Source organism: Cupressus sempervirens, chromosome 5 (assembly GCF_028749045.1).
Source record: "Cupressus sempervirens isolate cs-2001-9-10 chromosome 5, ASM2874904v1, whole genome shotgun sequence".
Classification (NCBI taxonomy): Eukaryota; Viridiplantae; Streptophyta; class Pinopsida; order Cupressales; family Cupressaceae; genus Cupressus; species Cupressus sempervirens.
In genome coordinates this window covers 584,094,145-584,238,323 of record NC_143122.1, presented here as the reverse complement: position 1 = coordinate 584,238,323, position 144,179 = coordinate 584,094,145, and positions in this window count along the sequence as shown.

The window sequence follows — 144,179 nt, the reverse complement described above, 5'->3', positions numbered from 1 at the left end:
TAAACACTATCCTGTCAAGGTTGGATATCTATATCCTATATGAAGAATCCTGCTTTGTGACTTTGTCCCTCTCTTGTCTTGCAACTCAGTTTCATGCCCTCTCAGTCTTTGGGGGGATGGATCCCCCTACTAGAGTTAGCCCCTATGTATTTGAATTTGGAACTAGTTTTGTTTGTTAAGTCCCAGAATGCTCAAGTGTTGCATCAAGTGGTAAATCCAATCATGACAGAACCATGTGACATTCTTGATGATTGTGCCTATTTGGGGCCCCAACCTCTAAGTGGTCCCACAATGGTAGTAGAAGTGACAATGACCTAAAAGTCAAGCTAGCTAAGGGTTGTTGTTAGATCCAAGATTTTTGTGGACTTTGGAGAGAAACCCACATTTTCCTTAGGGGATACTAGACCACTGATCTCACTACTAGACTCAGTGGTTGATTAGATTTCCTTTGGTTTCCTTGGGTCTTTCCCTATGCCTTATAGGAAATTTTTTCTTGTTCTAACCCAAATTTGATATTGTGAGAAAATGGTGTTGTATGAGGTGGAAAATTTTGGGTTTAGTTTTCGTCTCAACAATGGTAGGCTCCCTCTTTCATTTTAGCTTTACTTCTGAAAGGGGTCATGATTTAGGCATGTAATTATACTAGAATTTTTGAAAATGCCAATTGATGCTTGTGAAATGGAAACCGAGGTTTAACCCAGAGAGTGATCTCTATAGAGATGTATTAGTTTTGATAAGATTACTTAGACTCCCCTCTGAATTTTAGGATGAGTGTGTGTTTAGATGGATTGGAAACTCCTTTGGATAGTTCATAAAAAATGGATATAACAAATAGCTCACAAAATAAATTTGTCTTTGCCAATTTTTGTGTGAATGTGGGTGTGAACAAACCTTTATCAACCATAATGGATCTAAAATCTAAATGGGGTACTTGGTCATAGTTGCTAGTCTATGAGAATGAAACTCCCTTTTGTTAATGATGCAACATGTTTGAACATTTGTTTGTGGATTGCATGTAGGGTGTGAAAATAAAAAAAAAGTGTCTTGACTGGGTGTGGTGGTGGTGAAAGCTTGAAAATAGTTGGAATGGATAACTACACCAAAAGTCAAGAGAACATGGAATCGATAAGATTGATGGGAACTTGCAACGAGGATCTCCATGATCTAAATAAAGCTCTTAGTAAAGATGTAGAGAAGGTTAGAACCCCTATGAATGAGGATTTTGATGGTTAGGGCAAGAATTTCATATGTGGTCAAACTGTTAAATAGGAAGCAACTAAGCAAGAGGAGGGGGAAATTGTTTGTTGCCAGACTTTCCATCCCGAATCCATGATGCAAAGTGAAAAATGTTATGTCTTGGTCAAGTCTAAGTGTGCCTCGATCTAGTTTTAATCTTTCTTAGGTACAAAGTTTCTCCATTGGATTATCTGTTCTTCCCCTCCTTCGCATCACATGGTCAGGTGGGTTCCCTCTATGTCACGAGTCTGTGGCTAGTCTAGGACCTAATATAGTGGAGATTCTTACAATTCACAAAGTGATCTTTAGTAATAAACTTGTTTTTGGCTTATCATGTTTTTCATGAGAAAGAAGGGAGCTTGAAGAGAATGGAGGATCACCTTCTCTTTAGTAGGTTTTCTACCCTTGAAGGTGATTTCTCACAAAGACCAACAAATGAGGCTTGCAGGCTAAAGCAAGAAGGAAGTAAGTTGTCCTATGGATAAGTCATATCTCCATTATAGTCTTCCACCTTGGGAAGCATTCAAAATCCACCATAGTGCTCAGAATCACCTCTAGTGGAAAACTCTAAAGCGGCTTCTGCATGGTAGGATTTTGACCCATGCGCTAGTAAATTTAGCCCTAAATTTTGATGAGAAAAGGTCACAATTTCAACCAGAGTTGGTTGAATAGACGAATAAACCTATCATCAATCTTTTTTTGTCAATTTTTTGTCATAGTCATTATGCATCAAAATTTTGACTTTAAAATGGCTGACTTACTGATGAGAGGTTCGTTAAATTCCTTAGTCTAGCCTAAACTCTTATTTCCTCATTTGCGTCCATTGCTGGTCAAAATTTTGATGAACACCCCTTCAATTTTTTGACAGTGAAGCCAAACCTTTAATGGAAAAAAATGATCAACCAACATCAAAATTGTGACCAAGATCCCTTCAATCTTCTTCGGTGGTGCCATACCATGGACAAAAAAATTGACCAACTATCATCAAAATTGTGACCAAGACCTCTTAATTTTCTATGGTGGTACTAGACGACAAAGGGAAGACATGTTTTTCAAAATTGAGACCAATGCTTGGTAGAAATTTAGACGGGTTGTGTGAATTATTGTAAAAGCTTTGCTCTCATAGGAGCCTTCTAAACTACACAAAATTTGATTCTAAAGCATAATTGCTTAATACATGAGACTCAAGGTATCATGCACATTTCTACCTCCACACCATTGTTTCATTCATCACATGATTTATTTCATACAAAACAATGGGAAGGAGGAAGAAATGTGCATGATATCCTGAGTCTTCATGAGCAATTATGCTTTAGAATCAAATTTTGTGTAGTTTAGAAGGCTCCTATGAGAGAAAAGCCTTTGCAATAATTGGCATAGCCTGTCTAAATTTTGGTTCTTGAGACACCATTTCTTGTGAAGAATATAGGGAAAAATAAAATTAGGAAAGAATTATTTATCAGGAATGAAAGCCAATAACACTAACTAATCTATTTTTTTCAAATAGAGAAATGTTGTAAAAAAACTTACAGTCCCAATCACATCATCATAAGAGTGCATATATAACTATAACCCCTTATTTGGCTAATTTTTGATCAATTCCTCGGCAAGAGCATCTAGGAAATAATATTAAAACACAATCAATCACCGAGCCTATTAGCTCTTTCCTACCACCAAGTTTGGAACATAGTAACTTTGTGGATATAATCAAAGAAAAATAATGCCATACATATGGATAAAAAAGACTTCTAAGGAGCTAGAAGCTCAAGTGGCATTTTTAAAGGACTAGCTCAAGGAAAATTCATGGAAGATCTTGGCTAGCCTAGTCTCAATTTTTTCAACCTTGGCCCCATTCATGAATGAATTTTTTTTAGGGCATTAGAGACTTTTGTACTAGAAGTGTTATGCATAGTCCATAATATCATAGTCCAAAACTCAAATGTGATAAGATGTTTTCCTTGGAATCACAATTTCTTGTGTCTTGTCTCCAAAAAACTTACCAAAAAATGATAGTGTTTTGATTTGTCACTTTCATAACAAAACAAAAGAAAATAGTATGACAATTCTTCAAATTGTAGAGGGAAGCTACTTAGGATCTAACTATGTCTTAAACCAACATAATTTACAAATATCCACAATCCAAATACTATCGCTTGATGTTTTCTCTAATGTAAAATTTTAACTCAACTATGTTATCACCTTGGATGTAATACCAAACTTTCATTAGGCTAAAGACTATAGAAAGATTTACAAATGCAAGGAGAACTACCCAACCAAAGTAGAAAATGACATGAAAAGTTAACAATCTATCAATTGACACCTCTAGATGAAATATTTCTAGCAATTGAACTATACTATAGAAACTAAAATTAACTTAAAATTGACGCCTCACTAGTTATAGTTCATTTGCATCCATAATGGCTTCACAAAAGTTGAAAGCTTACCATTTGTCAAGAACACAAAAGGCACTCGTAGTTTAGCTGCATCAATAAAAGTAAAGTTATTTGAATGTTCAAAAAATGTGAAACTTCTAGTTAATAGCTAGAAAAGCCATATCCTTAGTATACATCATCTTTGATGGAATGTTCATAAGTGAATGATTTTCTCTAAAGCTGAAACTTATGCACAAAGAAGCACCATTCTCTTGAAGATATATATACAGGTTACAAGACTGATATATTGAAAGGAGCACAGTGAGGGCAAGAGACTATCAATATCAATTGTAGAGTTGTAGATAGGTAAGTGATAAACATAAAAAGGTAGTACAAGGCACCATTTGCCATGTTCTAATATGATGAACTACCTTGGAGCTGGTTTTTAACCTTGATTGCTTAATGTTGGATTTGATCCAATGGTACCATTATCTGGAGGAGGTCCCACACCCCACTTTCCTTCTGATTTTGAAGGCTCAATGATGTAAAATCCTCTATCCATCATTCCAAGAGTGAATTAATTTGAGTTAGATGGATGTGATGCAATTACTAGAGGATAGATACTACATGAATAATCAAAGGATACATTTTGACTTAAATCATAAAATACTTGGGGATCCATTTATCCATACATAACATAACTTTTTCCTCCCTAGGTCAACTTACCTATTCATGCCTGAAGTTAAATATGTCGAAGGTGCAATACAATAGTGTGGCCTCCATTTCTCTATATTAAATACTCCATCATCACCATCATAGTATCCTGCAACTATGAGAAGGCTATCGCATGAATACACTACACTTGAAATGGGAGTAGATAGAGAATCATGAGGTGTACACTAAAGTACAAACAAATGTGATATTAGTGTACACTCATATAGAGAAGGTAGCTTATATAATTATCACTTACTAAATTTGAATTCTAAATTATTAACAAAGACTTATATAATGCAAATGGTCAAACTTAGAAGCATCATAAATAGCAAGCTAGCTCTTGTGAACAACCAACAAGTGAACTTGATCATTATGGAACTGTACTCTTGTATCCCCAACTGATGGTGATGATCTTCCTCTTTGCACTTCTAAAAATTTTGACTTTCGCTTCTCTCATCTATCAATGCTCTAGAAATAGAGCTTCCAGAACAATGGTCAAACATTTACTAATTTGAATCTATAAACATGTGAATGTACAAAATGAGATGGAAATGGATATACAGAAAGAAGAGAAACCTAGGCATTGGCCCCAAAAGATACTAATACATTCAAAGTGTGTGAAAATTCCAAGCCTGTAATTTTTTGGTGGCCTTTAAGCTTCATTTTTACCTGGTTAGTTTAAACAATTTTTTAAAAAACACAAGTTTCAAGTAACCATTTTTAATGATGCACTAAATGAGTGAGAAAGAAAGAGACTCATTGATCACACCTCATCTACTCAAACATTGTATATTTAGACTATTGAATCTTCCATCCCAATTGCAATGATGTTATTATCTTCAGGGTGAAAAGCCAAAAAAGTAGCTGCAGGAGGAGATTCCATGAAAGTAGTCATAACCTGCTATAAATACTCATTAGCAAGCATGCCACATAATATTTTCTCAAAACTTTGGTTGAAAAAAGGAAACAAAAAACTTGATAAGGAACCCAAGTAAGAATATAACTTCTAAATTGACCAACTCAGTAGTCATGTTGAAGAGGAACATATTTTCAAAAGATGCACCTTGAATGTCATCATATTGAACAAGGAGACCTTTCCACCAGAGGCATACATTACATAGGAATCATTCTTAGTCAAAGCTATGCAAGCATCAACTTCCTCTGGATTCATAGCACCAATATCATTAGTCATCACAATCCCACTAGCTGGCTACCACATTTGTGGTTGAAGATTGGTAGTAGACTATAGAGAAGATCACTATCTTAGTCACTTAAAAGACAATTTTCTAGGCACACATAAATTCTTTCCAAATTAAGAGCATCACCTTTCCAGATGGATTCCTCTCATTCCATGGCCATTTCCATAGTATGTGGAATGTATTTGATGCCAATGCTAAAAGAGCAACACCAAAATTGGTAAATATTAGTCTTGTAACCTATGCAAAACAATAGGTGCTTCCTCATGGGAATCTACTGTTGGATTGTTGAAGATATAGTATAATGTCATATTGCCTAATGTATAAGACCCAACTTTGGTGGTAAGACATTTTTGGATTTGTATATATACTAGCAAATGAGGAATACAGTTTTGATTTCTATTGCATTCCCTAAGGGGGAATCGATAGGGATAGGGGAAACTAATGTAAATATTGAAGTCATGCATTGCAAAGAAGGATATGTTGGTCTAGTTATAGATATGACTTTTCATATTACAGGGTGTAATGTATGGTAACATGACATCCATATAGTGTTTTACAGGACACCCTTTGTCCTTGATGTCAAGGGGGGGAAATATATGACATTGTGAAGAGTCCACAAGTGTCGTTATAAATGAATAAGGGGGGTGTTGATGCAAATATGTATGTTGGGTTTCCATTAATGTCAAACAAGTCATTGATGTCAACTATGGTCCAAAAGGTGTGTCAGTAGTATTTCTACCTGTTTCAGAGTGGTACAGTGATAGCAATGCCTGCACCAAGGAGTTTTGGTTGTCATGATATCATAGCAAAATATCTACTTCAGATTGGCATTAGTTTAGAGTATAGCTCATCTAAATCCTTCTTCAAATTTTGCATGTCTACTCACACAAGGTCCACATGGAGAAAGTAAGCTCTAGAATTTCATGAACCTTGATCTTACTTATCTCCATACTTTCAATAGAAGATGGTAGACAAATTGATAACAAAGATGCAACAACAAAGGGATGATTTGGAGAAACATTATGAATGGATATAGGCTATAAGCATGAATCTAGATTAGAATGTCACATAATATCATATAAACAACAAAAACACCATAAACTTTTAATCATATCATCATGATCATACCATCCTATCATCATATGCTTCACGTTCAACATCAAAATAATAAAATGTCAAATGATATATCATAACATCAAGTTCAAGTAAAGGAAATAGAGCCTGTATAACCATATTTGTTTTTCATACCCTTTTTGCAAGGAACTCAACAATTATTCAAATTAAACAAGTATAAACTATAAGAGACTAAGAAAGAAGAAAAAGGTGTTACCTCACTAAGATGATAGTAATAATGAGACAAAGAACCAAGAATATTAAATCCAAGGAGACTAGATCTAAACATTTGGGTTCATTCAAATTCAAATTTTGGTTTTCCTTCATAGTACTATCAAGTCAATAGCATCAGCATTATTTTGTGTCTAGAGTGTCATTAGTGTTTTTAAATGTAGAATGAAATGGTTGTAAGTATGCATTTCTACCACATGAAAATGATTTTGAGATACAGACCTGTGCAATCCAATCTCCCAAGAAATAAATAGCACCACTTATAGCTATCTTTTCCAAAATAGGATTTGTCATAAAGTGATTTTAGAATAGTTACTAAAATGGTCATAAACTATGTTCTTATAGTAAAAGAATACTTTGAATTAAGAAAAAAAATACACAATATTAAAACATGACATCATGCTTTAAAAACTAAAAAGTTACCTATAACGAAGAACTTAATTTGGACTTGCTAATTGGTTGTCACTATTAACTATAAACTTATCTTTAAAGTTTGAGCTTCCCTCAGTTTTGAGAATAGTTTAATATTCTCTACTAAATAAGGCCAACTACGTGAAGGTGGAAGCTCATTTGCCCCCCCCCCCCCCCCCCCCCCCCAAACATTACTCTAAATTCCCCATTAATATTTAATAACATTCATTTATTCATCCATTTTTGAAATATAACATTCAATCATTATAATCACATGAGAATATTCATTAACACATAAAATTCATTAACACACATTATTCATGAATAATTCATTAACTAAAAATTTATTAACACACAACATTCATGAATAAGTCATTAACACACAACAATCATTTCTTTTTGGCTTTCTTGCTATTTTTTTTTTCATGAAATTTCTAAGAGGAATATCAATGTCCTCGTCATCCCCCTCCTCTACTAGTTCTAATTGCAATGCATGTCTCCTCCTCATCTCTTCAGGAACATGAGGTCATTGCAGCAAAGGGGGGTTTGTTGCAATAACAAGTAATTCATGTGTTAAATTCACACCATTTTATATTAGTGAATTATGAGTTTTTATTTAAGTAAAAGAACTATAAATAAAAAAACTAATTTAAAAGAACAAAACATAGATTTTCTTTACCTGAATGTGCAACATGATCTACCTGCTGATCAGTCTGAACATCCTCTTGCACTCATTGAGCATGACGTGATTCTATATCCTCTAAAATATACACAAAAAAGGTTACATCATGGTCTTCTTCCATGGTATCATTACCTTCTACTTCAATATACACACCTCCATGTTCCCTCATTTAGAAATCCACATTCTCCGAATTGTCATGGTCCATAACATGAAACTCAAGGGTGTTGACCTATATGAAAATGATGACCTTATATTAACCATGACCATGATGTCATCATCAAATAATGTCTTATTTAATTTATAAATTATTAAAATACATACCAATGGACAATATTTATTTCACCCTTCAATGTGACCATGTTGCCTACAATGTTCCTCAATCATTTTGATTAGATATCTTCAAGTCTTTAAGCCTTTACAAATTTTGCAAGGACAATAACATTTTCCATCACCTTTTATTTTTAAGTTAGACCATAGTCTAGCAATTTTCTCCCTATTTTTGTGTGTGTTGATATCGTCAGACATGGTCTTTCTTGAATGGAATGACTCCTTGGTGGAAGAAGGATGATTTTTTTGCAACTTGCAAATGGAGTAGTAAGAGGAAGATGCATCTAGAAATGAAAAATAAAGAAAGATAGATAGAAAGAGGTATAGATAGAGAGATAGATTGATAATGAGATAAAGAAATATAAAAAATGAAAAGAAAAAAAATACTTAGTTGACCTTCCATAACTTTACCTCTACATATTGCACTTGCTACATACAAGCACTTCTTGAGAAAATGGGCAGTAGTAGCCAAGAAGGGAATAGGAGAGTCCATTTGGCCCAAGAAGAGGATGCACAAAGTGACCAAGGGGCAAGAGAAACTGCTAATCAACATAGAGGAGAGTCTCTAATGTTCAATAGAACCCTACTCAAGGTTGTCACAGAGCAAGAACCTCCCCAAAGAAAGACATTATTTAGAACTCTTTGCAAGGTAAGAGGTAAGGTCTATAAAGTTATTGTAGATTCCAGTTCAATTGATAATATAGCCTTAGTAGAAATGGTAGAGAATCTTGGATTGAATAAGTTTCCTCATCCTAACCCTTATAAGGTTTCGTGGCTAAATAAGTAGTAGTAGGTCATAGTAAATGAATAAGTTCATGTTCAATTTCAAATAGGGGAGTACAAAGACAATATCTAGTGTGATGATGGTTGGAGAGAAGGAGTTTTTGAAGACCCTCAAGGTGAAAAACACCCTGTGCTTTGCCATAGTAGCAAAGCCAAAACTTGGAGAAAAAGGAAAGGAAGGTAGATCCAATGAGAGGATTATGGGACTCAAGGAAGTAAGGCAGCTATTGGACAAGTACAAAGAAGCAATTTCAGATTTTACCAAGGGAAAATACAACAAACTCATGATGAGGAAGATGGGACCCTTCACAATTTTGCAAAAATATGGCACAAATGCATATAAACTTGAACTCCCTGATGACATTGGTTTATCTAACATTTTTAATGTTTTTGATTTGTATCCCTATAAGGGAACTGTTGACTATAATACATGTCAAATGAATGGAGTGGAGGTGACTATGATAAGGCATTTCAATTAACCATTTGTTCACTATTGAACATCAAAATTTCATAAGCTTGTGATTCCACTAAAACATGATTCTATTCTACAGATAATTATCCACAACAAAATGACTAACCTCCTCCTTAGAAGAATCCTCACTACTAGAATCATTTGCTGGTAGGTTCTTTGCGATGGCAAGATTTTTGCTTATAGGATGCTTCAGCTTTATCTATAGAGAATTAACACAAAAGTGAGTACCATAAAGTCAAAACATATGTTATATTATCAATATGATCCCAAAAAGAAACAAAATAACTAGCATTCTTTAGATCTAGTATTTTTTTCAACATTAATGTTCTAGTTCACTCAAAGATAAAGATAAAGACCCTAGGAGAGTGGGTTCCACTTGGGAAGGTAGAGAGCCACATGTGGTAGGGCTTGTTAATACCTATGTACTAATACACAATCTATGTTGTGCTATCAACCATCTCAATAAAGAAAAATAGAGAAAATTTGTACCTGAAATTAGATGGAGAAGGATGTACCACATGACTTCTGAAACCAAGGCTCGAGATCTATAGTATAAAAAGTTGGATTTTCAAGTGTAAAGAACTGAGTTTAAATGCATGCATTTTTTTCAGCCTATAATGTATGTCAAATTCCATGCTATGCAATGAAGGATTCAAATTGAAAAAAATTGAAAGTGCATAAATAAACATTCTTGCATTATCACACAGAAAATAAAAAAATAAGTTTGATTCTAGAGAAACCCTCAAATAGGAAGAAAACTCTTGTAGTGTAATTACTATTCTTAATGCCACTAGATTATGGTCTAACAAGAGTAGAGGTGGAGTGTCTTATATCACATAGGCATGACATTATTGCCTAAGAAGTTGTTGGTGCAAAGGTGGAGTCTCTTATACTAGGGAGGCTTGGTGTGAATGCCTAAGAAGTTGTTGGTGCAGCTAATGTCATCATGGTAGCCATAAAATATGTTTCTACTTCTTGGGAAGCTCATGATGATGATAAGGATTATCACCATGAAGACCAATCTAGGGCGAGAAAAGTTGAACATGTATCTTTCACAATCAATGATGTCTATTGTTAAACTTTTGAACATTGTAAAATTTTATTCATCATAAATGTTTCAAATAATATATCATGATATAAATTTTAGGTTCTTTGATATTGGTAAAAATATTGATCTAAAATTTAAGTGTGATGAGAAATCAACTAAAAAAGATCGATGAGAAGTTGTCAAGGTTGACATGTTATTGCAATAGTTTCTTAGGTTTGTTGCAATGGGTCAAATTTTGTGTTTGACTAAAAAATGAGTAGGAGGGGTCTCAAAATAGTTAGATATGTTATTCAAACCAAACTCTACCCTTTAGGAGTGATCACGACTTTCCAAGTCATCAAAGTGAAAAAATTACAAAAATTGTCAATGACAACTTTGATAGCAATATTAGAAAGTCACCAAGAAATGGTTGGGGATTGATGAAGAAAGTTGGTACTTGGAAAATAGAGTTATATAAGCTCATTTGAAATCATTTTGAGGGGTTGGAGTTCCCATTGTATAAAATATTGCCTAATAAAGGAAATTGTTACATTAAAAAACTATCACAATGATCTTGCAACTCGGAACTCTATATTCTAATGAATTGAAATGAGTGGTTTGATTACATGTTTTGATGAATCATTCCAAGTAATTTTTTAGTGCATTAATTAAGTTCCCATTTTATGTTTTTTGTTTTTTAAATAAATTTTTTCTTCTTGGCTAGTTCACTAGCCTAGGTAGAGTAGTTGGTGCAGGAGCCCCACACACAACCAAGCCAATGGTGCAGCTTATGAAGACAACAAAGACAACTAGAGAAAATCAAGGACTTAATTGGAAAGTTATAAGAATTAGAATAGTATGATGATTCAAATATTTTTAATGTCCTTAATAGGACTAAATGAAATTCTGATGTATTGTCATTATCCTAGCACAAATAACATTGGAGTGTTTAGAGTCTAGGATTGTTAGTGATCATAAAAGATTGAAATTTGGTTAATGGTATTTTTTTTTAAAGGGATTCCATAAAATATAGGTTTACATTAGTTTGAGTTTTTTTTGTTTTAAAACCAAACCATTCAACCAACCAATGAGAGTTGAATTAGTTTTGAGTTATTTTAGGCATTTCTATATTTTTGTTTTGAGTCTCTGCTATAAGAGAGATAGTTAGGTGTATGGACAGAGGAGAAAGATAGCAATAAGAAAACTCTATTCTTTGCAATTTATTTCCATTACTTTGGATCTCCAATTGATTGATTTGTATTTGGAAGACTTTGACAAGGCTTTTTGCATGAACTACTATGTTTTGTTGATACGTTTCATAACATTGTAGGCTTGTTGTCATACCAGTTTTGACTTAAAATAATTATTCTTGATTTCAATTTTATATTGCAATAACACCTTACATAGAATGAGGATCATCCCATGAATGTAGAGGCCTAACCTTCATGGGAAGAAATTATTAAAATGTATTATAATCTGCTAACAGTGCATATGCAATTTTGTGGGGTGTAGAAGTGATCATAGGTTGAAGATATATTGGAATTGAAAGCTGTATACAACAGGGAATATTTTACCTAAATGTGGGGTGAATCCTATGTTGGAAAAACATATAACATATTGAATTTGTGTGTGGAGGTAAGAGTTTGAGGGAACTCTAGTCAAATCAGGTTTGAGTCAAGATTCAGGGGTTGTGGTGTTGCAAGGCTTGAGAGGTCAATCATTTATGAAATTTGATCATTTGTAATCATCTCACAACTCTAGTGTGAGTTTGAAGAGATAAGGATAGTAGGTGTGATGTTACTTATTAAATTGATGAATTGTCATTCTTAGATGTGGGGTACAATTATGTATAATCCTATTGGTCTATGATAACCATATGAAATCCTTTGCTAGGTTATAAAACTCCTTAAAAAGGATATTAGGAAGTGTCTTTAGATTGTCAAACATTTTGAGGAAAACCAAAGTTTTCCCCATTCCAAGCATGCAGTAGGACTGATAGGTAGGGCATTGTGCATTTGAGCCAAATTTATAGAAGTATGGTATTGTCTTAGAGTCTTAAAGATCCCTATGCTAGTTAATTGGGTGTTTAAGAAACCAAGTCAGCATCTAGGAATATTATGATAGACTTAAACAAGTTAATTCCTTGAAGAATTTGAAGTTGTCGACAGGCACAAGTATCTAAGTCTCTTAAGTTTGCAACTTTTATTGTGCATTTTATACCAAACACCCTTCCTCTACATTAGTAGTTATCATAGAAATTTCTCTAATTTTATTTCTAATTGTTGGAACACAACAACATTTAGGAATCTATTAGGGAACTATAAATAACTTGGGGTCAATATGAAATGGTCTTCTGTTTTTGGAATCAATCCCTAAGTGGATTCAGGCATACTGGATAACGTGACTTGATGGTTATAGGGTTTGGAATTGGACAGAGGAGTAGTTTGATTGGTTTGTTCCAATCAAGGATTGGAGTGTGTATAGAAATATCTAAAGTTATAGTTTCCAAGAACTAAGAAGGATTTGAATCTCTTTTGTTCCTCTTGAATCTTTGTAAGGCCCATCAACAAGTGAAGTCTTAAAATAGTTGTAAGTAGGCTATTTTATAGGAATGAGTTGTACTAAGGGGTTGAAGAACTAAAACCTTGAAAATATTTGAGCTCTTTAAAACCATAACTTAATTAGTATCTTCTTGAGTTTTTTCTGAAATATTTTCAAAATGGAAAATTTGGAGGCCTAATTAGTGGTGTAGGGGCATCAAGATCATCCTATGAAGACACCAAAACATATGATGAAGACTAGAGGAGTGAGTAGGACATGGAGATATCCAAGCAATACAAATGGACTAGAATTAAAAGTTATAATAGTTTTCATAACCAAACAATGTAATCAGATGATTTTATTTTGTAATGTCGTAAAAGGACTGAAAGTCATACTTGTAATGTCCTTCAAGGGCCAATAATTTGTTTGTATTGGACTAATGTGTTCCAAACGTAAGTTATGTTTACAAGAAGTTTAGAATGGGTAGGAGATAGGTCTATGTATCAAAATAAGGGTTGAATATAAATTTAAAACCATTTTTGTTATTTAAAATACAAATATTTAAAAACAAATGGCTATAAAGGTATTTGGAAGGAATTAGTGTTTGGGGTGTCTTTAGGCTTAAACTAAGCCTCCAACCAGTAAGAGTTGGTTGTGACAATTTGGGGAAGGATATTAAAGCATAAATGCATCTATTGTATGACAAAGATTTGGTTGTACAGACTGATAAAAATAGTGAGCAATAACATCCACATTCTGTTGTTTCATTGATTTGTTCAACTCTTCATTGTTTGGATTGACATATATTTGAATTAACAAGGCTTAATGATTACATTTTAATCAGTGTTGATTGAACTTCACTTCATTTTGAGAAGTTTGTATGCCTGGTGCAAGTAAACAAGTGTTGATTCTGTTAGTTATCTTGTAACCAATCCTAAGACCTATTACTTTATGACCATCTCATGAATTCTAAGGGCCCAAAATTCATGGGATGTTCATTTCTAACATGTATAACTATCTTCTAACATTTTAATTGTAGAGGAGAATGCAACATTGGTTGATTTTTATGAAACAATGCAAGTTTCCTAGAAGGAATTTGTGGGTATAGAGCAGTAGTAGAGTTTTTGTCTAAAGGAGGAAACTATTTTATGGTTTGAACCATATTAGTATGATCATCTAAATTAGAAACAACTATCGGTTGTTCTTGGAATTGATTGGATATAGTGGATTTGAGAAACCCTTGGATTGAGGATTTGGAAGTCATAAATTGGGGTTTTGGGGGTTTCCGGTGGATTGAGTCTTAATATTTTGGGATTTAGTCATATTTAGCCATTATATGAATCTACTGAGAGGTTGGAGTGATAAGGATGAGAGAAGAGTGAGGAATCTTTGTTAATTGATTGGATTTGATGCTACTTAAGGGTCACATTGTGTAGAGAGTTAGACCTATTCCAAAGAAGTCTATACTAATGTCTGGGTATGTTAAGGTATTTGGAAAAGGGTATTTGAAAATGCTTTTACTTTACCAAGTGTTTTGGGAAAGGTAAATTTATTTGGGATTTTGAGGGCGGGAAGAGCTATGGTGTATGTTCTAAAATTGTCCCACAGTGTTGTTTGGTTTGAATATGGGTGGATGAATTATCAGAGATCGTAGATGTTGCAAATTGAGGAAATTTTGAAGTTTGAGGTGGCATTTATGAAAATTGGTGAAGTATAGGGGGTTGGAGCATAGGTTGAAGAGAGAAGTGAGTTGAAGGATCATATGTGTTGCAGCCATGAGAGCTTAATGCTCATGTAAAAGATGATTTTTTGGGTCTATCAAGGGTTGCTTGTTTGGATTTCCATCATTTCTCACTTTCTTTACTACACATGATCATGCATTTGATTCTAAGGAAGGCTATTTTAACCATAGATTTATTACCACAAATCTTCTTGGAATCCTAGCTTGTGCCAAGATGAGGCTCTACCCAATCTCAATTCATCAAGCCATAGGAATACTTGCAATAAAAAATGCCAATTAAATTCCATCCCATCATTTGGGTTCCTTGCCTTTTTATTTACTCCACTTTTAGAATTACACAATGAGAGTGTAGCTTATTTTAATGTAATAAGGTGGAAGTATGTTGAATTGTGAATTTTGAGTAACATGATATGTGGAACAAAAAGAAATCAGCATTTTTGTGGCTATGATAGAGCCTTATGTGTTAACTCCTCCCTCCATATTTCCTTTTGTAAACTGTGAAATCAAGAAAAATGAATTGAAATTATACACCATGGAATTGATTGTGAGTTGGCAAATAAAATGGTCAAGTAAGAAAACCAATGTAAAAATGGGAGACAACATAGATTGAAATAGGTAAAAGTGATAGAAGATTGATAGAGATGAAGATATATAAATATGGAGAGGGATATGAAGCAAAGAAAAGGGGAAAATAAAGAGAGAGGAGAAAGGGGAAGATATATATGGAAGAGATAAATATTTATAGAGGTGACATAAGAAAAGACACACACACAAGGGGGTGTGTGAGAGAGATATAAAGATCAATTTAATTAATTTGGTTTACTTAGTGATGATGGAATATGAAATTATTTTTTATTAAAATTCCTAGAAACTTTCAAACACATTCAATCAATATGTAGAAAGTCAGTCTCAAAAACCTTTACATGCCTTCTCCTTAATTGTGTCAATAAGGGAGCTCTCCAAAAAAATGACATCCACTATAACATCATGGAAGGAAATTTTGCTAAAATTTTAGTTATTGTAAGATAATCAATATAATTTTATTTTTAGATATAATAAAAATATCTTATCTACCAATATCTCTCCCTCTTTGACTTTCGCAACCCTTTTTTGATTTTCCAAAACTAAGAGGCATATTGGCTTAAAGGGTAAAGTGAAAATAAAAGCATGGGCAAAAAAATGGAAATTGCCTTCATCTTGGTGGGTTTCTAACCCTTGAAGGTGATTTTTCACATCTAGTAAGAAATCGACTTCAAAAGCATGTTGGGCACACAAATTGATCACAAGATACTTAAAGATGGTAATGGAAATAAGTTAATTACATTTGAGAAGGTATTTTGAGCAAAATCTAACTTGGAAAATATTTCCTTACAGAGTACTCTATTTTTAATTATTTGAAATTGTGTAAAAAAATGGAAAGGTAAAGTTGAAATAAAAGAAAGTTATTATTAGGCCAATGATAACAGTGAAATGACACAGAAATATCCATTAGGAACTCCCACATTTACTAATATAATAGATTCATCCTTTAATTCATTCGTGTGGCATGGATCTTGAAAACTAATGGATGGATTAGAATACCTATATAGAGGGAAATATAATGGCTTTACAAATCATCGCTTTTCTTGAACTATTATATTTCCAAAATTGTGCAACATTTTCAAATTTCCTATGTTGTGAATTCATTTGCCTATGCCTAATCAAGATTCAAATTTGTGAATTATCCTATATTCTAATAGAATGGCAACTAGATTCACTGGATTCGATGGACTAGGTGGGATCAAGTCCACATTGAAAAGTTTCATAGATACATCACTCCATTTCTATGATATGCAAGACTTTCAAAGGAGGTCGAGGGAAGAGCCAATCCACCCCATAACTGAGAAACTCTGATGGAGTAGATTAGTGAAGGTAGCTAGTTTCTCAATAGTTGTGCAAGCTCTAGAATTGATTTGTGAATGCATAAATCGTTACAACCTAGACACTAGGAAAATTTTGTTACTTGATCATACCATGTTAATATCGATTGATAGGTAAATTGTTGTGAATTGCCTTAGAATCCTAGAATGAGAAGAATTGTCACAATTGAAAGTAGGAGGGGCAATATCTAAGTTCTCCTTGAAGAAAATGGTGTGGAGAAAATAAATTATGAGTTCCTGTTTCCAAAAGCCACAGGGCACTAAGAGTAAGGTCCCTAAGACTCTTATTGGCACTGATCTCAAGCTCAAGATTGTAGACATTTTGGTTCTCTTACATAGATTAAAAGGTGAGGTAGAAGCACTTAATTTTGTTGAACAATATTTCTTTCTGGTACAAATTATCTATTAAAATACACATTACATTGATTGGGCTTATGAGGTAAGTCAAAATCTATCTAGAGCTCTCAGTTTTGCAAAGTTCTACAACACCTTTTACATGTCTTCCTTTCTAATTTACATGTTAGAATCTCCTCAATTGTGGCTGGGTTTGTTGAGATTAGAAAAATTCCTTGATGATATAAAAATCTATGACCTCTACCCATGTTTACAATTACAGAACAATTCTATAGAATATGTCACAATTAATGATGCATTTACAATGAGAATTTGCAAGGAACTCCAAGGATGCCTAGAAAGGAGATTCAACCCAAAAGTGACGGTGGCCATTAGTCAAATTGGGAATCATTTTATCCAGTTCTCAACCTTTTCCTATTTGTGTCTTGCAGCTTCTGATGGATTCCCTTTGAAGTTTCCAAGATACCCGAGCAACATGATCATGTTGATAGATATTGTGAGGCAGGTGGTCCAAGCAAACGTGCTAAGTGGGATCTTCAAGAAGAAAGGGTATGAATTCCCTATGAAGTTTGGGGCTTATAGTTGTGAGTCTATATCTGATGCAAAGAACATGTTCAAGTCCTTTAAGATGAAATACAAATTGGAAGCATATGAGGTGATAAGACCTATGTTCGATCCTAATGGATATGAAAGGGATGTGTTACAAATTGGAAGTGTGATCAAACATGTTACCACTGTAGAAGATTATCAGGCAGATTGCAAGGATGAGTTAGAGAGCCAAGATCATGCTTTTTCCTAGCTCACAATGGAACAAGTAAAGACATATGGTATTGATCTCAATGTTGAAGGATTGGAGGATGATGGGAAAAATATGTACAATAACACATATTTAACTAAGATAAGGAACACTCCTATTAGTTTGAAGCCTTATGTGGATATAGAAGAGGACTTTGATGTCATGATGGCCTGAATCATTAAGAGAATAGGGAAATGGGTTCAATGGATGACTAAAAAGAGTCAGAGTAAGAGCACGACCACTCAAGCTTCTTCAGTAGCTGCTACTCCCCCTTCTTCTCAGAGTGCTACACCTAGTGTGATAACAATAACGACTCAAGGACCAGCTCAACCTCTAGGAGGAGGTGATCAACCTTCAAACAAGAATGTTTCAATAACTCAAACTTGTCACGATGGTTCTCTACCAGTTATTGGAACCCAGACTAGTGCTAAAGAAAAGAAGACATAGGAGCAAAAGGACAGTGCTTCCACTCTAGTCCCATTCCCTCATGCCACTCCTGGTCCATCTCCTCACACTAGTCTAGTTCCATCTCCTCATACAAATCTAGTTCCATCTCCTCATCATAGCCCTGTCCCATCAGCAAGTGCTTCACTTCTATGGCCAAGTGTTTCCCCTATACAAATAGTAGATTTTGGGGATGGAAAGAGTAGTAGCAATGAGTCTATTGAATCTAATGAGGTAACAAAATAATCCAATAGGTGGAGAAAAGTCAATGCTCTTCCAGGCTCATTACCCAAGATCCAAAGAATCCTTTTTCCTCAACTGCAATGGTGGTGACCCTAGCTAAAAAGAATATGTTTAGCATAGAATCACTTGGGATGGGCTCCAAGGTAATAGGTACTAATTATCTATTGGAGGAAACTTTGGAAAGCAAGAGAAAAAGGAAAGATGAAGGCACCCCTGCCAAGGATACTATTTTTGTTGTAGTTCAATCTGGATCTATGCTAACTAAAGTTAAGAAGAAAAACACTTTGTCCATACATGGGCAAGATCCAGAAAGAGGGCACTTTGCAATGGAAATAGACAAGCCAAACAAAGAAGGAAAAATTGAGGACATGATAGTTGACGATTTCTTTTCCACTCAATTGATCTTGGAGAGGCCAGACATGATACAAAGGTTGGCTTATGGAGGTCAAGTAATGAAGTAATAAAAGGACAGTTAGAAAGTCTAAAGCTGCCAAAGATCAAGATGAAGGTTGAGATAGAAGAGTTGAACAAGTTCATTAGGTACTTGTCCACCCCATTAGCAACTATTTATGGTATATCAGTGACCAAGAATCCTACTACAGCTGAAGTGTAAGACCTCATTTCCTTGCTTTAGGAAGATAGATAGTTTGGTCAAATCAGAAAAGAATGGATTGAGAGGATCAAATCAAAAGAAGTTTCTATCATAGAACAAATTGGTAATGTTATCCTTAGATTGGAATAGAAAAGGATAACCTCATATCAAATAGCAATATTTTGGCTAGAGAAAGGGCAAAGCATGATGATTGCATCTCCCTTCTAAAGATGATCATCCAGATGAAAGCAAAGGAAGCAGTTGAGGCAAATATCTTGAAGAAGGGAAATGAACCTTTTTTTGAGTGGCTCCAGAGCATGCAATTCAAGCTAGAAATGATCTAGATAGCTAAAAAGGGACACAAAGAGATAGAGGATTCAAACTCATGAAAGGGTTACACACTGATTGACAAACTAGCGGCCAAAAAAAGGCTCTCATTGGAATAGATGTGATGAAAGGTAACTTTTCTAAATTTTTTGATAATCTTTCTAGAGTGGCTTCTAGTAACCAAAATAGAGTTGTAAAACTCCAAACGCTTAGCAAATGTATACACATTCTATGGAGGAGTTTCCAAATCAATTGAATGCAGTGAAAGAGTTGGCTAGGTAACATTCAAAATGGCTCTTGAGATTCACCAACATACACATACCCAACCACGAAGAGCTAATTCCAATTATAGTTGCTGATTAGGCATATAGAGAAAAAATAGAAAAGGGGAAGAAGTATAAATGATTTCATTATGCCCTCTTTTCACTTTCTTTTGTAATTTTTGTAATATGACAAACTGGCATCCTGCCATTTGTCATTTTTAGAAGATGAATTGATTAAGCTTCTATTGTAACGGTCATCTTGAAACTCTCTATATATGAAATTTAAAGATTAATGAAAGGTTGGGAAATTTTTGGTGTGAGATACTTGATGTTGTAGAGATAATTAAGGGTATTTGGTGTCAATTATTTCTTATTCCATTTTCTATCATTTCTAGTTTGTGTTTTCTCTTCTATTTGAATTGGAGCAAGGAAAGAACATAGTTTCACTCCCTTGTTTCAAGATAGTGAAAAAATGTGATAAGAATTATTATTTTTTATTTAGAGAGAAATCTCTTTAAGTGTTTTTCTCCATAACTAATGGTAGTTTAAATTCAAATTAGCTAAGTTGGATGTTGGCTGGAGTGCTATTAAGCCCCGTGAATGCATAATATGTGTAGGTTCATGAACTTAATCAAATCTTTAGAAATCTTCATTTTGCCTGAGTTAGATTCTATTTAGGTCTAACTTGGTTCTACTTCTTCTATTCTTAGGTCAAAAACATACCCCTAATTAGCTTTAGGAACAAAACATAATTCACTGAAGATCTATCATAGGGATCTGGACCTTTCAATTCAAAGAAAATCTTGTTTATCTGTGACTGGCTTTTTAGCTATTTGTAACTAGATATTGTTCCAAACTTGGGTATTAGAGAGTCATAATCAAAAGAAAAAATCTGTTTACCAATAGATTTTTGGCAACTCTACTAGGGAAATTAATAGTTGCTTGAATAAAAGGCCTATATCATGAGGAAAAATGGTACTACCTCATGAAAACATTGTTCTAGTGCTCCAACCTAATCTTGGTTTTCAAGACAACCAAGAAGACATAATTTCATCTTTCAACACATTCATTTGGAGACATAGAAAGAATGTTGAACATTACAGGAATGCTAGCCAAGTATTGGAGGATGAAGAAAGAAGAGATGAAGCCTTAGAGAGAGTGGTTCAAAGGAGAAACATCCAAAGAGCAAAAAGAAAATTGAGACAAGAAGCTTAGAGATAAACCTAACCCAGCATCCTAGAACAAATTAGGTTCCTCAGAAGTACCAAGGAATAGGGTGGGCAAGACCCTATCTTTGATAAGCTTACAAAGCTTGGTTTTTCCATCTTAGATGTTCCGAAGTGGAAAGGTGAGAATAAAATCTAAAGTAGGCCGGGCGTCCCCCTATTAGGAATCAAAATGCTAGTGCTTCACATTCTACTTGTTAGGTATTGGCCTTACATGGAATTACTACTCCCCTAGTTGTTAATTTCCTGCCATATACTACCAGGACAATCATGGTTGCTCCATGGGCTGCAGTAATAGGGCAATTAGCACTAAAAACTTATCATCCACTCCCAGCTAGTTCAAGGAAGAATTTCCCTAAATTCTTAGGTGATGAGAAAGTTACTATAGATGAACACATTAAAGCTTTCTTTGCAGCCACTCACATCTTAGGGGTTAGACATGAAGATGTTGTTGTAAGGTTGTTCATAGAGACCCTCATAGATAGTGTAGTAGACTAGTTCTATCACCTAGATGATGGTTCAATAACTGATTAGGATAAATTGAGAATGGCCTTTGAGAAAAGGTTCAGAACTATGGAAGATGAGAATGCCCTATTAGCACAGTTGACTTCAATTAAAATGCAACCCACTATGAGTATGAGAGATTTTTTTGCCAAGTTCAATAAGATTATTAGTAGAATCCCAACTGCCGATAGACCTACAACCGATAATTTGAAGACTTTCTTCATCAGTGCAATGCCTCTAGATGTCAACTATGATTTGAGAAGAGCACATCCCACAAATTTAGTAGATGTAAAAAAGAAGTCAAATGAACTTGAAGATAATTTGATTTTCATCGAAAAATGGAAGCAAGAACTTCAAACTAAAGAAAGTTCTAGTAATACTACATCATTTGATGAGATGATTCAAAAGTTGTCAAATGAAGTAATAGCAATAAAATGTAAATTACCCAAGTTCAGTTAGCATAACTATCAAATTTTTTTTGGAAAGAACAATGATGGAAAATATCCACAACTTGTAGGTTCACAACCTAGATTGCAAATTGAAGCAGCACCAAAGAAAGGAAACATGTGCATCTTTCACTTGACCATAGATCATGATAGCAAGAGTTGTCTAGAGACTTCTTGTATGATGTAGTTATTATCTACCAATGAATTAAACATTTTAACTCCTTATTCAGAGAATGATTCATATTCAAATAGTGACTCTGTAAATTCATTTTTAGAATACAAATCAGATTCTAAACCAAATGGTGAATGTTATGCAACCATTGATTGAACTTCATATACAGTGCTTACTTGGGGCCAAAGGCTAAAGAACCAAACCTGAAATAATGCTTATAAGAATGATTCTAGTCCTTGAGCAAGTAATGTGTATACTGATCAAGGAATGAACAATTCACAAATAGGTAAGGACCTAATACCTTTTGATTTCATTTAATTTTGTGAAGAATCAAATCTTCAAATTTCCCTCATAGATTATTTGAAGTCTCACCCTTTTGAATTAAAGAGCTTGGTAGACTGATGTAAAGGGAACACATTAGACTTGAATAATAGCATGACTATTGAAAAAGAGGATGAAACCTTGACATCTATTCTATTTAATCAAGAAGATTCTACTGTTTTAGCAACATCTCTTGGACAAAAGCCTGGCCCATTTTATATTTCACTGTATATCAATGGGTGTAAACTAAGTAACTACATAATATATTCAAGTGCATTAGATAATGTTATTCCCTACTCTGTGGCCAAGGCTCTACGTCTCAACCTCACTAAAGTGCATGGGAGATGTTATTCTATGGATGTTGAACAAGTCCCCTTGCTCAGGCAGAATAAAGACACTCAAGTAGCCTTAGCTTCACATCTAGAAAAAAAGCTCTTATTGACCATTCTAGTAGTCGATATTCCAGTGAGCTATGGACTACTTTTAAGTAGAATTTGATGTGAAGAATTAGGAGGAGAAATAAAGCTAGACTAGTCTCAGGCAGTGATACCTATCAAGAATAAGAAAGTCAAATTAGAACCTGAAGAAAAGGCAAAGTTTACAGTCTTGAAATTAGATGATCCTAAAGCTCAGATCCTATATCAAGAGTTGGAGTTTGGCAACTACATGTTATTTACTGAAGAATCTCTAGATGAATAGAGAGATGAAAATCAAAGTGGGAAAGTTCCTAATGAAAAGAAAGATACAATAGGCATATGGACACTTTAATTTGATTGAAGTTGTGCCTCCTCGGGGCTTGGTACAGGTGTAGTGTTAATATCCCCAGAAGGAGAACATGAACCCATGGACTTCAAATTAGAATTTGATAATATAAATAACACTACAGAGTATGAGGCCTTATTACTAGGGATAATAACATAAAAATAAAGAGGGATAAAAATCCTGAAAGCTCAAGTTGATGTAGAGCTCATTGTGAGATAAATAAAAAGGGCAATATTCTGTGAAAAATCACAAGCTGAAGAATTACAAGAATAGAGTTTGGGATGAGATAGAAGGCCTAGATGCCTTCTCTATTGAAGTAGTACCAAGGGAGATGAACACTAAGGCTAATTCCCTTGTAGTCTCCGCCTCTCTATTACTTCAACATCCAGACTTCAAAGATAAAAGGTATTAGATTGAAATTGTGCATCGATCCTTCATTCCAGACAATGTAGAATCCTAGCAAGTCTTCAATGATGATAAGAGTTTGTAGCTATTCCTGGAAAATGATAAATATTGTTTTGAACATGAATCTAGTGGAAACAATCATGAAAACTTTGATGTCAATAAGAAACAGAATAAAAATGGAGAAGCTCATTTGAAAGGTAATATTATTCCCCCATATTTTGTGGCTTTAGAAAAACTATTTAATAGGCATGATGCTTACCTAAAGAAAAAGAGAGTGGAAAAGGGGCTAGCATGGGTGAATATGAGGGAGTAAACATTGGAGATATTCATAATCCTAAAATGATTACTATTGGGAAATGTTGTTCACCTGAAGAGAAAGAAACTGCAAGAAAATTATTCATAGAATATAGAGATGTTTTTCCCTGGAGTTATGAAGATTTGAAAAGCTATAGAGGTAGGAAGGTAAAATATAAAATTCTACTTAAGCCTGATGTAATTCCTTTCTAGCAAAAAAAAAGGAATTATAATCCTAAGGTCATGGACACCATTTTTTGGGAGATAGATAAAATGTTAAAGATGAGGATCATCTATCCCATTAATCATTCCACCTAGATAGCTAACATAGTACCAATTAGAAAGAAAAATGGAGAAATAAGAATCTACATTGATTTTCACAATTTAAACCAGGCATCTCTAAAGGATAACTTTTCTCTTCCCAATATGGATTACTTACTACAAATGGTGGCAGGATCTAAAATGGTGTCCATGCTCGATGGGTTCTTAGTTTGAATTCAAGTTGAAGTAGAAGAGAAGGATCAACATAAGATCCCATTCACCACTCCTTGGGGTACATTTTCATATCACAGAATGCCCTTTGGGCTTATCAATGATTGTGCTATGTTCCAAAGATGTATGAGCAAGACATTCGTTGATCTAAAGGACTGAATTATAGTTATATACTTGGATGACCTCACCGTATTTCCAAAAAAAAGGAAAAGATCATATGGAAGATTTGAGGAAAGTTTTACAAAGATGCCAAGAGCATGGAATCTCTCTCAATCGTAAGAAATTGGTTTTTTGTGTGATAGAGGGAAAACTCCTAGATCATATAGTGTCTTAGGAAGGCATTAGAATTGATCTCGAATGAGTGGAAGCCATTTAAAGATTAAGCTTGCCCTCAAACAAAACATGAGTTAAATCATTCTTTGGGGAAGTGAATTTCCTTAGATGGTTTGTGCCAGCCTTCGTAGAAACCACTAAGCATATAGTGGACATGATGAAGGTGAATTCAAATTTTAGATGGAATGAGGTGGGAAAGTAGGCCTTTAAAAATATAAAAACTACTATTGCTAATGCCTTAGTTTTGGGTCACCCAAATTATAAATGAGATATCTTCATTTGTTGTTATGCTTTTGAACACACATTATCAATGATACTTATGCTAGAAAATGATGGAAGGGTACAAGCCCAAATAGCTTTCATTAGCATACCTTTGAAAAATCATGAACTAAAATATTCTCAGGTTGAAGAACACGCTTATGCAATGGTCAAGGCACTCAAAAATTTTTGATTCTATATCTTACATTCACATTCTGTAGTTTTTGTCCCAGATGTAGCAATAAAAAGTGTGTTAACACAATAGGATGTAGGTTGTAATGTCAGAGGAGCATGGGTAGAAAAAACATAGTAGTATGATATAGAAATCAAGCCTAGCAAGCTAATAAGGGGAAATTCTCTATGCAAGGCAATTGCATAAAAATAAATTACTGAAGAATCAAAAGAATCAAGGGAGAAGTAGTTGGTTTTAGCTATAGGTCTCTACAATTCATGGTTTGAGAATATTTCTTATTTTCTAACATATGGTGAATGTCCAGAAGGCGTAACTACAAAACAAAGAAGAGATCTTAAATTGAAAGCAGCTTAGTATGTGATTTGGGATGGAAAATTATTCAAAAAAGCTAGTGATGGCACTTTCCTTAGGTGTATAGACAAACAACAACAAGAAAAGTTGTTGAGAACATTTCACGATGAAGCTTGCAGAGGACACTTTTCATCTTTAGTCACAACTTTTAAAATATTGAGGCAATGTTGTTAATGGCCTGGGATGTTTAAAGATTCTTATGCCTAGGTAGTGAGATGCAAGAAATGCAAGATGTTTTCTGGGCACCCTCAACTAGCTGCTCTACCATTAAGACCTATCATCATTGAAGGACTTCTTCAACAATGGTGTCTCGACTTTATTGGTTCGATTAACCTAGCATCAAGTGCAGGTCACCAGTATGTAATAACTACAACTAACTATTTCACTAAGTGGATGGAAGCTAATGCTAACAAGACAAGTGGAAGCTAATGCTAACAAGACAACTACTTATGACGTGGTATGTGAATTCATAAAAGAGAACATATTGGTCAGGTTTGGTGTTCCCATTAAATTAGTGATGGACAATGAAACTTATTTCTCTTCAATTGAAATTACCAATTTTTGTTTTGAGTATGGGATCATTGTCCATCATTCATCTAATTATTTCCCTCAAAGAAATGGTCAAGTTGAGTCTAGTAACAAGAATTTGATGAATATTGTTAAGAAATTGGTTTCAGATAATCAGAAGACTTGGCACAAAAAGATTCAGGAAGCACTCTAGGAAAATAGAGTAACACCTAAAAGGGAAATCGACATATCTCCTTTTGAGTTAGTCTACAGGACTAAGGCTAATCTCCCCTTACCTCTAGAATTAGCCACAAATAAATTCAAAATAGTGATTGAAGATGATATTTATAAAGATGGTCTAGAGAAGAGGATTCTATACTTGAGAAAACTTGAAGAGGAAAGAGAGGAAATTGTAGATCACATCACACAACATCAGATGTGAGTGAAGGATCTATTTCATAAGAAAGAAAGACCAAAAAAATTCATGGTAGGAGACAATGTGTTACTCTAGGATAAGCGAAATGCTCCCAAGGGTATGCATAAAAAAATCGATACTTTATGGAAGGGTCCATTCAAAATTCATCTAGCATTTGAAAATAATTCTTTCAAGCTAGCTTATTAAGATGGAGAAATGCAGCCCCTAGCCTACAATGGTCAAGATTTGAAACTTTATCAAATTGCAAACTGAGAATAGATAAACCCTGTATTGTATTTTAGTTAGTTTTAGTTTCTTCTTATGTGTCCTTAGGTAGTTTTCCTTCTGTTGCCTTCTTTTTTCCTTTTTTCCCCTTGTTCTTGCTTTGTTGTCTTGTGACCTTTTATTCTTTTGTGAAACCAAAGATTTTGAGTTCATCACTTGGGTATGCTCTACCCAAGTCCCCAGTCAGAGCCAGCTATTGCCCCACTTTTCATCCCAAATCCATGATGCAAACTGAAAAATGTTATGTCTTGGTTAAGTCTAAGTGTGTCTGGGTCTATTTTTAATCTTTCTTAGGTACAAAATTTCTCCATCAAATTATCCATTCTTCCCTTCCTTCACATCACATGGATGAGTAGGTTCCCTCTATGTCATGAGTTTGTGGGTAGTTTAGGACCTAATCTAAAGGAGATTCTTACAATTCACAAAGTGATCTTCAGTAATGAACTTGTTTCTAGCTTATCATGTTTTTCATAAGAAAGAAGGAAGCTTGTAGAGAATGGAGTATAGCCTTCTCTTTGTTGGGTTTTCTACCCTTGAATGTGATTTCTAGTAGAGACCAACAAACATGGCTTGCAGGCTTAAGAAAGAAGGAAGTAAGTTGTCCTATGGATAAATCATATCTCCATTATAGTCTTCCACCTTGGGAAGCATTCAGAATCCATCATAGTGCTCAGAATTACCTCTAGTGGAAAACACTAAAGTGGCTTATCCACGATGGGCTTTCGACCCATGAAGTCAATTTTTTGATGAAGGCATTGGTGAAAGAGAAAAATAAGTAAGTGGGCCCCACATCAAATTTCATAGAACTTTTGTGATTTTTTGAAACTAAGAGGCATATTGGCTTAAAGGGTAAAGTGAAAATAAAAGCATGGGCAAAAAAATGGAAATCACCTTCACCTCGATGGGTTTCCAACCCTTGAAGATGATTTTCCATATCTGGTAAGAAATTGACTTTGAAAACATGTTGGGCACACAAATTGATCACAAGATACTTAAAGATGGTAATGGAAATAAGTTAATTACATTTGGGAAGGTATTTTGAGAAAAATCTAACTTCGCGGATATTTCCTTATAGAGTACTCTATTTTCAATTATCTAAAATTGCGTAAAAAAATGGAAAGATAAAGTTGAAATAAAGGAAAGTTACTGTTAGGCCAACAAAAATAGAGAAAAGACATGGAATTATTTGTTAGGAACTCTCAAATTTACTGATCTAATAGATTCATCTTTTAATTCATTCATGTGCTATAGATCTTAAAAATTAATGGATGGCTTAGAATACCTATATAGAGGGAAATATAACAGTTTTACAAATCACTTCTTTTCTTGAACTATTATATTGCCAAAATTGTGTAGCATTTTTAAATTTCCCATGTGGAGAATTCATTTCTCTATGCCTAATCCAGATTCAAATTTGCAAATTATCCTATATTTTGACAAAATGGCAACTAGATTCACTTTGTTCGATGGAGTAGTTGGGTTCAAGTCCACATTGCAAAGTTTTATAGATACTTCAGTCCATTTCTATGACATGCAAGAATTTTAAAGGAGGTTCAGGTCAGAGCTAATCCACTCCATAATTGAGAAACTCTGTGGGAGTGGGTTAGTGGAGGCAACTAGTTTCTTAGTGGCCATGCAAGCTCTAGAAATTATTTGTGAATGCATAAATCATTACAACCGATCGAGAAACTAGGAAAATTTTGTTACCTCATCATACTGTACTAATCTCAATTGATAGGCAAATTGTTGTGAACTGCCTCAGAATCCCAAAATTAGAAGAATTCTTAGAATTGATAGTGGGAGGGGAAATGTCTAAGTTCTCGTTGAAGAAAATGGTGTGGAGAAAAGAAATTATGAGGTCCTAGTTCCAAAAGCCGTGGGGTGCTAAGAGTAAGGTCCCTAAGACTCTTTTTGACACTGATCTCAAACTTGAGATTATAGAAATTTTGGTTCTCTTACACAGATTTAAAGATGAGGTAGAAGCACTTAATTTTGTTGAATAATATTTCTTTCTAGTACAAATTATCTATTCAGATACACATTACGTTGATTGGGCTTATGAGGTAAGTGAAAATCTCTCTAGAGCTCTTAGTTCTGCGAAGTTCTACAACACCTTTTACATGTCTTCATTTTTGATTTACATGTTAGTATCTCTTCAATTGTGGCTGAGTTTGCCAAGATTAGAAAATTTTCCTGATGATGTAAAATACTATGATCTCTACCCATGTTTGCAATTATAGAACGGTTATGCAGAATATGTTAGAGTTAATGATGCGTTTACAATGAGAATTTGCAGGGAACTCCAAGGATGTCTAGAAAGGAGATTCAACCCAGAAGTGATGGTGGCCATCAGTCAATTTGGGAATTTTTTTAGCCAGTTCTAAACCTTTTAATATTTGCATCTTGCAGCTTTTGATGGATTCCATTTGAAGCTGCCCAGGTACTCGAGCGACATGATCATGTTGATAGAGATCATGAGGTAGGTGGTCGAAGTGAACATGCTAAGTGAGAGCTTGAAGAATAAAGGGTATGAATTCCCTATGAAGGTTGGGGCTTGTAGTTGTGAGTCTCAATCTAATGCAAAGAACATGCTCAAGGCCTTCGAGATGAAATACAAATTGGAAGCATATGAGGTCATAAGACCTATGTTCGAATCTAATGGATACACAAGGGATGTGTTATAAATTGGGAGTGTGATCAAACATGTTACCACTATAGAAGATTATTGGGCAAATTGCAAGGATGAGTTGAAGAGCTGAGATCATGCTTTTGCCAGGCTCATGGTGGAACAACTAAAGACATATGGTATTGATCTCAATGTTGAAGGATTGGAGGATGATGGGAAAACTATGTACAATAAGACATATTTAACTAAGATAAGGAACACTCCTATTAGTTTAGAGGCTTACATGGATATAGAAGAGGAATTTAATGTCATGATGGCCTGAATCATTAAGAGAACATGGAAATGGGTTGAATGGATGACTAAAAAGAGTTAGAGTAAGAGCATGACCACTCAAGCTTCTTCAATAGCTGCTACTCCCCCTTCTTCTCAGAGTACTACACCTACTGTGATAACAACAACCACTCAAGGACCAACTCAACCTATAGGAAGAGGTGATCAACCTCTACATAAGAATGTTTCAATAACTCAAACTTGTCAGGATGGTTCTCTACTAGTTATTGGAACCCAAATTGGTGCTAAAGAAAAGAAGATAGAGGAGCCAAAGGATAGTGCTTCTACTATAGTACCATTCCATCATGCCACTCCTATTCCATCTCCTCACCTAGTCTAGTTCCATCTCCTCCTACCACTCGAGTTCCATCTCCTCTTCATAGCCCTGTCCCATCAGTAAGTACTTCACTTGATAAGTAGGAGATAATTTCCACAGCAAGTCAAATTGTGATATTGCTATTAGGATTTAACTGTGTGATTTTTGAGTCAAACTAATTGACCCATGTTTCATGAGAAGTGATTCAAAATGAATCCATCTCTCATGAGAATAAATGGAACACTTAGCACTCATTTGATCTAGGTGATGCTCACAGGGGTGAAGCACTGGGGCTTCCCAGGAGGTCACCCATCCCAGTACTACTCCAGCTTGAGTGCGCTTAACTACTTATCAATTGATGAGCTTAAGGGGCTTTCTAATGAATGGTTCATAAGGAAAAACACTTGGTGAAGGTTTTTCAAATGGGGTTGCAAGCTTTGGGTTTAACCATGGAGGAAAATTTCATAGTTAAGCATGCTCAGGCTGGAGTAGTACTGGGATGGGTGACCTCCTAGGAAGTGCTAGACCTTCACCCCTGTGAGCATCACTTAGATCCAATGGGTGCTAAGTGTTCCATTTATTCTCATGAGAGATGTATTCATGTCGAATCACTACTCATGAAACATGGGTCAATGAGTTTGACTCAAAAATCACATAGTTAAATCTTGATAGCAATATCACAAGTACTTCACTTCTGAGGCCAAGTGGTTCCCCTATACAAATAGTAGATTTGGGGGATGGAAAGAGTAGTAGTAGTGAATCTATTGAATCCAATGATGCAACCAAGAAAACCTAGGAGGTGGAGAAAAGTCAGAGCTCTTCTAGGCTCATTTCCCAAGATCCAAAGAATCTTTTCTCCTTAACTGCAATGGTAGCGACCCTAGCTAAAAAGAAGATTTTTAGCATAGAATCACTTGGGATGGCCTCCAAGGTAATAGGTATTGATTCTTGGTTGGAGGAAACTTTTGAAGGAAGATAAAATGGAAACATAAAGGCACCCCTACCAAGGATATTATTTCTATTGCAGTTCATTCCGGATCTATGCTGACCAAAGTTAAGAAGCAGAAGACTTTGTGCATACTTGGGCAAGATCTAGAAACAAGGCACTTGACAATGGAAATAGCCAAGCCAAACAAAGAAGGAAGAACAATTGATGATTTCACTTTACACTCAATTGATCTTGGAGATTGCAAGAAATGATACAAAGGTTGGCTTCTGGAGGTTAAGTAATAAAGTAAGGATACTTAGAAAGTCTAAAGCTGTCAAAGATTAGGATGAAGGCCAAGATAGAAGAGTTGAAAAAGTTCATTAGGCAACTGGTCACCCCATTGGCAACTATTTTTGGTAAATCAATGACCAAGAATCCTACTATAGCTGAAGTGCAAGCCCTCATTTCCTAACTTTAGTAAGATAGACACTTTGGTCATATAAAAAAAGAATGGATTGAGAAGCTCAAATCAGAAGGATTTTCTATCATAGAACAAATTAGCAATGCTATCCTTAGATTGGAAACATAAAAGGATAACCTCATATCAAATAGCAATACTTTGGCTGGAGAAAAGGAAAAGTGTGATGATTGCATCTCCCTTCTAAAGATGATGATCTAGATGAAAAAAAAGCAAGAAATTGAAGAGAAGATCTTGAAGAAGGGAAATGAACCTCTGTTCGAGTGGCTTTAGAGCATGTAGTTCAAGTTAGAAATGATCCAACTAGCTGAAAAGGGACTCAAAGAAATAGAAGATAAAGTGAAGAAGACTCAAGATATAGGATTCGAACTCATGAAAGGATTACACAGTGATTCACAAACTAGTGGCCAAGGAAAGGCTCTCATTGGAATAGATATAATGAAAGGTAACTTTTCTACATTTTTGGATTATCTATCCAAAGTGGCTTCAATTAGTTAGAGTTGCAGTACTCTAGACACTCTGCAAATGTATACATGTGGCTGTGGAGGAGTTTCCAAATCAATTGAAAGGAGTGAAAGATCTAGCTAGGGAACATTCAAAATGGCTCTTGAGATTCAGCAACATACATGTGCCCAACCATCAAGAGCTAATTCCAATTATGGTTGCTGCTAAGGCATATAGAGAAAAAATAGAAAAGGGGAAGAAGTCTAAATGATTTACATTATGCCCTCTTTTTGTTTTCTTTTGTATTTTTTGTAATATGACAAACTGGCATCTTGCCATTTGTCATTTTTAGAAGATGAACTAGTTAAGTTTCTATTGTAATAGTCATTTCGAAACTCTATATTTATGAAATTTAAAGATTAATGAAAGGTTGGGAAATTTTTGGTGTGAGATACTTGATGTTGTAGAGAAAATTAGGGGTATTTTGTGTCAATTATTTCCTATTCCATTTTATGTCATTTCTAGTTTGTGTTTTCCCTTCTATCTGAATTGAAGCAAGGAAAGAACATAGTTTCACTCCCCTATTTCGAGACAATGAACAAATGTGATAAGAATTGTTTTTTTTTTTTCAGAGAGAAATCTCTTTAAATGTTTTTCCCCATAACTAATTATAGTTTAAATTTGAATTAGCTAAGTTGGAACATCTAGAGTGTTGTTAATCCTTATGAATGCATAATATGTGTAGGTTCATGAACTTAATCAAATCTTCAGAAATCTTCATTTCGCCTGAGTTAGATTCTATTTAGGTCTGACTTGGTTTTACCTCTTTTGTTGTTGAGTCAAGAACATACCCCTAATTAGCTTTAGGAACAAAGAATAATTCACTGAAGATCTATCATAGGGAACTATACCTATAAATTTAGAGAAAAACTTATTTATCCATGAGTGGCTTTTCAACTATTTGTAACTAGATATTGTTCCAAACTTGGGTATTAAAGAGTCATAATCAAAAGAGAAAATCTATTTACCAACATTATTGACGCACAAGCCCTAAAAATGGCTCAACCTAGTGGAAGACTATTGAACCAAGGGATGGAGGATTATGGATTTTTTAAACCTCACAAGATATCCCCAAACATGAAGAATGGGTCGCCACTCACAAATAGAACCATAGTGGCCTCACTCCTAGGCATTGTCAAAATACTTTCCCCCACCTCAAAGGTTCCATGTCTCAACTTTCTTAGCAATGATGTTGAATGGATGGTCCTGAAGAGAAAGCCTAGAGGGGGAAATAGGGCTAATGTTTGGTCAACCACAAGGCTTGGGAGACCTCCAATTAGGAACATCCTTCATAAGGAAACATACAAGGATATAGAATAGGGGAAACAAAAAACCTTGAAGGAAACCAAAAATCATAGGAGATGAAGATGAAAACCTGGAATGTGAGAGGGCTACATAGTCCCAAGAAGCAGTATGAAACTAAAAAAAAGATTATTGAACTTAATATTGAAATGGTTCTTTTGCAGGAAGTGAAAATCACAAACAAGGTGTTCTCTAGTGTGGGTACTTACATTTGGGAAGGTGCTAAATTTTCTTATAGTGATGCTAATGGCACCTCTAGTGGCATTGCAATACTATGCAACCCATACAAGGTGGTGGGATACATAATCCTCCATAACACCCACGTTGTCTTCATGAGTTTCATGTCCAGTGCTAGTAGTTGGAATTTGATTAACTTCTATGCTCCCAACACTCAAAATCATAGACTGGCCATATGGGATGAGGCTACTAAATTGGTTGATGCTATGAGAGATGAAAATATTCTATGCATGGGGGATTTTAATACCCCACTCTACCCTTTGGAGAAAATGGGGAGCTTGGAGGACTTTTTTCAAAGCATGCATGAGTTGGAGGGCTTCGTTAGGAGGAATGACTTGATTGATATTTATGTACAAGGTCCTTCACTTGGTCTAACAATATATTAGATAAAAATTTGATTTAGGTTAGACTTGATAGGGCCATTATCTCATATGGCTGGTACATTCTCCAACATATATCCTTAAAGGTGAATCCAAGGACCATATCGGACCACTCTATTATGTTTTTATAATGCACATAGAGTCAACATACTAGATGAAGGCCCTTTAGGTAGGAGATCATGTGGCACTTGCACACAAAGTTCAGAGATTGTATTGCATGGTGGTGCAAGGAATCAGTTAGAGGAATGACTATTTTTTTGTATTACTAGAAAACTTGATAGAATCCACAAAAAGGTGAGAGAATGGAACAAATCTTTATTTGGAAACATATTCAAAGAAAAGAAGGCTATTGAAAAGAAGTTTGAATCTCTTCAAAATCATCTAGCATAGGGAAATGCTAATGCTAAGCATGATTAGAAGGAGAGGGAGTGTCAAGATAAGTGGAAGACCCTCCTAAATTGAGAGGAAAGATTTTTTAAACAAATATCTAGGGTACAATGATTGGAGGAGGGTGACCAAAATATGACCTTCTTCCATAGATTGACATCAAGGAGAAAAAAGAGAAACACCATAAACCTATTGGTGGACAATAATGGTTAGGAGATAAAGGAAGTTGAGGAGATATAAGGTAAGGCTAGTAACTATTTCCAGGAAATCTACAAACCCCCAAATATTCAGTTCAGTAGTAACATGCAAAATGATATTTTGAGGTCATTTAATCTAGCAATGAATAACTAGATGAATTAGGCCATGACTGGTAAGCTTAAGGAGGAGGAGGTTAGAAAGGCCATGTTCAATATGAACCAATACAAAGCCTATGGTCTTGATGGGTTTCCCCTGACCTTTTTCCAAGAATTATGGGAAATTGTTAAGTACAATGTGGTCCAGGCTGCTAGGGACTTTGTTAGAATGAGAAAAATGTTGAAGGAACTTAGTAAGGCTTTCATGGTTCTTGTCCCTAAGAAGGAAGACCCTAGATGTTTGGAATATTTTTAGACCCATTAGTCTCTATAGTATGATTTATATAGTTCTCTCCAAGATTATGGTTAACCATATCAAGCCCATTCTTGATAGGTTTTTAAGACTCTACCAGAATGGTTGTGTGCCAAGGAGGAAAATTCTTGATGTGGTCATAATCACATATGACATAATTCAATCTACAAAAAGGAGAAAGAACCCAGGCCTGGTCCTTAAGCTAGATATTTCCAAGTCCTATGGTAAGGTAAGGAAGGAATTTATTTTTTCTATCCTGATTAATTTAGGCTTCAATGATAATGTTATCAGAATTATGAAGAATGCAATAAACGCTATCATGTTTTTGGTGCTTGTTCATGTGGCTCCTGGTATATTCTTTTCTTCCTCCCAATGTTTGTGACAAGGTGACCCCCTATCACCTTAACTATTCATCATTATGGGGGAGGTACTAACTAGAAATTGAGTGACCATGGCTAACTTTGGCAGAATAAAAGGTGTTAAACCTACATCTAAGTGCTCGCTGAAAATTATCCAACAATTTTTTGATGACACCTTATTTGGTATCTCCTCTAACCATGACACCAAGGAGTAGAAAGATATCTTGAATCAGTGTGCGATGGTTTCAAGACAATGCATAAATTATTGGAAAAGCAAAGTGTATTTTTTCAACATTGATGCTAGTATGAGAGAAAAAGTGAATAGAATTATTGAATACCAGGAGGCATTTCTCTTGGATACATATCCTTGTCTCCCACTCACAATTAAAGAAGTCCCCAATGAACATTGTAATGGCCTTCTTGAATAGTTCTAGAGAAAGTTGGAGGCTTGGAAAGGAAATATATTGAGTAGCATGGGGAAATTCTAGCTTCGCTTAACATCTTTGTGGGGCATTTTGGTCTATTTCCTCTCTATCTTTAAACTTCCTAGTAGATTTAGAAACCTTCTTGAAAAATCCAATGTAATTTTTTGTGGTGTAGTAGTGAAGAGAAGCCTAGGATGAGCTTGGTGAGAAGGGAAAAAGTTTGTCAACCTAAGGCCCTTGGAGATTTGAATATAAGAAGGATAGGACATATGAATAGGACCCTCCTAACCAAGATTGGTTGTAGATTATTGAACTCTCTAGGTATTTGATGCAACATTATAATGGCCAATTACCTTGGAGGGGAACCATTCCATCACTTCCTATGGACCCATGCTCTCCCCTAGGGTTCTAAAATTTGGAACAATCTGATGCACACCTAGAAAATTTTGAAGATGGGTTGTCATTGGATTGTGTGGGATGTAAACATCATTGATTTTTGGGAAGATAAATGGCTCCAAGATGACCCCCTCATGCACACTAGGTTCCTACCATGAGACTTGTATTAGACATAATGGTTCTTTGACTCAAAGCTATATCACCCTAGATCATCAATGGATTAAAATTTAGAATCAGGAGCATACTAGGATGGGCCTTGCCTTGGAAATTCAAAACCTCCTGTAGTGTTATCAGATCCCTTTCACCCTAGTGGATGACTCATTAGTTTGGAGACTTACCCCTTGGGGAGACTTCACAATAAAGTTTCTTTATCTCTATTTTCTAAGGGGGGTGGTGGCCTAGGGAGATTGGAGAAAGGTCTAGTACCCTTGGATCTTTCCAAAGATAAATTTCTTTTGGTGGGTAGTCTTGCATGGGTCTATCCTCACAATTGATAACCTTTGAAAGGAAAGGGTGTCACCTAGCTAATTGTTATGTTTTATATTATCAAGATGTGGAATCTATCCCACACCTTCTCATCCATTTCCCTTTTGCTTCAAATGTATGGAGGGGGGTCCTTTCCTTATGGGAGGTCTAGTGGTGTGTTGATGAAAGCTTGCAACAATTTGTTTACTAGGATGGACCGTCATTTCACCCATATCTTAAAAAAATTAGACAATAATTCCACCATATGTATCATTGAAAATCTAGAAGGAGGGGAATATTAGAATCTTTAGGGACAAAGCCACTACTAGTTTGGTGGTGGTCTAGTAGGTTATTAGACTTCTAAAAGAATATAGTGAGATTTGGTAGTGGAAGCCCCCCCTAGGAGGAATTGATGTGAACTGGGCATCTGCTTGGGGCGTAGGCTGAATGGTGGGACATTTTGACAACTCCAAAGCTATTACTAGGCAAAGAATGGTGTGGGATCTCCCAATCCCCTTGAGACATGGATAAAACTTAATTTTTATGGTTTGGCCATGGTAGGAAGAATTTTTTTTGGGGGCATCTTCCACAATTGTATGGGGGAACTATTGGTTTCCTATATTGGGAGTTGTGCAGGGGGCTCAAACAATTCAAAGCAAAAGCCTTAGCTCTTCTATGGAGAATGAGAATTGTAAGAACAAGAGGAATTAACAAGTTAGTAGTTAAGGGGGATTCAATGTTAATTATCAAAGTTGTTAAAGGAGAGGGATGATGTAGTTAGACAATCAAAGAAACAATAAAAAAATTCACAAGTTAATGGAGAAGTGAAAAGAGATTCACATAGACCACATTTACCGTGAAGTAAATGGCATGGTAGATGAGTTGGCGAAATGTGGTCATAATATCACATGGCTAATCAAATGGGAGGATGTTAGCTAAAATCCACCATCAAATCAAATGACGATGGAATGTGAGGGTACTTCTCATACCATCGCATGAATCATCACAATAGTTGGCACACCTCTAAGAATCTATGTGGGTGTGAATGACAGAAGATTTCCTTTCATAAAGTGATATTTTGGCAAGATTGCATGAGAATTCACTTTTATGATCCTCTTACTATGAGCTTTAATTAGTTTCATAAAGTAAAAAAATAGTGGATTTGTCAAGATATAAAAATTGATTAAAAAAAAGAAAAAGAAACTTTAATCAAACCCCACTCGAATTACAGCTAGCAATGGGTGATTATGAAAGGAAAAGGACTATTAACACGTGCCACTAAGGGAGGTTCTCTAGTTTTTGGGAAACCTTGTGGTCTTATGATGGGTTTTTCTTACCTTAATATTTTCATCTGGGGTGCAATTTATTTAACCTATGGTGATTTCCAAACCTATTACAAGGAAATGTCAGAAACTTATGAAGAGTTGGTGGTTGAACTGGGTGGAGGTACCAGTGACTACATTGAACTAGTGGGAGTTGAGGCTTACATCCATAAGAGTGAAGCTATGATTCTTCAACTCATGGAATGAAAAAAAAGTGAGCATCAATGGTATGGAATTCAAAATTGTGGAAGAGGTTATTGCTATGGTTGGAGGGTTTTCCCTAGGGGGAAGAATTGGAGCAAGTAGGCTAGAGTGAATGATCAAACTAGTCTATAGAAGTTCGTCAAGTTTAGTGAGGAACTAGTTTTAATGCATGGTGTGTTTTCCAAAGAGGATCTTCCAAAGCCCTAGGATGTAATTTGCTATGCCATTATAAGGTATATTACTCTTTAAGATTAGTTTCAAGTACTTTATTACTATCATTTCCCCATTCTCAACCATTTGAGGAACTTGGATCATACTTCCTTTCTGTATCTTATTTTGAATAAAATGGAAGAGAATGTCTTTAAGGCTAGGAAAAAGAAAGAGAAGGGTAAACCCTTTTATCTCATTCACCAAGGTTTCATGAATAAACTATACAACTACCACCTTTCCTTAAACCTACCACTTCTGGTCAACCTACTGGCTACTGTCACTCCCCAAATATCCATGGACCCTAGCCCTAACTCAAGCCACACAAATAAAGAAAACCCCTAACACTAATGTTAAAATAAGCCCCATTGATTTGGATATGGACATAAGGAAGAGTAAGCATAATTCTTGGAGAACTAGCAAACATCTCCAATTGGAGAAATTTAAGTTCCCCCCCGCCGCCCCCCCCCTTAAACATGACTTTAGCGAGTCTACCGAAAGTGACATAAAACCCATCAAGAGGAAGAGACTACACCTAGACATTGGAAAGAAGCCTCTCTCCATCCCACCTAGTCCCTCACACATCTCAGATACCCTTGTAGTTGTCCCATCCCTAGCTAGAAGTGAGGGGGAGGACATCACCCCCCAATGAAAGGAACTCCCAAAGGTGGGGAAAAAGGGAAGCATAGCCATGTACAGAGACAAAGAAAGGCTAGACTAGATAGGTTAGAGTAGTCAATGAAGGAGATGGAGGAAATACACATTAGAATCTACCAAAAATTTGACACACTAGAAAATTTCTCCAAAAAAGTTATGCATTTTGCTGCCACTACTCTTTATTACCTACAGGTGAATAAGAACATGAAGGACTCAGGAAAGAAGCGAAAAACTACCTACTCCTTTTATGGCTTCTTGGTAGAGGATTAGTTGAAGATGCTCCAAGATAAACTTGTCAAATAGGAGGTGGTGGACATGGACATGGACGAGCCTAAGGAGAAGAAGAATGAGGAACTAGAAAAGAATGAGGGTAGCTAGCCTTGATTTTCTTTTTTCTTTTTCTTTTTATGTTGTTGACCACTTTGAACTTGATGCCCTATGAGGTTTTATTATATATGTATATATATCTAAGTGTTGGACTAATAGTACCAAGATGTTCCCTTGCTGCTGGAATGCTTTTCTATTTTCTTTGTTGGTTAGGAACAAGATTGATGGAAAGAATTGTTCCTTTCTAGAACTTATATGTTTTTCAAAGTATAAAAATAGTATCAGTTAGATAATTGGGAGATAACCTATGGCTGATGCTTCAGCCTTTTTGTACTCTGAGGTTAGCCCCCCATCCTTTTAGCTACTATCTAATACTTCAAAAACATAAATACTATCCTAGAGTAATGATGACTCCACATGCACAACAAGATCTATTAGAAAATGCCAAAAATCCTTTTACAAATGAGAGTTACAATGCATAATAATTATATTGACTAAGGAAAAGAGAATTAAAATATCATTGGCCTCATATGGGTGAGGAGAAAAATACTCGAGTCAATCTTGAGATTGTTAAGTATGTCACAATCCTATGGAAGGAGATAAAAAAGGAAATATAGAAAAAGTTAGTTTGTAACTAAGGTGTGAAATATGTCCTAATGTTTCACTAGGTAATATTAAGACTAATTCTGAAATATTCACACTAACACCTTCATGAACTAAAAATATAGAATACCACAACAACAAGAGAACTATAAGATTATTAAATTAAAAAATGATGTGCTAAAATATTTATGATAGAAAAAAGTGAACACATGTGATTTATTCTTTTGAGAAAAAATATCTAAATGACTCTTATCACTTATTTTTCAATTTTCTTTAAAAACTTCTTATTATTATCATACTTTTAACTTAACTTCTAGCACATAAATAGTTTAAATATCTACCATTTTTTAAATTCTAATAATAAAAGTAAAATAATTCAATAGAACAAGCTATACATATATATACAATGGTAATTGTTTCAAGAAAAGTCTACTAAGCACTCAATACAAACCTAACCATATCAATTATTATTATTATTATTAATTATTAGTTACATTATAGAAACAAGTTGGAGTTGACTTTAATATTGGTGGCTGACTTTAAATAATGGGAAACATAATTATTGAGCTCCCATAATCATTCGAGGAGAAATCTTTCTACATGAACTTATTCACACGCATACCTGAGCTGATCACATTACTGCCTACAAAGGGAGTGGGAAATCAAGAGCAACAAAATAATTTCACAAATGCCCAAAAGAAGAAAATCATCACATTCAAACTATTGTTGGAATAAAACATATAGTTGAGCTCTGGTCTTACAAAAGTAAATCACATCATAATTGCCCACTTCATAATGGGTGAGGAAATTAATATTATCTGAGGAACATTTTATATAAGTCAAAAATGGCCTTGTCCAGTTAGAATACAATCAGTTTTACTTGGCTCATTATACTCCAAATAAGGTCAACATAATCATACTCCTTACTTCCTTCAAGGATATTATGTGACAATACTCTTCATAGAATAACCGGGTCTTTTAAGAGCTAGTGATATTACATTACATTTTCATTTTATATATTTATTTGAAAGCATTCAAAATCATTAAACTGATATTATTTTATCACACCTTAAAAATAAACTTCAATTATAATAAATAATCTAATCAAAACATATATTATTTACTAAGATTGTAATTTTCATACCATATATGCTATATATATATACAACAATACGTGGAAAAATAATAATTATTTTTATAATAACCAACTTATTTTATTGAACAAAATCCATTGCACAGGCTCTTTATAATAACATTTCTACATTTGCATATGGCAAAATGAAGAAGGGTGTTAATTTCACCATTTTACATCAAAGGTTCATGTTCTGACTGTATCAATTTCACCTTGCTCTAGTCTCGCTTAGGATTTTTGTGATAGATATTCTTTCCCATCCCAACCCCTAACCCCATTTGGTACCCCTTAGAATCATGGGTCCCAGAGCCCCTACCCCTTAACCATCGCCTAGCAAGTCCCCTATTGAGTGGAAGCCACCTACTCAAGAAAAAAAGGGAGGTCGAATAAAGGGAAAGAGAAGGAACCAGAGGAGTTAGAGGATGAAGGCAGAGGGGGTAGAAGGAGGTTGGGAAGGATTGCAAAATCCAATGCTAAAAGGAAACTGAGAGCTAGGGCCTCGCAAGAGGAGGAGTTGGATTCAGAGGAAATGGGTTGTTCTAAACAAAGGATGAAAGAGAAGGTGTCAAATTTTGGGGAGGGGAAAAGGGAGGAGGATGAAGAGAAGGTTTTAGATTCCTCACATTCTGGCTTGGGAGAAGGGATTAAGCAGAAGGAAGTGATGCACATCTCAACCACCATTGGGGGGGGTGGGGGCGGGGGGGGGGGGTGGGGGTGTGGACTTAACTTAGGACTAGTTCCATAATATTGTGGATAGAGTGCCCTCTCCTATAATGATTTCCTCCCCTGTTAGGGTTTCCTCCAAGGATATTGCTAACCCCTCAAATTGTGTAGGATGTTTCTATGGCATAGGCAGATGACTTTCTTAGTGATAGGCAAGAGGTCAATGTGGAGATCAAGAAGACATTTGACAATGATGTGTGGGAAAGAATAGAAATAATGCACCTCCTGAGAAAGTTCACTGTCAAAGTGACACATGCAATGGCTACCATGCTTCACCTTCTTAAAGATTAGGAGGATGACCTATTGAAGGAGGACCCCAAATTTCTATTTGACTTCCTTGTGGAAGATTGGGTTAAGATCCTCCTAGGAGGAAGGAGGCTAAGAAGCCTTAAGAGCTCTCTCCTTCTAGTTTTTTATGTTGTTTTTTTGCTGGTTGTTAGACTTGGCTGGCTTTAACACTTTTATGCCTTTGTGTTTATATTTCCATAATTTTTTCAGTTTTATTATAGGTAGTATGTATGTCATGCTTGATGATACTCTCTTAGTTATGTTTCCAAACTATGCTTTTGTATTTTAAGTGGTAGGGGTACTTTTGATTGTTGGTAATCTATTGGTAGTTTGCCAGTTTAACTATTTAAGGGCTAGCCCCCTAATTTTAACTACTTTTAATTAGAAAACATTTCTACATATTCACATAGTACAAATATTAAAAAACATAATACGTAAGTTGATTGTAATTGTTAAACTATATAAACACAACCTTTCAATAAATATAGTATGTCTATGAATACCAATCTAGTGACACTAGAAGGACCTTAGCAATTGTAGGTATTTGTATGATTAGTGGTGGGAAAAAATGTGAGATTCTAAATATGTATTTTTGAAAACATTCAAGGTTCTGAACAAAAAAGCTACTATAAAACCACTCGGCTTGTCGATGTCCTCTTCTTCTCCCTGACAATGGAGTCTAGAAAAGTTTTCAAATACATGTTTTCTATTCTTCAATGGGAGACATTTTCAATTGTACCACCTTATTGGGAGTCTATACTAGTAATATATATATCTAGAATGAGCCTACTTTTGAATGACTAGTTGTCCTAGATGTTACATTGAATTTGTCCAAGGTATGGACAAGCAAGAGATAGGCTACATCCTCCACATAGGTAATTAATGAGGAAGTGGAGAAATTTTTGTGAATGAAAAGATTCTCACTACCTAGGTACTCTAATTTGCTTAAGTTTTGTGGACTAGATTGTAGGAATTACTAGCAGTATGTGGATCATAAGTGACAAAAGATTCCACAAATAAAAAATACTTATAGCTATTAAAATGATAGGAATGCAAAATATTCATTGAGAGCGGATACCCATTCATATTACATAAATGTACTTGGGGAATAGGAATTGTGAGCCAATATCCAAAAAAAACATTCAAGTTGACTTTCTATCATTTTACTATGTTAGAGAAAGCTTTTAATTAAGAAAAAATATAATAAGTGATTGGTTAGATGTACAATATCATTATAGGGCATTTCTAAATATTATGTATATAATATAATGAGTTGTTTGACTCTTTAATTTGAACTCTGTTGGGAAAGATGTCTATGAACTTATCAAATAGATCATCGGAGGCCATACATTTCTCTCATGTTAGATTTTATTTGTTTTGCTTATATATATATATATATATAAATAAATATATATATATATATATATATAATTTGGTTTTTTTTTTAAAATATTATTAGTGGTTAGTATGAGGATATGTGAAATACAAAAAATAGATGTTAAACATGGGTCATCAATTTACAAACTCTATTTTAGCTTCTTCTGCAGTTATTGTAATAACTATTATATTATTATTTTGAGTAGGTTATGGGGTAGTTAGATTTCTCATCCTCTTTTAGATTTATCTATCACCCCTTGGAAGAATATGCTATAATTTTTCTATTTATATATCACCTCCTTCTCACCTTCACTAGTTAAGAGTTAATTGACTAAGATTCTTGAGGGTATTCTACAATTTCTTTTGTTCTATCTTTTTCCTTGTAGATTATTTTAGATTTATCTATCACCCCTTGGAAGAATATGCTCTAATTTTTCTACAATTTCTTTTGTTCTATCTTTTTCCTTGTAGATTATTTTAGATTTATCTATCACCCCTTGGAATAATATGCTCTAATTTTTCTATTTATATATCACCTCGTTCTCACCTTCACTAGTTAAGAGTTAATTGACTAAGATTCTTGAGGGTATTCTACAATTTCTTTTGTTCTATCTTTTTCCTTGTAGATTATTTTAGATTTATCTTCAATTTTCTATTTCATATTCATTTATTGATGGAGAAGCATTTCAAGTTCTTGGCAATATTGCATTGAATTTATTTTTTTGTCTTTCTCCTTCTATTCTTGTTTTCCTCTCTAGAAAATCATAAATTTAGTGATTTGATCATGTGTCCTAGCTCTAGTGATCCTACTCACTCATTGGAGACCTTACTTGGATCATTGTCCTATGATCTTGCATCATTTGGATTTGTATCGAATGATTTATCATTGTTTTGTTCTTGGGTGGTCTGATCTTAGCTGACATATTGAACGATAAATGGAAATTTCATTGGGTGATTATGACTCGTATGTGTGGTCATTCAAGACTCTTCATGATGATTCTTTGATCATGTGTGGAAAAATATTTTTTATTCTACCATATATGCTCATTTTCTCAACCATTGATCCTATCTTTGGGTTATGTCTATTTGTTAGAAGTGTTAATCTTCTAGGCTAACCTATGTGTCATGGTAACTATCTATGTAATATTTATGATATATCAAAAATAAGGAATATAGTAGGAAGATTGAGAGGTCAAACTCTGGTACACATAGTGGTTGCAAATTAAATCTTTTGTAAGACCACAATTGGGTGGTCACGTTACTCCATTTGTTGTAAGAAAGTCATCACTCTAGATCAATGTATAACCAATCAAATTATGTTGTTTCCTTCCTCCATTGTGTTGTTGCTTCCTTGTGTTTATTCATGTTTCTTGGTTGGATATCTCCTTTAGGGATTCTTTTTCCTTGAGTTGTGTTAGGTGGTAGTAGAGAAAGGTCTTATGTTTCTCTAGAGGTCATTTGATTGGGATGATTTGGAAAACCTAGAGATTTACTTGTAGGGTGGAAGATTTCTTATCTAAACTATAAATTACAAAGATTGTGATGTTGTAGGTGCCTAAATTATTTGGTTGTAGGGGTGAAAAATTATGTTTCAACTATAACTTTTAGAGGGTTATGAAGATGGTTCATGGAAGATGAAATGCAAATCTCAGGTCATAGATATATTGGGACATAGCCTAATGCAATAAAGCTTGAAGCTATGAAGATAGTGTTGACACTAAGGCTAATTTGTCTATGTCAACATCAATTGGTTGCATTGTTACTAAGCTCTATATTTTCTATTGAGCTTATCATGTAGTGTTAACCAAGCATTTCAATTACTATCATGTTAAACTATCAGATAGTAGTTCATGCCAAGGTACACAATGTTTGTCAAGTAGTTGAGACAGTTTTCAATATAGCCCAAGCATGGTAGTGTCTACTAAGCTATCCAACAGAAGTGATGAAGATCTTAGTGTTAACCAAATCATCTAGTGTCAACCGAGTGATTCAATAACTACCGAGTTCCTTAGTGTTCACCAAGTCACACTGTGCTGACTGAGTTCGAGCTGCTCGAAAGTGATTAGTATGGTCCAAGCTTCAACTTCAATTGAGTGCCAAAATATGCTACATGTTGATAGTGTTTTCTATGTATTAGAACATCACCGAGTTTGTCTTAAAAACTTGAGTTACAGCAGTTGGGATGACTTTGTGAATTATGATGAAATTGGTATTGTAGCTGACTCTAGTAAATAGTTATTTGGATTGATATATATGTAACTCATTGTATCATATCTAGAAGTGTAAGTAACAAGGAATATGAAGTGTATGAATGCGAATTGAAGAAGGTTACCAGTAGTATAAGGGACAAATTTTTTTTTTATCTATCATAGTCATATGATAATTGCAATTCAAGGAATCTCATTTAGATAATCAAAGTAGTAGATCAGAGATCAACGACTGATTCATTCCAACAAATGTATCAGTTAAATCCTTTAACCGAGTGGACTTAATAGTCTCTTGCTAAATCTCTTAACCAAGTGCATACTTCATTGTATGTTTGTAGATCCTTTAATAGGGTAGACCTCATATTCCTTATTTCTCATAACATGACACATCACCAAAACTAATCAATTGTAAACCTTAATAGGTTAACTTTATACCACAGTACTAAAGCTTGTGGGTATCATCCCCACCTTGGTTTTACTTTCTAATTGTAATGTTTCTAGGTCACCATATCTTGCGTCAAAGTGTTATGAATGTTTTGTTGCTTTTGTTATTTCATGCATGTAATTAGATCAAAATAATATCTGAAGGATTAATTGGTGAAGTAAGTCAAAGTTTTATTGGTTCTTGATTCACCCCTCCCCTCTCAATAACCCAGTCTCCCTTATATTTCCAGTAGATGGCCCAAACAAGAGGAAGACCTATAGTCAATATTATTGAAGATGAAGTTGAGGAAATGTTAGAATAAATTTTTTATCTTGAAGAAGTTGACAAAATATGTTTGAGAGCCTCAACAAGAGTGAATGCAAAGCCACATTTTAATCCTCCTTATTATGATGACAAGCTTGATGTCGATGAATTTTTAGATTGAATCTTTGGGATGGAAATGTAATTTTTTCTAAAATACAATAGGGAAAGTAAACTTTGTGAGGGTGGGGGGGGGATCAGTCCTTCAAAACTTTATCCATTAAATCATTCACCACACATCCATCTCACAATTTGCATGTAAACTGAAATACCAAACTAAGCATGTTCATCCATAGCATGAAAATAATAAAGATTTAATACATATATGACACAAGATATTTGGTTACCTAGAAACCCTCCAATGATAAGGTAAAACTAGGGTGGAGATTTCACCCACAAATCTTCACTATTGCAGTTGTAAAGTGTATCCAATGCAGGTTACAATGTTTGATCATAAACTATGATCTACCCTACAAAAGGTCTGCACTGTTAAAGGCTTACAAATATTTTTAGATCTTACCTTGTTAAATAATTTCAAAACCTTTTTAGAAGTGTGCCTAGTTAAAGGATTTCAACTTACAATGAAGAAGTACATGGTTAAGAGATTTATACAAAAGTCAGCTAGAACTTGAAATTTTTTAAGGCTACTCTATTTAGAGATTTTATTAATTCACCTATTAGAATGTCTCAACCTTGATCTATCAGTTAGAACTTATTTTATTGATAAAAAAAAACCTCTTTCTTGATGTATGCTTGATCCTCTCTAATTAGATGTATCACTTCTATTCTCAATACTTTCCTTTATTCTCTCTCATTGATTTTGCAATTCATATCTCAATTCACAACTCCTTAGACACCATGAATGCTCTGTCTACACATGAAAACTTCTCTCTTCACTCTTACAATCTTTTAGGGTTTTCCTTTGTTAAGAAGAGCTAGGTGACTTAGGGTTAGGTAAGAATCAATGATTGTGATTCACCTACTTTTTTGCTTAGAACATTCCTCAATTTGATTGGTTGCATGCATTTTATAGAAAAATCTCAATATAGATTCATTATTATCATCTAGAATCATAAAATATCCTTAAGTCACCAAAAAAGAAATTTTCATAGGAGTTTGTGTCATTACAAATAACTATGTCCAAAATTGTTTACTCAGCACTTAAAGCCTCTGATGCTTGACATTCATTATATCTTCAATGATTTAACTCATCTTTTGAATGAATCGACATCCACTGCTCACTTGGTGTTTGAATCACATGGCATATACTAACTTTCTTGTCACTAAAGTGACTCAACCCTAACTATCTACTTAGCACATACTGGATATTCTTCTTGGCTTGCATTATCTAACAACTATGCTTGACATACACTACTTGGCATGCACTTTATCAATATGACTAAGTGAAGTAGTCACTCATATGTTTAAATCAATTTGAGATTAACAATCTCCCCCTTTAACATGAGTGGCAAAAACACTTTGTCATCCATATATATCCTTAACTTGAGCATAACTCAAATAATCTATAATCTTTACTCAGCTCACATACAAAATTTCAAAATATCATTTTTTTTGCAAAATTAATGATTTATTAGTCATACTTCAAAACTATGATAACTCCCCCTGAGTTGATTGGTCTATGCTATATCTAAATCTAATACTCCTCTTGAGTAAATTTGCTTCAATTGTTGGCTTAATTTGTTTTTGCTTGTGGTTAAACATACAAAGTTGTGTCACCTTTCAGGCTGACTTATCAGAATGATTAAATTTGAGTATTTCTATCTAAAAATAATTTTATTCAAACATATGATCTAGAAAAATTCATCCTAGATAAGTTATATATGGTTTCACACTTTTCCAATTGGAAATTTCTATTAAATGGATGTTTTATACTGGTTTGTATCCAACTGCTAAAGAAATAAAATTATTTCAAAAAACTAGCATTTCAATGACTCTTACTATTTTTTATGATTTTTTTTTAAAAATATATAAAAACCATTTTATAGAGCTCAAAGTCAAGAATATTCTCGTATAGAGTTTATAGTGTTTTAATTAGATATAGTATAGTATAATTAAAAAATTCCACATGTACATATTTTAACACTCGATAAGATGTCAATTTTGAGAGAGATAAAAATATCAAATCATAACAAAAATATTTAAAAATCACATGAAGTTATAGAGGAGAGAGTCATCTTCAAGAATGCATAATTTTTCTTTTGATTAGAACAGATTTGTTTTGAAAAATGTGGTGGGAGATGAAAACTTTGATTTTAGGAAAGTTGAAATTTGAATCATTATAAAAGATAAAATATAGGTCTAAAGCTTCTTCTTTTTGTATATTGTTCTAGCTATATATGTTATCTATAACATAATCTAAGATCAAAGAGAAATAAGTTTAATTCCATATAGTTTTGTGGTGGGAACTTGACACCTAATTTTTAGCAAGCAATTTTTTTTCTTTAAAAATTAGGAAAATATATCAATTCTTTTTCAAACATCCATTTATACACCTTTCATTAGTTTACTTCATAATCTAATTCTAAATAATACTCCCATTTTTATGTCATTGAAGATGAATGACTATACTTTTGTTAGTTTTTTCTTTTACAAAAGGGTGACACAAGTTTTTTCTTTTACCCTTGTACTACCCCTTTTGGTAATTTCTCCTTTTCTATCTTAATTCCTCTTTTTTTCTCACTTGCCCCTTTTTTGACACTTATGTCATGGCTAGTACACAAATAGTGTGTTTGTCAAAACATGTTTGATGGACCTCCATGATAATCTTACGTGTTGCATCCTAATTGTTGCATGCCACCTCTAGAGATTGAATTTGTACATCTAGATCAACAACAAGATTCACTAAGGCTTAATGAGTAGAAGGATGAGGATCTTTCTTCATCATTGTTTCTACAAAGACTAGTTCCTTGTGAAACACCTCCATATGTGGGGTCAACATGGCTTGAATATTTATCAAGGTGGCCTTGGTATTTTCATCCTGTGCATTTAATATAGCTAGGTAACCTTGAGTAGATAATAACCTTTGAAAATGAGTTTGACTATGACTAGGAGACAACTTACAAATATTACCTATTGTCTTTAAATCTCCCCAGCTAGTCAATAGCCCTCTATCCTTCTTGTGTGAACAAGTTCACATCATAGATCTAAGTAAACTTGTCTGAGTGCAATGGCACTAGACATATTCTTATCTACCCTTGTTAAAAATCTCTTCTCAAACCATTCTAAAAGTTTGATGTTTGTGTCCAAGTTTGCATCACTAATCTTATCCACTAAATTCACCAGTTTCTCAATAATAGGATTATCTTAATTAGGTTCTAGGAAGTTGAATGCATTAAGGAATATGCCTTTGATGTCATATAAAACATTTCTTTTTTGGTGCTCCCTTCTAAGTAAATCTTGATTCTTTTTCCTTGCTAGAGCTTCTTGCAATATGCTCATTTTTTCTATGGTGATTGTTGCTAGATCAAACTTTGGAAGTTCAATCACCTCATCTATTTTTACATCTCCATAAGATGTGCCTTGTCCAACCTTAGATGTATCAGGACTAGGCCTTGATGATTGTAATGGTGTAGAGTCTACACTAGAAATTTGAAGAGTTTGACTAGGAATAGGATATGCAGAGCTTGGTAGGGTAACCAATGTCTAAATTTCTATCCAATCCTCTAGTTTCATAGTAAAAACTGAATCTTCAGTCCTATTCTTCTCCTTCTTTGTGTTTTGTTCTTTGCCTTGAATCTATGAATTAGGTGTAGGAATTCCTTCCTGACCTATATGCACTTGTGTCCCATCCTTCTCAATTGTTAATACTATGTACACTAAAGCATTTGGCACCAATGTACTAACATGTGATGTCACAATGTCCTTTCTTTAGTATAACACAATGGATATGAAAACATGAGTGTCAGAGGTGATACCTAGTTGTGCTACCTCTTGTCTCTGTAGATGAAATGGGTACACTAGATGTGTTAGTGTCTTGTTTCTCCTCTATTTATGCTTTGTCAATTTCATTTTTACTTACCAATATAGGATAAATGCAAATTTTAGTAGCTAAATTTAAATCTTGTAGAATCCTCTAAAAATTGTCCTCTATCAAAAGATTGATGTTCTACATAGTATTATCCGAAACATCCTTTATTTTAATAGTATCTTATTGACTAGCTTGTTCCAGATGAAGGGGAATGGAACTTGGCATATGTACCTCAAGTATATTCTAGTCTTGTTATTGTTCTTCTTTAGCTATTGCCTCTATATCTACTTTTTTAGTGCCTCTCTCATGTCCATCCTTAGTAATCTCAACTACCTCTTGATCATCTTTTTCCTTGCCTACCTCATTAGGTGCGTACTCAATTGTATTTTCTATCTACAACCCATAGATAACTTTCCATATTTGGTTACTTTTTTTAACAACTTACTCAATGTTATTCTGCAAAATGTTGAAAGCTCTGTATTTGAGATAAAATTTCCCCTTATATTTTTTAATCACCTTAGTCATTGATGACTCATCCAATTCTAGCATTACTTTGGCTAGAGTAGTCTCCCTTATATTTCTTTTAGTAGTTAAACCATATTGCCACCTTTGCTCAACTCTATCATATAGAGGTTTGGGTAGAGAGTTGGAAAGCTCAATAGGAGTGGTATTGAATGTGGCCATCATCTTGTATACATATTCCTCAACCTTATTCATTTCTACCTTTCCAAGTTTCTCTAACTCAACATGTGTGAACCCTAAAAATATACATTATTCTTAATATCATCATACATGTTGTCTAAATTAGAAGAGGGACTATGACTTACCACTTGGAATTGACTATTGTCATCTAACTTGGTCCTCTCCTCATTTGATTCATCTGGAGAAATATACTTCCTCCTCTTTTCTTTTTCATGTTGACTCTTCTCTATAGTAGCTGTTGTTCTTTTGCCTTTGGGTTTGTTAGCTTCCTATGTTTTCTTTGTAGTAGCCCTTGTGCTAGCCCTAGTGATAGGTATGGAAAAAAAAATTTTGTGTTGGTTTCACAAATTTCTTTGGTTTCTTTGCTGCTAGCTCCTTGGCTTTTCTTTTCTTCTTATGTAAAGTATTAGGTGCTTCATTTCCCTCTTCTCCCTTGACACCTTCATCATGTTCCACTTCCTCTTCTTCTTAGCCCTCTCCTTGACCCTTGTGTTAGTACAAGTGGGGTTTGAGCTAGTTTCTCCTCCTCCTCCTCCTCCTCCTTTTCTTGTTCTTCTCCCCCTTCACCAAATATTTCTTTATGCTTCCTCACAATTTTATTCTTCTTTCACACCACGGAAGCTATATTCAAGTTTATTGTGAATCTGGATTTGGCTTCCTCATAATTGCCAAATCAGGTTGCACTATTGTCTACTTCCTCTGCTAATAGTGTTGTGATGAATTTTGATGCCTCATGTCCACATTGATTTTATAGGGAAATGGCATGAGCCATCTAACCCTAGGAACAACTACTTGTACACAAGTATGATCAACATCAAATAGAAAACAAACATCATCCTAATATTTCTCTACTAGTGACACTGGTGTCCTTAGTCTTTGCTTTATAGAATTCATAAATTCTTCAAACTAGTTTGTCATGACTGACACAAAATTATCCCCAAGTTTCTTTATGAAATCTCCAATTGGAATTGCAATTGACCTATTGGTCTTCCATGCAACTTTTCCAAATGAAGGAAATGTTTTTTGCACATAGAAGAATATGAAAACCAATAATGAACCAAATTTGCATTGTGCACTTTTTGTCTTTCTTACGACTCCCAAGTTTTCTGATATTTATTGCAGTTATAACTTGGCAACATCATAAGAGTGATCCTTCATCACTATCTTGTAACCCAAATCCATAGCCATACAAAACACATTGTTCAATATGCTAGATTAAAAGAACTTTTCAGTAATTATTCTCATTGCAAATGCAATTAGGGGATTTGAAATTGTATCAATTGTCATCCCTCTTTTGTTACATATATTCTCAGTATTCTTATCCCTAACTTCTTGCGCATAACTTTGCATGGTCTTGGGTCTATCTAGGGTAGGGTACCTTGTTATTCATTGAACAATCCTTATAGTGATCTTGGTAGGGTCATTTCCAACCATACTAAGTGATTATGTATTCTGCTCAACACTATCTTAATCCAAATGTATGTTTTGAATACATTTGGAAAATCTAGTGCACAAGTTAACCCTTTTCTCTCTACAATCTTGTTTTCCTCCTTCAACACTCCATCAACACATAGTTTTCCATACAAATCTCTTATTTTCATGTCTCCAATACTTCCAACCTTACAAGTGTAACAACATCTTACATGTTGTATCATCAAAACCTATGGTGGTATCATCGATAACACACTAGTTGGATCTCCCTTGTATGCAATCTTAGGAATAACTCAGAAGGGTGGTTGTTTAATCTCATTTCTTATCAATTTAACATTTAAAAATTCTTTTCCTTCCTTCCTAACATCAATATACTTGAACTAGACACCATATCAAATAACCAGGGTTTGTGATAATTCAAGCATCATAACTCCACACATGATAAATACCTTATGAATATGATGATTGATGACGAGTAGCAATTGTATCTAGCTCAAAAACACTTGAATCCTTCATCTCAATTCTCCTTATGCTCTTTGGTCTCTCTTTGGTCTTGGACGAATGCAAATGAGTTAAAAATTGATCATATCTAGCCCCTAAAATTTGATAATAAATGCTCAGTTCTTACACAGTTGTAAGCTCAACTATCATAGAAATTTCAACTCACTCAACTTACACATGATTTCTTTTATGCTTGGTAATCACAAAAAGCTTGGCCAATACTATCACCTTTAATAGCTCAACACCAACTAAAATTTCATTCTCACTTAGTAACAACATGAAACTTTCCATGCTCAGCAACAACATCAAAACTAACAAAACTTATAGATTTTTTCCTAGTTCTAACCAATACATTGCATCTTAATTCATGCATTTAGAATCTTTGCAAATTTTAGATTCTTAGCACTAATGTAAAATATATCAATGCAATATTAGTCCCACATAACTTTTGATTAACAAGTTTAGGGTGATGTGATCACTTGATCCATTTGATGAAGTGACCTCATCTGAGATTGATGTGTTGGAATATTTCTTTTTCTTCAATGTCGTGTTCATCTGCACTTTGATATTCTCAACACTAATTTTCCATTTTCCTTTTTTGAATTCCCTTCTATGTTCTTTTTACCTTATTGGACAATTCTTGCTAATATGACTAGTCTTCAAACAACTAAAACATGTAGTTTGACTTAACCATCTATTGTAGTCACTTCTGAAATGTGTTCTAATACAATTCTTAACAACATCCATACTCTTGACAATAGTGACAACTATATGTTGTATTACAATCCGAATTGTAGGGTTTTCCATGGTTTTGTTCCTTTGTCTGCTTGTTTGATGTCCACTTGGCATTAGATTTGCATTCATATCCTCTATGTCCACACTTCTGACAATTATGGCAATTTCCTTCAAATCTTTGTGTTCTTGTAGTCTTAGTCTTACATTCATGTGCCTAATGTCCTTTCTTGTTGCACTTATGATAGTAACACATGAATTTTTACTCAAGGTTCTAATTTGCATTGTTGTTCCTACAAACATTTTCTTTTTGACCTAACTTTCCAAAAAAATGACAAGTGGGTTTGTAGTTCTCACCTTTGTTGCTTCTATGTTCAACACTTTTATATGATTCTCCTTCCTTTGTACTAGTGTATCCCAATCCAATAGTATCATTGTTAGATCTAGGAGATCTCATCAATTTCTCAAAGTACTTGATGACTTCATGAGGTCTTTTGAAAGTTTGAGCAAATTATTTTTCTCTTCTTACAATTTTTCTTAGTTGTTCATTCTATAAATTTAGGGTTGTGATCTCAATGTCCTTACCATTAAATTAATGATTGATAATAATCACTTGATTCATTTTTTCTAATTACATGATAAAAACCCTATGTACCTCTGATTTCTTCTCTTGGACAGTTTGTTGGTCAGTGTCATTTTGTCATCTTTAATCATGATGTTGTCTTCCTTGGCTTTCCATCTTTTCTTAGTTACCTCACATAGCAATATTGATTGGACTTCTTGTTATGTCTTAGGATATATGACCTCTTCAACTGATATAGGCCATGCTATATTTTAATCTTCTAGTTTTGAATGACTTTTCCCAACTTGTAGACTTCCATCTTCAAGATCTTTCCTCAGAGCTACAAAGCTTTCCTTTTTAGAGAAAATGGATTTGACACCAATTGTTGGTAATAAAATAGGGAAAGTAAACTTTGAGGGGTGGGGGGGGTGGTCAAATTAGTGCTTCAAAAATGTATCCATTAAATCATTCACCACACATCCATCTCACAATTTTCATGTAAACTAAAATACCAAACTAAGCATGTTCATCCACAGCATGAAAATAATAAATATTAAATACATATATGACACAAGATATTTAGTTACCAAGAAACCCTCCAATGAGAAGGTAAACTATGGTGGGGATGACAACCACAAATCATCACTAGTATAGCTATAAATTCTATCCAATGAAGGTTACAATGTTTGATCATAAACTATGATCTACCCTATGAAAGCTCTACCCTTTTAAAGGCTTACGTAGATTGTTAAATCTTACTCTATTAATGGATTTCAACACCCTGTTAGAAGTGTACCTAGTTAAAGGACTTCAACTTACAATGAAGTAAGTACTTGGTTAAGAGATTTATAAAAAAGTTGGCTAGACCTTGAAACCTGTTAAGGCTACTCTATTAAGAGATTTTACTAATTCGCCTATTAGAATGTCTCAACCTTGATCCTTTAGTTAGAAATTCTTTTCTTGATAACAGATCACCTCTTTCCTAATGTATTCTTAATCCTCTCTAATCAGATATATCACTTATGTTCTCTCTAACTGATTCTGCAATACATATCTCAATTCACAACTTCTTAGAAATTGTTAATTACTTTTCTATGTATGAAAACTTCTCTCTTTACTCTTATAATCTTTTAGGGTTGGTCATCCTTAAGAAAAGCTAGGTAACTTAGGGTTAGGAAAGACTGAACGATTGTGATTCATTAATTTTTCCACTTAGAACATTCCTCAATTTGATTGGTTGCATGTATTGCATAGGGATTCTTGATATAGGTTCATTCTTATCATGTAGAATCACAAATCAATCCTTAAGTTAGCTCAAAAATGATTTACATTAGAGTTTGTGCAATTACAAACAACTATGTCCAAAACTATTTACTTGACACTTAAAGCCTTTGATGCTCACCATCCTCTATAACTTCAATGTTGTAACTCATCTTTTGAATGACTAAACATCCACTATTCTTTCAATAAATACTAACTTTCTTATCACTAGAGTGACTCGGTACTAGCTGTCTGCTCAACACATACTAGATATTGGGTTGCATTATCTGATAACTTATGCTTAACATATACTACTTACTTGACATTCACATTAATAATATGAATAACTATGTAATCACTCATACGTTGAAACCAATCTAAGATTAACAACTTTGAGTATGACAATACTGTTGGGCCCATTTACCGTTGCACCAAAAGCCATGACTATTAGTGAACATGGAACACCACATAATTAACCACATGTGGGCAGGGGAGCGCGTCGCATCACCCAACAATCTCCCCCTCGACACGCATACCAGGTGCTTACGCGGGTCGGGATGGCACCGGGGAGATTTGAAACCATGACCAAGCCAAAACCAGGCTCTGATACCAATTGTTGGGCCCATTTACCGTTGCACCAAAAGCCATGACTGTTAGTGAACATGGAACACCACATAATTAACCACCTGTGGGCAGGGGAGCGCGTCGCATCACCCAACAAATACACTTGTAGATAAGAATTTGAATATTATAAGTAAAAAATTCAAGGTACATACACCTCTATGGTAAAAAAAATTGTAGAATAATAAGCAAAGAAGGGGTAAAGAAAAGATTAAGACTTGGGTAAAGATGATTAACAAGTTGGAAGGAAAATTCTTATCAAGTGATTATCAAGTTAGACTGTTGAGGAAATTACAAAACATGAAGCAAAATGGTATGACAATGAAGGGATACAGTAATAAATTTTACATGTTGGGTATCATATCTAGACACATTTATGAGAAAGTGAAAATAATTACTAGATACTTGAATGGATTGAGGAATTCTATAAAAGATGAAATTAGTTTGGTTACGATAGAAAACATGTAGGAGGCATATCAATTTGCATTAAAGGAAGAAGAAAAGTTGAACAAGAAGCATAAATAGAGACAGAGAGGTAGAGGTGGTAAAATCCCTAGAGGAAGAGGTAGATCCTATCGTGAGAGTAATAGATCTTATATGGTCAATGTAAGACTAACTAGGACAAAGTCAAATAATAATAGAAGGAATAAAGTTTATATTGGGGTAGAGGAAATTGGGCATGAGGGAATGATCATAAGAGAGAAGATAAGGCTTGGTTTAAAGAAACTTGTTTTAAAAGAAGAGAAGAAGATTATAAAGCATTTGAATGTACTAATTTCAATGTTTACATCATTGATAATGGAAAATCTAGTTATAGACTAGGAAAGGACAATACAAAAGGTTACTAGTTAATTACATGTAGTGGTAGCTAAAATTTGTTGTTAAGAAAAAAGTTGTGCACTCTACAAAATGTTAAAAATAACAAATTTAAAAACAAAATTGCTAATAATAGTAAAAAGTATACTTTTAGTAGAAAAATAAAAAATTATTTAAAAGAAAATATTGATTAATGAAAGAATGTAGAGTAATATGTTTTCTTAAGGGAGAAATTATTGATAAAAGTTCTAAAATTCTAGTAGAATTACAAACCTTTGTTGAAATAGATAGTATACTCATATATGAACATATACATTTGTATATAATTTAATTTAGCTCATTTGTATAGATGTTAAAAATAATTAGTGAAGTTTGGAACCCTAGATAAAAATACCTTAGACAAATAAGTTCTTTTAGAAAATAAATCTAATTATTCCTAATATTTAAATATACTTTGGATGTAATAATGAGTATATATTTTTCCAAAGATACTTTTTATAGTACTTAAGTGAAAATATATGTAATAAAAAATGTTGATTATTAAATTTTTGAATTTTAATATTATCCTAGAGTAATGACGACTTCATATGCATGACACGATCTATTACAAAGTGCGAAAATAATTTCACAAATGAGAGATGCAATGAATAATGATTATATTGACTTAGGAAAACAAAATTAATAAATAATTAGCCTCATTATATGGGTGGGGAGAAAATGCCTTATTCAACCTCCTATGTCACAATCCTATCAAAAGAGGCAAAAAGAAAAAATAACAAAAGTAAGTTTCGAACTAAGGTGTGAAATATGTCCTAATGTTTGACTAGGTAAGATTAAGACTAAGCTCTCAAACAAGTTCAGATTTTCAATAAGGTTGGTAAAGTATTATGTTCACACCAACACCTTTAAAAGCTATAAAGGTAGATTACCACATAGCAATAAGAAAACTCTAAGTTTTAAACTATGACATAAATAATGTAGTTGCTAAAACATTGATGATAGAAAAATAAAATACATGCCATTTATTCTTTTGAAAATATATATATATCAAAATTATTCTTATCGCTAGTTCCTTCAATTATCTTTAAAATCTCTTATTATACTTGATTTAGGCAATATACAATTGCATTCACACAAACAAATGAACTTAATCTTATTTACATTATGAAATTTATTAACAATCCTATGTTTCTAAATGTAAACTTTAAAATATTAATTATTTCATAACTTAAACTAATTGTCTTCCATTACATAGCTACTTTTAGCCAATATACTATACTATGGTAATAACTTATTAATAACTTGTCATTAATCTTATTCACTTTCAACCAATTAGATATTAGTATTTTTAGTTTGATTTTATAAATGTTTACATGTAATATTTATAAGTTTAAAATTTATTAAAAGTATTTTATTTTGATTTGATTGGTTCAAATATTTTAAGGTCTTATAGGACCGGATTTCAAAGAATCACTATTTTTGAGGTTGAGATGCATATAAGAATATAAACACATAAAAAAATCTAATAACTTTTCAAAATTGAATGTTAGATTAAAATCTCCCAAAATATATATATATCCAAATTTAATGATTTTATATTTTAATAATGTTTAACATTTTAATTAAATTATTATTATAAATTTACATTTATATCAAATTAAAATTAATTTTAATTGTAAATAATTTCTGTATTAGAATTTTTTTTTTTAATATTTAAATTTGTATTTTAGTTTTAATTGTAAATTTTAACTTTTACAATTATATTGAAATATTAATTAAATTGCGTTAAATATTATTATTGCAATTATTTCAATTTGTTCTCTTATAATTTAACCTTTTCTATTGAATTTACTACAAATACATGATCATTTCAATTTTGGTAACTTTACTCTTATACAATACATTAGATTTTATGGTTTGTGTAGTAACTCTTCAATAGTCTACATATCACAATTTTCTGTAAAGACAAGTACACTTGTTACTATCATACTCATAACTTACTTATAATAATAAATACATAAATAATTTAAATGTCTACCACTTATTAAATTGCAAAATAAAAATAAAATAATTCAGTGGAAGAAATGATACATAAGTACAATGGAAATTATTTTAAGAAAAGTGTGTTACGCACTCAAGATAAATCTGACCATATTTATTTATTTTATTTTAAATTATTAATTGAATTATAGAAACTAGCTAACTAAATCATGGGAAACATAATTATAGAGTTCATATAATAATTCAAGTAGAAATATTTCTACATGAAATTATTCACACGCATACCTGATTGATTAGGTTATTATCTACATAGGGAGTTAGGCAGGGGTTCTATGAGGGATGCTTAAGCTCTCTTTTTAAGGAAGCTAGTGGTTCAGTGGGAAAAAGTTTATTTTATTACTGAATTAATCATAATCTTCTCTAGGAAGGCTGATAGGAGTGAACAAGCTCAATAGGAGTGGTCTTGAATGTGGCCATCATCTTGTGTACATATTCCTTAACCTTATTCATTTCTACCTTTCCTAATTTGTCTAACTCAACATGTGTGAACCCTGAAAAATCTACATTATTCTTAATATTATCACACATGTCGTCTAAAGCAGAAGAGGGACTATGACTTACCAATTGGAATTGACTATTGCCATCTAACTTGGTCCTCTCCTCATTTGATTCATCAGGAGCAATATACTTCCTCCTCTGTGGTTTTCAATGCTAACTCTTCTCTATAGTAGTTGTTGTTGTTCAAGTTTTCCTTTGGATTTGTTAGCTTCCCATGTTTTCTTTGCAGTAGCTCTTGCACTAGCCCTGGTGATAGGTAGTGCTAGCTTTTTGTTGTGTTGGTTTCACAACTTTCTTTGGTTTCTTTGCTTCTAGCTCCTTATCTTTTCTTTTCTTCTTTTGTGTAGGCTTAGGTGCTTTATTAGCTTCTTCACCCTTGACAACTTTATCATGTTCCACTTCCTCTTCTTCTTGGTCCTCTCCTTGACCTTGTGTTAGTGCAAGTTGGGGTTGAGATGGTTTCTCATCTTCTTGATCCTCATATTCTTCTTCTTCTTTTGCCCCTTACCCAAATCTTTTTTTAAGCTTCTTCACAATTGTATTCTTCTTTCTTACCATGGAAACTATCTTCAAATTTTTTGTGATTCTAGATTTGGCTTCCTCGTAATTAACAAATGAGTTTGCACTATTGTCTACTTCCTCTACTATTAGTGTTTTGATGGCTTTTGATGCCTCATCCACATTGATTTCATAGGGCAATGGCCTGAGCCATCTGACCCTAGGAGCAACTACTTGTACATAAGTATGATCAAAATCAACTAGAAAACAAACATCATCATAATATTTCTCTACTACTGACATGGGTGTCCTCAGTCTCTACTTTATAGACTTCTTAGAGACTTCAAACTAGCTTGTCATGACTAACACAAATTTGTCCCTAGGTTCCTCTATGAATTCTCCAAATTTGAACTGCAATTGACTTGTTGGTCTTCCAAGCAACTTTTCCAAATGAAGGAAATGTGTTATGCACATAGAAGAATATGAAAACCAATAATGAACCAAATTTGCATTGTGCACTCTTTGTCTTTCTTATGACTCCCAAGTTTTCTGATAATTGTTGGAGTTGTAACTTGGCAAATCATAAGATTGATCTGTCTTCATTATATTGTAGCCCAAATCCATAGCCACCCAAGACACATTGTTCAATCTGCTAGATTGAAAGAGCTTGTTAGCAATTATTCTCACTATAAATGCAATTAGGGGATCTAAAAGTGTATAAATTGTCATCCCTCTTTTGTTCCATATAGCCCTTGTATTCTTCTCTATTACTTCCTTCTCGTCACCTTTCATGTTCTTGGGTCTATCTAGGGTAGGGTACCCTATTACTCATTGAATGATCATTTTAGTGATCTTGGTAGGGTCATTTTCCAACCATACTAAGTGATCATGTTTCTACTCAAAACTGTCATAATCCATTATGTTTTGAATACATTTGGAAAATCTAGGGCATGGGTTAACCCTTTTCTCTCTACAATCTTTTTTTCCTCCTTCAACACTCCATCAACACATAGTTTTCCATACAAATCTCTAATTTACATGTTTCTAATACTTCCAACCTTACAAGTGTAACAACATATTACATGTTATATCATCAAAACCTATGGTGCTATCATTGATAATGCACCAATTGGATCTCCCTTGAATGCAATCTTAGGAATAACTCAAAAGGGTGGTCGTTTAATCTCATTTCTTATCAATTAAACATTTAAAACTTCTTTTCCTTCCTTCCTAAGAGTAGTAGACTTGAACTAGACACCATATCAAATCACTAGGGTTTCCAATAATTCATGTATCATAGCTCCGCATACAATAAATACCTTATGCACTTCGGTCTCTCTTTGATCTTGAATGAATGCAAATGAGTCAAATATTGTTCATGTATAGCCCTTAAAATTCGATAATAAATGCTCCATGCTTACACAATTGTTAGCTCAACTATTATAGAATTTTCAATTCACTTATATTATACATGATCTCTTTTATGCTTAGTAACCACAATGAGATCAGCCAATACTATCACCTTGAATAGCTCAATACCCAATAAAATTTCATTCTCACTTGGTAACAGCATGAAACTTTTCATGCTTGGGAGTTACATGAAAACTAACAAAACTTATAGATTTCTTCTAGGTTCTAACCAATACATTGCATCTCAATTCATGCATATATAATCCTTTTAGAGCTTAGATTCTTAGATCTAATGTAAAATATATCAATGCAATATCAGTCCCACATACATGTTGATTACCTAGTTGGGGGTGATGTGATCACCTAATCCATTGGATAAAGTGACCTCATCTGAGCTTGATGTGTTGTAATATTCCTTTTCTTCAATGTCTTCTTCATCTACTCTTTGATATTCTCAACATTAATCTTCCCTTTGCCTTTGTTGAATTCCCCGATATGTTCTTTTGAACTTGTTGGACAATTCTTGTTGATGTGACTAGTCTTCAAACAACTAAAACATATAGTTTGACTCAACCATCTACTATAGTCACCTCTGAATTATTTTCAAATATAATTCTTAGGAACATGTCCATACTCTTGACAATAGTGACAACTATGTGTTGTATTATAATCCTAATTGTAGGGTTTTCCATGCTATTGCTCATTTCTCTATTTGTTTGATGTCTACTTGGCATTAGATTTGCATTCATATGCTCTGTGTCCAAACTTTTGTCAATTATGGAAATTTCCTTTAAATCTGTGTATTCTTATAGTCTTTGTCTTGCATTCATATGCCTAATGTCCTTTCTTGTTGCACTTATGACAGTAACCCATGTTTTACTTAGGGTTTTGATTTGCATTGTTGCTCCTGCAAACATTTTCTTTATGAACTAAATTTCCACAATTATGAAAAGTGGGTTTGTAGTTCTCACCTTTGTTGCTTCTGGGTTCACTACTTTTAGATGATTCTCCTTCCTTGATACTAGTGTATCCCAATCCAATAGTATCATTGGTCGATCTAGGCGATCTCATCAATTTCTCAAAGTACTTGATGGCTTCATTAGGTTTATTGAAACTTTGAGATTTTTTTTTTCTCTTCTTAGATCATTTCTCTTGTTGTTCATTCTATAAGTTTAGGGTTGTGATCTCACTATCCTTACTATTCATTTAATGATTGACAATCATCACTTGATTCATTCTTTCCAATTACATGCTAGCAATCCTATGTACCTCTGATGTCTTCTCTTGGACTAGTTTGTTGGTGTGTTATTTTGTCATCTTCAATCATCAAGTTGTCTTCCTTGGCTTTCTTTTTTTGCTCTGTTACCTCACATAGAAATCATGATTGGACTTCTTGTTATATCTTAAGATTTTTGACTCTTTAGTTAGGGTAGGTCATTCTTTTCTATCAAATCTACAACCACTGAAAAAATTTCACTTGAGTTTCCATCTACAAAAAAATTAGTAGTGTTTTCTTCTTGTTAATTTGTGTTATTATCATCAATAGATATCTCTTTCTTTCTCTTTAATGAGTGCTTCAACTCATCTCTTGCTTCATTCAACTGATTTAGGCCATGTTGGATTTCAATCTTCTAGTTCTCAATGACATTTCCCAACTTGTAGACTTCCATCTTCAAGATCTTTCCTCAATGCTACAAATCTTTCCTTTTCAAAGAAAAAGGATCTGATACCAAATGCTAGAAATAGAATAGGGAAAATAAGCTCGGGGGGGGGGGGGGGGGTGTTGGTGAATCAATGCTTCAAAACTTTATCCATTAAATCATTCACCATACATCCATCTCACAATTTTCATGTAAACTAAAATATTGAACTAATCATGTTCATCCATAACATGAAAATAATAAACATTCAATACATATATGACACAAGATATTTGGTTACCGATAAACCCTCCAATGAGAAGTTAAAAATTTGGTGGGATGACATTCACAAATCTTTACTACTGCAGTTGTAAATTGTATCCAATGAAGGTTACAATGTTTTATCATAAACTATGATCTACCTTGTGAAAGGTCTACCATGTTAAAGGCTTACAAAGATTGTTAAATCTTACTCTCTTAATGGATTTAAACACCCTATTATAAGTGTGCTTAGTTAAAGGACTTCAACTTACAATGAAACTTAAGCACTTGATTAAGAGATTAATACAAAAGTCAGCTAGAACTTGAAACCTCTAAAGGATATTCTATTAAGAGATTATACTGATTCACCTATTAGAATGTCTTAGCCTTGAACCTTTAGTTAGAACTTCTTTGCTTGATAAAAAATCACTTCTTTCCTGATGTATGCTTAATCCTCTATGATTAGATATATCACTTATGTTCTCTCTACCTAATTCTACAATTCATATCTCAATTCACAACTCCTTAGTCACCATTAGTTCTCTATTTGCATATGCAAACTTCTCTTTTCACTCTTATAATCTTTTAGGGTTGGCCTTCCTTAAGAAGAGCTAGGTAACTTAGGGTTAGGTAAGAATCAATGATTGTGATTCACCCATTTTTTTGCTTAGAACATTACTCAATGTGATTGGTTGCATGTACTACATAGGGATTCTCGATATAGATTTGTTCTTATCATCTAGAATCACAAAACAATCCTTAAGTTAGCTCAAAAATTATTTACATAGGAGTTTGTGCAATTACAAACAACTATGTCCAAAACTATTTACTTGACACTTAAAGCCTCTGATGCTCGACATCCACTATATCTTCAATGTTTTAACTCATCTTCTAAATGACTTGGCATCCATTGTTCACTTGACATATACTAACTTTCTCATCACTAAAGTGACTCAGCAGTAACTGTATGCTTAGCACATACTGGATATTAGCTTGCATTATATGACAATTTATGCTCAACATATTCTACTTACTCGACATGCACTTTATTAATATGAAGTTAAGTGTGTAGTCACTCATATGTCCAAACCAATCTGAGATTAACAACATTGACTATGAGAATACACTTGTAGATAAGAAGGTGAATATTATAAGTAAAAAATTCAAGGTACATGCATCTCTATGGTAAAAAAATTGTAGAATAATAGGGAAAGAAGGGGGAAAGAAAAGATTAAAACTTGGGTGAAGATGATTAGCAAGTTGAAAGGAAAATTATTATCAAGTGATTATCAAGTTAGTCTATTGAAGAAATTACAAAATATGAAGCAAAAGATATGACCATGAGGGGATACAGTAATAAATTTAACATATTGGGTATCATATCTAGACACATAAATGAGGAAGTGAAAAGAATTGCTAGATACTTGAATGGATTGAAGAATTCTATAAAAGATGAAATTAGTTTGGTCATGATAGAAAATATTGAGGAGGCATATCAATTTGCATTAAAGGATGAATAAAACTTGAACAAGAGGCATAAATAGAGATAGAGAGGTAGAGGTGGTAAAATCCATAAAGGAAGAGGTAGATCTTATGGTGAGAGTAATAGATCTTATGTGGTTGATGTAAGACTAACTAGGAAAAATTCAAATCATAATAGAAGGAATAATGTTTATATTAGGGTAGAGGAAGTTATGCAAGAGGGAATGATCATAAGAGCAAAGATAAGGCCTGGTTTAAAGAAACCTATTTTAAAAATAGAGAAGAAGATTATAAAGAAAATTTGAATGTACTAATTTGAATGTTTACATTACTGATAATGGAAAATCTAGTTATAGACCAAGAAATGGCAGTATAGAAGGTTACTAGTTAATTACATGTAGTGGTAGCTAAAATTTGTTGTTATGAAAAAACTTGTGCTCTCTACAAAATGTTAGAAATTAAAAATTAAAAAGAAATTACTAATAATAGTAAAAACTATGCTTTTAGTAGAAAAATAAAAAATTATTTTAAAAAAAATATTGACTAATGAAAGAATGTAGAATAATTTGTTTTGTTAAGGGAGAAATTATTGTTAAAAGTTCTAAAATTCTACTAGAATTTTACAAACCTTTGTTGAAATAGATAGTATACACATATATGAACATATATGTCTACACACAATTTAATTTAGTTCATTTGTATATATGTTAAAAATAATCAGTGATGTTTGCAACCCTAGATAACAATACCTCAAACAAATAAGTTCTTTTAGAAAACAAATCTAATTATTCCAAAGGTTTAAATATACTTTAGATGCAATAATGAGGTTTATCCTTTTCCAATGATACTTTTTATAGTACTTAGAAGTAAAAATATATGTAATAAAAAATGTTGATTATTAAATTTTTAAATTTTTATTCCTCGAGTAATGATGACTCCATATTCATGACACAATCTATTAGAAAATTCTAAAAATCATTTCACAAATGACAGATTCTATTGACTTAGGAAAAAAAAAATTAATAAATAATTAGCCTCATTATATGGGTGAGGAGAAAATGCCTTATTCAACCTCCTATGTCACAATCATATGAAAAGAGACAAAAATAGAAAATAACAAAAATAAGTTTCAAACCAAGGTGCGAAATATGTCCTAATGTTTGACTAGGTAAGATTAAGACTAAGTTCTCAAATAAGTTCCAATTTTCAATAAGGTGTGTAAAGTATTATGTTCACACCAACACCTTTAAGAGCTATAAAGGTAGAATACCACATAGCAATTAGAGAACTATAAGTTTAAAACTATGACATAAGTAATGTAGGTCCTAAAACATTGATGATCACGAAAAAAATAAAATACATGTCACTTATTCTTGTGAAAAAAAAAAAATCTAAATTATTGTTATCCCTTGTATCTTCAATTATTTTAAAAATGTCTTATTATACTTGTCGTATAGACAATGTACTATTGTATTCACACAAACAAATGAACTTAATCTTATTTACATTATGAAATTTAATAACAATTCTAATGTTTCTAAATGTAAACTTTAAAATATTAATTACGTCATAACTTAAAATAATTATCTTCCATTACATAACCTGCCAATAGTATATTATTGTAATCACTTATTCATAGCTAGTCATTAATCTTATTCACTTTCAACCATTTAGATATTAGTATTTTTAGTTTTGATTTTGTAAATGTTTACATGTAAGATTTATAATTAAAAAAATTATTAAAAGTATTTTGCTTTAATTTGATTAATTCAAATATTTTAAGGTCTTATAGGAGTTGATTTCAAAGAATAGCTATCTAATTTTTAAGGTTGATATATATATATATATATATATATATATATATATATAATAACTTTTCAAAATTAAATGTTAGATCCAAAAAATATATATATCCAAATTTAATGATTTTATATTTCAATAAAGTTTAACATTTTAATTAAATTATTATTATAAATTTACATTAATATCAAATTAAAATTAATTTTAATTGTAAATATTTCTCTATTAGAATTATTATTTTTTATATTTAAATTTTTATATTAGTTTTAATTGTAAATTTTATCTTTTACAATTATATTAAAATATTAGTTAAATTGCATTAAATATTATTATTACAATTATTTCAATTTATTCTCTTATAATTTAAAATTTTCTATTGTAGCTTATTAAACTATTATAATTTACTACAAATATATGATCATTTCAATTTTGGTAACTTTACTCTTATAAAATACATTAGATTTTATGGTTTGTGTAGTAACTCTTCAATAGTCTACATATTAGATTTTTTTATAAAGACAAGTACACTTGTTACTATTATAATTTTAACTTACTTGTAAAAATAAATACATAAATAATTAAAATATCTACCACTTATTATTGCAAAATAAAAATAAAATAATTCAAGGGAACAAATGATACATAGGTACAATGGAAATTATTTTAAGCAAAGTGCATTAAGCACTCAAGATAAATCTGACCATATTTATTATTATTATTAATTATTAATTGAATTTTATAAACTAGTTGACTAAATCATGGGAAACATAATTATAGAGTTCAGATAATAATTCAAGTAGAAGTATTTCTACATGAACTTATTCACACACATACCTGATCAATTAGGTTATTGTCTACATAAGGAGTTAGGCAAGGGTTCTATGAGGGAGGCTTAAGCTCTCTTTTTAAGGAAGCTAGTGGTTCAGTGGGCAAAATTTTATTTTATTACTGAATTAATCAGAATCTTCTCTACGAAGGCCAATTCCATGAGACCCCAGCCTTAGAAATTAAGAACAATAAATAAAGAGAAAATTGCAGTATTCAAACATATAGATGTGATCTGGTCTTTCAAAAGTAAATTGCATCATTATTACTCCATTCATAATGGCTGAGCAAGTTATTGTTATTAGTCCCTGCCATTAGGCAGGAGACTAAAGTATTCGACCTCTTCCACGGTATTAGTTCATTGATTGGAAGTAGTGCTTTTTCAGGTTATAACATTTAAGGCTATAGTCTATAAGATGTAATGGAATTAGTTGACTTCATATATGAAAATTTTCTATTTTCTATTGGCTATTGTTATTTTTGCCGGTGGTCTTTTCCTTTTTCTGTACAAATATTATGTAAAATATTTGAACATGGCAACTATCAATTGAACAAGAGATCTACATGTCCGTTGTGGTGATTTCCCAAACACATAATAGGTGCAGAGAACAAAACTTGTTCAGTAGACATCCTTTGCATGCAATGAGTCGTAGACATTTTAAAGAGTTTGGTACCCAAATCTATGTGCCAGCCAAAAAAATGGTAACATCTAAGAACATTATAAGATAAAGCATTACTTTAGCTCTGTGTCGTATGAAGTTGTGTTATTTTAGGGTTGAGTCTGCAAGCAGAACATTTGTCATCTCTAATATGTATTAAAGATGCCCACGCCGATACTGCACAATTCACTCAAAACAGATATGATATTATTTCCTCTACGCCCTTTTTAATTTTGTTGTATTTCACAGATATTATTTCGCCAAATTTACAGATGCTAATTTTTCGTAATTTGCATTTCGCACAAGAGCAAATCTAAATTTTATTTGTTTCTCATATATTTTCTTCGAATCCTTACGTTTGTTTGAGCAGAACTATTCTTACCCATGTAGCAAATCCTAACTTTAAATATTACTATTAGCTTAAATAATAATTATGTTGTTAAATCTATGGATCATTTCCAGAGAATAATTTAATCTAAGAATATTAAATTGCTGCATTTGCTGAAATCAGTTGCCAAAATCTCTTCTTCGGTCTGTGGAAGTGCTGGTCATGTATTAATATATCATCTTCTTCCAATGGGAGAACCGGCATTGTTGCAAGAGAATTCAAAGAAATCGCTGATGATTTTGAAATTTGTGGAACTGATAGAGTTGCTTTCATCTGTTGGTCCATATTCAGGTAATTCTTAACCATTTGAATTTACTATACTGTTAAAATAGCTAATATTCCTCCATCAATTCCCAAAAGTAATTGTTAAATATTTAATACTGCTAAATCATTCTTACCTGCAATGACTCGGGAACGTTTTCTATTGGCAATGTTTTTGATGTCCGAAAGAGTCATTTTTTTTGTTGAAATATGTTATAAACTTTTTCAAAGTCTGAAGTGTTTTACCATTGCACGCACTCAATGGAACCAGCTATATCTTCAGTGCTACAACGCACGTTACAGTGCTTATGCAATTTTGTCCTGTAGATTAATTTAAAATGGTGTAAAAATTGGACAAAATTGGATGACAGTAATGGAGTCTTAGATGGCGTGAGTTGTTTAGTTATGGGTTGGACTAACAGAGACGTTTGGGATGATATTATTTCCACATCATGCCAAAAGTATTGACTGAATGTTTCACGAGCACTGCTACAACAGTGTACTCTTGTAAATATACATCTTGTGATTAGATATGCAGTTGATTTGCAGCTCAACTTGTATAGAGTTGTATTTATAGAGGCACGGGGAGGCTTTAAGCTGGTATTACAACAGCTGTTTATTTAAGGTCGGATGCAATGAATCTCAGAAGATTTCATATCAATGAATTTGGGTGTAAACTTAAATCAACGAGTATTTGGTTCCGAGTTCTGATCTTGGAGTCAATTTCACACAGTTAAAACAGTACATATAGCCCTTAAAATCATTGAGCACCAGAAAGCTCGAATGATCTTTTTGGTGTGAATTTAAATTTACCAGCATTTGGTTTTGAAGGAGTCTGTTTCATACAGGCAATGCAGTACTTGAGTACCAGAATGCCCCAGTGACCTTTTGGTGTGAAGTTAAGTTCACAATTATTGGGTTTTGAGTTCTGTTATTTTCAGAAAGGAGCCAGTTTTTTGAACTACAAATTGATCCAGGAAAAATTGCCATTTTGTTATGTTGATAACAGTCATATATGTTATTGCTGATTCCGCAATAATGGTAGATGCAGCTTCGGACAGAAGCAGGAGAACTAAGGTCTCTCCAGCTGACATAATGTTAGTGAATTTGACTCTGGTTGAGAAAGCAGCAGAAACAGGAGCTTGGAAGTCCCAAAACATCACTATGTATTGGTATCCATGCAATCATATTGGACCCCTTTGAAATGATTCAAAAACATAAATTTAACTGTATGAATAGCCACTTGCTATTTCTGGATTAAGCTCAAATATTAGATGCCTGTACTTAACTAAGATTAGGAGGACCCTATTGCATATACGAACTCAATCTCAAAGACAGCTAATGTAAGTGCTCAACAGTAACCAAATTTTGCTGTAGTCCTTTTATAAGTTGCCACGCTGAACCTGAAATCTTCTTAAGTTCAGTATTAATTGTGTTAAATATTTTGGATAAGAGCAGTGACGGCTTGTTCAAGTAAAGAATAAGTACAGGCTTGTATCAAGGTCCATGACTCAAATCTTAATTGGTAATGGGTTTGCACATGATAATCTAATTTCTCTCAGATTTGAGATTGATGGGCTATCAGCAATTTGTTTCGCATTTTTTATATTTGTTTTGGTTTGAGATTTTCTGTTGTCTCAGAAGCGTCTCCTTGTAAACTTTTTTAGTTCTTTTATAATGCTGAATAGATTATTTATTTGTACCGGAAACGGCATTATCTTTACATAAAGTGCAGTGCATTTTACACTGGATATGAAGCATTTGAGAACGGCTCATGGATTACAAAAATGTCCAGAATCTTTTTTAATGGGAATGCTTTCCACAAGATTATTTTAATTTTTGGGTCTGAGATAGAGTTTTGCCGGTCATTCTCTTCTTGCACAATTCACTCAAAACAGATATGATATTATTTCCTCTACGCCATTTTTAATTTTTTTTTGTATTTCACAGATATTATTTTGCCCAAAATTTATAGATGCTAATTTTTCATAATTTACATTTAGCACAAGAGTAAATGTAAATTTTATTTGTTTCTCATACATTTTCTTCCAATCCTTACATTTGTTGGAGCAGAGCTATTCTTACCCATGTAGAAAATCCTAGCTTTAAATAATAATTATGTTGCTAAATCTATGGTCATTTCTAGAAAATAATTCAATCTCAGAATATTAAATCTGAAACACTGATGTACTGTTATCAAAATCTTTATAATGTGTATTCTTGAAATATTTTTGATTTTTGATTTTCTATTAATATGAATGAGAAATGTCCGATATTGATAAATTTACTTCTATCCAAATCTGAGATAGAATATCTGATAATTCGATGACTGCTAGAGAGGATATAATGCCACTGCAATTAATTAATAGTCTACATAGCCACCGATTAGAATAGATATATTGTTTGATGGGTCACGACCATGAAGGGTTGTGACTCCTGTCAGAAACCTTCATGGTTGTGACTCCCTTATTCATTAACAATGGTTATAGGCAAGATTAGGAGACATACGATAGGTCTCCGGCCAACGCGAAGATCTCCAAGAAAGCAAAGGAAACTGTGTAGGAATGTATTTCTGAGTTCATTAGCTTCATCAAAGGTGAAGCCTCTGGGAAGTGCCACCGTGAGAAGCGAAAGACCATTAATGGAGATGACCTGCTCTATGGAATTACCACTCTTGGTTTCAAAGACTATGTGGAGCCTCTCAAGATCTATCTACAGAGGTACAAAGAGCTATGGGGTATAGAACGACAACTGCTTCTACGTCAGTGGTTTCTAATGGCGGAGCTCAGCAGTACGGCGATATGGGGATGTATGGCAGACATCAGCAGACGCCTCCCGGGGGTGCATACGGCTCCAATCTTTACCACCACCATCATCAATAGCAGTGACAAAAAAATCGTAAAATTATTTGTTAGTTTATCCTTATTATCAATTCTCCTAAAATAAGGTGAAACCCTAAATCACCTTTTCCAATTTGATTTTCATGCTTTCATTGGAAGATTCTACAGAGAATTTTTGGAAAGGACTAATATAGGTAAACTTATGTATGTGTTGTTTTTTATATAGCTTTGCTTTCCTTACTTTCTAGATTCTGCACTTCGAGCATCTTGTCATAATTTATTATATTTTGCACAAAAGATTTTTTTGTATGTGTTGTTTTTTATATAGCTTTGCTTTCCTTATTTTCTAGATTCTGCACTTCGAGCATCTTGTCATAATTTATTATATTTTGCACAAAAGATTTTTTTATAGTTAAAGACAACAATCTTCCCTTGAGCTCCCATATGTTAATCAATTGAATAAGTAGTTGAATTAACATTAGTCACAATTGGTGGAAAGGCTTCTTAAAGATTTTTTTATAGTTAAAGACAACAATCTTCCCTTGAGCTCCCATATGTTAATCAATTGAATAAGTAGTTGAATTAACATTAGTCACAATTGGTGGAAAGGCTTCTTAAGCTGAACTTGTCTCAGGCTGTTTAAACCTTCACTAATCCTCTAGTAGACCACATTTAGCTGTTGGTCAATGATAAATGCTTTTCAATCACTGATTTTTTTGCAATCATCGCTACAAATTGTTTAAAATTTACATATATGATAAACTCTTGTACAAAGTTCTAAGAAACTACTAGCTTCAAGAGCTCAAATGGTTAGACCTACAATAGGTTTATTATTGATAAATTGTGTTAGAAGTTCAAGCTTCTTATCAACTTCATTAATTTCCAAGTTGTATGTTTGAATTAGAAAAGACTGGCTTATCATTTGAATGCTAACAATAGTCATCTATTCGAAGAATGCTACCGATTGTATTGACTTTCCTTTTGAATGTTGAATATTGAAAGTATTCTTAATTTTGTGTCCCTTTCACAAGCAACTTTAATGTCAGGAGTTACTAGTTGTAGGCTATAGCAAATCTGTGGCTAACGCCTCTTTGTCTCTAGGAAATGGCATGACTTAAACTTAATATTATAGAGCAAGAGAAAAAACCCTTCACTGCACTATCATTCTTGCACTGTAGTGACTCTCCTTTTACAAGTTTCTGTGCTCATTGTATTTCTTGACTTTTAAGAGTTTTATATCCGACATTCAAATGAATAGTTCTGTAATCTCCAGTACTATCTAAGATCACACCACTAATTTTTAATATCTTTAATCACTTTAAGGTCACTCAATGGTGTAACAACACTAAAATTTCTTATTTTCTCAATTTTAAAATTAACTCTGTTCAATTATTTCCCTCTATCATACATACTTCCTCATTCCACTAAAAACAGGGACTCTAGCTGCTTGCACAGCTCTTGTTATCTAAGGAACGTTTCATATACGTCCACAATGGCCTTGCCCAGTCGGATCACAATCAATTCAACGTGGTTCATTATATTTGAGATAAGGTCAGCTTAATTATACTGCTTAATTCCTTCGAGGATAGTACGTGAAAATACTCTTCACTGAATAATCAGGTCTTTTCAAAGCTCGCAATATCACATTCCATTATAAACATAAACATAAACAAGAAGATATTTGTGCAGTGAAGTTGATATAAATATGCCAAGTAATTTGGATAAGTTATTTAAGTTGAATAAACTATCTAATAAAAAAATACATTATCTTTGTCTATTGTGATTGATAATTTATATAAATTCAATCACATATATATATAATCTATGAGATAATTTTTATGTTATCTAGGATTTTTTTTGATGGAGGTCATTCATAAACAAGTTTTAGGTAATTAATATGGGCTCAGGTGTGTTTGAAATCTGGGGCACAATCCCCACTTCATCCTTTATGATGTCTTTGAGCCTTGCACTCAGAGAGACTTGATCCCTAGTGGAATTGACATTATTTAGAATTTCATTGTACGAGTGTTTCTATATCAAGATTTTGTATTATATTGAGCAAATGATGGGTTCTAATGAGATCCTAAATATTGATGCCACAAGCACTCATACGATCAAATTTAAATATAGTATACAAAAAAAAACTAATTTCTATATAGAACATTCAAGTAGTATAAAATATCAAGTAAAAATCCCTTTACTACACAAATTCTTTAAAATAGCATTTGTACACATTTAGATAAATATTCTTGTAAAAAAAACTTAGATTTTGTAAATATTTATTGTTTGAAAATATTCAAATTTATAAAAAAGATATTATTAGATCACACATTAAAAATAAACTTGATTTTTATAAATGTTGTAATAAAAAAAACAAATTAATATTCATATTAATTGTAATAATTATATTATATAAACTACAAGACTTCAATAAATATATTATTATTTCTAACAAAATTCTATTAATACAAAATAAATAAACAAATTCATTGCCCAAATTCTATAAAATAGTATTTGTACATATCTACATAGTAGAAAAACTAAAGAACATGATACATAAGGTGATTGTAATTGTTAAAGTCCATAAACACAACCTTTCAATAAAATATTATGTCTATTAACAACAATGTAGTGATACTAGAAGAACCTTAGCATTTGTAAATATTTGTATGATTACTGGTGGAATAAAATATGAGATTCCTAAATATAAACATTCAAGGTTCTGAACCAAAAGGCTACTTTAAAACCACTCAGCTTGTCGGTGCCCATTTCTTTTCCCCCGACAATGTAATCCAGCAAACTTCTCAATTATATTTTTTCCATTCTTCAACTGGAGTCATTTCCAGTTGTACCTATTAATATATATTTCTAGAATGAGCCCCTGCCCCAGTTGTTACACTGAATTTGGCCAAGTTATGGACAAGTCAGAGATGGGCTGATTAGGAAAAGACTTTTAGGGTGGTACATTCTCAACACATTATATTGACGCATGTAATTAGTTTCTGGATGAAAATATTCTCACTATTCTGATTTGTTTAAGTTTCTTGGCGATTGTAGGCACTACTAGCATTATGTGGATCATAATTTTTGAACTACCGAGTGTAAAGATTCCGCAAAAGAAACATACTTACAGCTATATTCACTAGGATGACATTTAAATGTACTTGGGGAATAGGAATCGTGGGAAGCATAAAAGCAACATGTAAAATTTGGTTGCAGATAACAAGCTTTTCATTAAGATTTTTTAAATTAAATTTTTTATTTTTGCAACTGATTCGTTAGATACAATATTAGGGATAACACTGTATATTATATAACGAGTCTTTTGGCTCCCCTGCTTCTACTGGGAAAGATTACTGTGTGCCCCAAAAGGATCGTTGGAGGCCATAGATTTTCCCCATATTAGATTTGATTTGTTTTTTCTTAGACATATATGAAAATATTTCTTATATATTATCATTAGTGTTTAGTATGAAGATATGTGAAATATTACAAATAAATATGGGACACAAGTCATTTAGTAACAAATCTTATTTTAGCTAGTTGTGCACGTATCATAGCAATTTGTTACTGTTATTCTTAGTAGGTTATGGGGTAGTTAGGTTTTTAATCCTCTTTTAGATTTAACTATCACCCCTTGGATGTATATAGCATCCCTCTCTCACCTTCACTAGTTAAGAGTTAACTTAGTAAGAGTCTTGAGGGTATTCTACAATATCTTTTGTTCTATCTTTGACCTTATACATTATTTTAGATTTATATTCAATTTACTAATTTTGATTTTCGATTATTAATGCAGGAGCATCTTAGGTTTTTGGCAATCTTGCATCGGTTTATTTTGCATCTTTCTCTTTTTGTTCTTGTTTTCCTCTCTAGATGATCATAAGTGTGGTTCTTTGATTGTGGGTCCTAGCTCATGTGATCCTACTGGTTCATTGGATACCTTATATGAATCATTGACCTATGATCGCACATCATTTGGATTCCTATTCAATGATTTCTCATTGTTTTTTTCTTAGGTACTGTGATCTTAGCTGACACCTTATGTAATTGATGGATTTTTGTTGGGCAATATATGATTCATATCCACAGTCACTTGAGACTCTTCATGATGATGCTTCAATCATGTGTCGACCAATATTTTTAATTGTACATTTGTATATGCTTATTTTCTCAACCATTGATCCTATCTTTGGGTTATGTCTCTCTGTTGGAAGTGTGAATCTTTTGGGTCGACCTATATATGTATAATCCATGATGTATCGAGAATAAGGAATATAGTAAGAAGATCTAGAGGTCAAGCTCTTGTGAACATTGTGGTTGCAAATTTGATATGTTGTAAGGGTACAACTGGGTAGGCACATTACTCAACATTGTGTTCAAAAATTATCACTCTAGATCTACGTATAACCAATAAAATTATGTTTTTTTCTTCTCCCATTCTATTGTTCCTTCAATCTATTTACTCTTGCTACTTGATTGGATATCTCCTTTGGGGATTCTGCATCTTGGAGTTCTTTTAAGTGGTATTGGGGAAAGGTTAAATATATTCCTTTGGAGATAATTTGACTAGGATCATTTGTTAAGCCTAGAGATTTGGTTGTAGGGTGCAAGATCTCTTACCCAAACTATAACTCGCAAAGGTTGTGACCTTGTAGAGCCATAATTGATTTTTTTGTAGGGGTAAAAACTTGTGTTTAACCTATAGCTTGCAGAGGGTTGTGAAGATGGTTCATGGAAGAGAAAATGAAAATCATGTAGTGATAGATATGTTGAGACATATTGTAGTTAGACTTGAATTTGTTGAGATCTCCCAATGAAGAGGAAGACTTATAGTAAATGTAAGTAAGATAAAGTTGAGGAAACGATAGAGTGATTTCTTGATATCGAAGTTCGGTGCCAAAATATTTTTGAGAGCCTTGGCAAGGTTTAATGCAAAGTCATATTTTAATCATCATGATTATGATGGAAAGATTGATGTCGATGAATTGTTGGATTCAATCTTTGAGATGGAAACATACAAGTTGAGTATGAGAATACACAAGTAGATAAGAAAGTTAAGATTACAAGTAAAAAATTGAAGTGACATACTATTAGCATGAATGATGGTGGCATGCCCATGGGGGAGTATTCTAGAAGAACTAGAGACATAATTCAAAGGTTGTATGTTGCATTCGTGCCAGAGTTTGTCTTTGATGTCAACATATTGGTTATTTTATGAAGATAGACAAAGAAGAAAACATAGTTTGGCTTTGTGAGGTTTGAGGAATGTAGATGAGCTTATGTGAAATTGAGAAGATATTCTATAAAGTGTCAAGATACTATAGTTAATAATGCATACATAAATTTGAAGGCTAGGTAGAGATATGATTGATTTATTGAAGGCAACATTTAGACAAGGTTTCTAGGTGGTGACCACAATGATCCTCTTCCCTCGGCTAGGATTTCCTTGGCCACCTAAGGGATATTTATCTAAGTTATTTTATGAATAGTTGTTAAGCATTCTGCCTTGGGCTAAGTGAGCTCTCATGCGGTGATCTTTTTATCCCCCATGTTTTTTGGTGAATATGTACTTTAATATTTTAATTAATAGAAATGGTCTATTCATCAAAGAAATAAATATTGAGAAAAAATGACTACTTATTTAATAAAATAATTAAAATAATCTAATGACTTATTATTAAAGATATACCAATAAATAGGTCTCTAATAACTCCTCATTTGTTTTAAAAAGGGTTATTTTATTTTATATTTATATTTATATTAATATAATTAAACTATGAAAAATAACTATAATTAAATATTTTATTTTAATTAAATAAAGGAAAGAACCATAATTAAGAGTTGAGATACAACAAAAGTCACCATCTATTTGGATTGGCACCCAATCCTTCTTCCTTGGAGATTATTTTTCTTAAATTGAAAAGCTAGGCATGAATCACATTTTCTGCCTCCTTATTAGGGTTGTCTATAAATATTTAAGCTTTATATTTACATGGATGAATAAGATGCTTTAAACTAAATTTTTATTGATTGATTCTTCCTTTTGATAAAATAAACTTTTAGTTTTATTTTTTTAGGGATGAGCTTTTCTCCTCAACATCACTTTTGAGTAGAAAAAATGTCATCTTGAAGAATGTGCAAAATTTTGAAAATTTTAAGAGGTTGAAGCCCCGATTCATTATTATTATGTGTGATTAATTATTATTATTTATTTAATTTATGAAAAGTCAAACCCAAGAACTCTAAGTTAAGAGACTCACAATTTACCATTGTGTTGTAGGCTCTTGCCTATGAATGTGCAAAATTTTATTCTAGTCACCAATGAAAAGAAAAAAGAAATATAAGAAGGAATGTGAGAAGAAGAGTAGGTTACATTATCACCCAAATTTTTTTTGGTAAGGTAAATTTTTAATATTGTTGCAGTGCTCATAAGAATTTATTCCTTCACAAAGTAAAATTACTCTTCCAAATTGAATCATGTAGAAACAAAAGAGACTAAAAATGTGTTGATGCTTGAACCACACAAAAGAATCACCAAATATTTATCAACCACCATGATAGGAAGAAGCTGAAAATCCAAAAAAAATAAAAATGATCAATTACCTTAGAATCCAAGATTTAAATGCTAATTAGATTTCCATCCTTTTGTCTAGCTTGGTACTATAGCATTTTGTTTCATCTTATAGATCAATGAATATTGAAAATCTAATAAATTTTAAAGCTTATGTTTAGATAACACAAAACATTATCTAATTATCTAATTTGGTGATTCTAGCTTTCCCTGATTTCAATAGAATTATTAAACACAATGCTTGTTTTAAATAATATTTTTATATGGATATATGTTTATGGTGATGGAATATTCAGAAATAGAAGAGACTAGACATTGATGCTAAATATCAATAAAGAAACATTTTTTGACAATCTGGCACAAGAGGAAGAATTTGAAAAATCCTACTGATTAACTACCAATTGCCTTAAATTGAAGATTGGAAACCCAATTTTTTTCATTCTTTTATCCATAAAAAGAAATATTTGATAATGCAATAGTTAACCTAGTTGTCTAATTTTCTTATTCTATTTTGATCTAATTTCACTAAAACCATTCATTATGTACATAGGTATTCATTTATGCCAATCTAAGCTCTAGAAATTGGGCAAGAAAATTAAATGTGCAACAACAACAACAAAAAATTCTTCACATAGTCAATGATTTCAACATAACCTAGGGACACCAAGAGGTGAAAATATGAATTCCTTGGACAAGTAAAGAAATACAATTTAATAGGTGTTGAGTTTCAAACCCAATTTCCTAACTTTCAAACAAACCATTTATATTCAAAAATTCATGTGGTTGAATTTATTTGTGAATTATTGACTTTGAAAACCATGAAGTACCTACTCTCCTATGTGATGAAAGTGAAGCCAAAATAAAAGAAATAAATGTGGAGATCCTTTTTTTTTATAAAAGCAACGCCATGGAGGACAAAGAACAATACTCTAGATTTAATTTTCACTATTATGAGATAAGGCATGGATAGTCAAAATCATGCAAACTACAAAATGAGTTGTCAATCATTTTAAAAAATTGTACATAAGTTAAGAAAAACAACCTAACTCTATCTAAATAGAAGTCCCCAAGTTTGACAAAATAATGAAAAAAAAGGTCAACTACAAAATATAAGGATTCTCTATAGTTAATGACCAACAAGTTTGAAATTTTTCCATAGTTGGTACAACAACACTTCCTCCATTATGTCAAATCTTTAATTGCCTCATCAACCAGAAGTCTTTTAGTTTTAGATAGTTACTTTTAGTGAAAATAAGGTTCCTCAGACTCAAACACAAGGCACATGAGTATTTTCTATGAACAAAATCTTATTCCACTACTTAATCCAAAGAACTAGATTGACCATTTTCAACCACTTTTAGTTGTCCAAACTTCATGTCCACAATTATATGTTATACTAAAACATTCTTGTTTTCCTACTAGATTTCTAACCAAAAAAACAAAATTCTATGAAAAATAATACCCAAATCTCACAATTATACTTGATATTAATCAATAATAATTAATGAACACATAAAAGTAATTAATCTTAGCTTTGACCTCTTACCCATAAAAAAAAGACTAGCAATTACAATGTGCACTATGAAACTATTAATGAAGCAAAGTTTTTAATGGTAATACATATACTACAAAAGTGCTTTAAATTTTTTTTATAAATACCAAATAAAGGAACATAGAAAAAGATAATGTAAACTATAAATAATTATATATAAATAAATAATTATTTTTACTTGTTTTTATATATTTAAGTTTGACTTTATTTTATATTTATTATATCATAATTGAACTAGTCTTATTTGGAATTAATCATGGGGGATAAATAAATAAAGTATGATGTGTGCCAGAGTTCCAAATCAACAAAGAAAGATCAAACTAAGAGGTAATGCAATTAACTCAAAAAGTAAGACCCACAGCCTGACCATACTCAAGTCAGCTTGACTGTGCTGGTTAAGTTGGGCTGGCTGACAAGACAACAAATGATGAAAAATATTTATGTGGTTCATAAAAAAATTGAATTTTAAAGCCCTCCTGAATATCAGTGAAAACATTCATCTATTTCTAGGTAGCTGATTTCTTCTAGTGGTGTTGGTCTCGATTAAATCTCCCCATGTGGAAATATGTGTGTGGTAGTTGATCAACACAGATGGTGATTTTACTTTATACAAAGGAGTTTCCTCACAATAGATTGTTCACAAAACAAAATAGCAAAGGCAATGAAATCATTTTGCATACTCCTAATAATAACAATGGCATTTGTAGTGGGAATAATGGAAGGTATGTTCATAGTATAGTCATAGCTCAACATCATCATCTTGATTATTAATGCATATATTGTGATAATTTTTAACATTTAGTCAACTATGGAAGGTATGGTAGAAGCTTGAGTGGAATGTGAAGATGATTCTTATTATGATATCGGTAATGACTTCACTTGTTGCTACTATGGAGAGTGTACAAGAATTTGCTGCATTTTAATTGAGGACTAATTTTCTCTTAACTAAAACATGAACTTGTCAAATAAATAACCTTTTATGCTTTTCACTAGTTTAATTACATTTTACTATTATGCTCTGCACATATGCAAAGATTATCGCAATAATTTACTTTTGCTTTACATTCTGAGAACTATTAGGTTGTAGAAAATATAACCTATTTAATTGCAATGATGTTATAGAAGGGGTGTAATAAAATAAATATGTGTTGTCAAACTATAGAATCTTTGTGTAATATAAGTTACTTATATCAAAGTTTATGTTATGGTACAAGTTATTTAAGTTAGAAAGAAATTAAATTTTGATAGTTATGAATGTATGACATCTTATATTTATATTTTTTATTGGAAGCATTTGTTATGGTTATCTGAGTAAACTTTGTTCTCTACACAATTATAGTATCATAGTAGCGAGAGAGATGACGGTATGTAGCATATTATTTTATTAGAATGAGCACAAAAAGGTAGATGGTATTGTATAGAATCTTATTTTCTTGACTACATTCTATATTTTAGTCCTCCTTTTCTTGAAATAAACATGCAACAAGGGATACAAAGTAGCTTTTTACTTTATTTCTATTCAAAATAGAAAGAGAAACAATGAACAAAGGAAACAAAAGCATTAATTATTGAAAAGAAATGGTGACATTTCAAAGAAAATTTTAAGAAAGGTGAATGCTCACTCACATGCACAAATTTTTTTATCTGTATTTGGTTCTTATATGAGACTAGATTTTATAAACTTTAGCCCAAAACTAAATATTGTTAATTGTCTTATAACCTACACATGAAAGTAAGCTAACAATGTTGAATAGAAAACATGACCATACAATAGAAGAACTCATATTAATAGGTGATCCCACAATAATGGGTTCCACTTTTTGACCAATTTTGACACTGAAATCAATATTTTTGCAACAAACGTCACGTTCAAGTGACTATATCTCCAAAACTATAAATAATTTCAAGATGACATAAACTAGTGATTTTGAATACTTTGTTCCTACTTTCTAACTATATTTTTTAATCTTAAAAAAAAAAAAAAAATTATGTCAATTTTTTTATCTCCTCCGAAAAGTGGTACATAATAAAATTCAATATTTTAAAGAGTGACAGTCCGTTTGACACACAAAACTTTTTTTCTAGAAATGATAATGAAGTAATTCTTTCGGCGTTGGATTTGTAACATAAATATCCAGTGTCTGCATTTGGTTTGATTTATTTTTGTTGAATATTGTATAGTTTATGAAGTTTTGAAGTGACACAAATCATAATTTAGACATACGTTCTGTTTGACACAAATAATTTGAAGTCAATTTATCATAAACCTTTTTTTTTGAATAGTAAGGTATCTCAATAAGCTAGTGCCTACATATTTTTCAAAAAAAAATTGACTTAATTTACTAATTTTCTCGAGGTGTCGAAGTCGGTCAATGTTCAATTGGTAATGAACCTATAATGAGTTAAACTCATATTTGAAAGTCTTAATGACTAAAATATGTATTAAAATTATAGTCGTTGGAAAGCTTGCTCCGAGCAGCACATTTTGACATTTTTAATTTTATAGTAGGAGATCATTCTCTTGCAATTATGTGAGTCAAAAGAGCAAAAAAAAAAAATATATGAAAAATGGGTTGAAATTTTCTTAATTTTGGATGTTCGCCTGAACATGGTGTTCGTGCGAACATATTGAGCATGTTTGTGTGAACACATGTTCAGGCGAACATGCCCATTGCAATTTCATAGCAGCTGAAAAATTAAGTGACCATGTTCGCGCGAACATGCCTAAATTTTTCATGTTCGTGCCAACAGTCAAACAAACCAAAAAAAAAACAGAAATGGGACCTGCGTCTACATGAATGAAACATCATTCTATCCGTGAAACAAAAACCACCATGTCTCACGTTTCAATCATTGATTGCAAATTTCCATCATAGACGTCATTTTGTGCCATCAATCTCCGTATTTGGCATCAACCTAGTAGTGCATTGCAGGCCTGTCTTTGCCACGAATTTTGTCCATAGATAAATCGAAGGCAGGTGAGAGATTTCTCAATATTTGCAAATTAATGTTCTTCCTATCTTCGTTCACGCTTTCATCAATATTTCCTATCTTCGTTCACAATTTGATAAAAATAAATGTATATCTAAATTATTTATTTATTTCTTTCATTAATGAAGTTGTTTAACGGATGCATTGAAGTTAAATTAAAAATTAGTAACACATTCATGGTGTTAAGAAATGTATATTCTTATTGATTTTTTCATTTTTTAAAATATTGAATTTGTTAAAAAAAAATTGAACATCTAAATTATTTCTTTCTTTCTTTCATTAGTGAAGTTGTTTAAATGATACATTGAAGTTAAATAGATTCAAACTAGATACTTTTAAAGTGTGGTTACATGTTAGTTTTACTTATCTCACTTTAATTATCTCGACAGTTACATTTAATTGAATTTTTTAATTTATAACTTGAATTAATGAAAAATATTTACTTTTATTTTCAAATCAAATTCATTCAATAAAAATAAATGTGCCATAACTCTTTATGAATTCTCAATTTCTATAAAGAAATAATCTAAGGTTTTCATTTCCTTCTAGAACATAGATTAGATGATTTTGTGTTACTAATGGTCTCCTTGTAGCATGTGGCAATTGTGGGATGAAGACATAATCATAACTGTAAACTACTAATGTTTGCTTTACAGGACGTTGTCGAAGACCATTGTGTGTTTGTCAAAATCATGTGTGTGGATTTATTAGATTAAATAACACTTCGTTTGGTGCTTAAAATGAACTTTTTATTTTCTTCCTGGTGTGTTTACAGTGTTTAAATCCCTAGGAGTTGCATTGGACGTATCTTCTCCCCTCACCATTCATGGATCTTAGGTGTAAGAGAAATCCATGTAACTTCTATAGGAGGCCTGCCTTGGACCAAGATACTCGATATTGGGTATGCCAAGGCACGACCTCAAAGCGGCAATGGGCCAAAAGCCAAGTCAACGTTCCAGCCGCTATATAAAACTTGATTACGGTGAAGTCCGTGTTGGTGGTATTGCTGAGTGATAGCTCTCCTCCAATACCCTTGTGGTGTGTCAAACCCCAGTTCTCAAGGCTAGGAGACCTTCTGAGGAAGTTTATCACTCACTTGCTGAACGGAATGCCCTTACTAGAAACCATGTTTTAGTGGCCAAAATCCTTTCTATCCACTGGCTCAAGGGGTCACCAATGCCCGTGAAGACATCCTACATTCTCGCAGTCCTTAGTAGAGACAACAGTCCCTTGGGAAGTCATGCCCCTTTGGAAGCGGATCTTGGTAGCCCCGAGAAGTGAGTGCGCTATAAGGGGGAGCCTATGGTGCCAAGGTCCTAAGTTGTTTGCTCTAGATAAGCATGACTAAACTTTGGTTCAAGTAGGAATTCAGTGGATACAGTCCTAAAGCTTAGGTTGTGGTGTGATTGTTCACTTTTAACAACAACTATTCTTGTCTTAATGTGTCTTGCGTGTGTGTAAAACATAATCAAGATAAAAGTCAACATTCAAATTTACACCTTGGAAACTTGCAAAACCTTGTCAAAATATCAAACATTGTCGAAACATCACAAAATTTGGTTCAATACATTCAAACCTTGGAAAACATGGCAACTTGTGCTCCTAAACGTGCTTGGCAAAACATAGATTTCACTCTTGCATAGCATCCACTTGCATTCTTCATAGTTTGAGCCTCATACTTACATCATATAGACTTCATATAGCACCTTTTTAGTATCCCTCATATTCACATTGCAATCATTAGCATTTAAGCTTGCATCCTTTGCATTTCACCTCAAAAATTATCACTTTGCATCTTCCATCTTGCATCTTTGCATACCCAACCCTCATCTTGACTACTTTAACCATCATTTTGGATGTCCTACACATCATTTTGAGCATTCATTTCGAATTATCTCCTTGAATGTGTCTCTCCCTCACTGCTCTCTCCCTCTCCCACACACACACAAACACTATTTACTTGTGTCTCATTTTTATATTCATCCCTCCATCTCTGTCTACCCCTTTCACTTCTCTCATTACCTATCCCTTTTCTTCTCCACATACACCTCTCCTCTATATCCATATTTCTTCTCCATCTCTCCTTTTATCCATCTCTATCCCTATATCTCCCTCTCTACCTTCTCTTAGTTATATATTTTATTCTCACTATCTTTGTTTATCTCTTCCTTTCATCTCCATATCCCTCTTCTTCTCAATCCCTTACTCTCTCTTTCTCTTCCCTTTGCATATTCTCTCTTTCTATCTCCTTTCCACCCCCCCACCCTACCAAACCACATCTCTCTCTCTCTCTCTCTCTCTCTCTCTCTCTCTCTCTCTCTCTCTCTCTCTCTCTCTCTCTCTCTCTCTCTCTCTCTCTCTCTCTCTCTCTCTCTCTCTAATTATTATTTTTTCTTTATGTCAATTATAACATATCAAATAATTATATATTTAAATTAAAAAATATGTTATTATGAATCATTTAATATTACGAGTTTAAGTTTGTTAGATGACATTTTTTTATCTATATTATCTTTTAATTATCATTTGGAGTAGTGATCTATATATAACTATTGTAAATATTTACATTCATTATAATATAATTAATAAGTATACATTTTAATTGTAAATTATTTTTTCATTAAATTATTATAAACATAAGAATTAATGCAACATATTTAATTGAATAAATTTATATTTAAGAATTTCAATTGTTTTTGAAGCTTTTACAACATTGTTATATTACTAATATTTCAAATTTAAATCTCCTTTTGGGTGAATATCAACATAATAAGAAAATATTTATTTTTGAATAAGAAAAAATATATTATAAGACATGTTTTATTTTAGATGTATTTTAAGAGTAATATATTTTATTTATTATTTTCAAGTAAAAATTAATAATAGATTAAATAGATTAGGTATAATTATATTAAATAGTAATAATGATACATATACATATTTACATAGATACCTTTTTTTTGGTTAAATATATATTAAATAATATATTTTAAAATAGAAGAAGATGAATAATGCATTTAAACGATAAACTTTTATTTTGTTAGAAATGTGAAAAGCTATTTTTATTGAAACGAAAAATAATGCAAATGACTAGGCCAAAACAATCTCAGTCCTTTCGTGGAGCCTATCATTGCATTCACCAACAAAAACACCAATTTGGGAAAGAGACCTAGTAGTCGCTTAGGCTAACTTTGGGTACCTAGATCTCCTAAATCGTAAGTTGAATTATGTTAATTTTTTGGTGTACCTCCATAGGTGACTCAAAAGCTTAAGGCTAAGGTTTCAGCATTTGGGCCTTTACGGATCTCTCTATAGAGGCACTAGTAAAGTTTGACCCATTTTTCAACAAAAAATCTGGAAAACATAGCTCTTAGAATTGCCTTAGTTTCAGCCCAGCTTCCCAACTGCTACCTATGTCAAGGTAGATTTGGCTTTGTCATTTTGATCTTATATTTTTTTGTCAGTTTTTTGGTCAAGATCCAAAGTCTATTGTCATAACGTTAAACTCTTAGGTTAATACCTTGTAAAGATTTCACCTAAGTTCAAAAAACCTTATGTATACTAAGCTATCATTAGCATAATCATATTCCTAAATGTCATTTTTGACTTACCCTAGTGGTATATCCCCCTCATATTGCATTTTTCAAACCCTATCAAATTGTCCATCAACCAACTTGTCTTCTTGATCACCTATCCTCATTTTGCATAGCCTAAACGTCATTATCAACCCTAGTAAACCATCCCTTGCATAGTCCACTTTGCGTACACCTATCTTTAACATCCTTACCAAGTCCAAAACATAACCCTAACCTTCATTTTGCACATCATAATCTTCATCTTGCATACCTTCAAAACGACACCTTGCATTTGCACTTGCATAACATCCCTAGGACATTTGTACTTTTCATATCAAAACCCTAGGTCATTTAACATTTCCTCACATTGCATAACATCCCTAAACACTTAAAAATATCATACCCACATCTTAATTATCAAGTTTTGACCTCTTTTATCAACTACAACCCTGTTTTACCAACTACGCACTTCATGGGCGCAGTTGGTAGTTTCAAGGTGCACTTGGTAGTTTTAGGGTGCACATGGTAATTAGGTGTTTCATTCTAGGTTCCAAAACCCTAATCTGCACTTCCACACCTTGAATTGCATCCCAAGACCTTAGGAAACACTCTAAATTTCTCAAAACACTCAAAATTTGTATTTTAGGAAACTTTGGAGCTACATCATTTGCAGAAGAAAGAAGGACATGGGAGCTACAAACGAAAGAGGGGGTTTCTAACCTTGTGTTTGCTTCTTTTGATTAGTTTGGCTTTCATGGTAGACTAGTGGGTGCTAATGTATGTTGATTGAGTTTTGTGATTTCTCATAGTATGTTATGCATTTAAACCATTTTTCTAGTCCTACAATAAGAACAAAAAAATTAAAAAGACAAAACAATTATATATTTTATAAGAAAGAAAAAATTATTTTTTAGGACAAACATTCTAGTATTCATACCATGTTATTTGTTTGTGATTCAATGATGGCTTAAGAAGGATTTGGTGCTTTGCTACTTGTAAAGAATGCAACTCACAGATTTTAGTCATAAAATGAAGAATATTTATGCCTTGTTGTAGACGATTGCATTCTATTGATTTCTATCAAATAATTTAAAAGTACTAACAGCGACAGACAAATTCGTATAGTGATTTTTTTATCTGGTTATTGCGCAAAATTTATCTTGAGGCAAGGGATAAATTTTTTTTAAAAAAAAAATTATAATGGGAAACAAGAGAGGAAGGAAAAACAAATATGCAAGGAAAAGATCTAATGAAGCAGAACAAAGAAATATTCAGAAGACTGCGGCACATTATTATCGAATTAAACAAGGTGAAGGAAATGTTGAAGAAGGCTCAACAGAAGTAGAAGTAGTGCCTATGGGAGAGAGGTCAGGAACACTTCCTACGAAATCTCAAAAAATGAATGTTGAAGAATGTTAAAGATTAGTCCCTGTAGAGGTTCAAATAACAAAAGTTGGAGAAGGGTCAGAATCTTTCCCTTTTGAATCTCAAATAATGGATGTTGGAGAAGGCTCAAGATCGATCCCTGTAGAAATTCTAGAAAGAGAAATCAGAGAAGGGTCGAGATCAGGTGCAGGAACTAGTATGTATGAACTCTTAAATATTGTCCAATCTATAAAGTATGGTATTTCTCATAATAATTTAGATCATTTACTTAAAATGGATGTAGATAAATTGAGAAAACTTGCAGCTAGTGTTCAACCATTAAGTTTGTCTAAGAGAAGGTCAATGAAGAAGAAGATAAGAGAAATTATGACTCAATTTGATAATACTGAAACACTTGAACAAGCTCAGTTGCTTTCACTTTTTCTTACACAAAAAAAGTTGCAAGAGGCATTGAAATTGTTAGGTGTAAACACAACATCAAAGAAGAGAAGATTTTCTAACATGCAAACTGATTTGATTGAAAATGTTAAACAAGGTTTGAGAAACATAGGAAAACACTCTCGAACTAAAGATAAGTCTGTGGCAAGAAAAGTGATGTTGATGTCTGTTGTAAGTAAGAATATGACCCAAAATAGACAAATATCTTCAATTTTGTCTAAAATAGGTTTTAGTAGGAAAACAACATGAGAGAATATGTTAAGAGAAGATTAATTGTGGATGACAGTACTATGGAGGGCAATTGGGCAATCATGTGTAGAGCACCTCGTTCTGATAGGATTGAAGAGTTATTAAAAAAATTAAGCATATCATTTTGGATTGATAACACTCGTCCTTCATCAAATAGTAGAGATGTTCTCAGGCATAGGATTGCACTTGGTCAATATGAACATCATACAAAACATTGGTTGGACACAACACAACATGAGTTATATGTGTCATTTTGTAGTCAACATCCTAATGTAAAAGTTGGGCAAACATTGTTTGAAAAATTGAAGCCATACTTTGTGAGGTCAAACAAAGTGTTTGAAACGTGTTGTTGTTGTCATCATATTGAGTTTGATCTCCACTATCATGTATTTTGAAAGTTTGTAGAAGACACATATGGTTTTCATGATGCTCCTCCTAGTAGGAGAAGTGAGTTTATATTATCCATTTTGTTTGACAACATAGATGATCCAGCTGGTCAAATAAATTGCATCAAAGCATTATGTGAAACATGTGGTGAATTGGCTCTATTTCCTTTGAAAATTGAAAATATTGATGTAACAAAAATATTGAATTGCAAAAGTTACAAGTATGTCAAGAATGAAACAAAGTTGGGGAAAGAAACAAAAAGGTTGGAATATGTTGAAGAGGAGTTGCCTGTTCTAACTTTTATGGACAAATTTAAGAAATTGATTCAACCTTATATTTGTCATGCATTTTTTGCAAAGTGGCAAGCACAATAGTTTCAAACTCTGAGAGATAATTTTCCACTTGGAACAATTGTATCAGTTGTTGATTTTGCAGAAAACTATTCATTTGTTCATCAAAAAGAAATTCAATCAGATTATTACTTTAATAAGTAGGTCACTATTATGGTACATGTTTTTTATAGACATGCACAGTTAGATTTGAATGGTGTTCAGAGTATAGTTCAAGCACGAGTAATTATAAAGGAATATCATTTTTATATAAGTGATGATAAAGAACATGACATTCACTATGTAGAACATTGCTTTAATACGTTCTTTTCTTATTTGAAAGAAAGAAACATAAATGTTGATAAACATTATGTTTGGTCTGATGGATGTGCCGCGCAGTTTAAATCATCTAGACCATTTTATGCATTGTGTAGATATCAGTGCAATGAGAATATAAAACACATATGGAATTTCTTTGAGAGTGGCCATGGAAAAGGTGAACATGATGGTGCTGGAGCTTGCATCAAACGTGCTTTGCAAAAGTATCAAATGATTTATCAGGGAGTTCGCGTAAATGATGCACATGATGTTGTTGAATGGTGTAAGACTAATTTTGCATTGGATGTGGTCTGGACATCATCAACAATGAGTCAACAGACACCATATAGAGTCTTCTGGGAGATAACAAGTATGGATGTGTACATCTATTTAACTTTAATGCACAATTAAATTATAAAATTTTATTGTTAAGTTTTATTTTTGAATTCGTTGAAGTTTAAATTTAATTTTTCTATATTTTCAATTTAACAAACTTTCAGGTGTCAATAGAAAAAACATGCATGCTTGCAAGAGGATAGAAAAGACATGTTCCTTACATTCAGTCATGAGTACAAATAATTGCAATTGGACATTGAAGACAAGAGAATACTCATGTTTTTGTGACAGTTGCATTGATGAAAACTATGAAGAATATAGGTGCATGGATTTTGGTACCACTTCATGTTACTGATACATTTGATAAAGAAGATGAAAATTTTGATGATATTCCATTGATTTTTGATGATTATAATCATATCTCTAGATTGGTAAAAGTGGGTGAGTATCATAAAAATTAATCTCAACTTTTTATTTAATTATCGATTTCAACTATCTTATATATATTGTACACATGTATTCATGTATACTTGTTATGCAGGAGATGTCTTTGCAGTGATTGTTGAGCCTAGAAATCATGAATGTGTCAGTTATTATTTATTGCGATGTACTACAGAGAGGAAAAATTTATATGACCCTGAGGAAAGTGATGGAATGTTGTTCCCCATAGGTAATTATACATATACATGTACATGCACATATATATTTAAATAAATATATATATTTAGGTAACTTCATATCTGTCAAATTTTAAAACACTTAAATTTGTGGTACAGGTTCTGTTGTGATAGAGGGAACATATTTGAAGCAAGAGAAAATAGTCCAACATGGAATACACTTTTTTGATTATCAACCTGACAAAAAAAATTTATAATATAGCCACCTAGTCATTGTTACAGGGCTTTGTCTGCATCTAGTCAAACTTAAGCATGTACATCGCAAGTGGAGACTAGACAATGAAGATCATGAAAAAATATTGGATGTTATAAGTGTACATCATGGTTGATTAGACCCTTGAGATTTATTTTATAATAATCTAAATATCAACTTTGGTGAAATGTGTTTTCAATTGGTGAAATTGTGAATATCAACTTTGGTGAAATTGTGTTTTTAATCTGAATATATGAGTTTCAATTATCATTAGTTTATTTTAGAAATATAATATTAATTATACTATGGTTGAATTTAATAATTTAACAACACAATATAAATAGGCTAGAAGTTAGTTCGAACTTACATAATTTCATTATCTATGTTACAATTCTTAAATATCAACTTATTTTCAAACTATTGAATTTCATCTTGAATTAAATGTGTTTAGATTAATTGTACGATCATAAGTTCTTAATTTTCATTAATTTATTAAAAAATTATATAATTTAATAATTTAAATTAATTGTACCATGGATGAATTTAATAATACTCCACCTTAAAAAGTTCCAAGGAAATTCAAGTAGTTGCAAACAATAAATATGGTGATTTTTTATCATTGTAAAACAAAACGCATACTTTCTAAGCCCGCGGAAGTCCTCCAAAAGTTATAATTAAAAACCATCTGTTAAAGAAGATCAGAAACATTATTATTAAGATAAGCTTCCACGACAAACCACTTTAGAGTCGGTTCAAAAATATTCGTTGGACGACTAAAAATTGAACTCTCATTAAAAAAAAAGTATTTTATGATTGTAGACCTTTATAAAATTAATTTGAAAATGAAAAAAATTACTATTCTTAGTTAGGGTATGTAATCCTTTGATTTGACAATTTAAAATCAGTAGAGAACATTCTGTTCTAGTTAAAATCATTTTCTATTTTTTAGGTAGTCTATTAACATTGAGTTATTTACAAAAAAAATGAGCCTACACATTGATCAGGAAAAATAACTAGCTGAGGCTTTTGAGTGCATTATTTTTCTCACTTCCATCACAATGCGAGGAAACTCATAATTTAAAACAGATACAACACAACTTAAATGTATTCCAAATCGATGAAGAGCAACTTCTACTCCACCAATACCAGAAAATAGAGAAAGTACTCTGACGCCATCAAGATATAATGCTTTCAAGACTGATAAATGATATGCAATTGTATCTGTTTGGAGTGAATTACCCAAACAACACAAGCGGTCAGTCGGACAAGAAGTTCTACGAGTGTGATCTCTATCAAATTTTAATATAAGCTCTATCTCATGGAGCTCTAGAGGGACGAGGTCACTTGGCCCCATCCATACCAAATTCCACTCTTCACACTTTTGAAGTATATATTTCTGCACACTATCTTGCAATTGCCCTCGTGCATTCTGAATCATAACTCTCAATTGATCAATAAGGATAGTGCCACATCATCTTGAGTCTATGGAATTTTTTTTTTGTCGTATGATCCCATGAATGCCAATACTTTCTAATTTGCGAAAGTGCTTCATGAATAATCATGGGGGGAGAGGTTCTGCTTGAAATTGCTCTTCTATTGGAAGGTTATGCACATACCCTCTTGCTCTTCTAGAAGCTAAAAAGAACATTGAGTCCACCAGCTCTGGTTCAACACTATTAAATTGTTCGGATATTGTCTTGCAAATATCCTTCAATGCAAAAGCAAATCATTCTCATAGTAGAAGAAAGGTGGCCCTTGCATGAACACATTGATTTCCTTTGAATGCTGGCCAATAGGTTTCCCAGGAACTCCAAAACCAATTAGTTCCTTGGGACACAAATTAGGGATTGCATCACATATTTCAAACATTGCTTGCTTGTCTTGCATACCCTCTATGTATTTTTTATACTTCGACACTTTCATTATCTATGTTACAATTTTGAACTTAAACAATTTCATTATCTATGTTACAATTCTTAAATATCAACTTTTTTTCAAACTATTGAATTTCTTCTTGAATTAAATGTGTTTTTAATTGTACAATCATAAGTTCTTAATTATCAAATTTAGTTTATTAAAAAATTATATAATTTAATAATTTAAATTAATTGTACCATGGATGAATTTAATAATTTAAATTCATTTATCAACTTGTACGCATATACACGTCTCAAGAATAAACATCTACAGATCTAATATATCTCTATGTATCTAAAATGCAAACTATAAATCTCGAATAAATATATGTATGTAGAAAAATATAAAAAAGTCATATATACGTACATGAGATGGTATCTAACACTAAAATACTCAATAATCAAATAAATAGTGAAAGTACATGGATGTCATCAAGGAACTGAAATACACATGTGTACATGTAAACTGGACCTCCGATATATATGCATCAAAAAATATATAAATCTGATCTACTACTAGAAGGACCCCTCAAGAAGCATACGAATAGAACGACCCTTTGATCGAGTGTCTTGTACATCCTCTTGCCGAGGCGCATCAACCAAGCCTTGCAAATATATATACATATATGCATACATGTGTTAGAGTTCTATCTTTAAAACATATATATACATACGTGCATCATGTACATATACATTCAAATTAAATACAAATTTGCATATATATATATATATATATATATATATATATATATATATATATATATAGATATATATCTAGTTTTCAAAATATTTAAATAACTTTAAACAAACTATTTAAAACTCAAGTACCTGAGCACTACCAGGTGCCTCAATATAATCATTTCTCTCGTGTATATGATGCCCTGAACCAATAGTATGTGTGACCATGTGCTTAGCAACCTATGCCTACATGATTTATTACAAGTTAAAGATTAAATTAAATATCTACATATATATCTGAACTAAATTTTTCAATAAATGAACATATTTTTGAATTTTATATATATTTAAAATTAAAAATAAATTATATATGCACCTGGGTCTCTGGAGGTGGAGGATGATCAACAGACTCCATCATATCATCTACTGATGCACCTGAGCCTGAAACTCCATGTCCAACTGCTAGTAAATCTGAGTGAAGTGGACTGTGTAACTGAATGGGCACATCTGGCGTAGAATCAGTGCTACCAAGTCTGAATAATAGGTCAATGTATGATGAAACACCCAAGGTCGAACTAGTATCAATCTCAGATAGGCCTTGCAACCGCTCACCAAAATCATCAAGGCCCTCACCTGCGATATGGACATCTCCAACTCGTATGCTTGAGTCATCTGTAGAGTGTCATGAGTCTGGTGCCGAATGCTGTGAGCTACACATAGGTGTATCATCTATCACTGGTGTGGTGGCCTATGTCTGTGGAACTGTATCGGGGCTCTGATGCTATCTAACAACATCCATCACCGCATGTACTGGAATCCTCTGTGTATTAGGAATATAGCTAATAAAGTGCAGCATATCCTCCAAAAAATACAGTGCCATATCCATATGTGTTTGCTGTCTTGAAAGACCACGAATATCGCCTGGTAGTGGTAGCCCAACAGCTCTATATGCATCATCAAAGGAGGCACCTGAAGTGCTACTAGATGCCTGTGAACATGGTCGACCAAGTGGACGAGGACATCGACTATAAAGATAAAAACCAATAGAATTTGATGTGATATTAGCTGCCACAGATGCAATGTGCCCAATAGTGTCAACTGCTTCCCTTTGGGAAGTAATAATGACTCTATCTGCAATAGGCACATGTGTAGGAATCACAGGAGGCATCCTCGGTCCAACAAACTGTCTAAGATCTATAGGTGGCAAATGATCTACACTGCGGTACTAGCCACGATCTACAATCTGACCACGCCCCTGTCCGTAATAATCAGGAATATCCAAGTAGTTGACGTTGAGCCCTATACGGAACTCAGCGTACAATTACTGTGCAAAATAAAGGGGTATTTGGTTGTTATTAGGATAACGACCATATGCAGCTAAAAATTGTGGATAGATCATGCTAGCAATAATAGGGTCTCTGCATCATGTGACTCTGTAGCCTCTCACCCTACCCTGTGTCCCCTCATAAGCTAGAAATAGCTCTCTCTGGATGACGTCTTTGGGGGCTACCCTTTTGACATCATCAAATGATGCATCTCCTAAAACCTTAGCCTTGAGCTCCCTAGATATGGAAGCTAATATGGCAGGAGTAAATGAATGGTGACCTCTAAACCTAGCTTTCAAATCCTGTAAACTCCTACATATCATAGTATATATGTCTCTATAAAGACCATCATCAAAGGTCAATATAGAGTGCTACAGTCTAGCAACCTCATGCTCTGAAAATGCAAATAATGCATCGATATCGATGCATGGAGGTGGTATAGTAGGACCTCTAGCAAGAGCTGCAGGTGCAGCCTGACCTGTAACATGAGCTGCACCAGGAGCTAGAACATGAGCTGCATGACAAGCCCTACGTCAAGGTACACGAGGAGCCCCACCATGAGCTGCATGAGGAGCCATATTAGGAATTGCATCAGGTGTTGCAACAGGAACCACATCAACTTGTACCATAGTAGGAGCTGTAGTAGGAACTACATCAGGTGTCACACCAGAAGCCGCATCAAGCATATCGTGTGAAGCCATATTTGTAAAAATGTATGAAGAGCTAAATTTCCTGTTGTACATACTTTTTTATTTTTAACATTAAAAATTATACACATGTAATTAAACATACATCACACATCATGGACCTAGATAATCTGTAACACATCCAGACCTAAATTAATTTGCATATAAGTATAAGATAACTTTAAAGTTGAGAGTTTGGTTATGGTTAGAGTTAATTTGTTATTCTAAGATTTTATTATATTTTGGGGGGTATTACTAGAGAATTCAATTAAAGGGTACCTAATAAATTATTTATATTACTCTTAAATGATAATGTTTCGAGGTTTGAAATTCTTGATTGATATTATTAGCAGAGTGAGTCACTGGACTCATAGGTGGCTCTCATCTGCTGGGAGGGTTACCCTGCTCAAGACTGTGATTCAGGCTCTTCCTATTTACAAGTGTTCAGTGAAAACACCTCCCATGGGAGTTTTGAAAGATTTTGATGGAGTGGAGGTCTAGGATATTCCTAGACTTGATCTTGATGGTAAGGGGTCCTTTATTTGGGACACCCTTAAAAGGGGTGCTCCTCTTATCAAGGATGGCCTTTTCTAGTTCTGTAATGAGGGGTCAAGTGTGTTATTCTGGAAGGACTCTTGGGATGGCCACCTTCCTATTCTCTCCACTTTTCCCCACATTTTGCCTCTATTTTAGGTTTTTCTTCTGCAGGTTGGACCATAGTAGCTCACTTCAAGATTGTTTGGAGGTGTGGATTGATGGAGGTGGCTAGTTGGAAGGATCCATAGATTTGGCCCACACGGGGCTCCTCAAAGATTTGGGATGAACTGGCACATCTTCTCTCTACTAGGCTTTGTAGCTCTTCTAAAGACAAAGACATCCTGGCTTGGGGTCCTTGCCCAAAAGGTAAGTTCAGTGTGGCCCAGGGATATGCTCAACTGGATAGCCAATGTAATGTAGTTTAGGTGGTTCCCTGGTGGAGGAAGGTCTGGAATAAATTTTCTTGGCCGAAATGTAATTTTTTTCTATGGTTGGTTGCACAAAATAACTGTCTTACTTGGGATAATCTCCAGCGAAGAGGGTTTCAGGGACCCTCTTTCTGTCCCCTATGTATGTTGGATGGGGAAGATGTTTCTCATGTTTTCTTCTTATATCCTCTCTCTAGAGAGATTTGGCATAAGTGGTGGAGGCGTGGTGCCATAGCTGTATTCATGTCGAATCTCTTATTGAATTTTGGGAAAGCCTTGGCATACCCCCTACAAAAACTTAATTCCTTCAGGTGGCCTGGGCTATCGGACCTTCTTTCATTCTGTGGAATCTTTGGTTGGAGTGTAACCATCGGATCTTTTGTAATTTCAGCTTGGGAGCCACTAAACTATACCAGTTGATCCTAACCAGGCTTTAAGAGACTATCTCTACTAAATGTGATATGTCAGAGCTGGTGGATCCTGGTGATTCTTGTATTGTCAAGAATTTAGGATTAGTGGATAAAGGATTTGGAACTAGTAGTAGTAAGAGATCTCAACCATGAAAGAGGAAGGTTTGTAGAGTGGGGAGATGGAGTCTTCCTCCTAATGCAGTCCTAAAGATTAACACTGATGGCTCCTCCCATGGGAATCCTGGACTGGTTGGATTGGGGGGGATTGGGAGAGATGCAGATGGCAATGTTATTTTCATATTCTCTATTTACAAAGGAATTCAATCCAATAACGTGATGGAGGCTTTGGCCATTAAGGTGGCTATGGAGCGAGCTTGTTCTCTTGGTTGGAGGAGAATGGTGTGTGAGTCTGACTCTCAGATTGTTGTGGATATGATAAATAATCGGAGACTGGATGAATCTAGTTGACAAATTGCCTCTATTGTTAGAGAGATTCTCCACTTGAGTAGCTTTGTGGATGGGATCTCTTTCTGTCATATTCCTAGGGAATGGAATGGAGTGGCTGATGTCTTGGAAAAATGGGCATCAGAGAAGGGTGTTGGTTGGGATATTTCTATTAGGGATGATCTTCCTACTAATCTTGCTGGGACTTTTGAGCAATTAGTGGAAAAGGACCAGAATGTAATTGGATTTGGGTTGGTGTTTTGGTTGGTTGGGCCTGAGGCCTTCTTTAATCTGGTTTTATTTGAATAAATTTTTACCCCTTTAAAAAAAAAAAGAAAAAAAAGATAATGTTTCAAGGTTTAGGTTTCAAGTTGGGTTACATATATATCATTTAAAACAAGGGTCATACTTCATGTATGTACATGTGTTTGAATGTATGTGCATGTATCTCAAATGTAATTTTTAACAATTTAGGATTAGGGTCAACTTGTTTTAATTTTATGTAAGTTAGGCTTCAATTAGGTTTTCAAATAGGGTTTTAGTGTAATTAGGCTCAATTTTAGGGTAAGATTTAAGACCTTATGACACTGTCAAGGTTTACACGAACTTACATAATTTCTAGCATTAAAGTTAGGAGTTAATATTAAAGTCCATGGTTAAGAATTTAGGATAAGGGAACTTAGCATATGAAGTTTATGATTTGGTTCAAGATTATGATTTAGGGTATTTATTATCATTTATAATATTGGGTTTAGAAATTAAATTTTAAGGTCAAGGTTAGGGTTAGGGTTAGGGTTTGGATGTACATGTATGTTATATTCATACAGGTAGAAATGAAAATTAATCTACATTCTTATATATGTATAATTTAGGATCTCCCCTTAAGACATGTCATTGAATTATATAGTTAATTATATATTTCTAATTATTAAGACATTAAAAATAATAACATATGTACATTTAAACATGAATATTGAAAACACATGTATGTACATCTATATCTACCACATGAACATATTTACATATACATATATGAAATAAAATATACATTTTAATCTACATTCTTATGTATAATTTAGGATCTCCCCTTAAGACATGTGTTATTAAATATAGTTAATTACACTTAGTTATAAGATAAATTAAGATCAATAGTTAACATATACACAAATTATACATATAAAAATGTGAATTTATTAAAAATATGTACATACATCTACTTTTAACCATGAACAAATATACATGTACATCTATGTTCAAAATAAAAAATTGTACATTTTAATCTATATTTTTACATGTACAATTCATGATGTAGACCCTTAAGATATGTCATTCAATTAAACTTCTAAGATTAAGACATTAAAGTGAATTTGACATATTTACATTTAACACACACACACACACACACAATATTTTTTTAAATTTGTTTTTTAAAATTTGTAATGTTTTTCTATTTTTTTAAAAATATTTTTTCTAATGTTTTTCTAAATTTATTTTCTAAATATTTGAAAACTATAAATTTTCTAATATTTTTCTAATATTTTTTTTAAAAAAATTTCTAAAATTTATATTATTATAAATTTTCTAACATTTTTCTAATGTTTTTGTAATGTTTTTTCTAAGTTTGTTTTCTAAATTTTCTAATGTTTTTGCAATTTTTTAAAAAATATTGTTTTCTAAATTTTATATTAAATTGTAAATTTTCTAATAATTTTTCTAATTTTTTTTAAATTTATTTTTTTATATTTTTAAAAAAATTTATATTAAATTATAAATTCTCTAATATTTTTGTAATTTTTTTTCTAAATTTTGTAATGTTTTTGCAATATTTTTTTCTAAATTTTCTAATTTTTTTAAATGTTTTTTCTAAATTTTATATTAAATTATAAATTTTCTAATGTTTTCGTAATATTTTTTTATAAATTTTATATTAAATTATAAATTCTCTATTGTTTTCGTAATATTTTTTGTAAATTTTTTTTTCTAATGTTTTTCCTAAATTTTATATTATATATTTTTTACTATTTTTTCTAATGTTTTCTATATAATATTTTTCTGTTTTCTAAATTAATATAAATAAAGAATAAAAATATTAAATTAACATCTAGATATGTTTTATAAACTATTAAAAATGTAAACTACATTCAAATATGTTTTCAAAACTATTAAAAACATAAATAACATTCAAATATATTTTAAAAACACAAAAAAGAATGCATTGAAAACATTAAAATCCATTTTGATAATATAAAAAAATACTTCAAAAACGTTGAAAACATTAAATTAATATTATTTTGACATACCCGATAATGAAAATGAAAACGAGAGAATGATGTGGACGGAAGTTGCTCAAGCCACACGTTCGCCTGAACACTCAATCAACAGTGCTCGTCGTAAAAATAAATTTTGGAAAGTGAAAAAGACATTTTAAGGTGCCAAAAATTTGGTCAATGAATGTTCGTGCGAACATGTACATAGCGCGTGTTCACACGAACATGCATTGTCATGTTCGCACGAACACGCGTTACGTACATGTTCGCGCAAACATGCCCAGGGTGTTCGCGCGAACGTATGAGAAATTGAGATGCAAAAATTTGCCATTTTTTTCAACTTTCTTTGTCCTACTAAAGTGGAACACATTATTGTGGGTTCACCCAATACCATATTTTTTAAAGTAGGGAAACCTTGGCCAAGGAAAAACCCTAGTGGGAATGGAACCCACAAACTGATCCAATAAACAAAAGCATCTAGTTAAGGATGTTGACCATGTTAGGAGTCTATTACATACATATAGTGTTTTAGTCTTTGTTAGATGACTAGGCCCTCTTAAAACAATCAACCCTATTAGGAGTTGATATATACAATTAAAAATGTAGGAAAGATGAGCCCATTTTCCAAACATGCAATATAAATTATACTTCCTTAACAAAGGGATAGATACAAAAATATCTTTTCTGCTACTTGCTACACTTTGCATAGCTCTAATCAAATATTAGAATTTTTATCTCATATAGCTTGCATATCATTCATATATCCTTCACATAAGTTTTCATAGTTCACATTTTTGAAAATGTAAAAGGAGTAATTGAGAGGGGAGAGGTGAATCTATTACTACTAAAAAAAATTCTAGATCCCTTAGATGTCAGCATAGAACATAAACTCTGCTAAAAAATTAATGTAGCTTGGTGAACACACAAGCACTCGGTTAATACTGATAATATGTTGTGACTTGGTAACCATTGAAATAACAATTGCAACTCAACAAATGGTTAACATGCAAATCTTAGGATTTTATTTGTGATTAACCTTAATTAACTGAGTTGCATACATGTGAAAGAAATAACATGAACACAAGTGACACAAGATTTAACGTGGAAACCCAATTTGGGAAAAACCACCAATTCCAACTAGTTACTATTTTTCACTCTTCTAAAGTGAGCCCTGTTAGGAGCCAACCCTATGAAAGGTTACAAAACACACTATTAGGTGTGACCTTTTTAGAGCATTTAATCATCCTATTAGGAGTGGCATTCTCAAAGGTCTTTGGACACTTCAATCTAGAAATGCCACCTTATTAGAGGATTTACAAATAGTTGCTAAGCCAACTCCGTTAAGAGATTTAGTCACTTCTACAATGGTTAGAGAGTAACAATGAGATGATCAAATTTTTGATGCAATTCTATTGCTCATTTCAGATCTCAATTTGGCTTGAATACTTGATCCTTCTTGAATGAATGTATCTTTGTAACTCCTCAAGGATATTCTACTTATCTTTCTAATTTGCTTCTTCTTAGCATCTTCTATTCTTCCATTTACTCTCACATTCAATACTCAACTTGACCTTATAAGTTTATATCATACACATTTTTCAAGTTAGCTTGAATACATCTTAGAATAATTAATATTCATCTCCTCAGTTGGTTAGAACCAACAAAAAAATCCATTAAACTCAATATTGGCAAGCAAGAAAATCCTTTGTTAGCTAACCCTGCATGGTAGACATTAACTCAAAAATGATTTTTCTATGTTAACAAAGTGAACTTAGTTAACACTGCATCTTCACAAACTTCCTTTGGTAATTGAGTGAGTTTGATTAATATTGGTTCCATCCAACTTTTCTCTGTTACCCAAGTGAGCTTGGTTAACACTCAACTTCTATGAACTTCTTTTCGACGCCTAAGTTAACTTCATAGACACTATCTTCTGAACTTGGTAAACATTGGAATGCTTGACAGACATAGAAAAATGTCTTCATTACCTGAGTGAGCTTGACATACATTGATTGGTAAAGATATGACATTTTGTGTAACATCAAAGACAATACACAATTAACCAATTGTTTTCAATAAAACCTCTCTTTGAAATTCATGACAATACAACACGTCATAATATAATGAAATTTGAGAGAAAAATAATAGTATGGATAATATCCTTAGTTTCATTCTAATTCTCATCCATGAGAACTCCTTATATCGATGTGAACTCCTTCTGCCTTCAGTTTCTCCCTCTGTCAGAGAAAGCTCTACCATTTTGATATTAGGCCAAGCTCATTAATGCTCTTTAACATCTCTGACTGAACTATCCCTCTTTGATATGACACACACAACTCTCCCTCTATATAATTTTTTTGTAATATGATAACAAACTCTCCCTCTTTGACATCTCATGCCAAAGAAAATGTATAGTGAGTTCCAATACATACCTCATGTATAGATTCATATGCATTCTTCTCTTTTATTACTACATCAAGTTGACTAATCTTTGACATGCACTGGTTGAAGCATCACTAAACTTTATTATATAAGCTTCAATAAGGGGAATAACCCCTAACTTACCTCTTAGATACAAAAATGCATCCTTAGGTAATGGCCTAGTGAATATGTTTGCAATTTGTTCTTTAGTATTCACATGTTCTAATATTACCTCTTCATTTTGCACCAATTCTCTAAGAAAATGATATTTTATTTCAATATTCTTGGTCTTCGTATGCATTACAAGATTCTTTGATATATTAATTTCATTAGTGTAATCACAAAAGATAACCACTAGATCCTTGATTTCTACCTTCATACCAGCCAATAGTTGCTTGAACTAAACAACATTGGAAAAATTAACTACTACTATAGCATAAGCTACTTTTTCTATAGATTGAGAAATTTAATTTTTCTTCTTACTTGTCCAAGTCACTCGGCTTTTATCAAGAAAGAGTCCTCCTCCACTTGTTCTATTCCTTCCCAATTAACATCAGTAAAGGATTTCAAATCTAAAGTCCATCCTTTTTTGTACTATAATCCACAGATTTTAGTACCCTTTAGAAATCTCATGATTCTCTTGAGTTTCATCATATAATTTTCTTTAGGAGTTTTTGACAATCTTGCCACCATAACAACTACTCATGCATTATCAGTCCTTGTATGTACTACATATTTCAGTTTTCCAATCATTGATCTATATATGATTTGATCTACTTCCTTCTATTATTTGATTGCAGCATTATTTTCTATCATCAAAGTTCTTGCACACTCCATGATGGATCTTTTTCCTCTTTCAGCTATACCATTCTATTGTATTTTACAAGGGGTTGATGCTTGTCTTTTGATTCCTTTTTCAGTCTAGAATTCATTGGAAATAAATTCACTGCCTCTATCTAATCTCAAACACTTCAGCTTCTTTCCTATTTCCTTTTCTACTCTATCCCGATACTACTTAAACTGTTGAAAAGCTTCAAGCTTCTTTTAGATACATTACAATTATCACTAGAGAATAATCATCAACAAAAAGAAAAAAGTACTTATCTCCACTATAACTCTCAATTCTAATAGCTCCAAATAAGTCAATATGAACCAGCTCCAAGACTTCTTTAGAATTATAGTTCTTTCTTTTGAAACCTCTCTCACCCATCTTATCAATTTGACAATGTTTGCATAGGCTTATGTCAAGTTTCCTCAAACTAGGAATACCTCCTACTCTTTTATTTTTTCTTATCTTGATTAGATAATCAAAGATCACATGACACAATATTTTATGCCATAACTAACTTTCTTCTACTTGAGCAATGAAACATGGATTTCACTAAGATCAAGGTAGAATAAGTTACTTTTTGTTTGGTTACCATACCCAAATAGATTTCCTTTTCCATCTAGCAACTTGGCCTTCCCAGTCATGAATTCTACCTTAAATCTAATGTTGTTCAACTATGCCACACTCAGTAGATTATTCTTTAGTCCTTCAACCCAATAAGAGTTATCACATCTAAGTTCATTGGTTAGTGAGATACAATCTTTTCCCTTTATGCAATATGATTCATTGTTTCCAAATCTTACACTTCCTCCATCATAGTAATCCAAATGTTGAAACTTTGTTTTATCACTAGACATATAGTGTGAGAAACCACTATCAATAATTGATGTATCATTTTTTCTAACATGAGAGATAAGTGCCATTTAATCTTCTCCATCATCTAATTCATCTTTTACAACAATATATACCATTTCATCAACATCACTACTATCTAAATCTTTAGCCATAAAACAATACTTCTTACCTTTGTCTTTGTAGTCCTTGAAGTTCTTGAAATCCTTCCTGCCTTTGTACTTGTTTTACTTCTTTTCATCTTTGTCTTCTCTATTTGGACATCTTGCAGCAATGTGACCAACTTCTTCGCAAGAAAAACAAATTAGAGGAATTTTACTTTTTTACTTTCCTTTGCCTTTACGATACATTCTTGAAAACAATGCTTCAATGGCTTCAAGATCGCTCTTAGAACTATCTTCCTCTTCACTTTTAGATTTTTTTCCTTTACACTTTGTATCTTTCTTCTTGAGTGGAACTTTTCTTCAAATGCATACTCAAGATTGCTAGAACTAGGAGTATAATTATCATAGTTATCTAGCTCAATTTTTTCCAATCTTCCAACTAGAGCATCCAAAGTTATCTTGTTATTTGAATCACATCTCGTCTTTTGTATATCAAACACTCTAATTGTATAGATAGGAATAAGGGTTCTAAGTACCTTTCTTACCATTAACACGTCATCAATTTTCCCTCCAAAGGCTTTGATTGCACTAATGCTAGCTTTGATTCTCTCAACATATTTTACAATGTTGTCATCCTCTCTCATCTGAAGTCATCTGATCAAATTGACCTCTCAAGCTTTCTTCTTTGGCTCTTTTCACAATATCATCACCTCCATAGATATCCTCCATTTTAGTCCACTTGTCATGAGTAGTAGCACATCCTTTGACCTCATCAAATTTGGCATAGTTAAGAGATGGTACAATGTCAATCATCATAATGTTATGATTTTTATTTTCAGCAATCACCTCCATAGTCAATATTCCAGTAGGAGCCTTGTAAGCATTGTCCAAATATTTCAAACCTAAATCACTGATGGTTTCTATGTGCAACTTCACAAGTTTTTACCATGCCTCAAAGTTATCTCTGTTCAGCTTGGGAATCTCTCTTTTGTAAGACATCTTGTTCTTTTAGCTTAGGTCCTTGAAACATTTTGTGCAAGCACCAAAAGCTTTGATTCCAATTGTTGGAAATATATAAAGAGGGGTAATTGAGAGGGGAAGGGGTGAATCAATTACCACTAAAATAAATCATAGATCCCTTAGATTTCAACATAGAACATAAACTCTACTAAAAATTTATCATAGCTCAATAAACACACATACACTTGGCTAATACTTATAATATGGTGTAACTCAGTAACCACTAAAATAACAACTATAACTTTAAAAATACTTAAGATGTGAATGTTAGCATATTATCTTTGATTAACCTTAATTAACTGAGTTTCATACACATGAAATAAATAGAATGAGCATAAGTGACACCAAGATTTAACGTGGAAACCCAAATTGGGAAAAACCACCAATTGCAACTAGTTACAATTTTCCACTCTTCTAAAGTGAGCCCCTTTAGGAATGAACCCTATTAAAGGTTACAAAACACATTGTTAGGTGTGACCATGTTAGAATATTTAATCACCCTATTAGGAGTGGCCTTGTTAGAGGTCTTTAGACACTTCAATGTAGAAATGTCATCTTGTTAGAGAATTTACAAACAATCGTTAAGCCAACTCTGTTAAGATATTTAGTTCACTGCTACAATGGTTAGAGAGTAACAATGAGATGACTTGATTTATGTTCCAACTATATTGCTTATTTTAGATCTCAATTCTAGCTTAAATGCTTGATCCTTCCTGATTGATTGTATCTTTGCATCTCCTGAAGGATATTTTTCTTATCCTTTTAATTTGCTTCATCTTAACATCATCTATTCTTCCATTTACTCACACATTCAATCCTCAACTTGACCTTATAATTATATCATACACATTTTCAAGTTGGTCTAAATACATCTTAGAATAATTAATATTCATCTCCTTAGTCAGTTAGAACCAACAAACAAATCCTTTAAACTCAATATTAGCAAACAAGAAAATCCATTGTTAGTCGACCTTGCTCAAAAAACACTAACTTAGAAATGATTTTCCCATTTTAACCAAGTGAACTCAGTTAACACTAAATCTTCAAAAACTTCCTTTCATAACTGAGTAAATGCAATTAACACTAGTTCCATCTAACTTTTCTTTGTTACCCCAGTGAGCTCAGTTAACACTCAACTTCTATGAACATCTCTTAGACACCCAAGTGAACTTGGTAGACACTATCTTCTAAACTTGGGAAAATGTTGGAATGATCAATAGACATAGGAAACTATCTTCATTATTAGAGTGAGCTTGAGATACATTGACTTGTAAAGATATGAAATTTTGTGCAACATCAAAGACAATATACAATTAACCAATTGTTTTCAACACATGTATACATCTAGAAGTTCGCATACTACTTCGCATATTACAATATTTCTTTTATACCTTCTCATATTCATATTTAGATACTTGAAAAGATTTAATTCTTGCAACAGTCTCAAATATTCTTCCAGTATAGCTTCTTAGAGATTCATCTTCCATCATTTTGGCATCTTGAAAAATATATATCCAATTCTTTAGTCTAATTCTTTTAGCATGTGTATCACCTTTAAATGTAAATCTAACTCTAACTCAATCTAAATCTAACTCAATGAGGCTAATATTAACCTTAGGACACAAGGTTTTCTTGGTTTTCTTGTGGCAAGGGCCAAGGCCAAGGTCCAAACAGAATTTGTAACATCCCGACATGTGGCCCGAAAGAAATTAACCTAAAGTTTTAGTAGGTTTGTCAGTCATTGTTTTTTTAAGATAAAGATGAAAAAAGGTTATAAAATAGCGGAAGCAATTAACATAAACTCATACATCAACAAAACATAAACATGTTACAACTCTTAAGGGTTTCATGACATTGAATCACATTTAAATTTAATTAATACTAAAATCAATATATAACACATCCACATTAAAGAATAACTAGAAGTAAAAATTCCATTTAAATAATATATAATTATATATGATGCCAATTGGCAATAAACATAATGCATAATCATCCACTGTATAGGTCGCGAGGTATGAAAGGCTAAAATAATATGCATTGTGAAATAGATTACATCATCTCATAAGAACTATGAAATCAAATACAATAAAATAGGTATAACCTATTAGCATGAATGATGATGCTATGGGGGAGCATTGCTAAACATTGATATGATGTATTTATAACTATGTTTGTCATTGATGACAATATAGTAATAAGTTTGTAAAGATTAATAGAGGAGTAGACTATGATTTTTGTATTAAGGACAATATACCACTCATCTTCTTATGCACAGTATCTAGTGCATACTACAATATGTCTTTGTTACAAGGGTAAGTGCTTAGAACCTAAATCGATAGTAGACAGAAGATATGGTTGATTTATAGAGAGCCATATGGAAATAGAGTAATAGGAAAGAAATTCCTATTGTATGATTGCTACAGTTCATTACAATTGTAGTGAAGGGTTACGTAGTTAATTGGAGATAGTATACTAACTGTTGATGACATCAGAGAGTGAGCATGTATGGAAGTCACACATGTAAAAGTTTGTGTATAATTGCGAGCTGACAACATTAATTAAATGTGCATTTGATTTAATTAATGTGTGGAAAGATGACTCAAAGATTTATTATTGAGCATGGTATAAAGGTAAGATGTCTTCCATGTTTTACACATAGTGAGCAGAGAAGACTTTTGAATTGCTGAGCAAGAAAGAGATACAAAAGCAGAGTGACCTACCTATGCATGTAAGTGACCTTAAGGGTTATTATTACTAAGTACAAAGTTCTAGATCTGATTGCATGATCTAAAGGTGAAGGAGGACATGACTAGACAAAGAAAGAAGTAAAAGCTTTTTGGACATCTATTATTCTAAAATTAATAGTATCGAGGTCAATTGGATAGTAGGTTCATTGACCTAATCTTGAAGCTATTTGGATAGTGGATTTAGCTACCCTCCACAACTCTTAACAGGATTGGAATCCCCTAATAGGGACTCTTTGTACTAAATGTTGTAATAAGACTCCTAACAAGGTCCATCCTCTAACAAGGAATATTCATATTAGTACATAATTTTGTGGGCATCATTCCCAATAAGGTTTTCCCTCTGATCAAGGGTTTCCATAGTCAACATATCTAGTGTAATTCTTTATGTGCATCTCTTTATGGTTGTTGTTTACTTTGGTTGAATGGTCAAGATTTTTTAAGAGGATAAATATTTTAAATTTTCGTATAATTGATTCATGTGCCCTCTAAGTTATATTAATGGACAATTTTTTCTAACATAACCATCCATCATAGAAATACAAGAGCAGATAAAAAGGAATATCTACACAAAAACATCTAGTAGCAACATCTGACGGTTGGATCTGAATAGTATAAGAAAAAGCACTACCACCCGACCTCATGGAACCAAAAAGGGTCCACTCCCACTATGTTGAGGAGATAGTCTAAGGTCCCAAATAGGATAAAAAAATGAAAAGTCAAAACCAACAGCTAGGTTCAAGGAATCACCTGAAAGCAAACTATATCAAAGGTTACCAAAACACAAGTATCAACTAATCCCAGAGGCAACATAGACATGTAGGAAATCTATTATGCATGTGGGCAAGTATAATCACATGAACCAACTCTAAGGTTACCCAAATAGTCACTTAATATTTCTGTGCCCTAGTGAATCTATGTGGCACTAGTATCCTTTCATATTAACAAGCATACTAATGAGGCACAGTTACAACCAAGTGTCCTCTCTACTCCCATCCTAGCCTATACCAGCACTCAAGGCATGGGCATGGAAAACAATGATACTTATTAATTAATTTTAAACCCATTTAATGAAATGATATCACTTATTAAATAACCTAAAATGGGTTACCTATCAACCTCTTTAGTGTTTTGGCCCCCATTGCAAGCCACTTCCCAACATGTCATATAGATAACCTACCCTAAGCTCATTAAAATCAAAAATATTTCAAAAGACCACATACCATACATCAGTTCTTAAACAAGCAACTACCAAGCATTGGAATATCACTAGTCAAAATACAAGCATGATTAAAATGATCATCCTAATAGGACTAAGCTAAGAAAGTACACATACACTAAATCCATGTCAATATGATATCACCAAGAACAAATCATACAAATACCTCAATCCTATAAAAGAGATAAAAAAGAAATCCAAATACAACTGATTGAAGACTCAAAGGTTATATCAGATAGGTCACACCTTTCACCTCAGTTTTACACAAGAACATTGGAAAGCAATAACAATCAATATATCAAAACACCTCATAGAGCATACCAGACACATTACCATGGTTGAGTATAAAAGATCAAGATCAAAACATCATCATAACATCACAAAAAAATATCCCAAGCCTCTAGTAAACATCCTAATTTGTTCAAAGTACTAAGTCAACCTAACACCCAATAGTAAAATCACACGTCCTAAAATGAGTATATACAAAAGTAACTTTCACAATATATTAGGTTTTGAAAACACACTAGCTCCATTTTCACTTATAGGTTTTCAAGTTTTTAGTTTCATTATCAAGTATATCAGTTTATAATGTTTTTCGATCTTCATCTAGGTTTCAATTTCATTTCTATAATTATCAGATTCACTAAAGTTTTTCGATTTCACTAGAATTCTAGATGATTCAACTAATCATATAAAGTTACTTAAACATAGTTTCATAGTTTAATTCATTACCAACACAAAAAAAAGATTTAATGTTCAAAACTAGGATTTTAGTTTTCATTTTCTCAAAGTATTATAATTACTAAGGTATTTGAATAATAAAATTTATCTAGGATTACAAATCATTTTCATATATCTGAACCATATAAACACATTCAAGTTTATAAAAGAAAAAAATAATTCTCCCAATTAATTTCTTTGATTTTTAATTTACTTAAAATTATATTTAAATAATAAAATAATAAATCAAATTTGCAAATAATTAAGTTTCAAATTTTAACAATACTTATTGAAATTATTAATAATAATAATTACCAGTTATTACCATAATAATATTAAATTTATTAAACTTTGGAAAAAAATTCCTAAAAAGGAAACCTACTAAAACTAGAAGCTTCCAAAAATAGAAACTTGCTAAAAATAGAAACTTTCTAAAAATGGAAACCTACAAAAAATGAGAACTTTTCAAAAATAGAAAATAGTTAAAAATAGAAACTTTCCAAAAATAGAAACCTACTAAACAAGAAACTTACCCAAAATAGACATCTACTAAAAATAGAGACTTTCCCAAATGGAAACCTGCTAAAACTAGAAACTTTACTAAAATAGAAACTTTCTAAAAATAGAAACTTCTTGAAATAGAAACTTGCTAAAATAGTCTTTCCTCAAATGGATACTTACAAAAAATATAAACTTTCAAAAAATAGAAACATGCTTAAAATAAAAACTTTCAAAAAATGGAAACTTAGTAAAAATGAAAATTTTCAAAAAGTGGAAACTTACTAAAAGTAGAAACTTTCCAAAAATGAAAAATTTCTAAAAATAGAAACTTTTCAAAAATGAAAACTTACTGAAAACATAAACTTTCCAAACTAGATCTGATAGAGTAACACAATTTAAACAATTAAATTTAGTGATTTAAAACTACTTTTTGTTTTAGAACCCCTATCTCAAATTTAATTATATCCATTACAAATCACCCAATTTAAATCAAACAAGGATTTCCAATCCCAATTTAGCAAACAAAGGGTTTCAATTTAATTAATTCATTCGTAGACAAAATGAAGAGCAGAGTATAGTAAATTTCAACATAAGGGTTTCAACTAAATCTAAAATTCTGAAAACACATTTATCTAGACATGAAGAAGACAAGAATTCAAAGAATGGAAATCCATTGTACAATTAAACCATGAGATACTACCTAGATCTAAGGCTAAAATGACGAATGCATAGAACACACAACAATTCCCTTTTTCTACAAACCTTCTCTAAAATTGTTTCTCCAAACCTCTGTAATTGCAAAATGATCTCTAGATCCCTGATAAAGAGTTCTCCCTTGATTTGGGGCTCTAATTGTGCAATCACACAATCTTTGATAAAGAGTTCTCCCCTAAATTTGTGGCTTTGATTGTGTAATCATGAGAGGGAACTCGTTGATCAATTAGTGTTTATTACTTTATTACCTTTTACCTTTTCATGCACAACTCTTTTAGATATTTAATTACAAAATATCTTAATTTAAATAATTAGTATTCTCTGTTTAATTAATTTATTATATTTTAATTTCATGCATACACTTTATGAAATTTAATTAAAATAAAATTTATTAAATAATTGCTTACTTTCTTATTAATTACAAGACATTTTAATAATATATTTATTAATTTAACTAATAATATTATTTAGAGTTTATTATTAAAATAAAAATCCTAAATAATTATCATTAAATAAAATAAATATAAATATGCCTAAATTAGAACTTTAATTAAATCTTTAAAATTATTTATTTTATATAGTTAATTCACAAGACATTTTTTAATAATATATTCATTAACTTAATTAATAACATTATTTAGAGTTTATTATAAAAATAAAACTCCTAATTAATTATCATTAGATTAAATAAATATAAATACATCAAAAATAGAACTTTAATATAATCTTTTAAATTTAATTCTTTTATTTAACTAATTAAATATTATTAAATATTGAATCTTTTTTATTAAATTTCCATAAAAATATCTTTTAATTTGATTTGATTATAACATAAAATCATAACAGACCATCAAAAGAAAATACAACAATCCATCATAAAGTACAGAATACCAAAACAAACTTTAAGGTAAAAATCATGAATTCACATCACTTGACAAATTTGGAAAGGTGAAAGTAACTCAAATACTTTTCCTACCTTTTAGGACAATTGGCTTAGGGTTTATGATTTAGACTCAAGAGTTATCTCCCCACTTATACCATTGAAATATTGTTATAGGATACACTCATCCTAGTAATTCAGGAAAGTTGATATCTGGTACCTGCAATCTGCATAAAATCCACACATATACAAACACAGTATTCTAAACTAAATAGGAAATGGTAGGAAGTGGTTCATTGTGTACATCCCAACTAGTAGGTGACTACGACTCCCTTCCTCAAACACATCATAAATGTCAAACATAAAGAAAACATACACATACACCATACACATGCAAGTATGGGGTAAGTATCCATAGAAACCAAATAAAAATCATTCATCTAACTAACATCATCAAATAATTGAAAGTCATTAAATGAACATACACATATCATCATCAAAACAATCATAAACACTTGAAATAACTAACTCATCACATTAATCAATTGAGTATCAAACAACATCTAATCAAATCTAGTAACCAAGTACCAATGATCATAAAATAGAATCAAAAAAATGAACTAAAATAATCTGACACTACAATCAAAAAAGTCAAGTAGGGGTAGGCATTATAGACTTGGGGGTGATAGAGGCCAAAGGGTTAACCAAGAGTAGTGAGTTTTGCACAAGATGTTGGGTATATAATTTTTTCATGAGACCCTGATGGATGAAGTAGAATGTTTTACCCTTCTCATGTTTCCTCTTAGCCTTATAAATACAATCTTCCAATGAATGCAACAATATAAATGAGAAGGAAATGAGGTCCAAGATTTTGAAGTGATTAAGAATGGTGAAGTGGTAATAATAAAATACCAAGAAGTGATCCTCAAGGGTGATATACAGCATAATTGCATAGCATATGACATCCCAAGGTTTAGGAAGGGCTTCACTTGAAAGCCCACCACACATTCACATTGACTCCTCCTTGAATTTGAAGAATTTCCCTAGGCTAGTTTCCTCATTAATCTTAGCCTACCTGTGCCAATTCTTTCCTTCCATGGTAAACTCTCCAACCCTCACAATAATTTCCTCCGAGATTTCAAATCCTATCCCATTGACAGTCACCTTCATGTCCTTCCAAGAATGGAAGAAATACATAGAGACATTCTCATCGTTCTCTATCATCCCTTCCATAAATGATAAGAGATCACCCTTCTGGAAATAAACCATCACCACTTCATTGTTATAGATGTAATCCTCCAACCGCACTAGTTCAATACAATTGCTAGTGCCCATGTTGTCACCTAGATCAACCACCAACTCTTTAGAATTTTCTGACATAGCCTTGTTGGAGGTATGATAGTTACCAAATATAAAACAAAATGCCTCAAAGATTAAGATGAAAGGGAAGTGCATAACCATCATAAGTCTACAAGATTTCCCACCCTCAATAGCACATGTTAGCAGTCAGTTTCCATTTGTAAACAAAAGTCATTAGCTATAGTTGTTGCAAGAATTTAACAACTTGTCTCTTTGATCATTAATTGATAGTTTTTTGCATCTCGACAAATCTACCCATTGTGTCCTTTTTCAGCAATACTTAAAACTCACAAAAATCAAATCATTAGTGTAGATCATCATTAAATCTTTCCAAACGATCCCTTTTCTAAAAGTCATGTATTCACACCCATGGGGATAAATGAAGGCCTACCACCTTTTGTGATAATTCATATGGTATTATTGTAAGTACGCTCCCTTTCCATCATAGCTTGAGTTCATGATGGTAACGATCTGACATCCTCCCATTCAACTAAATGCATGACACTATGGCCAAATTTGGCTAGATGATATGTCATGCCATTCCCTTCATCATATATGTGAGCCACGTGGATCTCATGGTATTCTTCCATCAACCTTTGGATTTCATTGATTATAACTTTAATTGACTAGTTGCTTTGCCTCTCACCCTTAGTAGCTTTAATAATTAACATTAAGTCCCCCTTAATGGAAAGCTTATTGAATCCATGAGCTCTCTCAATTCTTAGTTCCCATAGAAGTCCCAAGGCTTTTGCTTCATTATTTGAGCCTCCTTTGTAGTTTCCAATATAAGAGACCACCATATTTCACATACTATTGTGAATGACACCTCCCACTGCAGTGCTATCTTTCATGGCCAAGCCATCAAAATTTAGCTTGATCCAAGACTCTAGGGGAGGGTGGCACATCATCTTACCTAGGGGGGCTCAGGGGGGGTTCTAACACTAGATCCCACTAAATTCTTTTAGTATCCTGATAATCTACTGGGCCATCCCCAAGATGGTAGTGGCTTGCTTTCTAAAAATTATATTGTTCCTCTCCTTCCAAATTTTCCATGAAATATATGGGGGAGAATCGACCATAAGTTGTTGAGGTATGGGTGAGTATACAACTCTTCCCAATGAAAAAATTGCTTCAAACCACTATCCAAACACCATTGGACTTCCCATAAGGCAAGGACTTCCCTCCAAACATCTATGGCCAAGGGGTAGTGGAGAAGTAAGCATGGAATAGATTCAACATCTTGGAGACATAAAATACAATAGTTAGCAAGTTGACACCCTCTTCTTTAGAGGTTAATGATAATGAGGATGGATGCATACAAAGCTATCCACCAAAAGATGTTTATCTTTGGTAAATTCCAAGGGTGCCAGGGCTTTTTCTAATCATCTTGGGCCACCTCCCCCCAAGACAATTGAGATAAGAAGATTTAACTATGAGCTCACTTAACAGTGTGAGTTTCCACACTAAGGAGTCCTCCACTAGAGTGAGGAGAATCCTATAGTTCTGAAGAAGGTCCTACAGCTCATGGGCAAGGCCAAACTCCATAGGATCTAGGTTCTAGAATTTGAATCATTGTCCATCACTAGTGATAAATGTAATGAACCCTTTTAGTTCTTTGACCTGTGTTTCAACAGTTAGTATAATTTTAGGAATTCATTTTAGTTAACATGCCTTAGATCCTTATTATTATTCAAAATAGAGGGATTTGAGCAATATAATTAATTAATTCAATTTATTTATAAAGTTTCACTCTATAGCACCAGGCAAATTTCTCTCTTCAGCTATGACTATCTAGAGACGATAGATTGACGGTGCAAAGGGCATGTGAAACAAGCTCCAAGCAGCTCCCTGGAGGATACCGTCAAGTGCTCGAATTTACTCGGCCTCTCCCTCCATCCACTCCCTATCTAAAGATGTCATTGTTCAAAAGAGAACAAGGTTTCCTAAGCTATAGTTAAAAATACATTTTAATGGTAATTCTTAAGGTTGTTGTTTAAGTATAATGTAACAATCTCTTTATTATCATGAGTATTTACACTTTACTACTATTTGATTATATATATAAAGATTTTATTCATGCGATTCCATATTATTAATATATATCTAAATATCTATGATAATATGTATATTTTGATATGTATATATATAATATTTCTTACTACATAATTATGAACATATATCACCAAATATATATCTAGCATTTCTCCCTCTCATTTGATTTACAAACATATATATATTTTAGAGGTTTCGATCTCTTATTTATAATATTATAAATCTTCTCTAGATGATGATATTTATCTAATCCTTTAGATATCATTATACTATACATCTTACATACATATATATCATCATTAATAAGATATCTATTATTTTCATATATAACCTTTCCTTGATTACTGAACACATTATAACTATATTGCTAAGGTTAGATAATGTGTGAGGAAACATTTAGAAACATACCTTCTTTCATAATACCATACTTGATTATGCAAGCTATTCGAATTATTATTAAATCATTCATCTTGAATATCAAACAATAAACCATACCTTATGTAAAACCCTCGATGCATGGGTCTTTCATTCACAATGTTAGGTCAATCAAGTCAGCATACCTTTCTTGGTGATAGTATTGGAATTCTCACTTGTTTGGCTAACATGGCATATTTATCCACCATAGCTCCTTTTAGTTAAGCTTAATATAATGCATATGATACCAATCTGTGTAATTTACTCTGTATTAACGATAATGGACTGATTACAGATTATCAGTTCCACGATACGGTAGTTTAATTATCCTTTAGTACATCTATTGGTAGTGGTGACAAGTTCCAAGCAAGTGATTTGTACGCGCCTTACAATATTTTTATCTCCTCTTTATTATGTCTTCTATTTACCTTGTGCCATATTCACACGTCCTCTTTGACTTATCAATATATTGTATCCTGTGTATTTCTTTATAATTATAAATGTTCTCAATGCTGATGAAAATGTCAGATTTTTTTGATCAGAGTAACTATGCCTAATGAGATCAATAACTGTATCACTAACTATATGAAGAATTAGCGGCTCAATACAAGTATGGTCGCCTTTTCTGTGTTATCTTCTTTATAATCATGCAAGCAATTGGATTTGATCATGTAAGAGGAAATATAACCTATAGCTTTTCCAGAATGATCACCCTCTAACCTTGCAATCTTTTGATGTCATCTGTAATTAGTTATTGATGCTCGTGCATTCATGACTTTGCAAGAGGTTGATAGACAACACCTTCACATGACTTCTCTTAAGACTCTTAGAGCACTCTGATATGCCAAAAAATAGATACAATCCTTTCTATCTATCCTTTGGACAAGTTAATGACTCTCCCGTAATATGTAGTGAGGAGGCATGATGGGAGACGTTGTATCTCAAAGGTCATGACTCTTACAAACAAACCGATTCAATAGTGTACCAAATCGTACCTCTTCCTTGTCGCTAATAACATTAGTTAATTAACCAACTTCACATCAGATTAGTTCCTTACTAAGGTGGTGATAATGTATGATTTGTTTTATACCTTTAATCAGTCTAAATCTCTCTCTCTGGACAACAATTACTCATTTCATAGCTAGCGATATCCATATTATCTTTCTTTTAACACTGCAATTGCAATCTCAGATTGCAAAAGAAGTAAGGATGCTGCCAAGATAAAGAGAATATTCTCTCTAAATGTTTGATAACATAGCAAAGGTCTATATAAGCCCGATGACCTGTAATAACTTTGGTCTATGAAAGTAAGGGATATGAAGATAAGCTTTAGTTATATACGAAACTTAAAAATTAAAATAAATTATTATACATTGAATATATATATATATATATATATATATATGGATTTTTCTAACATTATTATTAATACAGATAATTAGCAATCATTATTATTATATATAACAATTAATCATGATAATGTATATATATATATATTCGTTATAAAATAATAGTCAAATTGAATATATTTATTCACATAATTAGGACTCATGACAGGCTTCGATTTTGAGATCCATATAGTCTAGTGCACATATTGCACAGGGGTAAGAACTTAGTATGGATGAGGGGGTTTTCATGAATCCATTGATTTTTCTAGAAGTCAATAGAGTTACTATTTCCCATGACCCAGTGACACCCTATATTCAAGATCTTTCTAGTGTTAACCACAGTGTTCCAGATCTTGGAATCCTAGGGGAGAGCATGTGCCCAAAGGAATTGATGGAAAGAAGATCCTCCAAGTTATTTACCCATCATAATGTTACACCAACTACCTTGAGAGTTCACCAATTTCCAACTGGTTTTTGTTAGGAGGTCCATATTTAGTTTTCCTATTCTTCTAATATTCAATCCTCCAAGAGCTTTCAAATGACAGACTTTCTCCTAGCTAACCAAACTCATTCTTGACTTCTCTTCATTAAAAAATAATAAAAAATACACTACATTTTCTTAAGAATGTCTCTAAATCTACCCAGAATTTTCAAAATGGAGAAGAAATACAATAGGATGTCTTGCAAGGAGATAGATGGAAGCTAGAGTTTACCTACATTGCTCAAGATTTTACCTTTCCAACTCCTCAACTTCCTCTAAAATTTTTGAACTAGGTCATTCTAATATTGATTGGGTGTTTCCTTTATTGTAAGCAGGGGACCTAGATAAGTGTCTAGGAGAGATGCTTCCTAGAAACCAAGAATATTGGTCACCTTTTCCCTCAAACTAGCAATATTGTTAAAGAGATACATTTTTCTTTTCTAGTAATTTATGCATTGACTAGAGACCAATGCATACTAGTTAAGGGCATCTTTCCATACTATAGCTTCATGGATTGAAGAGGTACCAAATAAGAAAGTATCAACCATAAACTATTAGATAACTTGTGGGGGGCACTATTAGGTAGGTTTAAAATCCTTAATTTTGCCAGAGTTAGTTAAAGAAACTAATTTTTTTCTTAAAACTCCTTCCACAATAATAAAAAGGTAAGGAAATAGGGGGTCACCTTGATGAAGACCTTGGGAGGAAGAGAATAATTTTCCAAGGGCTCCATTAATAAGCACCAAGAATGTAACAAAGATAACAATGTTTTCTATAATTCTATTAATATTCTCATTAAAGCCAAGTATGATAAGAATAGAAAAGAGGAATTCTCTTCTAATTTTTTCATAGGCTTTGGAAATATCTAGTTTAAGAGCCATACCTTGGTTCTTACACCTTTCCATTGAGTGAGTCACCTCAGGGGTAGTTATCACCGCATCAAGGATCTACCTCCCTGGCACAAAACCATTCTGATAGGGGCCGATGAACTTTTCTAGAAGGGGCTTTATATGATTCACCACAACCTTAGTATGAATCTTATAAATAGTGTTACACAAGCTAATGGGTCTGAAATCCTCTATCATCCTAGGGTCCTCAATCTTATGTATGAGAAAATTGAAGATCTAGTTGAGTTCCTTTAGCAGTTGATCCATTCTGATAAAGGCATGAGAAACATGGATGGTGTTGTATGATGTAGTGCAAGGTAGGAGTATCCCCAAAGGAGATGTCCTAGCCCCTAGCTATATAACCACACAATGAAAACACAACAAAAGGAAAGAATAATGCAAGATCTGATACCAAATTACAATTCTTGATTCATAGATATACAACTAATTATATGCAATATGCCCAGGTATAAGGCCTTTCTAGTTAGGACCAAATACAAATAGCAATTACAAAATATAATCAGTTCTAGAAGATCCAACAAGATCTAGGTTACAACCAATCTTAGCTAGTCTAGATACACAACTGGATAAGAACACCAAGAAGAATCCACACTTGTACCTGCAGGTCCACCAAGAGATCCTCCAGTTCCTAAGCTACAGCTCAAGCTCCTCAAATTCACATCCATCCTTCATTCCATCACCAAAATTTATAATTAAAAGACTCCACAAGACCCCTACTTATACCAATCTAAGCCACAAGTTGGTTGAGAACACGAATTAACTACAGATACATAAATTAAATGCCACAAGTTGGCCTGCAACATTAATTGAATTTCTAGAATTCAATATTCGAGTAAAATTGTGATATCACCTAGCTCTAATTGAATTAGAACTCATGCTTCAAACCGTAGGTAGAAATCTAAGTCCTCTATAAGCCCTTAAATATGCAAAGGCTGATTCCCCAAGGAAAAGTGTGCATCCATCCTGAAAGTCACACATAGTAGGCTATCATGCAAAACTTCTAGAAATCGATACTCTAGGAGAATAGCCATATCTCCCAACCTATAATGAATTAAAACTTGTGATACTGCTATCTAGATTTAACTGTGTGATTTTTGAGTCAAACTCATTGACCCATACTTCATGAGTAGTGATTCAACATGAATCCATCTCTCATGAGAATAAATGGAAACCTTAGCACTCATTGGATCTAGGTGATGCTTACAAGGGTGAAGCACTCAGACTTCTTGAGAGGTCACCCTTCCTAGTACTACTTCAGCTTGAGTGCACTTAACTATGGAGTTTCCTCCATGGTTAAACCCAAAGCTTGCAACCCCATTTGCAAAACATTTACCAAGTGTTGTGCCTTATGAACCATTCATTAGAAATCCCCTTTCTGTGGAAATTATCTTCTACTAATGAATTAGAACTTGTTTTCTTGAAGCAAGGAAGTAATCTAGGCCCTCTTCAACCCTTGAAGTGTACAACCTTTCACTTATTAAGGATAATTAGTTATATGCTCTACAACAGGCACCCAAAAACTAGAAAAAAAACATAGTTCCAATAGTAAGGTAAAAATAGTTCAACTTCAACTCAATCCATCCAATCTCTATGCAATCATAAGAAAAGGTTCTCCAATGTGTCTCCAACACATCCCTGACCATGAAAATATAACTCCACCAAAATCCAAGCTCGATGCTCCTCAACACTTAACCAAAATACTTCCAAACATGCAGGATTACAGGAAAGCCTTTGATGCTCCTGCATCACACACCCAAGGTTTGAAAAGATATTCTAGTAACTAGAAGAACAACTTTTGAGATTTAGTACATAAATTATAAATTGGTTCTTCACATACATGTCCTCCAAGTCTTCAACTTGCACACTCTTTCCCTTGTTTTTCTTCTTCTTCTTCACATCCACCTTAGGTGTTCCATAAGTCTCCTTTTCATGTTGATCTTCGACCTTCTTAGAATCTACCAACTCAACTCGACTACCTATGCTCAGGTTCCTCCTACCAAGCTCTTCATTCTACAAAGGAATTAGGGAAAGCTTCCTACCACCTTTCTTAATGGTAAACACATTCCTAACACAGTCATACATAACCCTACAATCATACTGCCAAGGGCTACCAAGTAACACATGACAATTGTTCATATCCACAATATCACACAACACTTGATCCTTATACTGCCCAATCTAGAAATTAACAAGGTATTGCTCCATCACTTCTAAAACATGTTCACCTTTCAACCAACCAATCCTATAAGGATAAGGATGTCTCACTCTCTTCAAACCAAGTTTTTGAACCATCTCTTTAGCAACAAGGTTATCAGTACTACCACCATCCACAATCACCTTGCAGATTTTTCCACTAGACTTACAAAAAGTCCTAAACAAACTAGTCGTTTGACAAGAATCCAATGGTCCTCTCACTAATCAATACTTATCGAGCTAACAAAATCTCTCCTTGCATAGGTTGACTATCCTGGACTACAACCTCTTTCATAATAGCAGTTGTCCTCCTAATCAAACATTCAAAAGATCTATGTCCTTCTTGACCACACTTGAAACAATTACCTCTGAACCCACCTCCTACTATCCTTCTTTTCTATTCAATAGGTTTTGGTTCACCTTCTACTTTTGGTTTAGCTTGTGCCCAACTATCTTGCTTCTCCTTCCCTGAGGAACTACCTTGATTCTTCCTCTCTAGCTTCTCCTCTACTCTCAAAGAATATTAATAAGCATCCTCAACTAAATAAATATTCAGCATACCAGCCTCATCCTAAATATTGAATCTCAAACCATTAATATATCGAGCTACCTTCTCCTTTGACAATTCTTTATGCCCAGACTGAATAGTCAACTTGTAGAATGCTATATAGTCTTTCACAGTCACATCCTTTTTCTTCAGATTCTACAACCTTTTAAACAACTCAAGTTTACAATTAGTAGGAGTGAACTTTGTCTTCAACTTAGTCACCATCAATTTCCATCTAGTGATATTCATTTCACCTTCCTCTTCTCTATCTCTTTGTAATTATTTCCACCAAAGAGAAACATGTCCGTTCAACTTAGTTAGTGCCAACCTTACTCTGGGTGGATCCTCAATATCCTCAAGCTCAAAGTAGTCTTCCAATTCACCAATCCAATCAATCAGGTCTTCAAGATTCAAAGTACCTAAAAAATTAGAAACCTCCATCTTATGCTTCAACTTCAACTAATATCCAAGCAGAGCAAATTGATTAGCCCTAGTCCAATAGGTCTCTCCACATGATCAATTCTATCCCCACCACTAGATCTAGTACCTTCAAAGTCTTCATCAACTTCCTCATAACTTCCTTTCATACCCACATGTCTAGGTACACCACCTAAAGCACTTACAATTTTAGTAGCCATGTCACTCTTCATTAATGTAATCTCAGATCTAAATTCTGCTCTCATCTTCTCTAAGATTCATTCTTCTACAACATCACTAAGATCATTAATTTTCCTAGGGTCCAATATTCTTGGAGGAATCTTCCAAAATTTTAGCAAAGCCTAAGGAACAAATCCACCAATCAACCACAAGATCAACCCTCTTCAACCCAAGTCCTGGTACAAACAACCTCAACTTCAACAACCTATCTACACACTCATGAACAACCTTTGCTCTAATATCACATGATGTAGTGCAAGGTAGGAGTATCCCCAAAGGAGATGTCCCAGCCCTTAGCTATATAACCACACACCAAAAATACAATAGCAAGAAACAACAATGCAAGATCTGATACCAAATTACAATTCTTGATTCATAGATATATAATTGATTACACACAATATACTTGGCTGTAAGGCCTTCTGGGTTAGGGCCAAATAAAAATACTAATTAAAAAATAAAATCAGTTCTAAGAGATCTAATAAGATCCAACTTACAACCAATCTTAGCTAGTCCAAATACACAACTAGATAAGAACAACAAGAAGAATCCACACTTGTACCTACAGGTCCACCAAGAGATCCTCTAGTTCCTATGCCATAGCTCTATCTCCTCAAATTCAAATCTATCCTTCATTCCATCCCAAAAACTCCATAATTAAAAGACTCCACAAGACCCCTAATTATACCAATCTAGGCCAAAAGTCATCCCAAAACACAAATTAAATAAAAATACATCAATTAAATGCCACAAGTCAGCCTGCAACAATAATTAAATGTCCATAAATTAATATCTGAGTAAAATCATGATATATCCTAGCTCTGATTGAATTAGAACTCATCCTTCAAAATTTAGGTATAAATATAGGTCCTCCACAACCCCTTAAGTTTTCAAGCGCTGATTCCCCAAGGACAAGTACGCATCCATCCTAAAAGTCACACATAGTAGGTTGTCACTTGAAACTTCCAAAAATTGATACTCTAGGAGAATTGCCATACCTCCCAACCTATAATGAATTATAACTTGCATTCTTGACACAAGGTATTAATATAGGCCCTCTTAGGTCCCTAAATTTTATATCCTTTCACTCATTTATGATAATTAGTTATACAATTTGCAATAGGTACCCAGAAACCAAAACAAACACAATTCTAGCAGTAAGGTAAAAATAGTTCAACTTTAACTCAATCCATCCAATCTCTATGCAATCATGAGGAAAGGTTACCCAATTTCTCTCCAACACATTAATAACCATGAAAACATAACTCCACCAAAATCCAAGCTCAATTTTCCTCAACACTTAACCAAAATCCCTTCAAACATGAAAGATTGCAGGAAAGCATACAATGCTCTTGCATCACCGTACTTTGTAATGTCCCATAATTCTTGGAAGAAAGTAGGAGTAAACCCATTAGGACTAGGGACTTTATACTGATTCATATTCAAAAAAATCATTCTGACTTCTTACTCTTTGACCTTTCTTGTCATCATTCATCTAGTCATTGATTACCAGTTGAAATGACATCAAGATATCACTTTGCAAGTTACTATCAACCTAGGCAAATGAGGGGTTATACATTTCCTAGAAATAAGAATTGAATTTTTCCCCTATCTATTCCACTTTATTAACTTCTTGGTCATTATCATCTAGCAACAGGTTAATAGTGTTTCTCTTTTTTCTTCTCGACATCAATCTATAGAAGAATGCCATGTTTTTGTCTCCCTCCTCTAACCATTAAACCTTAGATCTCTATTTCCAAAAGATGTCCTCATGATTCTAGAGGGTTTTTTATTTATCTCTATACTCCTGCTCCTCCTACTACTTCAACTTGTGCATTGGTTAGTGCAAGTTAATTTGTGAGATCTTCTAGCTTCTTTTCTATAGCCTTATTTTCTTTGGATATGTTCCCAAAAGAGGATTTTCTCTATTCTCTCACCTCCTTTTGGATTCTGTCAAGTTTTCTAGAAACACGGAACATGGCCACACCTTCCACCGAATCCTTGCACCACCACTCGATATAGTCTCTAAACTCATTATCTGAGTGCCACGTGATCTAATACCTAAAAGGCCTTCGTCTAGTTGTGATTTGTGTGCAAGAGAGAACCAACATAGAATGATCCTAAATGGTCCTCAGATTCTCCTTTAATGAGGTGTGCTAGAGAATGTCCCATCCATGAGAGATGAGGGCCCTATCAACCCTAACTTGGATCAAGTTTTTCCACAATCTATTGTTAGACCAAGTGAAGGTAGAACCCTAGAGATCAATATCAATCATATCATTTCTTCTTAAGAAATCCTCCAAGTCCTTCATACTATCCAAAAAATCTTCCAATCCCCCCATTTTCTTTGAAGGGTAAAGGAGGGTGTTAAAGTCTCTCGCACAAAAAATATTTCCTTGTCTCATGGAATCAACCAAACTTGTAGCCTCATCCTAGATAAAAGGCCTACCATTTTGAGTTTTGGGGGCATACAAATTAAACACAGTCCAACTGCTAGTTGGGGTAGTGAAACTTGTGACAACAAAATGTGTGTTTACAAAGATAATCACACCCATCGCCCTATAGAGATTCCACATCATAGTAATACCACTAGAAGCTCCATTAGCATTACTATAAGTATAATTAGTGCCTAGCCAAATGTGATTAGCCACTCTAGAGAACACTTTCTTAGTCACTTTGACTTCTTCAAAAGAATCATTTCATTATTAACTTCTATAATCTTTTGTTTGATTTCACATTACTTCCTAGGGCTATTCATCCCTCTAACATTCTAGGATATAATCTCTATCTTTTATGATTTTGAGTTTCCTTTAGGGTGTTTTGTTTCCCTTGTGCTATATCATTTTTGGTTTCCTTTTGATAGATGTTCCTGATTGAGGGTCTTCCATTCCTTGTGGATGATCCAACATCAAACCTATTCCCTCCCCTGGGGTTTCTCTTCAGAACCATCCATTCAACATCATTGCTAGGAAAATCTAGGCTTGGGCCCTAAGAGGTGGGAGAAAAAACTTCAACATAGGGAAACCACAAGGGTTCCATTTGCAAGTGGTGAGCCAACCCCCAAGTTAAGGGGTGGTCTGCAAGAGTTCACAACTCCATCAACTACTATTTCTTTGTCTAGCACACCTCCACTATGGCATTTCTAGGATCTACATGTCAACAATGTTCATTTTTTTAGTCCAATCACATATGGTCCCCTCACCCTACACATCATCTATAGGGGTTTTAATTTTATCTTCAATACTAGGGGTTCCTTTCAAATTCTAAGGATTCTCCATGTGATTTCTAGTCAAAGTAACCAAATTTGTGTTTTCATGGGTTTTGGATATGAAAAACATTTCAGCTATTTTTGAACTTCCAACCACCTCTGCTCCCAGAGATGAGACTTTTCTCTTAAAGTTTCTCATTCTTTGAGAAATAGAAAAATAGATGGCCGAAGCTTTACATTTTTGGCAAAAGGGAGCAACATTATCATAGACTAATAGTTGTGACCAGGTACCCCATTTAGACTTTATGTCCACCGTAGTTGGTAGGGGTTTGTTCATACCCACATTCACTCTAATCCTAGCAAAACCTAGTTTAATCTTTGAACCAGTCATCAAGTCTAGTTTTTTGAACTATCCAAAGGGGCTACTTATCCATCTAAGAACACATTCATCCTAGAATTCCAAAGGGATCCTAGGAAAATGTATCTAGACCAAAGGAGATAAACCTTCCAACAAGGCTCAAGGTGAAACCCAACTAAATCAAGTTCACCACGGAGTTCGGTAGTGAAATCAAAGATCCAACGGGTCTTAAGGAGAACGTGAGTTTTGCACTAGAGTCTACAAGAGTCTTGGATCCAATAATAGCCCATAGCCATTTTGACTTTGGAGCCTCTGTTAAAGTAGCTACCATCATGGGACCACCCAAGGGTTTGGGGCCATAATAGACATAGCCATTAGGAACAACATTAGGGTCCATTAAAATAGGGGTGTCCTCCTAGCAAAGAATTTGGCCATTCTTGGATTTTGTGACTAGTTCTAAATTTAGAAAAATGGGGGCTAGTTCTAGTGGGGAGGGGGGTAAAGGTGGAGAGGGGATTCATCCCTCTCAAGACTGAGAGGACATGGAAATGGGAAGAAGGCCAAGGGCGAAAAAATGGTAGGTTAGAAATGTTGTGGAGCTAAAAATCTATATTCCTTGTACTTCACTAGGATCATTGTTAAATTAACCAACTAAAATCCATTTCTCATAGTTAACTCAATAAACTTTAGGAATTTATTTTTTGAGGGGACCTGTCATTGATCTCTGAAAGTTGTTAATCTTTCTCTTTAAGGACTTGCGCCTTTGATACCTATTATTAGAAAGTAAAGTCTACCAAGATAATTAAGAAGGGGGAGGGGGTGGGAGGGGGGGGGGGAGGGGGGATGAATTAGTTATCAAACTATTACCATAATTATCAACCTTAGTAATAATTAACCATGTGAGAAATAAAATTATCAACATAAAGAAGATACTCATACACGATAACAGAAGATATGTTAAATAGGGAAACCCTTGATAAAATGGAAAACCCTAGTGGGGATGTTAACCACAAAATGATACACTAATATAACTATTCCTTGTTAGAACTTATTAGGAGCCAATGAAATACATTTGATAAATATCAGTCTCTATTAGGAAACTTCGTTTGAATCCTTGTTAGGAGATTTCAACCCTATTAGGAGTTGTAGAAGGTAGATGGACCCACTATCCAAATAGCTTCAAGCACAAGGCCATTGAACTCACTATCTAACTAGTATCTATTTTATTCCTTGCATGATAATAGAAATTTATAGCTTCTTCTTTGTTCCCTAACCAAACCAACCTCTTCTAATCTTGATACCAGATCACCAACTTTGCATCCAATAATTCCTTGGATCACTTACTCACATTTACCAAACACTATTCTCTTGCTTGCTTGACCTCAACCTTAAATGCTAACTTACAAGAAAGGAAAACACCTTTCTTTATACCATATAATCAAAATAATCCCTTGAGTTAGCCATGAGGTTTTCTTAGTTAATTCTAATATGCCTATTTAAAGAATAACAATTATTTTACAATTACACAACATTGTCAACTAACAGTCTTTACAACTTCTCACATGTGTGACCTCTGTCCTTGTACATTTTCTGATGTCACTTTGAAATTTTCTACTATCATTCTCTAATTTTACACATCAAGATTCTATTTTTGTTAAGAGATACAATCAAAACATTAGAAATTGCTTCTCAGGTACTTTGTCTATATACCATTGTCTATAAATTAGGAACATTTCCTTCATGTTTTTGACTCCCTAAAAATTCTTTTGTCCACTTTATCAAGGCATATTTTAGAAAACTTCCTGAATTGTACTTGACTTGATAATCAATAAATGGTGCATACGACCTTGTTCTTTGTTTGCTACTCTGCTAGTCTTCATGGAAACAATGCTATGTGTGCATCAATAAGAAACACAATGATGAATGCAACATGCCAATCATTCAAAGTCTCTCCAATTCTTAGGATACTCGCCAAAATAAATACCATTAGTAACATCTTATACATTGTTTCATTTCTCTTTAAGTCTTCCTACTCCACTTCATGCCATCAATCGTTAGAGAAAATTGGTATATCTGATAAAATATAAAAGGAAGATAATTCCTAAAAATTGTAGGATTTGAAAATAATTTTGGTTGATGCTATAGGAATTAAGTAAAACCAATGCATAGATTTGATGGAAGGATAAAACCAACTGATCGGGTATTAGTTTTGTAGATCTATATTTAGGCAGGATGTTGTTATTTAGATATTAAAGTTTAAAGGCCTTATATAATACAACCAAAGACTTTTTGCTAAGTTTATCATTTTTTATTTTATTTTTTAAAGTTAATGGCTGATAGCTAAAATAGATATAAAAAATTAGACAATATATCACGATTATGAATGTTGATCTAGTTCTATTTTGGTACTTCTTAAACTATATAAGGATGTGTATGCTCATAAGAAAATATAAGTGGATATAATATAAAAGTTTGTTCAATAATTTTTTTCGTGGAGCAATTGGTTAGAATTGAAGTTTTTGTAGCAAATGTGAATTGAATCTTGTCTCACCTAGTGAATAGGAGGCATAGGCCCCTCTTGGGAAACTCAGTGGGATTGTTCTTGTTTATTTAGATAGATTCTATTTACATGATTTCTTTATAGTCTTAGGCAAATGATTTTCTTTTATTGTGTTTCATTAATTTTTTTAGTTCTAAAATAAAGGAAAATATAGATGTCTGAGTAAACAATTTTCCTATTTCATTGTACAAATCTCATTAAGTTTTAATTGTTTGATCACTGCTATATCGATTTACTACTATTATCCATATTAGCCACACTATACTAGGAACCTTCTCTTGCTCATATCATGCTATTTGTCACATTATACAAGAAACTTCCTATCGCAATCGAGTTTCTATATTAGAACTTAATGTCTCTTATCATCATTTCTTCTAGCAAGTGTTATTGTGAAGACTTCATGTCACAATTGAACTTCCTATAACAAAGACAACCCATCCTAAGTTTCATTATAACAGAGCATTTATAGATTGATTTTAAGTATTGGTACTTAAGAGTGGTAATCTTTAATGTTTAATTGAATGTTGTGATTAGTATTAAGTGTGAATTCTACTCTTAGTAGTTAATTAATGTGATAATATAAATTGATTGGTTTCAAGTATTAAGGTAGTATTAAAATTTTAAATGAATTACTCTTTAATTTCCCTCCATGTCACTTCTTGTTGCAAATTTTCCTTTATATATGTTGTTGTAAGAAATGACATGTCCTTGCATATTAGATTTATTGTATTTTTATTTTTATTATGTTTATTATTTATTAATATTACTAAAACTAATTTAAATTATTTAATATTAAAATATTTATATTATATGTAAATCATATAATATTTTATGATTCAATTTACATATTTTGGTTATTATTTAATCATATCTTTGAAGTTATATTTTAATATTATATATAATAACATTATCATTATATTATTATTTCATTTATTTCTATAAAGTTTGTATATTACTATTATAACTTAATATTTCTATGATATATTTCTTTTATTTATATGTAAAAGTATTACCATTTCAATATATAATTAATATGTACATATGTCTACAACTTGATATAATAATATTTATATATATTATGATGCATAAGATATACTATGATTTATTGTTTCATCTTAATATTATTATATTATTTCTTTATATAAATATTATTTTTACTTCTAATATTATGAACTATATATCTAATATTTATTTGTTATTAAATCCTATCTCAAGATGGGAGTATCACAATTGGTTAACAATAAGTTAATATAGATTTTCCATAGCCATTTGATAGCTACATTCAAACCTTTAGCTCATTCATTTTACTTATAAAATCATTGTCACTATCATTATCAACTCAATCAAATAGAGAGAAATGATTATGTATCTAAAGGATAAAATTGAAGAGCTTCCCAATTATAATATTATTATACTAGATGAGTTGAATAATATAAAGGAAATATATATGAAATTCCATCTAATTAGAGCTTGGATATATTTACCATTTATTTTCTTTCCATGAATCTTGTTGAGTACAAAGATACCATCTATGTATTATTCCATGACATATCAAATGAAGTTAGTGACACTGTGAAATTGATATAGATAAACACAAATATATGCTGGAAAAATGGTTAATTCTTCCCTTGGGATTCATAACATAGATTTATTGCCTCCTATGGATTCTATAAGTCAAACTTAGTTATGCCAAGCATTGATAGGTTGATCTTATGGTGCGATGAAAACCACACTTGCAACAAGTCATATTAGAGCTTGGTCACAAGTTCAAAATCCCTTCAACAATATTGAGGATGATCTTGTTGAAAAAATGGTTAGTTCTTCCCTTAGGATCTAAGATGACATCCGATCACCTCTTGTTGATTCTATAGGCCTAATGTTTGTATCAAGAATTGAAGGCTGATATTTTGGTGCAATGCCAACCAAATTTGTAATAATATATAAACCTAAATAAGATCAAATTATCAAATTTTCCTCATGTTAGATCATAAAAGAACTTGATGGTCCATTAGACATTATTAAAAATATCTAAAATATTCTCTTAAATAGAGTTTACTGTTCTAATGCATATGGTAAATGTTATTACATATGAAAAAAATTATTAAAAAAATTACATGTTAATTAACACTCAAGATAAATCATATCATGATCAAAGGTCTCTAGTTATGTTAAGTGTGTGTCATTTAAGATGTTTAATAGAAGAGGTTTATACTATTCTTTTTTGTGTTTTTATTTTATAATTGTGACTTATTATTTATAATAATATATTCCTTTATCATTGAATATGCCTTAGGAAAGTAAGTTAATTTCATTTATAGCATGGAATTAAACCCTTTTATATATTACTACAATAATAAAAATTAAAAAATTAATTAGTTTAAACTAAACTTATGTGTACTTGGTAAATATCATATAAAATCTAATTTTATGACTTTATAGATCATATAGCCAACTTTCTACTACATATTCTTGTTTGTTATATGGATGTTGAATGCTTAACTTAGAATTGATTGAATAGAAATCGCCAAAATGACCTTTGCAAAGAAACAATTGACTTAGATTAAGATCTTATATGACTAGGTTTAGGAGTTAAGGTGCATGTTGGCTACATGTCATAGTGATTGATCTTTTTCATGAGTAGCAATTTTAACGAGGGAAAAAAACCTACCAAGGTTGTTGTGCATTTGTGGAAAGTTCTAGGAGATCCATTTAGTTTATGGTTAGTGGTTGAGATGGTACAATGGATAGCAATAAATTTTGGAAAGAGATTACATGCATTGGAATCTTAAATGTGGTGTTACAAAAAAATTAGTGCACTCTACAAAATGAAAAAATACACAATTTTAAATCTCAATAATTGATAATAATAGTAAAAACTTAACTTTCTGTAGAAAAACGAAGAATTATCTAAAGGAAAACATTGATTAAGAAAATAATCTAGGGTAACTTATATTTTCTTAAGGGAGAAATTATATCTATAAGTTTGAAAATTTAAATTTTACCAACCTATGTTTAAATAGATATTATAATAGTTTGATATATGAGCATGTACATTTGTACATAATTTTATGGATTTGTATGAATGTTAGAATTAATTGTTAAAGTTTACAATGTGATAAAAAAATATTTCAAATAAGTTAGTCTTCAAATATTTAGATCTAGTTATTCCTAAGGTTTGAACATGTTTTGGATGAAACAAAGAGGTTTATTATTCTCCATCAGGATTTTTATAGTACTTGAAGTAAAAATCTATTATAAAAAAATATATTTTATTAATTTGAACATAAACACTATCCTATCAAACTTGGATATATGTCTCCTATATGAAGAATCCTGCTCTACAACATTTTTCCTCTCTTGTCCTGCAACCCAGTTTCATGTTCTCTCAATCTTCGGGGGGATGGATCCCCCTGCTATTACCTCCCCACTAGAGTTAGCCCCTGTGTGTCCAGATCTAGAACTAGTTTTTCATTAAGTCCCATAATGCTTGAGTGTTTCATCAAGTTGTAAATCCAAGCCTTATAGAGCAATGTGACATTTTTGATGACTATGCCTATTTGGACCCCCAGCCTCTTGATGGTCCCATGATGGTAGTAGAAGTGACAATGACCCCAAAGTCAAACTGGCTAAGGGCTATTGTCAGATCCAAGATATTTGTGGACTGTGGAGAGAAACCCACATTTTCCTCAAGGGCTACTAGACCATTGATCTCACTACTGGACTCAATTGTTGATTAGATTTCCTTGGGGCTTTCCCTATGCCTTATTGGAAAGTTTGTCTCATTCTAACCTACAATGGATATCATGAGAAAATGGTGCTCTATGAGGTGGAAAATTTTGATTTTAGTTTCCATCTTAGCAATGGAAGACTCCCTCTTTCTATTTAGCTTGAATTCTAAAAGGGACCCTGATTTGAGCATGGAAGGATCCTAGAAATTTTTAAAATACTAGTTGATGCTTGTGAAATGGAAATCGGGGTTTAATATAGAGAGTGATCTCTACAAATATGTACCAATCTGGATAAGATTACTTAGACTCCCCTTGGAGTTCTAGGATGTGTGTGTGTTTAGATGGATTGAAAACTCCTTTGGACAATTCATAAAAATGGATATAACGACTAGCTCCAAAACTAATTTGGGCTTTGCTAGGTTTTGTGTGAATGTGGGTATGAACAAACCTTTGCCAACCATAATGGATCTAAAATCTAAATGAGGTACTTGGTCGCAATTGTTAATCTATGGGAATGAAACTCCCTTTTGTCAATGGTGCATCATGTTTGGACATTTTTTTTGTGGATTTAAAAAAGGACATGAAAGTCAAGAACAAAGTGTCCTTACTAGGTGTGCTAGTGGTTGAAATCTTGAAAATAGTTGAAATCGATAACTAGACCAAAAGTCAAGAAAACATGGAACAGATAAGATTGATGGAAACTTGCATAGATGATCTCCATGATCTGAATGAAGCTCTTAGTAAAGATATAGAGAATGTTAGAATCCCTATGAAGGAGGATGTTGATGGGTAGGGTGAGAAGATCATATGTGGTCAAACTAATAAAAAGGAAGTAGCTGAGAAAGAGGATGGGGCAATTGTTAATGTGCAAGCCCTACAAATAGCTCAACCTAGTGGGAGACTATTGAGCCAAAGGATGGAGGATTATGGAGTTTCTAACCCTCACAACATATCCCCAAACATTGTGAATGGGTCATCGCTCACAAATAGAACCATAGTGGCCTCACTCCCAGACATTATTGAAATACTCTCCCTCACCTCAAAGATTCCAAGTCTTGACTTCCTCAACAATGATGTTGAATGGATGGTCCTAAAGAGAAAGCCTAGAGCAAGAAATAGGGTTGATGTTTGGTCAACCGCGAGGCTTTGGAGACCTCCAATTAGGAACATCCTTTAGAAGGAAATAGATAAGGATATAGCATAGGGGAAATAAAAATCCCTAAAGGAAACCCAACATCATAAGAGATGAAGATCACTACTTGGAATGTGAGAGGGCTTCATAGTCCCAGGAAGTAGTATGAAACTAAAAAAAAGATCATTGAACTTAATATTGAAATGATTCTTTTGCAGGAAGTGAAAATCACAAAGCAGGTCTTCTCTAAAGTGGCTACTTATATTTGGCAAGGTGCTAAATTTTTGTATAGTGATGCTAGTGGAACTTCTAGTGGCATTGCAATGCTATGCAACCCATTCAAGGCTATGGGATATGTAATCCTCCTTAATTCCCATTTTATGGTCATTAGTTTCACGTCCAATGCTGGTAGTTGGAATTTGTTTAACTTCTATGCTCCCAAATCTCAAAATGGTAGACTAGCTATCTAGGATGAGGCTAATAGATTGGCTAATGCTATGAGACATGAAAATATTCTATGCATGGAGGATTTTAATACCCCACTCTATCCTTTGGAGAAAATGCAGGGCTTTGAGGACTTTTCTAAAAGCATGCATGACTTGGAATGCTTCCTTAGGAGAAATGACTTGATTGATATTGATCTATAGGGTCCTTTCACTTGATCTAACAATAGATTGGGGAAAAATTGGATTCAAGTTAGGCTTGATAGGGTGCTTATCTCATCTAGCTAGGATATTCTCCAACATACATCCTTAAAGATGGATCCAAGGACCATATCAGACCACTCTATTATGTTTTTCTCATGGATACAAAGTCAACCTACTAGATGAAGGCCCTTTAGGTATGAGATGATGTGGAACTTACACATAGAGTTCAGAGATTGTATTGCATGGTGATGGAAGGATGCAATTAAAGAAATGATTATTTTCATATTGCTAGAAAACTTGACAAAATCCACAAAGAGGTGAGAGGATGAAACAAATGTTTATTTGGAAACATATCCAAAGAAAAGAAGTCTATTGAAAAGAAGTTGGAATCTGTCAAAATCATCTAGCATAGGGAAATGCTAATGCTGAGCACAAGTAGGAGGAGAGGTAGAGCTGAGATAGGTGGAAGACCCTCCTAAATTGGGAGGAAATATTTTCAAAATAGAGATCTAGGGTACAATGGGTGGAGGAGGGAGACCAAAATATGACCTTCTTCCTTAGATCGATGTCAAGGGGAAAAAAGAGAAACACCATAAACTTGTCAGTGGATGATAATGGTCAGGAGATAAAGGAAGTTGAGGAGATAAAAGGTAAGGTCCATAACTATTTCTAGGAAATCTACAACCCCCCAAATGTTTAGGTTAGCAGTAACGTACAAAATGATATTTTGAGATTGTTTAATCGAATAGTGAATAACTAGATGAATGAGGCCATGACTAGTAAGGTCAAGGAGGAGGATGTCAGAAAGGCCATGTTCAACATGAATTAGTAAAAATCCCTTGGTTTTGATGGGTTTTTCCTAGCCTTTTTCCAAGAATTTTGGGATATTGTTAAGTACAACGTGGTCCAGGCTGCTAGGGACTTTGTTAGAATGAGAAAACTATTGAAGGAAATTAATAAGACTTTGATTTTTCTTATCCTTAAGAAGGAAGACCCTAGATGTTTGGAATATTTTAGGTCCATTAGTCTCTACAATATGATTTATATAGTTTTCACCAAGATTATGGTTAACTATATCAAACTCATTCTTGATAGGTTTATAGGACCCTACCATAATGGTTTTGTGCCAGGGAGGTAGATTCTTGATGTAGTCATGACCACACATAACGTAATTCACTCTATGGAAAGGAGAAAAAACCTATTTATGGCCCTTAAACTAGATATTTCCAAGGCTTGTGATAAGGTAAGGAGGGAATTTATTTTTGCTATCTTGACTAATTTAGGATTCAATGAGATTGTTATCAGAATTATCAAGAATGTAGTGAACACTATTATTTTTTTGGTGCTTGTTAATGTGGCTCCATGAAGATTCTTTTCTTCCTCCCAAGGTCTGTGACATGGTGACCCCCTATCACCTTACCTATTCATCATTGTGGGAGAGGTACTAACAAAAAATTTAATGACCATGGCTAACTCTGGAAAAATAAAAGGCATTAAAACTATTTCCATGTGCTCACCACATATTATCCAACAATTTTTTGATGACAACTTATTTGGTATCTCCTCTATCCGTGAAGCCAGGGAGTGGAAAGCTATCCTAAATTGGCGTGTGATGGTTTCAGGACAATGCATAAACTATTGAAAAAGGAAAGTGTATTTTTTCAACACTAATACAAGTATAAGAGAAAAGGTGACCAAAATTATTGAATGCCAGTATGCATTTCTCCCAGATACATATCTTGGTCTCCCACCCACAATTAAAGAAGTCTCCAATCAGTATTGTAATGGCTTGCTTGAATAGTTCTAGAGAAAGATGAGGGTTGGAAAGGAAAGATACTAAGTAGCATGGGGAAACTCTAGCTTCTCTCAACATCTTTGTAGGGCATTTCATTGTATTTCCTCTCTATCTTTAAACTTCTTGGAAAATTTAGAGACATTCTTGAAAAAATCCAATGTAATTTGTTGTGGTCTGGTAGTGAAGAGAAGCCTAGGATGAGCTTGGTGAGCTGGTAAAAAGTTTATCAACATAAGGCGCTTGGAGGTTTGAATATAAGAAGGATAGGACATATGAATAAGGCCCTCCTAACCAAGATTGGTTGGAGATTATTGAACTCTCTAGGTATTTCGTGCAACATTTTGATGGCCAAGTACCTTGGAGGGGAATCATTCCATCACTTCCTATGGACCCATGCTCTCCTCTAGAGTTCTAAAATTTGGAACAATGTGGTGCACCCACAAAAAATTCTAAAGATGAGTTTTCATTGGATTTTTGGGGATGTAAACATCATCAATTTATGGGAAGATAAATGGCTCCAAGATGACCCCCTCATGTACACTAGGTTCCTACCCTTGCGTGAGACTTGTATTATACATAATGGTTCTCTAACTTAAAGCTATATCACCCTAGATCATCAATAGATTAAAATTTAGAATCAGAAGCATATTGGGATTGATCTTGCCATGGAAATGCAAAATCTCATTTAGCGATATTAGATCCCTTTCACCCTAGCGGATGACTCCTTAGTTTAGAGACTTACCCCTTGGGGAGATTCATAATAAATTTGGCTTATCTTTGTTTTCTAAGGGGGTGGTGGCCCAAGGAGATTGGAGAAAGGTCTGACACCCTTGGATCTTGTCAAAGATAAATTTCTTTTAGTAGGTAGTCTTGCATGGGTCTATCCTCACAATTGATAACCTTTAAAGGAGAGGGTGTCACTTAGCTAATTGTTATGTCTTATGTTATCAAGATGTGGAATCTATCCCACACCTTCTCATCCATTTTCCTTTTGCTTCTAATGTGTAGAGGGTGGTCCTTTCCTTATAGGACGTCTAGTAGCATGCTGATGAAAGCTTGCAACAATTTGTTCACTAGTATGAACTGTTGTTTCACCCATATCTTTAAAAAAATGGACAATAATCCCACTGTATGTATCATGGAAAATTTGGAAGGAGAAAAATATTAGAATCTTTAGGAACAAAGCCATGACCAATTTGGTGGTGGTCTAGTAGGTTATCATAATTCTAAAAGAATATAGTGGGATTTTGTAGTGGAAAGCCCCCACCCCCCGCCTCCCAAAACAAAAATTCCATAGGAAGAATTGATATGAAGTGGGTAGTCGCTTGGGACTTAAGCCAAATGGTGGGACATTTTGACAACTCCAAAGCTATGGCTAGGCAAGGAACAATGTGGCACCCCCCTACCCCACCTAAGACCTAGATAAAACTTAATTTTAATGGATCAACCATGGCAGGAAGCATTTTTTTTGGGGGTGTCTTCCATAATTATATCAGGGATACTGGAAGTTGTAGAGGGGGCTCAAAAAATGAAGCAAAAGCCCTAGCTCTTCTATGGAGAATGATAATTGTGAGAACAAGAGGAATTAAAAAGTTAGTAGTTAGGGGGGATTTAATCTTAATTATCAAAATTGTTAAAGGAGAGGGCCAATGTAACTGGATGATAAAAGAAATAATAGATTAAATTCACAAATTAATAGAGGGGTATAAAGAGATCCACACGAACCATATTTACCATGAAGGCAATGGCATGGTACATGAGTTGGCAAATTTTGGTCATAATGTCACATGGCTAATCGAATGGCAGGATGTTAGCTAAATTCCATCATCAACTCAAATGATGATGGAATGTGAGTATACTTCTCATACTGTCACATGAATCATCACAATAGCTGGCATGCCTCTAAGAATCTATGTGGATGGGAAGGAAAAAGGATTTCCCTTCATAAAATTATATTTTGGCAAGATTGCATGAGAATTCACTTTTATGATCCTCTTACCATGAACTTTAATTATTTTTGTAATGGACAAATGGAGTGGATTTGTCAAGATATAAAAAAATGATTAGAAAAGATGGAAAAGACACTTTAAGAAAACCCCACTTAATCTATAGCTGGTGATGGGTGATTATGGAATGAAAGGGACTATTAACATGAGACACTAAGGGAGGATTTTTAGTTTTTGGGAAACCTTGCGGTCTTATGATGGGTTTTTTTGCCTTAATATTTTCATCTAGGGTGCAATTTATTTAACCTATAGTGACTGCCAAATCTACAAGATGATGTTAGAAACTTATGAGGAATTGGTGGTTGAGCTAAGTGGAGGTATGGGTACCAATGACTACATTGAACCAGTGGGAGTTGAGGCTTTCATTTGTAAGAGTGAAGCTATGATTCTTCAACTTGTGGAATGAGAAAATAGTAAACATCAATGGGATGGAATTTGAAATTGCAGAAGAGGTTATTGCTAAGGTTGGATGGTTTTCCCTAGGGGGCAAGAATTGGCACAAGTAGGCTAGAGTGAATGATCAAACTAGTCTATAGAAGTTCTTCAAGTTTAATGAGGAACTAGTTTCAATGCATGGTGGGTTTTCCAGAGAGGATCTTCCAAAGCCCTAGGATGTAATTTTCTATGTCATTATGAGGTATATTACTCTTGAAGATCAATTCCAGGTACTTTATTACTATCATTCCCCCATCCTCAACCATTTTAGTAAACTAGATCAAACTTCATTTCAATATCTTATTTTGAATTCAATGGAAGAGAATGTCTTTAAGGCTAGGAAAAAGAAAGAGGAGCATAACCCTTTTATCTCATTCACCAAGGTTTCATGAATAAACTATACAACTACGACCTTGCCTTAAACTCATCACTTTTGGTCAACCTACTGGCTACTGTTATTCCCCAAATATCTATGGACCCTAGCCTTGGCTCAAGCTACACAAAAATAAAGAAAACCCCTACCCCTGAGGTTAAAATAAGTCTCATTGATTCCAATATGGACACAAGGAAGAGAAAATAGAATGCTTAGAGAACTAGCAAACATCTCCAATTGGAGAAATTGAAGTGCTCCCCGCCCCCCTCACCCAAATAGGACTTTAGCTATGAGTCTACTGAGAGTGAGATAAAACCCATCAAGAGGAAGAGACTATGTTAGGACATTGGAAAGGAGCCTTCCTGTAGAACACCTAGTCCCTCACACATCTTAGATACCCTTGAAGTTGTCCCATCCTTGGCTACAAGTGAGGGGGAGGAAATCACCTCCCCCATGAAAGGCACTCCCAAAGATGAGGGGAAAAAAGGGAAACATAGCCATGTCTAGAGCCAAAGCAAGGCTTGACTAGATAGGTTAGAGTAGTCAATGAAGGAGATGGAGGCCAATAACATTAGCATCTACCAAAAATTTGAGACACTAGTGGATTTCTCCACAAAAGTTATGCATTTCCCTACCATTACTCTTTATTTCCTATAGGTGAATAAGGAGTGAAGGACTTGGGCAAGAAGAGAAAAACTACCTACTCTTTTTATGGCTTCCTGGCAGAGGACTGGTTGAAGACGCTTTAGAAAAACTTTTCAAACAAGAACATGGACAAGCGTAAGGAGAAAAATAATGAGGAACTAGAAATGAATGAGGGTAGCTAGCCCTAATTTTCTTTTTTCTTTTTCTTTTATGTCAAGTCAATCACTCTGAACTTGGTGCCCTACAAGGTTTTATTATATATGTATATGTCTAAGTATTGGACTGATAGTAGCAAGATGTTCCCCTTCTACTAGAATGCAATTTTGTTTTCTTTGTTGATTAGCAACATGACTGATGGTAACGATTGTTCTTTTCTACAACTTATATGTCTTTTGAAGTATAAAATTGGTATCAATTAGATGATTGGGAGATAACCTCTAGCTAATCCTTTAGCCTTTTTGTACTCGAGAGTCAGCCCCCCATCCTTTTGGCTGCTATCTAATACTTCAAAAACATAAATACTATCCTAGAGTAATGATGACTCCACATGCACAACAAGATCTATTAGAAAATGTCAAAAATCCTTTCACAAATGAGAGTTACAATGCATAATAATTATATTGACTAAGGAAAAGAGAATTAAAATATCATTGGCCTCACTATATGGGTGAGGAGAAAAATCCTTGAGTCAATCTTGAGATTGTTAAGTATGTCACAATCTTATAAAAAGAGACAAAAAGGAAATATAACCAAAGTTAGTTTGTAACTAAGGTGTGAAATATGTCCTAATGTTTCACTAGGTAATATTAAGACTAAGTTCTGAAATGTTCACACTGACACCTTTGTGAACTAAAAAGATAGAATACCACAACAACAAGAGAACTATAAGATTATTACATTAAAAAATGATATGTTAAAACATTTATGATAGAAAAAAGTAAATACATGTCATTTATTTTTTTGAAAAATAAATCTAAATGAATCTTATCACTTATTTTACAATTTCTTTTAAAACTTCTTATTATAATTATACTTTTAACCTATAACACATAAATAGTTAAAATATCTACCATTTTTTAAGTTCTAAAATAAAAGTAAAATAATTCAATAGAACTAGCGATACAATTATATACAATGGTAATTGTTTTAAGCAAAGTCTATTAAGCACTCAATACAAACCTGACCATATCAATTATTGTTATTATTATTAATTATTAATTACATTATAGAAATAACGTGGAGTTGACTTTAATATTGGTGGCTGACTTTAAATAATGGGAAACATAATTATTGAGCTCCCATAATCGTTGGAGGAGAAATCTTTCTACATGAACTTATTCACACGCATACATGAGCTGATCACATTACTGCCTACAGAGGGAGTGGGAAATCAAGAGCAACAAAATGGTTTCACAAATGCCAAAAGAAGAAAATCACCGCATTCAAGGTATAGTTGGAATAAAAGATATAGCTGAGCTCTGGTCTTACAAAAGTAATTAAATCACATCATAATTGCCCACTCCATAATGGGTGAGCAAATTAATATTATCCGAGGAACGTTTATATACGTCAACAATGGCCTTGTCCAGTCAGAATACAATCAGTTTTACGTGGCTCATTATACTCCAGATAAGGTCAACCTAATCATACTCCTTACTTCCTTCAAGGATATTACGTGACAATACTCTTCACAGTATAACCGGTTCTTGTCAGAGCTAGTGATATTCCATTATATGTTCATTTTAAACACAATACGTATATGTAGATGTTTTTTCAGTTAAGTTGATAAGATAAAGTATGTGAAGTAATTTGTGGAAGTCATTTGAATTGAATAAATTATTTCATTAAAAAGTATATTATCTTTGACTGATTGATAAATTACATACACTACAATTTTTTTATAAATATATAATTGTTAATACAAAAAATAAGTAGTTTTCTACAGTCCATGACATAATGTGTACATTGCTTTTGATTTTGATTCCGCAAGTATTTTTTATATTATGATTTTAGATTAGATTTTGTGAAGATATCATCAAGAGAATAAATAATGTAAGAAATAAAATATGATGGATTGTAGTGTGATTGTAAATCTTAATATACAAAACACTCACTCAATCAAACTGATCTATAAGAATAAACTAATATTTATGGAGAACATTCAAATAATAGAAAACAAATATTACTACACAAACTTAACTAGTATTTGTATATATTTATATAAATATTTGAAATTTTTTTTTATTATATATTTATTTGAAATCATTCAAAATTATTAAAGTGATATTATTTTATCACACCTTAAAAATAAACTTCATTTTTTATAAACAATCTAGTCAAAACATATATTAATTACAAAGATTGGAATTGTCATACCATATATGCCATATATGTACAAAAATACTTGAAAAAACAATAATAATAATTATAATAACCAACTAATTTTTATTGAACAAAATCCTAGTAATTGAACAAAATCCTAGTAACTGAACAAAATCCATTGCATATGCTCTTAAAAATAACACTTCTATATTTGCACAAGAAAAAATGAAGAAGGGTGTTACTTTCACCATTTTGCATCAAGGGTTGATGTTTCTGCTATATCAGTTTCACCTTGCTCTGGTCCCACCTAGGATTTTTGAGATAGATATCCTTGCCCATCCCAACCCCCAGCCCCATTTGGTCCCCCTTAGAATCACGGGTTCTAGAACAGCTACCTCTCAACCATCGCCTAGCGGTCCCCTATTGAGAAAAAGCCCACCCCATTGGGAAAAAAAGGGAGGCCAAATAAAAGGAAAGAGAAGGATGAGGGGAGAGGGGGTAGAAGGAGGTTGGGGAGGATTACAAAATCCAATGCTAAAAGGAAACTGAGAGCTGGGACCTCATAAGAGGAGAAGTCAAATTCAAAGGACATGGGTCATCCTAAACAAAGGATGAAAGAGAAGGCATCAAATTTTGGGGAGGGGAAAAGGGAGGAGGAGGAAGAGGATGTTTTAGATTCATCATGGTTTAGATCAGAAGAAGGGATTAAGGAGAAGAAGGAAATGACACACGTCTTGGGCACCATTGGGGTAGGGTGTGGCCTTAACCTAGACCAATTCCCTAATATTGTGGATGGAGTGGCCTCCCCTATTTAATGATTTCCTCCCTTGTTAGGGTTTCCTCCAAGGATAGTTCTAACCCCCCAATTGTGTAGGATGTTTCTATGGTGCAGGTATATGACTTTCTCAGCAATAGGAAGAGGTCAATGTGGAGATCAAGAAGATAGCTGGAAATGATGTGTGGAAAAGAATTCATGCACTAGAAGAAAGAATGCGCCTTTTGACAAAGTTCAGTCTCAAAGTGACACATGGAACAGCTACTATGCTTCACCTATTTAAAGATCGGGAGGATGACCTACCGAAGGAGGACTCCAAATTGCTATTTGACTTGCGAAAGATTGGGTTAAGATCCTTCTAGGGAGGAAGGAGGCTAAGAAGCCTTAAGGGCTCTCTCCTTCTAGTTTTTCATGTTGTTTTTTACTGGTTGTTAAACTTGGCTAGGTTTAAGGCTTTTATGCCTTTGTGTTTATGTTTTCGTAACCATTTCAATTTTATTACTAGCTGTATGTATGTCATGCCTGTTGATACTCTTTTAATTAAGTTTCCAAACTATGTTTTTGTATTTTAAGTGGTAGGGGTACTTTTGGTTATTGGTAATCTATAGATTTGACTATTTAAGGGCCAGCCCCCTAATTTTGACTATTTTTAATTCAAAAAAATTTCTACATATTCATATAGTACAAAAAGTAAAAAACATAATACTTAAGTTGATTGTAATTGTTAAAATATGTAAACACAACCTTTCAATAAATATAGTACGTCTACTAATACCAATCTAGTGACACTAGAAGGACCTTAGCATTCATAAGTATTTGTATGATTAGCAGTGGAAAAAAATGTGAGATTCTAAATATGTTTGTTCAAAAAAATTCAAGGTTCTGAACAAAAAAGCTACTATAAGATCACTCGGCTTGTCAGTGTCTTCTTCTTCTCCCTAACAATGGAGTCAAACAAAGTTTTCAACTACATGTTTTCTATTCTTCAATGGGAGACATTTTCAGTTGTACCAACTTATCTGGATTCTATACTAAGTCATATATATTTCAAGAATGAGATCACTTTTGAATGACTGGTTGTCCCAGATGTTACATTGAATTTGTCCAAGGTATGGACAAGCAAGAGATAGGCTACATCCTCCACGCAGGTAATTAATGAGGAAGTGGGGAAATGTTTGTGAATGAAAAGATTCTCACTACCTAGGTACTCTAATTTGCTTAAGTTTTGTGGACTAGATTGTAGGAATTACTGGCACTATGTGGATCATAAGTGACAAAAGATTCCACAAATAAAAAATACTGATTGTTGGTAAAATGATTGGAATGCAAAATATTCATTGGGAGTGGATACCCATTTGTATGACATAAATGTACTTGGGGAATAGGAATTATGAGGTAATATTCAAAAAAAATATTCAAGTTAACTTTTTATCATTTTACTATGTTAGAGCAAGCTCTTAATTAAGAAAAATTATAATAAGTGATTGGTTGGATGTACAATATCATTATAGGGCATTTCTAAATATTATGTATATAATATAATGAGTCATTTGACTCTCTAATTTGAACTCTATTGGGAAAGATGTTGATGAACTTATCAAATAGATCATGGGAGGCCATACATTTTTCTCATTTTGGAATTTTTTTTTTCTTATATATATTTTTAAAATTTTTTTTAAAAAAAAATATTATTTGTGGTTAGTATGAGGATATGTGAAATACTAAAAATAGATGTTAAACATGGGTCTTCAATTTACAAACTCTATTTTAGCTTGTTGTGCACTTATTGTAACAACTATTATATTATTATTTTTAGTAGGTTATGGGGTAGTTAGATTTCTCATCCTCTTTTAGATTTGTCTATCACCCCTTGGATGAATATGCTCTAATTTTCTATTTATATATCACTCCCTTCTCACCTTCACTAGTTAAGTGTTAATTGACTAAGATTCTTGATGGTATTCTACAATTTCTTTTGTTCTATGTTTTTCCTTGTAGATTATTTTAGATTTATCTTCAATTTACTATTTCATATTCATTTATTGATTGAGAATCATTTCAAGTTCTTGTCAATCTTGCATTGAATTTAATTTTTTTTCTTTCTCCTTCTATTCTTGTTTTCCTCTCTAGACAATCATAAATTTAGTTATTTAATCATGTGTCCTAGCTCTAGTGACCCTACTCACTCATTGGAAACCTTACTTGGATCATTTTCCTATGATTGTCCATCATTTGGATTTTTATTCAATGATTTCTCATTGTTTTGTTCTTGGGTGGTGTGATCTTAGGTGACATATTGAACGATATATGGAAATTTCATTGGGTGATTATGACTCGTATGTGTTTTCATTCAAGATTGTTCATGATGATTCTTCAATCATGTGAGGACAAATACTTTTTATTGTACTATATATGCTTATTTTCTCAACCATTGATCCTATCTTTGGGTTATGTCTATTTGTTAGAAGTGTTAATGTTCTAGGCTGACCTATAGGTCATGGTAATTATCTATGTAATATTTATGATGTATCAAGAATAAGGAATATAGTAGGAAGATTGAGAGGTCAAACTCTGGTACACATAGTGGTTGCAAATTCAATCTTTTGTAAGACCATAATTGGGTGGTCACATTACTCGACATGTTGTAAGAAAGTTGTCACTCTAGATCAATGTATAACCAATCAAATTATGTTGTTTCCTTCCTCCATTGTGTTGTTGCTTCCTTATGTTTATTTGTGTTTCTTGGTTGGATATCTCCTTTAGGGATTCTTTGTCCTTGAATTGTGCTAGGTGGTAGTAGAGAAAGGTCTTATGTTTCTCTAAAGGTCATTTGATTGGGATGATTTGGAAAACCTAGAGATTTACTTGTAGGGTGGAAGATCTCTTATCTAAACTATAAATTACAAACGTTGTGATGTTGTAGGCTACTAAATTATTTGGTTGTAGGGGTGAAAATTTATGTTTCAACTATAACT